Source organism: Tasmannia lanceolata, unplaced genomic scaffold (assembly GCF_043159265.1).
Source record: "Tasmannia lanceolata isolate RefF3 unplaced genomic scaffold, GAP_Taslan_0.1 ptg000023l, whole genome shotgun sequence".
Taxonomy (NCBI): domain Eukaryota; kingdom Viridiplantae; phylum Streptophyta; class Magnoliopsida; order Canellales; family Winteraceae; genus Tasmannia; species Tasmannia lanceolata.
In genome coordinates, this window is record NW_027518700.1 from 21,468,460 (window position 1) to 21,590,355 (window position 121,896).

The 121,896-nt window shown below is 39.5% G+C and overlaps 3 protein-coding genes and 1 long non-coding RNA gene across 10 annotated transcripts; 2 read left to right on the forward strand and 2 right to left on the reverse strand.

The window, feature by feature from the left end:
* Positions 1–42,312: 42,312 nt before the first annotated feature.
* On the forward strand, positions 42,313–48,728 carry CAX4 (cation exchanger 4). Its single transcript, XM_077366836.1, has 12 exons — positions 42,313–42,778; positions 43,391–43,458; positions 43,578–43,606; positions 43,694–43,890; positions 44,401–44,613; positions 45,761–45,889; positions 45,990–46,106; positions 46,191–46,244; positions 46,330–46,446; positions 47,847–47,937; positions 48,053–48,122; positions 48,296–48,728. Exons 1-11 carry the CDS (start codon positions 42,530–42,532, stop codon positions 48,112–48,114), a joined length of 1,326 nt encoding a protein of 441 aa, XP_077222951.1. The 5' UTR covers positions 42,313–42,529; the 3' UTR covers positions 48,115–48,122; positions 48,296–48,728.
* Positions 48,729–48,927: 199 nt separating this feature from the next.
* On the reverse strand, positions 48,928–53,210 carry LOC143856574 (uncharacterized). The gene is made up of 2 exons (XR_013238276.1): positions 52,660–53,210; positions 48,928–49,212 (listed from the first exon to the last, which is right to left on the reverse strand). It is a non-coding gene; the product is annotated as an uncharacterized LOC143856574 (long non-coding RNA).
* A 4,370-nt stretch (positions 53,211–57,580) lies between these two features.
* On the forward strand, positions 57,581–58,908 carry LOC143856743 (NAD(P)-binding Rossmann-fold superfamily protein). Its single transcript, XM_077367016.1, has one exon. It carries the CDS (start codon positions 57,709–57,711, stop codon positions 58,834–58,836), a length of 1,128 nt encoding a protein of 375 aa, XP_077223131.1. The 5' UTR covers positions 57,581–57,708; the 3' UTR covers positions 58,837–58,908.
* A 1,825-nt stretch (positions 58,909–60,733) lies between these two features.
* On the reverse strand, positions 60,734–120,209 carry TAAC (thylakoid ATP/ADP carrier). 7 transcript variants are annotated; one of them, XR_013238195.1, is made up of 12 exons: positions 119,799–120,209; positions 102,614–102,670; positions 101,722–101,784; positions 101,584–101,640; positions 101,018–101,101; positions 100,795–100,863; positions 100,603–100,715; positions 100,326–100,495; positions 74,437–74,515; positions 73,879–73,972; positions 67,386–67,584; positions 60,787–60,922 (listed from the first exon to the last, which is right to left on the reverse strand). XR_013238195.1 is itself a non-coding variant. In XM_077366616.1 (11 exons), exons 1-11 carry the CDS (start codon positions 120,126–120,128, stop codon positions 60,749–60,751), a joined length of 1,290 nt encoding a protein of 429 aa, XP_077222731.1. In that variant the 5' UTR covers positions 120,129–120,209; the 3' UTR covers positions 60,734–60,748. The 7 variants fall into 7 exon arrangements, 4 of the variants coding, with proteins under 4 accessions (XP_077222731.1, XP_077222732.1, XP_077222735.1 ...); XR_013238194.1 differs by having other exon boundaries at positions 67,386–67,590; XM_077366616.1 differs by lacking the exon at positions 67,386–67,584 and having other exon boundaries at positions 60,734–60,922.
* Between the last annotated feature and the right edge of the window lie 1,687 nt (positions 120,210–121,896).

Sequence of the window (121,896 nt, forward strand, 5' to 3'; positions counted from 1 at the left end):
CATCTTTTTCTAGCTTAGCAGTAGTACTCATGGGAATTCTTGATGTCTTACTGCTATCCATGCCATACTTCTTTAATAACTCCTTTGTATATTTTTCTTGATTTAAAAATATTCCATTTTTGTATTGTTTAATTTGGAGTCCTAAGAAGTAGGTTAACTCTCCCATCATGCTCATTTCAAATTCATTTTTCATTAAGGTTGCAAATTCATCACACAATTTTTGATTAGTTGAGCCACAGATGGTATCATCCACATAGATTTGGACAAGGAGGATATCATGATTTTCTCTTTTGATAAATAAGTTTTTATCCACCTTTCCCATCTCGAATCCCTTTTCAACTAAGAAAGTGCAAAGCCTCTCATACCAAGCTCTAGGAGCTTGCTTTAATCCATATAAAGCTTTATCAAGCCTGAAGACATGATTTGGATGTTTGAAGTCTTCAAAACCTGGAGGTTGCTCAACATACACTTCCTCTTGGATATAGCCATTTAAGAAGGCACTTTTGACATCCATTTGATATAGTTTAAATCCTTTATGAGATGCATATGCCAAAAGTATCCTAATAGCCTCCATACGGGCAACAGGAGCAAATGTCTCATCATAATCTATCCCTTCCTCCTGATTGTACCCTTGGGCTACAAGCCTAGCTTTATTCCTAGTGATAATTCCATTTTCATCCAATTTATTTCTATACACCCATCTCGTGCCAATGACTGGATGATCACTAGGTCTAGGCACTAGCCTCCACACTTTGTTCCTTTCGAATTGACTTAGCTCTTCTTGCATAGCCATCAACCAATATTCATCCTTTTCAGCTTCCTTGATGGATTTTGGTTCTAATTCGGATAGGAACGCCAAATTGTTACTCACACTACGATAGTATGATCTAGTTCTTACTGGCAATGTGGCATCACCTAAAATTTGGGATTCAGGATGATCTACCAATGTTCTCATATCCCTAGGCAATGAGTCATCATCTTCATTTTCTACTTCCTCACTAGGTAATGTATGACTTGTTGATGCATGAGAAGGAGCACTCAATTTTGGAAAAAGATGTTCAATGGGTTCATCCTCATCATATGGCATTTCTTGTGGTGTTGGCTCTCTTTCATCAAATGTCACATGCATGGATTCTTCTACTACTAGGGTTCTCCTATTAAATACTCTATATGCCTTGCTGTGAGAAGAATACCCTAAGAATATTCCATCATCCGATTTCCTATCAAATTTGTGTAGATTATCTTTGATGTTTAAAATAAAGCATTTACATCCAAACACTCTAAAATAGCTTATATTTGGTTTCAAGTTTTTCCAAAGCTCATAAGGTGTTTTCTTAGAAATTGGCCTTCGATATACCCTGTTTATGATATAGCAAGCGGTGCTAACCGCTTCCGCCCAAAAATATCTAGGGAGATCATTTTCATGCAACATAGTTCTAGCCATTTCTTGGAGAGTTCGATTCTTTCTTTCTACTACTCCATTTTGTTGAGGTGTTCTAGGTGCGGAAAAATTATGTTTTATGCCATGTTCATTACAATAAGTGTCAAAATGTACATTTTCAAATTCAGTTCCATGATCACTTCTAATGTGGGAGATGGCAATACCTTTTTCATTTTGAATTTGATTGCACAATGTAAGAAAGTTTTCATAAGTTTCATCTTTATGTCCTAGAAATATGACCCATGTGAATCGTGAGTAGTCATCAACAACTACAAACACGTACCTCTTTCCACCTAGGCTACTAGTCTTCATTGGTCCAAAAAGATCCATATGAAGTAGCTCCAAGGGGTAGGAAGTTGAAATCATATTTTTAGGTGCAAATGAGCTTTTCAATTGTTTTCCTAATTGACAAGTTCTACAAATGTGATCCTTGATGAATTTGAACTTAGGCAATCCTCTAACACTTTCTTTTGAGGAGAGGGTCGAAATGAGATCCATTCCGGCATGACCCAACCTCCTATGCCATAGCCAAGAATCCTCACTAATGGCATTTAGACAAGTCGCATTTTGGAGTCTAAGATCATCTAGTCCAATTGTATAAATGTTATTGTCTCTAGACCCTATGAATTTTACTTCTCCATTTATCTTATTTTTAACAATGCATTTATCGGGATTGAAGACAACTTCAAAACCATTATCACATAATTGACTAATGCTAATAAGATTATGGGACAAGCCATCAACAAATAGTACATCATGTATGGGAGAGGTAGAGTTACCTATGGTGCCTTCACCTTTGACTTTTCCTTTCTTATCATCTCCAAAGGTAACGTCTCCACCATCCTTGAGCGATAGGGATGCGAATTGAGTAAGGTCTCCGGTCATATGTCTAGAGCATCCACTATCAAGGTACCATGTGTTCTTCTTGTTATGGCTTTTAAGGCATACCTACATATGAATAGGCAAGTGAGATCCCTTAGGTACCCAAATCTTCCTAATCTTGCTATGTTCATTTGTTTTCACATTAGAGTTCAACTTAATCTTATCTTGTTTAGCATGTAAGCAAGCAACCTTGTAATGACCTTCTAGACCACAATAAAAGCAAATTTTGGTACCGCTAGAAGAAACCTTTTCAAGTTTAGTTTTATAGTTGGATATTGTGGTGTTCCATTTATGTCCAAGTCCACTTTTGTCACTTGACATTCTTTGAAGATTTACAAGCCTATCCAATTTTAATGAACTATTTTCAAATTTTTCAAAAAGTTTCTTTAGTTCATCATACTCAAAAGATAATCTACCATTTTCATGCTTTAGATTGTTGTTTTCATTTGAGAGTTCTTGTCGGTTTTTATTTAAGATTTTGATAGAAGCATTTAACTCATGAATTTCTACTTTGTATTTTTCATTCTTATCATCTAAAAATTCATGATCCTTTTTTAACCAACCAAATTCTTTTCTCATGTTAGCAAGAGAATTTTCAAGTGATGCAATTTTATCAAATTGAATTTCAAGTTCATCATTTGCATTTTGTAGGGAATCAAGAACTTCTTTTAAAATAATAACATCATTTAAAGTGTTTACCTCATTGTTGTCGTTTGTTGAGGCCATGAAGCATACGTTCCTTGCTATCAAGCAATCTTCGCCATCATTTTGTTCGCCTTCGCTTTCAATTTCTTCATCCCACGTGGCGGTCATTCCTTTCTTGCCTTCTCTTCTCTTGAAGCGGTTGTTTGAAGTGGGTTCATTGTTGAGTGGACAATCCGGGCGAATGTGTCCAAGCTTCTTACAACCGTAACATCGTGGTTGAGAAGATCCATCACCGAGTTCTTCTTTCTTCTTGAATGGAGGGTTTGTCCTTCTATTTCTCATCCCTCCCATGTTCCTTTGCAAGAATTTGATCCTTCTTGTTAGGAGGGCAACTTCATCTTCCATGTCTTCTTTTGCATCTTCATTTTCACCTACATTACAAGCAAAAGCAATTCCTTTTCCTTTTTCGATTTTAGTTTCGATTTCGGGTGCTTTTGTTTTGAAAATCATTTCATGGGTGATCAAGGACCCTATTAGTTCATCTAGGTTCAATGTGTTCATGTCCTTGGCTTCGGTGATTGCGGAGGTTTTGGATTCCCAAGACAAAGGTAAGGACCTAAGGATTTTAGTCACTAAATCTCTATTGGAAAATTGTTTTCCAAGACCCCTTAAACCATTTACAAGATTGGTGAATCTAGTGTACATGTCGGCAATTGTTTCATCGGATGTCATTTGAAAGAGTTCGTATTGCCGAAAAAGATGGTTCATTTTATATTCTTTTACTTGATTGGTTCCCTCATGGGTGACTTCTAAAGTGTCCCAAATTTCCTTAGCCGAATTCAAATTTGATACTCTATTGAATTCTCCGGGAGATAGAGCACAAATAAGAGAATTCATGGCTTTGGCATTATAATTCGAAGCTTGTTGTTCGGCTTCGGTCCAATCATTTAAATTTCTTGTGGGTAAGATGTATTCATTATTAATTGCTCTCCACATTTGATAGTCTTGGGTTAAAAAGATTTTCATTTTGGTTTTCCAAAAACCATAGTTTGTTCCATCAAAATAGGGTGGCCTAGTGTTTGAATAACCTTCATGGTGTTGAGGGTAGTTTGCCATTTTAGAATCTTTACTCTATACCGGTTAGGGTTTTCTAAAAATTAGAGACGATGCTCTGATACCAATTGAAATACTCAAGAGGGGGGGTGAATTGAATTTAACTCAATATTAGGCCTTTTCAAAATTACCTATGAACCCTAATTGGAATTTTTCTTCACTTAATTAAATATTTGGTTAGTGCAAATATAATTTGAAAAATAAAATGAAATGCCAAATCAAACAATAATGGAAATGCAAGAGTGAGAAATGACACACCGATATATAGTGGTTCGGCCAACGGCCTACTCCACTCTACTCAAGGTCGTACTTGAGGGATTCCACTATTGGAGACCTCCACGATGCCCGGCTCCGAGGCGGTTACAATTCCAAGGGATATTAAACAAGGATGCCCTTACACCTTTACAAAGACTCTCCTTCTCCGCCGAGTTCTAAGCGGTTGCTCTCTAGGGAATTAAAAACGGAATGCCCTAGCCACCTATACAAGATATGAAAGATTGATAGCTTGGCTTCTTCTTGAAAGCTTGATGCTCTTTGTAGATCCTTGATTGCTCTTCAATGATGGTTGCAAGTGAAAGCTCTAAAATCCCAACTCAAATAGATTTGCAAGTTGCAAGGCAAGTGTGGGGAAAACAAAATCTCAAGCAATAATAGGTTGCAAGTTTTCTTTGATGCTCAAAGATGTTTTCAAATGATCAAGAGGGAGAGAAAAACTTCTCTACATATTGTATTTATAGCCTCTCCAAAGAATATGACCGTTTGGGGGTGGAAATATCAAAAAACAAGAATTAATTCAAATCCCAACGGCTATATTCTGAGCTGTCGCAGGGTTTTCGGAGTTCCGAGAACCATTCTCGGAGTTCCGAGAATTCTCGGAGTTCCGAGAAATATTCTCGGAGTTCCGAGAAATATTCTCGGAGTTCCGAGACAACGGCCAGAAAATGGAATTTTTCTACTGGACCATTTCTCGGAGTTCCGAGAAAATTTCTCGGAGTTCCGAGAAAATGTCCAGACGCTACTGGACCTTTTCTCGGAGTTCCGAGGGAACTCTCGGAGTTCCGAGAAGCCTAAAAATCCACATATTTTGAGATTTTATTTCTTGTTTGATTTTTGGCTTTTGGAACTCATCTCCTATGATTATTTTGGAATGTTTATGAGGGTCCCAACATGTTGGTCCACCACATAACCATTCACTAATCCATTTTAAGTTCTTAAGTATTCTTTGAAAAACATTTTGAAAACACTTTGCCTTGACTTGGAAATCTAAAGAGAAAGGATGTACAATGATACCTATGTAGCTTTCAACTTCTCTTTAGTCTTGGTCTTTAATTGATCTTCCATCTTGTGTATGCTTGCTTGAGAGATGAGGTGAGCTTCACTTAGCTCCTTTGACTCTTGTATGGGATATCTCCAAGCATGACCATATTGTGTGTTGGTTTCTTCAATGATCAATCCTATCTCAAACACAACACTTCAAAGCAAATTGATTAGTATTCAAAAACACAATTAATTATGTTTAGAATCATCAAAACAAGATAGGAGAGTAGACCCTTGGGCTTACAGAGTTCTTTGATTTATATGGGGATGCATTTGTCTTGTTCATAACGCTGAATGTTGAGATGGAGAATATACTAATTAAGACAGAAAACAAGATAGGAAAAAGGAGCTCATGTTAATTTTTTTTTAAATATATACTATTTTCCTCGATATGATTTGATAAAAAGTGGGTTTATGGCTTGCAAAAGGAAATTGCAGTTGATTAATGGTAATATGCTTGTGATTTGATAAGAGTCCTACCTGTAATTTGATTTGTTGATTATGAGATCTGTGAGATCACAAGTGTTTAAACTTTTGAGACTAATTGGATGGTAATTAGACAAACCTGATTGTGTTAGGGTGTCATGGTTCGGCTAAAAGCTTGAAAACTGCATGCCAATTTTTTGTTGTAATGCTTGTGTAAGCATCAGTTCTTTTAATGCTCTAATTAACAACTATAACTAGTTTGGCCCTTCACTGGTTCAATCTTTTATTGGTTCAATTTCAGCCTTGATTTTGGATTAGCCCCTTTGAACAAATTGATGAAATGTTTGAAATAGTTCATATTTCAGCCTGCTCACTTGCATTTGTTATTCACAGCCATGTTATGAATAAGTATTTCAGCTCACTCATTTGCATTGTGCAAGAACTAATCTGGGTAGTTCTTTCAATTCAGGATTTCTTTTGATAATGGTTTAGATACTCAGTTTCAATGTTCTATCATGAAGAATATCTTATTTATATTAATCCTTAGTCATGAGAATTGATGATGATACAGAAGCAAGGTGGGTGGAAATAGGTCTTAACCTTCCACTCATCATGAATAATGGCATTCCTCTCCAGTATATTCTCCAATAATGGATTTTTGGGGTCATTTCTTACATAAGGCAGCAGTTTAAGTTAGCAATTTAATGTTTTTCTTTTGCCTAAACAGGGCAATGATAGAGTGTTTGTGTATATGTTTAAAAGATTGTATATGAGGTTGTGCTTCAGGGTGTATATTCTCACGTAAATCACCTCAATTTTTGCACAAAATTTGCCCACAATTCTGCCCTGTTTTGGCATAGGTTCAGCTCAATTTCTGCACAAGTGTAGCACAATTCTACCTTGTTTTTGACACAGGTTTCAATACAAGCTCAGTTTTTCCTGCACTATTCACAATACAAATGCATAAATTTATTTCCTGCATGTTTAGTTTAGCATGTTTCATAAATTCAGCTTGTCCCTTTTGCCATCTGATTCATGTTTTATGTACAGGTTGGTCTATATCCTATGAGTTGCATGACTTTGACTAATTTTTGGATTAAAAGGACTTTATCATAAGAGTGGTAATATTACGTAGTTCCTTAGGATTTAAAAGACAAGATGGATTAATATAACTGTGAGCATGTTTGTGATGACACCAATTCCTATCGAGCAGATATTCGCCCTACTACATTTTGATAATGACATTATCAATGACACTATATATATCAGTAATGCTATAACATTTTGGTGCGAGCACATGACAAAGTTCAGTACATTGTGCCTTATCAGCTTTTCATTTTTTTAGGGATTTGGTTTTCCTTTTGGTTTGGAAATCTAACTCGCGTGTTGTCTAATTTTGGTATCTTCGTGATTATGTTTAAAAGAAGTCGGAGATATGGTCTTGTTCTCAGTTTGGTTGCTCTTTGACTTTTGAATTTAGGGCTTACATTCGAGTAGTATCGTAGTGTGGCTTGGTTTGTGGCTTTAGATATTTGGATTTCGGGGTTAAGGGTTTGGTTTTATATCTTCTGCGTTCTGGTTTGGAGATCATAGGATTATGTATCCCAGCAACACAGTGGCTTTGCAACTATTTTCGAACTTAGTGGTTCTTTAGCTTTGACATTTCGAAGCTTGTAGGGCGATGAAGGCGCTAGCCCAAGCCCATTATTTAGGAGACTTGCCAAGTCTTAATAGTATTTCCCCTCTCATTTAGAAGACTTTCTAGGTCTTTTAGATACCATTAGATGGTAGTTCTTCTCTTCTCATTGCAAGGGCAATAAAAGTGTCATCTAGAGCCCTCATTTAGGAGACTATTGAGGTCTCATTAGGGAGTTGTATCAGGAGACATGCTTTGTCTCATTAAGGCAAGTCTCTTTGGGAGACAAGCCTCATTTAGAGCGTACCCTTAAGAAGGTTGCCTTAGTGGAGAATACTTGTAGGAGGCATGGCTTGCCACATTTATAGAGCCCCTATTTAGAGACAAGTCTTGTCTCGTTTAGAGGGTTTCCCTTTTAAGAGGCTTACCTAGCCTTATGTTAGAGCAACTCCTCCAAGCAGGTCTTCGACTCATTCGTCTTTACTTTGGTAGCGGTATTAGAGAGTCTTTGACTCATTTACACCCCTTCTTTAGTATTTTTAGTTGGGAGTTTCTCCTCAGTGTTGTTGTCACTCTTCTTTATTAGAGACTAGCACAGTCTCATTAGAGCTTTGCCTTTTGGGATCTTAGATCATTTCCTTGTCTTTGACATTAGCTTACCTGGTTTAGGGTTTGGCCCTAGGGTGTTGCTTTGTGTATTCCCTTCGGTCTTTGACCAAAAGGGTGAAAACAGTTGAATATTTCAAAATCTCAAAAACATCAAAATTTTAAAAAATCAAAATTTTAAAACATCAAAAGCCTTAAATCTTTTAGAGTGTTAAGTTTTAGTGGTAGTTAGGAGAGTTCGATTTCGAACTGCGTTGGCTTGATCCTCTTCCATGAGATACGTAGTGCAGCTTGGGATCACTATCCCAAGTCTAGCCAAACTTTGTAAATAAATCTTTTAAACCTTTTAAAAATATAAAAATCTTCCTAAATATTATTTTTTGAAAAGATCTTCCTCTAGAGTTAGGAATTTGTCCTAGGTAGAGAGTTTTTTTTAGAGTTAGGGGTTTGTCCTTGATGTGTTTTTTTGTTTGTTGTATGCTTCTTTTAGAGTTAGGGGTTTGTCCTAGAGTTATAGGAACGCCTCCGTCTGGTCAGTTGGCGATCTACATCGCCGACTAATGACTAGAATAGGATGCGTTAGTCCGCCCTTTGTTTTTCTTAGGAAATATAGCCTAGTTACACATAGGTTGTAGGAACCACCAGCATTAACTTAGGGCTAACTTGCATTTAGTTAAGGCATATAGGATATCCTAAAATCCACAATCCATTGGAATTTAAATAATCGCACAAGAAGCTTTAATAATTAGTACGGTCTTTTAGATCGAGTCTAGGATAGAGGTCTAGATGTCTTAGGCATCATAGTTTAGAATAGGTGCGAAGAAGTACGTGACTCTGATTCTTGGGGAGGCGGGGATACGTAGGCTTCTTTGGATGAACATCAGACCATCCAAAGACTCGGGTTTAATCATTAGAGTCTTAGGATTTGTCTTGTTGTATAATATGTGGGATCAAGTTGTATTGCATGCTTTGTTGTGTTTTCTTACCTTCCTGTATGGACTTTATACCTTTAGCTGTAGCATGCATATATTTGTCCACCAGAATTTAGACACCCATTAGGCATAACACTCATAACCTAGTTATGCTTAGGTGACACTTCTTTCATTCATTTTGTGTGTGCTTATTATTTCATTCCCGAGTCATGCATGATTAGGTAGACGCCTTCTTGGGGATATTTGTTCCCATTTCACATGATTTTTGCCCAAAACTCTTCAAGGTTAATAATAAATGGCATAAGAGGCCAAGTGCTTGCACTCGGACGAATTGGGAGTGCTCTTCGGACCTTCTCCATTCATAATCAGGCACAACCCCATATATATTTCTGGTTATCCATTGCACAGAGGATTTGTTTTTGGGGTTCCATGGCCTATCCATGGATGGCAACTTTGAGTTTATTTTAGGTACGTCTTGGTTTCGAGCCCTGGCTCCGGATCAAGACGTATCTCATTCATTTATCGCCACTCGTGCTATGCTATGAGGGTGGCATCTGTTTCGAGAGTTCTTTGGTAGAGCTCTCCTTCACACGTGGATGATCCAGAGGCTGCTGGGGGCTCATCCCCCACCTCTCTCTCGGATCGGGGTCCACACCCAGTACCAGCTGACTTGGTGTCGATGGAGTTGAGCCGCCTCTGCCGGGAACTTGGGGTGAATTTGACGTGTCATGTCACTTGATGGCCTTAGATTTCCGGTGGGATGGTTCATAATGAGGCGTGTTTCCCCATTGGTTTTTACCTGTTTTCGTCATTACGAGTCTCGAGAAGCGGCAAAAGTATTAAACTCCTGCCTAGATTTCCCGAACGTGATTTTGAAAATGGGCGGGATCATTATTTCTCGCTTTAATGTCTTTTCACGCAGCTTTGAAAACCAGCGGGGATATTAAATCCTGCCTAGATTTCCCGTCCGATTATTTGTTATACAAAGGAGCAGGAGGAGGAGATATCCTTGCCATTTTCTCTCTTTCCCTTTTCTTCTTCTCCGTGGATTTCTTCGTCCCATCAATCATGTCCCAAGGACTAGGTGTCGACAGCTGATCGGAGGTGATTGTTCCGGTGGTGGAGGTAAATTCGCCATCAGATGGAGACGGGGAGCACGCAGTATTTGCCAGAGAACCGGTAACCCAGAGAACACGGGGATCCCCAAGGGAGAAAAGAGGGCCATCGGCGGGGTCTGGTTCACCAGAAATGGTGATTCCAGTGGCGACAATTCCGGCGGTGGCGTCTCCGGTGGCCGGAGAAAGGGAGGGAACTGCGGATCTCAAAGCGAGAAGAAACGGAAAGTTGATCCTGGAGATTGCTCGGATTCTTCAGCTCCTGGAAGTAGCCTTTCTCCCGGTGATGTCCCCAGCTTTGCCGCTAATTATAAGCAGTCTCTGAAGCATGCAATGGAGAGAGGATACAGGGTGGCGGATCAACTTCTCCGGTTGGGTATGGAGGTTCTCCGATTAAGGGCCAGGGTAGGGAGGTTGGAAGAAGAGAACGAAGCTTTGAAGGCCCGATTACGAGGGACATCCGAGGGCAACATGGGAGCTGACACCGCATCTCCCGGTCTCGAGGCTCCTCTGGAGGTAGATCCATTGGAAGAGGATCTTGAAGAAGGCCATGAGGATGATCCGGAGGAGGACCCGACCAAGTGACTCTACCACCGTTATTAGCCACAATCCCGATAACGGCACCACAACGATCAAGCTTCCTTCCGGAGCAAAGAAGATTGTGCCAAGTGGGTGCCGTGGCATGAGGGAGCTGGATGGTGATGGTGAGGTCCAATGCTATGTGAAGCTCGGTAGAGCCTAAGGCGCATTAGATTTCTTTTGACTTTCGTAATCAGCTGTAGCTCAATAGAGTTTTCAGTGTTTAGATTTCTCTTTGCTTTTCTGTAACTGGCCTAGAAGCCCCCCTTTTGTAAAGATTTTTCCATATACGAATGAAAGATAAGTTTTTGTAAATGATACTGTTCATGTAGTAATCTTAGAAATAACCGGTACCGATCATCATAAAGTTCTTTGGTGCCACCGCATAATTTCGAAGATTGACATAGACTGTTTTTCGTAGGTGTCCGTTGGTTCATCGGCCATGACCGATATTTGAACAAAACTATCCTCATAGCGTATGTAGAGACTCGGTACTGCGTAATCGGGTTGTGGGGAGCGTCGGTCCCGTGATATACTTCACCTTGGATGTGAATTGTTGAGTGTTTGTCTGACCTGTCATCCGGAGTTTTTTACATCAGATGGGTGGGAGAGTCGCAACGTTTCGATATTGGCGTAACCACAGTTTGGCGCCTTGAGTCATGATGGCGAAACGGTGCATTTATGGGCCCAATAAACACGTGCAAGTTACGGGGCGCCACATGGCAGCTCATTTCAGTGAGACGTGACCCTTTGGTTTCCTGCCCAAGGGTCTATAAAAGTCCACCCATTTCACTTTTCTCCTTATCTTCTCTCTCTTACTCTCTCTCTCTCTCTCTGCTCAGACGAAATCCTTTTGCGTTTTCCGGTGAGGGGTTTCGTCTTTTTCGATTGATTTTCACCGTTTCTTTCTTTCCGTCGGCTCGCTTTTTGAGTCATTTTCCATCCGGAGGTTTTCATCCGCCGTTAGAGGGAGCTTTTTCCTTTTTTGGTGAGTTTCCTCCTCTATTTTCGGTGCTGGTTCATCTTCTTAGGCGAGATTTCCGGCGTCTTTTCCTTATTCCGGTGCGTTTTCTTCTCCCATCCTTGTATTTAATTTTCCTTTAAATATTCATGTCGGAGAATACCGATTCGCAAAATCCATCATTTGAACCTGTTTGAATGGCGGAATCTTCTTCTTCCCCTCATATTCAATCGGTAGAAGAAGTTGAGAGTACGCCGGTAGAACCGCCGGCGAAGAGGTGCAAGGTTAGGGCTAAGAAGACTAGCGATGTCTTGGCTATTGAGAAAAGAGGGGGTTCTCAAAATAAAATAGTATCGCGTCCGAGGAAGGTGGTGGAGCCGGTGCTTCCCATGGAACCTCCCGAGGCAGCAGAATCGGTACCGAGTGACACTCCCCTGATCAAAGCACTATCGACAGATAAGAGCGATTCCGTTCAACACCGATGGAGGCTCAGGCTAGGCGGGTTGCTCAGGAGTCTGCGCAGCTTCACGAGCCTCATGTGCCCCATGGTATGGCTTATCGCCCCAATGAGGCCATGGGTTCGATAGGCATCCTCAAACCGTCGGACCTTAGGCACATACAAGAGAAATTCCATATCCCAGAGGACTATCACGTTCAACTTCCTACTTCTGACGAGCGGGCCTGCTATAGTAACGTGGAGGGCAGACGGCCTTTTCCAGAGAGGTCATAGAGGCGGGCGTCCAATTCCCTCTCCCTCAAATCATGATAGATTCCTTGGATTTCTTTGGCTTGGCTCCATCTCAGATTTACCCAAACAGGTGGAGGAGCCTTATGGCTTACGTGGCCAAAACTAAAATGGTGAAGGCCCCAATATCTCTGGATGTGATCCGGAAGTGTTTCCTCATTCGTCATGGCGACTGTTGGCTGGACGTGGCTCAGCGACGAACGTTGATGATCGCCGACGGGGCTCTGTCTTCCATCAAATGGTGGAAGAATGAGTTTTTCTTGTTAAGCCCCCCTGAGTCGGCCGGTTGGAGGTTTCCCTTCGATTGGAGGGAGACTAACGACAAGAGGATGGGGTTGAAGCCATCTTTAGGAAAACTTGGTATGATGGTGTTTATCGATGTTGTTGGTAGGGGGATAGAGGCAGGGAAAGTGAGGTATGACGTTCGGGAGTTCAAGTCCGAACGAAAATTGGTAGAGTTTGGTTTGAGTAACATGGTGCTAGATTCGGAGGATGAGGTTCGTGATGATGGAGAGGGGGAAGAGGAAGAGGATGAAGAGATAAGTGCCAGTGAGGGTCAAGCTTGTGACTCTCTTTTCTGTTTTTTTCCCCTGTATTTTAAGCTTTCTCATTTGCTTTCTCCTTGCTTTACATTGGCGTAAAATGTTTCTTTTTTCGTTGCAGGGATGGTAGCGCAAGGTCCGGGTACTAATATATCTGCTTTGGCAATGGAGGAGGCTAGGAGATTGAAGGCCAAGGAAGTAGCTCGGCAGAAACGGGAGAAGGCCTCGAAGCGGCAGGCGGATAAGTTGGCCAAAGGCGTGGTACCGGCCGTCAAGTCCAAGGAGGTTGTGTCCGCTTCTCAACCTCCGGAAAAGGTCTTGAAGGGTAAGTGGCAAATAGATTTGACAGAGGAGAGTCCAAGTAAGAAGGGCAAGTCAATAGAGGGTTCGGACCCGAAGGACAAAGATTCAAAGATTCCTCCTGCGGCTTACATCCCAATCCTGGTTGGAAGGTCATGACTTAAGACTCGGCGATGCACAATCCGAGGATGGCCATAGAGATGGCCATGACTAGCATCCTGCTAAGGGATTTCGCTGAGTTGGAGACGTTTTCATCTTCGGCACTGGGCCGCGAGATGGTTCTCTTGGCGAAGAGGGTAAGATATTATCCTAGGCTTTTTTGGTCATTCTTTTTTCCGGCAGGTTATAATTTTAGTCTTCTTTTATGTTTGTAGTTGTCCGACGCTTGTGCCTAATCTTCGGGGCGCATGGAGAAATATCAGGTGTCTAAGGAGATGAAGACTTTCGGGGAAAGACAAGTGGCAGATAGGAAGGCTTTTGAGGAGGCCTTGGAGAATATCAACAGTCTGCTTTCCACCGCTCAATCCGACCTCAAGAAGACTCGGGATGATCTCTAGGCGGAAAAAGTAGCACGAGCCCGGGCAGTTGAGGAGCTGGAGAAGGCGGTACAGCGTGAAGGGGAGATCCAAGCTAAGGCGATTGCGGACTTCAAGTTGTCCCCAGATTATGAGATGGACATGGCCTTGCATGCTCTAGATTACGAAGCAAAGGGATTTGTTGATTGTCGGACCCAACCCAGGTTAAGGCTCTTGACTCCGAATTCCCTATCGAAAAGCTGAAGGGGCCGCCGGGTACCGATTTTTCCGAGGGAGAAGATTCTGAGGCGACCGACCAAAATTATATAGCACCAGTGGTCACATCTTCTGGAGAGGAATCTTCTGTGTCGTCTGCTGTTGAGCCCCCCGCAGGGAAAATTTTGGAGAAGGATGTTTGAGTGTCGGGCCCTTTTCTTTTTGTAGTCTTTTTTGTGATTTCTGCGAACTCTCTATGTATTGAACCAGTTATGGCAGTATTAATGGAAAATCTTTGGTGGTTTATGCTTTTCTTTATAGACACTCTACCAAGTCTCTTAAGACTTTGGTTCCGAGTGTCTTTAACATTGGAGAATTTCGGCGATGGTAGACACTCTACCGAGCCTCGTAGGGCGTCGATTTTCGAGTGTACCTAACATTGGAGAATTTCGCCGATGGTAGACACTCTACCAAGCCTCGTAGAGCGTCGGTTTTCAACTGAACCTAAAGTTGGAGAATTCGGCAATGGTAGACACTCTACCGAACCTCGTAGGGCGTCATTTTTTGAGTGCACCTAGCGTACGAGCCTCGTAGGGCGTCAGTTTTCGAGTGTACCTAATGTTGGAGAATTTTGGCGATGGTAGACACTCTACCGAGCGTCATAGGGCATCAGTTTTTTAGTGTACCTAACGTTGGAAAATTTCGGTTATGGTAGACACTCTACCGAGCCTCGTAAGGCGCCAGTTTTCGAGTGTACCTAACGTTGGAGAATTTCGGTGATAGTAGACACTCTACCGAGCCTCGTAGGGCATCAGTTTTTTAGTGTACCTAAAGTTGGAGAATTTCAGCGATGGTAGACACTCTACCGAGCCTCATAGGGCGTCAGTTTTCAAGTGTACCTTTTGTGCTCCGGCATGTCGGTCGTTGTTCTCACGAGTGTCAGCTCGGAGGTAACGGACCCGCCTATCTTGACTTAGATCGGGACTTTTACCCATGATGTTTTGTGTTGATTTCCGGGGGATCAGACTCGGTCACGCATGTATCATCTAGAGGAACCCTTTTATTCGGATGGCCCGAGGACCCAATCGATGGGCGTTAACTTCTTTACATAAGTTAGCTGCCTGTTCGTCCGGCCTAGAGATTTATTAATATTGGGGAGTAATCATTCGACGAGTAGAGAGTCAGAATAGACTTGGAGAGAAAAGGAGATTTCATTACTGGAGATGGAGATTACATTTCTACAACATTTGAAAAGAACAACAAACACAGAGATTCATTATAAACAAACGAAAAAAAAGAGATCACATTTTGCCTACTAAAAGAATTTCTTCAGACTAGACATGTGCCATGCACGGGGAATAGGGTTGCCCTCCAGACTTTCTAGCTGATATGAGCCCGGTTTGAGTGCACGTGAGACGCGGTAGGGTCCTTCCAAGGTAGGAGCTAACTTTCCCGCGCTGCGAGGGTCGAAGACTTTGGATCTGCGTAAAACTAGATCGCCCGCTCTAACTTCTGTTTCTTTCATCTGGAGTCGTAGTATCGGGCCACCCTCTGCTGGTACGCCGCCATCCTGACCCTGGCTTTCTCTCGAGTTTCTTCCATGAGGTTGAGGCGCTCCTCATTAGCTTAGAGTTAGCACGTTCATTATAGGCTTCAAGTCTTGGGGAATGGGCGCCGATCTCCACTGGTATGACTGCGTCTACCCCGAAGGCAAGACTAAATGGTGAATCTCTTGTTGTTGTTCTAGAGGTGGTTCGGTAGCCCCAAAGCAAATTCAGAAATTCTTCAGCACATGATCCTCGGGCGTTCTCTACCCGTTTCCTTAATCCCTGCAGGAGTGTTCGGTTGGTCACCTCCACCTGCCCGTTTGCTTGTGGATGCCCGACCGACGTAAATCTCTGCTCAATACCGAGCTTTCCACAGAAGTCCTTGAATTGTCAACTTGCGAACTGAGTCCCGTTGTCAGTTACCAAGACTTTGGGTAACCCGAACCTGCAGATGATGTCATGATAAAAGAAATTCTTTGTTTCCCTGGAGGTGATTTTCTTCATTGCCTTGGCTTCGACCCACTTGGTAAAGTAGTCGATTGCCACATACATCATACGGTGCCCCTTAGTCGAATTCGGAAATGCTCCCAGGAGATCCATCCCCCACATGGCGAACGAGACGGGGTTGGATATAGGCTTGTAGGGGACTGCCGGGAGGTGCGGCATCGTGGCAAACTGTTAGCCCAGGGGTTCCCATGGGTTCAACCATTCATATTTACCTTATTATTTTGATGCTAGCAAACCCAAATTGATTAGTCTTTATGGACTAATGTGTTGCTTAGTAGTGTTGTGCCTTAGACAGGAACTTTACATGTCATATCGTCATTACACAATACAACTCAACACATGGCTTGAGGATCAACATGCACAAAGGAACCAAAGAGCTTGTAGATACATTGGAGACATCATCCCCGGAAGCTGTTCAAATCAAGAGTTCAAGTCAAAGATCCCACAAGCATGCCTAGCCAGTGCTAGAAGAAGCTTGGAGATGAACTAGCATTGGTGACCTTCTAACATACCATTCAACATGCTCAAAGAATGGAGGAAGTCACATGACCCGAAGAAAGTTGAAGAGTTCACTCACAAGTCAGAGATGTCCAAGAAAGTGCTAAGGAGCCAAGACAATCCAAGAAGGCTCAAGGTTCTATATTTTTAGATTGTATTGGAGTCCTCTTATTAAATGTTTTCGCACTTTCAAAAAGGTTTTCAAATGGTTTTCATAAACAAATTTAAACATCTTTGGAAACCATCTATACTCCCCAAAACATGTTTGAAAATCTTGGACAAAAGCCCACAGACCATGGCCCAAAGCCCTAGAACTTAAATATTTAAAACAAGATTTCAAAGCAGGGCCGGTCGACCAGGGTCTCTCGGGCGACCGCGGGAAGTGTGCTGGAAACCTAGCACCTACCTAAACAAAGAGGGCCGGTCGACCAAGGCATCAGAGGTCGACCGCGGATGTGTTTCTAGAAATCCAGAAACAATCCAGCATGGTTGGGCCGGTCGACGGCCATAGGGCCGGGCGACAGCAGATAGATTTGGATTGAAATTTTAATCGTCCAGAAAGCTCTCACCGGGCAACCGCGATAGGCTCGGTCGACCACGGCGGTAAGAAATTTGAAAATAAAAATGAGCGCTCGATAGGGCGGGCAACCACGACACCCCGGTCGACCGACCCCGTCTGGAAAACTAGTCGTTGGGGCTTGCGCGGCTTAACTTTTTTAACCCAGTTTTTTATGAAAATACCCTCAAACGGTCATATTTATTCTTGGGCTATATATACCCTATCCATGACTAACTAAATAACCTTTTGGCAAATCATTTAACATCTATTTGAACTCAAACTTTCAAATCCAAGGTTTATCCTCTTATATGCTTTGATTTGTGCATTTCACATTCAACAAGCGGATCTCCATAGGGCTTTTCAGTTGTATAATCTTTTGGAGAGATTATGAGCTTCTATCATTGTAAAATCTGCCTATCAAGAGGCTTTGAGAGTTTTTCTTTTATCGTTCTTCATTGTGTTGGGGGTCTTTGATTCGGCCTAGTAAGAAAGGTGAATCAAGATTGTGAATGGGGGTTTTTCGCTTCAGCCCTCGAGAAAGGAGAAGCTTGATTGTAATTGAGGGTCTTCGATTCAACCCGTTAACAAACCTCGGAGAAGGTGTTTGTAAAGCTCGGAGATTCGGCGTATAGAATCTCATCATTAGTGTAGTACCCAAGGAGACAAACTTGGAAGAGTGGAGTAGGTCTTGTTGATAGACCGAACCACTATAAATCTTTGTGTCCTCATTGTGGTGTGCTTCTTCTCCCATTCTCTTTACAATTAGTGATTGGTAATATCTAAACCCTATTTTTAATTATCTTACTTGATTAACAAGGGTTGGATATAAATTACTTAAATTTGGAATTTGATTTCAATATTCCATTTGATTAAGGCAAAAATTTTAAATTGACCAATTCATCCCCCTCTTGGGTTGCCCCTTTGGGATTTCATTTGGTATCAAAGCAAAGGCTCTTAAAAGGGTTTTTAATTCAAAAATCTACAAGAGAAAAGTTTTGTGGCAACCCTAATGGATTTTGAGGAGGGCCGATCCGCTCTTGTTCCTCCTTTTTTTTATGGAACGAACTATGGAGCATGAAAAATTTAAATGTTAGTCTACCTCAAATCCTTAGATTGTGATATTTTAAATGTTATTGAAAAAGGTTGTTCTCCACCAAGGAAATGTAGTAAAATTGACATAAAATTATTTTTCTTGAACTCAAAAGCCATGATTGTGTTATGTTGTGAATTATTTCCAAATGCTTTTGAGAAAATCTCTTCGTGCACAAATGCAAAAGATATTTGGACTACTCTTGAAAATATCTATGAGAAAAATCTTTGCCTTTTTACAACAATTGATAAAAATAATATCTTTGGACAAAATGAAACTTCACAAAAATCTTTTTCAAATGGAGATGGATTCAAACATCAAATTCCCGATTTGAAAAATAAAATTGAAAACTTAAAGATGGAAGTTGATGAAACCTTAACTAGGAATGAAAACTTAAGTCAACTAAGCAAAGTTTTGATAAAAAAAAATGATGACTTTATTCAAAAGTGCAATGCCTTTGAAAAAGAAAAAAACTCCTATGTGAAAATGAAGAACAATTGAGATCTAGCTCATCTCATCAAATAAATTACTTAGAAAATAAAATTATTAAGATGAAACTAGAAAGTGAAAAACTTATTTTGGAATGTAAGAAACTAGAAGAAGAAAATGACAAACATGTTTGTAAATGCTCTTATAGTTCATCTTTATATTCACCTTGTCCTTCTACATGCTCATCCATATGTTGTGATTATTGTGGTAGAAATGGACATTACAAATATAGGTGTAGGCTTAGATTTGTAAAAAGTTCCAAGGTTGTATGGATTAAAAAGGATGTTTAGTATAAAATAAACTTGAATGGACCCAAGTTAGTTTGAGTTTCAAAACTCCCTATTTGATCTATTCATTGATCATTAGTAGAATTAGGGGTTGTGCTTCAATGCTTAAATCATTTAAAAATGAGTTAGAGATACATGTGCCCATTCTCGATTACTTTTTTGTATCCATATTGTGCTTAAAAGTTACATCTTTTGATCTTGTTTCATAGATACTATAAACTTAATAATGATATAAAGATCTTCTTGTATCTAGTGTATGCTTGTGCTTAATTGTTATATCATATTGAATTATTTGTATGCTAGATATCATATGTTTGATATGTATCTAATTAGCTAGTGCTAAAATGATAAATCAATTGAATAATATGCTAGATATTTTATAATTATTGAAAAGATCAACACAATATAGCCATTACTGCTTAAAGATCACATCCTTTTGAAAATGTATTATAGATACTCATACACATATCTTGTTTTATCCATATGTATATATATATATATATATATATATATGTATTTAGGTATTCATACTATTAATAATATGATATATTGTGTTGATCTTTATAAACTCATGTTATTGTGCACAATAGATTACACACTCTTATAATGGTATGATCATGTAGTATGGTCTAAGTGTTTGGTATCCACTTGAAACATATTTATGCACTTAGTACCTAAATTGACCCATAGGAATAGCTTGAGATGGTTCAAGCTATATTCCTAAGTCCAACATCTGGAAGCTTGAACTAAAATGAAACAAGTCTTGCTATTACTAGATTTTATTATTCTAAAATTGTTAATCATGTCATTCTAGCAACATAGCAGAAAATAGAAAGAAAATAAGAAGATTTATTTCAAAACATTGTGTCTAATCGAAGTCATTGTCAATTAAACCTTAGACAATCTTTAAACAAACATAGTTGGGTTAAAATACAATTCTTAGTGAATTTCTAAAATTATTATTAATATCTTGAGAAATTCATGAGCTAATTCATTAGCCTAAGGTGTGTATCATTGAGACACTATTGAATATCCTTGACTTTTGATATAATACCCTTGAACTCAAAATCATAGATCATTTAAGGGAATTTGAAACTTGGTTCAATGAGAGAAATCCATATGATTTATATGAACCCATCATTGAACTAAGCATGTCTAAAAGCTTCAATATGATCATTCACCTTTGACATGAAAATCACTTGTTGAAAAGAACTCTAAAATTAACTTAAAACTCTCAAACAAGTGAAATTTTATTAGAATAAGTGAAGTGCTAATAAACCTTGTCTATCTTAATCCCTTCACACCAAACCTATGTGCACTAGAAAAATGAGAATCTAGTTAAAATCTACACAAGTGTGTACATTGGAATACATTGTCATTATGGAATACATTTGATATTTGGTCATCTAGTTATATCATCCATATGATATTGATGTGTTCACAAAGTAATTAAACTTGAAACATTCTAGTCTTGTGAACTTAAAACTAAAGTTGAATCATTAAATAATCATCAAAATTCACTTAGTTAAAGGCATGTGGTCTAAAGTACAGACACACACACACTTCATGCCTATATATGTGATCTATGTACATCATAAGTAAAGACTCGTAAGATAGATCACCATTAAAGCTTGAATGATTTGATAATATGAGAAATCTTAAGTCATTCAAACTTGTGTCTCATGAGTTCATTGCAAGTTGTGAACATCATTAAAACCATGAGATATTGACTAAAAAACCAAAAGTATGCTCAAAATGATATATGTATATAATTGGCTTTAAAAGAATAAAACTTGTAAAGAAATGTGTTTTAATAATCACTCTTAATTATTTAATGGGACTTAATCCATCAAAACACATCTAACAAGCTAATAGGGAACATAAAAATAAAAATAAAAATAAAAATGAACATTCCCTAAAGTTGAAAACTAGTTTGCTTTTGCAAGAAAACTGAAAAGAACTAGTTACCTTCACACTATAATAGAGTTGCGTGTCTTAGGATAGATTCTTAAATACTTGTCATCATTAGCTATCCTTGGTATGTGTATAATTGTCTAATTGTATATCACTCTATGTATATTGTATCACCCCTTGATTGCTATTAGATGGATGGTAAAGATGTTAAACCTCAAGGTTAAAAGCTATTCAATAAGTGCTCATGCCTTCTTTTGAAGGAATGGTACCATCACCTTAATTAAAATATCTAATCATTTGGCTATAAGCCAGCATTAAGCCTTGACCAGTCATACGTGCTTTAATTTGGTGTATATGTATATACTTATATATATATATATGCAATTATTCAGGGGGAGCATGTATTGCTAGGATGTCTCACCACCTCACTTGATATCATTTGAGTATCCTTAGCATACATGTAATTGTAGCCCAAGAGTTATCCTCAATTAATCACTTCACAAATCCTTGGTGACTCTGTTGGACAGCCCTTTGGATTCATACCTTGTATGAGTCACTAACAAAGGGGGAGCTATATATGTAATATCTGTCATTTTCTGTCTTATCATGTGTTGTTTGATATGTACATTACATTACATATGATAAGTGCACTCATTTGGAGCCTTATTGCTCCATTTATGTTGCAGTTGGGTCTTGTCTTATGCCTTCATTATGATATCATCTCTCATTTATGGCAAGTAACCTTAGCCTGAGCCTCAATGTCACATCCTCTTAAGCTTTAGACTTATCTTGGACAGCCTCATATGTTTATATCTATGCCAATTATAAGTATCATATTCTAGAGCTTTATCTTGAAGATCTTCTAGAATTCTCCTTCATAGGTTGTGCTTAAGTTGATCATCTCACTGCCTATGAATTCATACTCTTATCACGTGCTTTTGAAGTTGAGAACATCACTCACCATGATAAGATCCATTGGCTATGCTCTCATTGTCACATCTATAGCCATTTTGTATTGTCGTGCCTTGCCTTATAGGTTTTACCAAAGGCTAATGACAAATACTTAGGGGGAGAGCCAAATTATCTCATTTGTATACTTATATGGACTATAGTGATATGCTCACAATGTTCATTGCTCCATTAGTTGTGCTTAAAATGTAAATCTTATTGATTTGATAAAATTAAAAAATAACTGCTTATCATGTACTATGTTTGATTTTTTTTCTTAAATCTTTTGATAAGCATTATATGAGCTTAAATGTCATATCATCATTAGTTTCATGGGCTATAGAAGTCATTTATAGTATATACTTGTAGACACCCTCATTTTGCTATACTTTAACCAACAATAACCTAATATATTGATCCGTGGAATTTCATTGGTAAAGTATGCATCCTCAAATTTTTTGAAAACCGAAATGATAAAGAGATGTACCTGGTGAGATGATTAGATCCGAAAAATTGAAAAATACCCTGATTGGTGAATTTAGTGTGTTAAATCCATGTGAGAGCCCCTCTATCATGGATTTATATGTTTTAGGTCATTAATATCTCAATCTGACTTTACGGATCATCAATCGGGACAAAATAAGCTAGGGTCACTTCACAGCCCGGGACCTGATTCCATTCCGAGACCCGATTTTCGTAAATCGTTAGATCAAGGGCAGATCTTAACCTGGGTGTCTTTCCTTACTAAGAATTTGTGATCATTTAGTCAAAATAGGATCGATCAAGGTTAATCTCAAATTCAGATTAAACATTGTGTCACTTAATTGAGCAAAAACCCGGTGAAAAATCACGGATCAATGTGGGTGAACGAGAGCCGTCGAAATAATTTAACCAAATTATCAACAGCAGTGCTTTCAGTACTTTAATTGTTGTCAAAATTCATATTTCAAAGGTTAGGATCATTCATCAAAAATTGATTAAGTTGGTTGGATCAATCGAATCGTCAATTTGATCAACGGTTAGAAAAACGATTCGCTGTTAAAAACCGACGGCTCGAATTGGTCAAAAATTCTGAAAATAATATTTCTATGGCAACATTGGGCTTAAATGAAAGAGGAAAAATCAACGATTTTAATGGCGAAAGAATTATCGAAATCGGACTTCAAAATCTCCTGAAAACCGCGTTTTTCGATTTTTACATTCAAAATATTTGAAAAATCTTTTACAAGATTCTAGGAGATTTGGAGGCATCATCTCGTCCATTCTTTCGATCGAAATTGATCTCAACCACCCAATCGTATTCCATATCATTGCAAAGATTTCAGGATATTTGGAGACCCGATCTCGCCCGTTCTTTCGATCACATGGAGATTGCAGTTAATCGCAACCATCCAAATCGTTGCCATTCTCTACAAAGGCAACCAAATTGGACATTTCCCTTACCTTGAAATTTGCTTCCAAAATCTACAAAGATTCCAAGGACAAATGGCATCATCTTGGACCTTGAATTGTTCCTAAATATTTAGTACTTGATCCTAGCCGCATAAGTGCTTGCCATTTTTAACATAGCCATGGCTTAAATGGAAGATGCCAAAGAAGAGGGAGAATATTCTAGAAAAATCCGATCTTGGCCATTCTTTCCCCTTCCTTTTTTCATCACTCAATCTCCACCCTACACCTCTAGGCCCTAAAGATGGCAACCTGGCTCATCCCTCACTTATAAATACACATGCTCTCTTCTTTCAGAAAAAAAGGAGAAAAAAAGAGGAAGAAGACTCAAAGAAAACTACTAGAGAAATCCTCCATATCCCCGCCTTCAAATCTTGTCCTATTCAAAGGATACCCAAAATCACCATCACAGGTAGGTGCACTATTCTCAGATTTTTCCAGGATTATTTGATATTTTTTTTATGTATTTTTGCATGATTTTTAGCATTTAATTGAATTTAATTCAATATTATATGTGTGTGCTCAAAATCACGATCTACATGAGTGTTTCAATTCCGATTCGTCCCGAAATTTAATACACTGATCTATTTAAATAGACTAAAATAACCATCGGATTGGATCGGACATTGAATCAAAGGATTTCGAAAATTTGAGTGATGAGTGGAATTTTATTTAAAATAATGGCTGAGAAATTACAAAATTCGAAAAAATAGCCATCTAAGGATGATCTATTTTTTGGAATTTAAAATTTTTCTTGTGTTCATCATATCAGAACAAGATTAAAGGACATTTTCCAGAGTCGTAATTTCCTCTAAAATCGTGTTTTAAAAATGGAAAACTCTTCAAAAATATCTTTTCGACGAAGAAAAATAAAATATATACTAAATGGATTCCCAAATTAATGAAATTTCGTGGGAAAATAATATGGTACTGATACATTCTACCATGAATTCTTAAGAATTTTTGGATTCTGTTTGATATACTATTTAATGCTTTCTTTGAAACTTATCAGATTTTGTGAGAATTTTTACTGACATCAGATCACCATTAAAATTTTTACAGTAGTCTTACATTTCATATTTCTTGCTGCTGTAAAAGTTTTAATTTATTTGGATCTTTTTTCCTATGGGATGTAGTGTTAATTCATAATCTGGTCTGAAAATTGAAAAATCCGAAATTGATAGTAAATAGTTTCTAAAATTCATAAAAATCTCACAGCATGCTATTTTTACTTATATTTTACTACTGTGGAAATGTCAATGAATTTAGATTTCTATTTCTAGTAGTTTCTGTGTTATTTTTGCAATCTGGTCTCGTTATTGTTAAATCAAAATTAAATATGAGCTGAATGTAAAAATCTGCAAAAATCTTCCAGTAAGCTACATCTCATCATATCTTGTTTCTGTAGAAGTTTCAACTCATTTCAAGTTCGTTTGCAACAGTTTCACTTGTAAAATCACTCATATGGTTTAAAATTGATAAAATTCAGTGAAAATCCGAAATTAATTAAAAATCATCGCAAAGCTTCTAAAGAACCTTAAAATTCTATCATATATTAATTCCTTAATCCATCGAAACAGAAATTTTAGGATTTTTAGATTTTCCTGGAAAAATGGCCAGCGCATCCATAATCGTATCCCTATTGCACTCGATCTTTGACAATTTGAATATTTAAGCTATAGCATGTTGTTGGCTCCGAGGTTACTGTCCACGAAAATCCTGAGATATGCCAGGCAATAAGATGCTATAACCTAAGTATTAAATTGCACGAGGAAAGAGCGCACGATTTCCTCCCTTGGATGCCATTCAAGGCCGAAATTGGTGAACCCTAGAACCATTGATAATCCTTGAATGTCCAGAAACCGAAAATCCTTGAAATCTGAAATTAATTAACTTCAAGAACTTGAATCGATTCATCTCGTGTCTTTCGGAACCGTTGGATTACGGTTTCTGTCATAAGAACCCTTAGAGCCCAATTTAGGAACACTGGTGTCGTGTCTTGTCCTAAGTTTTAGGGAGTCTTAGGTTTTAGGAGTCCTAGAGTTAGGAGTCCAGCCTCATCGCGTATGTTTGCTATGGATAGCAACCGTTCCCTAGGTCTAGTTACACTAGTCACCCAATCTTTCCCTAGGACAAGCCTAGTAAACTAGGATGTAGGCTAACCTGCATTAGTCTAAGGAACAACTTGCATTTAGATAAGAATCATATAGAATCTTAGATGAAATCTTAGGATAATAAAATCCTCAACTTGAATTAAAATAACTTCTTTTAAAACTGTTGAAACAGTCAATCCCGTCTAGGTCGGTGTCTTAGTTGAGTTAGGCATAAGTAGCTTAGCGTAGGTGGACCGAACTACGTCGACTCTGATCCCAGTGAGGCTTGGGTACGTAGGCAGCTTGGATGTCTGATGGCATACCAACCGCGAGTCGGCTCCACAACAAATTGTGGGGTTTTTTTGTATATTAATTTTCTTGTAAATGCTTAATTAAATCACTTAGGATTTTCCATGAAATTAGAATTTTAGGAGAACTTTCACTTAGATTGAATTCAAACCAATTAAGAAATCAAGATACACATCTAGGATTCACATTGAAATTAGATTTTAGGATGCATGTCACTTAGTTCGCACATTAACAGAGAGTAGAATGAGCCATTTAAAATAAATTCAAAAGAGTTAGCTTTTGGAATCGAAGACCGATTATCGGGCAGGAATGGTGCATGTGGTGGATAACTCCCCATACCTTCCATTCTTGTAACCAGGTAGCGAGTCTAGATTTCTGGTTAATTATGGGTCCTAGATCCCACATCTAGGTGGCGACTCTGTCAGTCTCTTTTGCGTGGAATTCGGATTGCCTTAGTCATCCCAAGTTCACATAAAAGATGAATTAAAATCAATGCTAAAAGGCACATGCCAATTCGCGTGGGTACGAGAGACCAAGAGAAGGCGTGGCGGCTCACGCCCCACCCCCTCTCGCGGGATCGGGTCCCACAATACTCTTTACCTATGTCCATCCACAAACATAGAAGTGTTTCACCCTGTCATCCCATATTGCTATATTCGATTGTTCTTATCATGTATGTTTCACTTTAAATATATAATTCCCATGATAAGTAGATAGGGGGAGTAATTATGGGACTATATCTTACTCTTTAACTGTTGAAATCCTTCCTTTTTGCTGCTGCCAAAAGGGGGAGAATTTTGGAATTGATTAGGTTGTCCATATTCTATATGCATTTCTAGTTTTATATTATTATATTTCATTTGTGCATATAGTGAGGGAGAGCAATGCTCTATTGTTATACTTCATTTAGTGCTTATTTATCAATTATGTTGAAATCTCCTACCTCCTAATCAATTTAGTTTGCCATCATAAAAAAAAGGGGAGAATGTTAGCCCAAGGGTTTCCATGGGTTCAACCATTCATCTTTACCTTATTGTTTTGATGCTAGCAAACCTAAATTGATTAGTCTTTATGGACTAATGTGTTGCTTTGTAGTGTTGTGCCTTAGACAGGAACTTTACATGTCATATCTCCATTACACAATACAACTCAACACATGGCTTGACGATCAACATCCACAAAGGAACCAAAGAGCTTGTACAAACATTGGATACATCATCCCCGGAAGATGTTCAAATCAAGAGCTCAAGTCAAAGATCCCACAAGCATGCCTAGCCAGTGCCAGAAGAAGCTTGGAGATGAACCAGCATTGGTGACCTTCTCACATACCATTCAACATGCTCAAATAATGGAGGAAGTCACATGACCTGAAGAAAGTTGAAGAGTTCACTTACAAGTCAGAGATGTCCAAGAAAGTGCTAAGTTGCCAAGACAATCCAAGAAGACTCAAGGTTCTATATTTTTAGATTGTATTGGAGTCCTCTTGTTAAATGTTTTTGCACTTTCAAAAAGGTTTTCAAATGGTTTTCATAAACAAATTTAAACATCTTTGGAAACCATCTACACTCCCCAAAACATGTTTGAAAACCTTCGGCAAAAGCCCAATGACCATGGCCCAAACCCCTAGAACTTAAATATTTAAAACAAGATTTCAAAGCAGGGCTGGTCGACAGGGTTCTCCCGGGCGACCGCGGGAAGTGTGCTAGAAACCCAGCACCTACCTAAACAAAGAGGGTCGGTCGACCGAGGCATCAAAGGTCGACCGCGGATGTGTTTCTGGAAATCCAGAAACAATCCAGCATGGTTGGTCCTGTCGACCGACATAGGGCCGGGTGACAGCGGATAGGTTTGGACGGAAAGTTTAATCGTCCAGAAAGCTCTCGCCGAGCGACCGCGATAGGCTCGGTCGACCGCGGCGATAAGAAATTTGAAAATAAAAATGAGCGCCCCATAGGGCGGGCGACCGTGATACCCCGGTCGACCGATCCTGTCAAGAAAACTAGCCGTTGGGGCTTTCGTGGCTTAACTTTTTCAACTCGGTTTTTTACGAAAAGACCCCCAAACGGTCATATTTATTCTTGGGCTATATATAATCTATCCATGACCAACTAAATAACATTTTGGCAAATCATTTAACATCTATTTGAACCCAAACTTTCAAATCAAAGGTTTATCCTCTTCTATGCTTTGATTTGTGCATTTTACATTCAACAAGAGGATCTCCATAGGGCTTTTCAGTTGTATAATCTTTTGGAAAGATTGTGAGCTTCTATCATTGTAAAATCCGCCTATTATGAGGATTTGAGATTTTTTCTTTTATCGTTCTTCATTGCATTGAGGGTCTTCAATTCTGCCAGGTAAGAAAGGTGAATCAAGATTGTGAAAGGGGTTTTTCGCTTCAGCCCTTGAGAAGGAGAAGCTTGATTGTAATTGAGGGTCTTCGATTCGGCCCGTTAACAAAGGTGAATCCAGAGCAAAGAGGGTTTGTTCCCTCGGAGGTGGAGAAGGTGTTTGTAAAGCTCAGAGATTTGGCATATAGAATCTCATATTTGTGGAGTACCCAAGGAGACAAACTTGGAAGAGTGGAGTAGGTCTTGTTGATAGACCGGACCACTATAAATCTTTATGTCCTCATTCTGGTGTGCTTCTTCTCCCTTTCTCTTTGCAATTAGTAATTGGTAATATCTAAACCCTATTTTTATTATCTTGCTTGATTAACAAGGGTTAGATATAAATTCCTTAAATTTGTAATTTGATGTCAATATTCCATTTGATTAAGGCAGAAATTTTAATTTAACCAATTCACCCCTCCTCTTAGGTTGCCGCTTTGGGATTTCAAGAACTTTTGACATTGTTCGCACTTTCTCACGAAATCTGAAGCGTCTTATTGGAGAGTTGGCCAAAAGAAGCCTCGACGGAGGATTTTGTGAGCTAAAACCTTTCCTCCCGAGTGGTCTCCGCAAATCCCCTCATGGACTTCTCTCATAGCAAGTTCAGCGGCCGTGGGTCGGAGGCATTTCAATAACGGCCAGGAGATGGACCGCTTGTACAGCATTTGTCCATCGAAAATGTAATGGGCTGCTTTGGCGACCCCGCGCCGAGCTTCTTTTCTGTCTTGAGGGAGTGTACCGTCCTTCAAGTAATAAAGTATCGGGTCCATCCAGCTGGGTTCCTCTTCGATTTGCAGGATCTCCTCTTTTTCAATGCTAGGCCGGGAGAGGATCTCCGTATAGATGTTTCCTGCCTCAACAATCCCTGATCATGCCATCTTGGAGAGGGCATCGGCCCGGGCATGAATCTGGAATTCCTCAAATGCAGAGATTTTGTTTCGTACCTTCTCTAGGTATCTCAACATCCATTCATCTTTGGCCTTGCTGAGGCCATTGACTTCCCCAACCACGCGTTGCGAGTCACTGTGAACTCTGACTCGGTCCGCGTGTAGTTCGGTAGCGAGGGCTATCCTGGTAAGCAGAGCTTCATACTCTGCTTCGTTGTTGGAAACGTTGAAGTTCAGCTTTAGGGCGTACTCTGCAAGAAAGTTATCCGGTCCTGTCAGAACCAACCCAGCGCCACTACCCCCAGCGGTGGCAGAACCATCAACGTACAACATCCAGAGGTGGCCCAGGATCGGTGGTTTCAGGGACAATTCCTCGGTGGGACACTCCGTCCTTCAGTCTCATCTGTCGATACCTTCAATTCTGCTACGAAGTCTACCAAAATCTGGGATTTTATTGATGGGCGGGGCTTCACCTGAATGTCAAATTCTCCTAACTCAATGGCCCAATTGATCAGCCACCCTGAGGTGTCGGGCTTCTGCAGAATTTTTCGAAGGGGTTGGTCGGTGAGAACCGTAATTGGGTGAGTCTGAAAATACAGGCAGAGTTTTCTTGTGGAAATGACAACTGCGAAAGCAAATTTCTCAATCTCTTTATAGCGAGTCTCGGCATCGTGGCGTACTCTGCTGACATAATAGATGGGTTGCTCCATCTTTCCTTCCTGTCGAATTAGTACCAAGCTTACGGTGGTGGGTCCTACAGCCAGGTATAGGTACAAATCTTCACCCGGTACCGGCTTGGAGAGTAATGGAGGGGTTTGGAGATATGCCTTCAGCTGGTTGAAGGCCATCTGACACTAGTCTATCCATAAAAAATCCTTCACATTTCTGAGAGTTTTAAAGAAGGGTAGGCATCGCTGGCGAACTTGGACATGAACCTACTTAGGGCCGCGATCCTACCTGTAAGCCTTTGAACCTCCCTAACTTCTTTTGGAGGAGTCATTTCAAGGAGTGCTTTTATTTTTTCAGGGTTAGCCTCAACCCCCGTTGACTGACCATGAATTCGAGGAACTTTCCAGATGTGACTCTAAAAGCGCATTTAGCAGGGTCCAACTTCATTTGGTTGGGGCGGAGCACGACGAAAGCTTCTTCAAGATCGGTTATGTGGTTCTGGGCTTCAAGTCTCTTGACGAGCATGTCGTCAACATACATTTCCGTGTTCCTCCCAATCTGCTCGGCGAAGATCTTATTGACTAGGCATTGATAAGTGGCACTCGCGTTTCTTAGGCCAAAGGGCATAACCTCGTAACAGAACCAGCCTTGGTCAGTGATGAAGTTTTTGGAATGGCAGGTTCGTACATATGGATTTGGTTATTGCCAGAGAAGGCATCCATGAAGTTTAGCATCTCATGGCCGGCAGTGGCATCAATAAGATGGTCGATCCTCGGTAGCGGGTAACAATCTTTGGGACACGCCTTGTTGAGGTCGATGAAGTCTATACAAATTAGCCATTTTTCGTTAGACTTCTTCACCATCACCACATTGACGAGCCACTCCGGATAATGAATTTCCCTTATGAATTGGCGTCGAGGAGTTTGTCCATTTCTTCCTTGATGTGCTTCTGTTTCTCGGCGGCCAAATTACGTTTCTTTTGCTCGACCGGCTTGGAGTTTGGGTCCACGCTCAATTTGTGGACCGCTACATCGAAGGGGATTCCTTGCATATCGGAGGCGGACCAAGCGAAGATATCCGAGTTAGTCCTCAAGAATTCGATAAGATCAGCTCTATGCTTACCTGAAAGGAGGGAGCTTATTTGGACCATCTGTTCCTCGGACCTTGGGAAAAGGGGGATCTTTGTGAGCTCCTCGATCGGTTCTCCTCACTTTACTTCGATTCGTGGGTCGGGACCTCCGATGGAGAAGGTTTCCTTGGCATTTTTTTTCTTTTTTAACAGGGCGGCGTAACATACGCGAGCCTTTTCTTGATCGCACACGATTTCCCCAACACCGTGCTTCGTGGGGAATTTCATTTTTAAGTGGGCAGTGGAGACCATTGCCCCCAGTTCGTTCAGTGCCGGTCTGCTAATGATCCCATTGTATGTCGAAGGCACGCAAACCACTAAGAAGGTTTGCATAATGGTTCGTTGGGCGGGGTGAGTCCCGAACGTTACAGCAGTTTAATCTTTCCTCGAACTTTGATTTCTCCTCCGGAGAACCCAAAGATAGACCAGTCGTCCAGTTCTAGTCGATCTTTGTCAATGTGTGTTTCATTGAAGGCATCCTGGTGAAGAACATTGACGGAGCTTCCGGTGTCTACTAGAATTCTGCTCACGTTGAAGTTAGCGATGGCTAGCCGGACCACCACAGCATCGTCGTGAGGACGTTCTATCTTTTCGTAGTCCTTATCTATGAAGGTGATAGGCACAATGTTGCTCGAGTCCAGTCTTGGTTTCTTCATGGGGATTTCCATAGAGTTAATCTGACCTGCGTAGAGCGTGCATCCTTCCTCGGTCGGCTCCCCAGAGGCGGGGCCGCCGTATATGGTGTCGATGTTCCTGGTTATCTTGGGTGCTTCCTCTCACTATCCGGTGTTCTCTGGCAGCTGCTTTTTGGTCTGTGACCGGGGGAGCATCGTCGAGTGGGGGAGCGGCGCCCATCCGGGGGTCAGTGAATTTCCAATTTGGACCGCTGCTGGCTTCTTGGTGGGTTTTGGAGGTAACAGTCGATCTGACCAAGGCCTGCGAGCCTCTCAATCTCGTTCTTAAGTTGATAAAAACTGTCGGTGGTGTGACCATGGTCTTGGTGGTAATGGCAATACTTTCCGGAGTTTTTTTTTTTCCTGTATTCCTCATTCTTTCAGGCCAGCGTATGGGCTCTCTATCCCGAATTTCATACAGAATATTGGACATCGTCGTATTTAGTGGGGTGTAGTTGACTTTCTCAAACGAGGGAATCGTGGCTCGATGGTTAGGCCGGTCGTTATGTCGTGCTTGTTATTTACTCGGTCCCGATATAAAATCATCTTTTCGCTTTTCGCCTCCTCAGGCGATTTCTAACTTTCTCTCTCCGCGAACGACTCTTCATTGTTTATGTATCGATCAGCGGTGGCCATGAGCTCTTGAAGGTCTCGAGGGGGTTGACGTTTAAGGATACCTTCATATCCCGGTCATAAATGGCATGGCGAAAGGCGGCGCGGACCATGTCGAAGTTGGGCTCTTTGATTTGGTGAAGCTCTCTATCCCGAATTTCATACAGAATATTGGACATCGTCGTATTTAGTGGGGTGTAGTTGACTTTCTCAAACGAGGGAATCGTGGCTCGATGGTTAGGCCGGTCGTTATGTCGTGCTTGTTATTTACTCGGTCCCGATATAAAATCATCTTTTCGCTTTTCGCCTCCTCGGGCAATTTCTAACTCTCTCTCTCTCCGCGAACGACTCTTCATTGTTTATGTATCGATCAGCGGTGGCCATGAGCTCTTGAAGGTCTCGAGGGGGTTGACGTTTAAGGATACCTTCATATCCCGGTCATAAATGGCATGGCGAAAGGCGGCGCGGACCATGTCGAAGTTGGGCTCTTTGATTTGGTGAAGCTCTGAGCGGAACCGGCCAATGAATTTTCAGAGTGTTTCGTCCTTTCCTTGCCTTAGAGCCAAAAGAGTGTCGGCAAGCTTTTGTCGGGGCCAACTGTTCACGAAATAGGTGACAAATTCTTTCCCAAGTTCATGGAACGTCTCGATGGAGTTGGGCCTTAACTGGCTGTACCAGTTGCTCGCGTCTTTCTTTAGATAGGCAGAAAAGACTATGCATATCGCGGCGTCTAACGCGTTCCTGAGTACCATTGCTCGGTGATAGGCCCAGAGAAACTCCAAGGGGTCCGTTGTTCCATCGTATAAATCAAGGTGCGGCATGTCAAAATTTGTTGCAATGTCTGCATCGGCGATTCTCTGAACAAACGGGGAGGCAATTTCACTGTCCCATTCTGTCAGGAGGTCCAGATCGTACGGTGCCTTCATCTCCTACTGGAGTTCCTTTATCTGTCGTTGGAGATCAGCGACGATGGTGGGGTTTTCCTCTGGCCGATCGTTCCTAATGGGGCTCCTCTCAGTAGGAGGGGGTATTTGGTGACCGAAATTTGCCAGTGTCGGTTCCGCTATCGGATCATCGCGCCTCCGTTGGTGATTCGTCTGGCTGGGGTTCGGCGTCTGGCTGGGGTTCGGCGTCAGGCTGGTGATCAACGTGGATCCATGTCGATGGCGGTGAGATCTTCAATTTCGGGGGTTCCTCCCTTTAGAAGACCCTCGTTCCTTTGCGACTTCAACGGAGGGTGCCTCCTCAACGGGCTAGACCGTGGGGGATGGAGGATCCGCCGGCAGAGAGGGGAGTCTTTGCAGCACTTGCTGGAGGGCGGTGGCAACGTCTCCCAGTTGCTGAGTGAATTGGTTGAAAGCGGTTATGGTGGCTGGAGTGTCACCAGAGACAACCATTTCTTCCGCTTCCACTGGTTGGTCTTGATTCTGTTGACTTGCCTGGCTTCTCCTTGCTACTCTGTCGTTAGGTTGAGATGGAGCTTTCAAAGCTTTAGATTTTGGCATCGAGGTCCCACGGATGGCGCCAATCTGATGGTGCTCAAGATCTGACTGCACGTACTAGCTTGGTCGACCCTCTGAACCTGCGCTCACAGAAAAAGCATCAGTGGGCCCGGAGTTGTGGCTCCAGGCGGCCACTTCGACACTCAAGTTAAAAATGGGCAACATAGACAATGGACGAAGAGTGGTGGAGGGCCAATGCAAGTTACCAAACCAGTGGAGAAGAGAAATGGATTTCAATCCCTTTGCTTGAGTGTGTTGATGCCCTTTTATAGGGGAGGAGACCCACGATGTTAAAGACGCCAATCAAGCCTTTGATTTCGCCCACGTGGGGCATGATGGATGGAGAATAAGATCGTGGAGATACGGTTTCCTAAAATTCTGGGCGGAGATCCTGGGTGGTGGCCTTGGCGGGACGTTTTGAATTCAAATCTGGACTAGGGGAAATGTTGTGGGTGCCTTGGCATGAGTCGGTACCGACATTCCCTTGTATAAGTTGTGTTGACCTGATTCGTGTAGGGGTGTAAACGAGCCGAGCCGAGCCGAGCCGAGCTTGGCCAGGCTCGGCTCGGCTCGTTAAGCTCAAAAGCTCGACTCGAACCAGGCTCAGGCTCAGGCTCGAACTAGGCTCGGACTCGAACCAGGCTCGGCTCGGCTCGGTCAGGCTTGGCCAGGCTCGCGAGCCTTATCGAGCTTGGGTTATATTAAATTCACACCCCTCATCTTCCCTGGACAGCCCTATCTAGTGTAATTTGACTACTCTTTTTACACTACGGGGCGTGGTCTAAGTAACAAATGGTGTTCCAAAAAAAAGTGACATATTTTGCCTCCCCCTTTCACTCCCTGGACAACCCTTTTAGTGTATATATTAACATATAATATATATATTTAAATATATTAAATTCTTAACGAGCTGAGCCGAGCCGAGCCGAGCCGAGCCGAGCCTGGCCAGCCCGCTCGGCTCAGCTCGTTAAGGATTCGAGCCGAGCTCGAGCAAGCTTTCGAGCCCGAGCCAAAATTGACACCCTTAGATTCGTGTGATGGCTGTGATTATGAGAGTCGGTGCCGGGTGTACGATTTTACCCCAACACCATGTTTTTTATAATGAGGCGCCCTCTCCTTTTTTTTAATTAATTGTATGCTGAGAACTTTTCGGGAATTGTAATAACTTTTGGCAGCTAGTTTTGGTCGGTAAGCTGAGATTTGAACCTCAAACCTCCTACTTCCAGATCCAAAAACAAAGCCCCTGACCATTGAGCTAGAGGCTCAATCCCTCACTGTGCCAATATTAGTAGCCTAAAAAAATTTATGTATTCAACAACCGAAAATACATATATTAGCATGGGATTTGCTAGGATATTTTGTGCATGCAAAGCCATTTTGCGGCTACTTTTGCTAGAGAGACTACTTAAAAATGAAGGGACTGAGCTTCTAGCTCAATGGTCGAGCCTTTGTTCTTAAACATGGAGGATGAAGGTTCGATAATCCCAACTTGCCTACCAAATAAAAAAATGTACTAAAAAGTGAGCTTGTGTGGCTATTCTCTCCTACAAAAATGTGCCTTGAAATGGCTTTGCATGAAATTGCCTAGCAAATCCCTATTAGCATTGTACAATTAGGCCACATTTGGATACCCACAAGATTTAGATTTGGATTTCTCACATTTGCGGTTGAGATTTGGAACCGGATCAGACCCTTAGATTTCCTAATCGACTACAACAGTGAAAAAAATCCAATTTTCAAATCTGTGCTGGAAGACATTATTTGGAAATCAATATATGTGGCAATTACCTTCACCCTCACTGCTACTATACCTTGCTGCAGTAGCAGCGTGACGTCCCCCTCTCCCTCCCTCTCTCCCTCCTTCTTTCCCTCTCTCCATCCTTCGCCCCCTCCCCACCCACCCCCCCCTTCCATTCTCTCTCTCTCTCTCTCTCTCTCTCTCTCTCTCTCTCTCTCTCTCTCATACAACATGAGCATGAGGATGATTGATGTATTTTGTATCCAAAACTCAAATCCAAATCCAAATAAAAAAAAACATGATTAGGTATCCGAACGTAGATGTTATTATTATTATTTTTTTTACAATTGGAGATCTAGCACAGGGTTATGCATAACACGTGGCGTTGAACAAATCTTTTATTTTGATTTTTTATTTTCGTCATTTAATTTATAGTAATTTTTAGAGCATCAAATCTTGTTCTTTTGGCATGATTTTGGTGTTTATTGAAAAGTTTTTCGATTACTACCTAAAGAACCCAAGATTACACGATTTGAACTTCATTTGGCTAAGTTATAGGCATTTTACAGATATAGTATAGGTATATTACAGGATTACTTTAGGAATATTTAGTCATGTTTCTACTTTTTATTTATGTTCCTTTAGTTAGAAGATTGAGAATAATGGTTAGGCAAGTATTTAGGGTTGTTATTCTTAGGTTTTGGCTCTCTGTATAATGTAATGGCATGAGGAAAGAAAAAAAGAGGTTGAATAAAGTTTATTTTTGGACAAAACTTGTGAAGAGAGCATTGGCTCTATTTTTGGACATACCGTGTAAAGAGAGCATTGGCTCTTTCACGTGGGTGAAGGATCTTTGCTCCATTCATGTGTTATATTGGAGTTTTCCTTCAAAACCGTTGCATGGGTTTTCAAGCCCCAACAAGATTATTTTAGTCGCTACTTGTGTTGATCTAGCTCCATTTTGTGTTGCGGCTCCACACTCCCTACATCACAAGGTCTAGAGATGAATGGTGGAAATCAACCAAAGATAAGGCCCATTTTATAGAACGGAGCATGCCTAGTCATATTGCAATGAATTTGAGCCCCACAAAGGAAAGTTATATATCCGCCCCTTTTGATCACCAGGAACACCTCCTGTCAGTGTTTGTCGCAATCAGGGGCATTGAATTCTTCTGACATAAGTACAACAACCCCTCTTTAGTCATTGATACACTGACAGGGGTGTTCCTGGTGACGAAAAGGGGCAGATATATCATTTCCCCGCACAAAAGCATTCCTCATAATTGGTATTTTCTGAAGAAGCTTCCTAGAAAATACCCGGTCTGTCATTGTGGGCCTTGGAGCTGAATCAATAACAGAGAGGGACTGTAGAGATCTGGTTTGATTTGGCGTGAAGCAAATTGTGATATTGTATTTTTGAAGTGACGATTGAGAGAGTGAGAGAGAAAGGTGAAAGAGATTATATGAAAGGAAACTTCGCCTCACCTTCTAACGAGATGGAGAACAAACATCAAGTTGGTGGCTTTCCTTCATACATAATAACGGAAAGCAATCTGTTTGTCTTTTCTGCCACTACGAAGCTTCAACGAAATTTCTAGTACAACGCTTTTGTACGTGGGCTGTCCTGTAAAGGTCGTTTTCTTGTGTGTCTTCTTCTATATATATGTTTCCTATGTGACATTTTGTTGTTAGTTGCTCTATTATTGTCATGTAGATTTTTCCTATAAGCTATCTATAATTTATAATGCTGCCGCTTCTATCATGGCAGAATTGATTTTACTCCACTATATGTTTTGCAAGTAGTTTGCTTTTATTTAATTTCTTATGATAGGAATGCAACAAAAATTAATTTACGTGGAAGTGAGAAGAGGAAGTTTGATATAAAATAAGGCTCAATTATTATTTGAAAGTAAGGTCATGATTGCGTGCACAATAAATATATCATTAATGATGATTACGGATCTCCTAGCTGTTTAGTAATCAAATGATGCAATTTAAAACTTTACATCATCCAATGAGCTTTTGCGAAGCTAAAAGAATTGTCCACATCACCATAAATTATTCAAAAAAAAAAAAACTAAAATTAAATAATGCATTTTACTTACCTTAATACGTCAACTAGCTACTTGACAAACAGATCAAAACCTTATTACAAAGGAAATTTACAAAAGCCACATGGTTAGCTTAGCTCCTTCTAACTGGATGTTGTGACATAGACTAAACTGAAGTAATTAATATGGGATCTCTCCCCCCTCTTCCTCAATAGATAATTTGTGGCATGAATTTTTCAATGTATTAAACAATTTAAATTTGAGTTAAAAATCCTTAAAATTCTTGAGTAAAAATCCCGTAAAAAATTCACTTTCCATATTCTTTTTTAAGAAAGTGATGCAACCAAATGAACCCTAGAACTTTAGCAGTAGGTGTGACTTTTTCATACTTTGACTCTTTGATAACAGTGTTGGCAAGTGATAAATGACAACTAATTGCAAACTTTAAATGGTTACTTTCAGATAACACTATGCACTTAACAAGGTTAATTGGAAAAAATCGCTTAATTGACTCAGAATCAATTGAGTCCAACTGGGTTGTTTAGATAAAAGTTGAGGTTATAATAAAAAAAACTTGATAAATCACAATAAATATACGGTCTTTAGAAAAATATCATAAAAATGCATCGAGGAACATAACGAACTTCGCATATCTCTTTCCCACTCAATCCACAAGATCGGATATGGTGTTGTAATTCGTCTCTATTTTCGTGAAACTATTCCGAGCAACTTGAGATAGCCTCGCAGCCTATAATGGGCTTAAACAGAGCTAGGCTGCTAGTCTACTAGGTGAATAATTTGGTGATACTGCCAAATTCGTAAAAATGCATGTTTTCTCCCTATCCACTGCATATCTGTTATAGATATATTTATTTTTTGTAAATAAGACCACAAAAAGCATGGAAGACTCATGGTTAAGGGCATGGTGTTGCTAGGTTATGATGTGAGTTCAATTTTCATTCTAAAATTCTCATAAAGATTTACAAATAATGTATCAGAAATTGATAAATTATTCATCACATTTGGGTTTAATTCTGAAAGTTTTGCATTGCTTTAGTAAGAAATTTTTTTATTTACATGGATTTTTTAAACTTTAAAATGGGGCATAAAATTTTGTATTTTTCAAGTATTTCAAATTAATCAGAAAATATTGTAAACATGGTAATATCCACACTATTTAGGTTGTAGGCCTTATCATCGACATGTTCTCCATCAAGATAACAAATCAGGGTTTATTTTATCGCTGGGAAATGATTAAATGCGCCCCTTTTAATCACTTGGGACACCTGCATTGTACGTGGCAATCAGGTCACTTCATTCCTTCAATTGTGAAGTACATCAGCCCCTTTTCAGTCATAGACACACTGTAGCTGGGTGTCCTAAGTGAGGAAAAGGGGTGCATTTATCATTTTCATTATCCTTCCGTAGGCTTGCTATCCTCCCTGTCAAGAACAGAGACCCAAAGAGTAAGGAAACTATACAAGCAGGATAACCAATCCCAAGAACAACTTATCCAAGGATTCCAATCCCAGTGGTAGACAATTCCTTTGGAAATATGAATTGATAGTCAACTTTATTAACTAGCCATTTGCATGCCACCGTTGAGATGATTACCAGTCACTAGATGAGTATAATTTTTAGGTTAATTAATGGCATGATCCAGATGAATGGATTAAAACATGCTTACATCACACGAGTGAGCCCAATCACGAGAATCTCGTGATCTTCTCATAAGTGCATCTCATATTATGGCCAATAAATACTTGAAAATTCATGAGTGGTTCCCCTTATGAAATAAATATTAGGGAAAAATACACTTAGGCCCCATGTGGTTTCTGACACATTCAACTTAACCCCTAATGTTTAAAAAAGTTACAAGTAGACCCCTGTGGTTTCAATTTGTGTAAGGTAAACCCCCTCAGTTGACGGTTCGTCCACAGATTGAAGGATTAGGATGATCCTGTGGAGCTGATTTTTTGGGCACACCCTATCTATGTCAGGGCCCATCAAATGAACGCTCTGGATCATCCAAACATGTGGGCCCACTGTGTTTTTGGTAGTGTTTGTTTTTGGTAGTGGGCCCAAACCCCGTACCCGAATCCAAACACTACCAAAAACACAGTGGGCCCACATTGTTTGGATGATCCAAAGCGTTCATTTGATGGGCCTTGACATAGATAGGGTGTGTCCAAAAAATCAGCTCCATAGGATCATCCTAACCCTTCAATCTGTGGAAGAACCGTCAACTGAGGGGGTCTACATCACACAAATTGAAACCACAGGGAGTATACTTGTAACGTTTTAAACATTAGGGGTTAAGTTGAATGTGTCAGACACCACACCACAGGGGGTCTAAGTGTATTTTTCCATAAATATTATTTCATTTTTATTGGTTCTCTATTACTCTTTCTTCTGTTTAAATGATCAAACTAACTTCCGCCTTCACACAAGACCTGTTTGGTCAAAAGGAAATGCATTTTTATACAGAAAGGGCTTCTCTCAAAAGCCTTCTCCTTTCTACTACTTTCGTAGAAAAATATTTTAATTGTTTGGCTCAATTAAGATGTAAAGAAAAGCTTTTTTCCTAGAAAAGTATTCTCCTATTTGGATGCTTGATACTTGGAAATGGAAAAAATGAAGACTTCACTTATACTAATTGATATCTATGATCAGTGGGGCCATTATATATGAATTAGTTATATAATAGTAGGCCCTACATATAAGGCTTAATGTTACAAAAAAAAAAAAAGGAAGAAGTTTACTAATTAGTGATCTACTTAGTGAGGCTAAGATGGAGGGCTAACGCCTAAAAATAAATGAGAACCACATGTAAAGTAATCACTGTATGCTAGTGGGCCTAAGTAGAGGGTCTCATGGTCGAAAAGACAACTCGTCAGCTAAAAAACTAGTGAAGCAAATCCCGAATAATTTAAGTATATACCAGTAGGGCTTACATGGAGATCTTAATGGCAAAAAAAGTTATGAACATACACAAATCACTAATCTATTAGTTGGGCCCCTCAAGAAGGGCATGATGGCAAAAAAATAATGGACCCTATATGTATACTAATCAGTTGTCTACTGAGTGGGATAAAAACAAACAAATACCATGTATAATAATGAGTTATATACCAGTGGAGCATACGAAAATAGAGAGCCGAATGACAAAAAAATAATGGACACCAGACATATTAGTTAATGATATTTGTGGGGCAAAGATGGAAGGCTAGGGCTAAGATGGTGGGCCCAACGGTAATAATAATAATATTATTATTATTAATAATACAGATAAAGGTTTCTGAGTGATACCTCAGATAGCTTATCTGAGCAAGCTCATATAAATAGGGTAGGTAGCTATGTTGTTTGGGTTATGTTACATAGTGATTCTATAAGACCTAATATAGATAGGATGTTCCTAAGAAATCATCTCTATAAGATCATGGTAAGCGTTGATTTGTAGAGGTTTAAAATGGACGTCTAGAAAATGGGTCAATTTTGTGCTTGTACTGGTCGAATGGTTAGTATGATTGTATGGAAATAGTTTGTTAGGAACACCCTATCTATGTCAGGTTCTATAGAATGAATGGGTTAGATCAGTCAAACAACATGGGAGATGGTGTATTTATAGTGGGTTGCTTAGATAAGCTATCTAAACTATAACTCAGGAACTTCGCCCCCATAATAATAATAATAATAATAATAGAAACCCATATATTGTTACAATATATACTAATTACTAAAAACCAATGGACCCCACATGTTCGGATGTTGTCTAATATTTCTTTCACGGGGGAAGTTGCATCCGAAATTTTATTATGCAAAAGATGAAAAATGGGTATTTTATCTGAGTTGTTCCTTTTCTCTCTTTGCCCGTTGTTTGTTAATAAAAGAGATATACAAAAGGAGTTTGATATTCCCACCCATATTCATATTCTTCTTTAAGTTTCTCTCTGAACGTTCAACCCCCTTTTCTGTAGTGCGAAGACCCGCCCCTTATTCATGTTGCGGCAGTAACTTAAAGTTTTAGCACATTAATTTTTTGGCCTGTTACTCTTCAATTCTTCCAGCTTCAAATTTCAGTCGTTTTCCAGTGGCTTGTTTATTCCTGAGTAGCAAGCAACCTTATAAATGCCCATAGCGTTTTAGCCGTTGCAGTAAATGAATAGACACGTCAAACAACTAACACAAAAATAAATAAAATTCAAATGATATTTTTGTAGAATTTTATCAACAAGAACACATGAACTGAAAAAAGAATAGAAGAGGCACACAAGGATGTAAACGTACCTGTTTTTCTCTCTGTATTTCATTCACCTTAAAAAAAAATAACACAAGCAATGTATCTATGTATCTGTTGTTCCATCTGACCTACCAAAAACACACGTTTCACCATCCTAGTTTAATACTACTTCATTAGCTAACACTATCCTATAGTCTTGATAAAGTTCACATCCTATAAAATAGCTTTCATTAATAGATGACTTTTAGAAATAAACAACGTACATCCGATCAACCTCTTAAGCAGAAACAGCTCTCGCTAGCTGCTATTCTAGGTGGGCCCCACATAGTTGAATTATTAATTCCAACAATTTTTACCCCCTTCCCAGTATTTCCACCTCATTTTATCTGTATTTTCCAAAAATAACAGCATTTTCATCCTCCTTTTGTTTGTCTTTTCCTAAAAGGACACCATTTTACGCCACTTTTGTTTGTCTTTTCCTGAAAATAACTTCTTTTTCAAAAAAAAAGGGGGGGGGGGGGGGGGGGGGGGGGGGGGGGGGCGGCAAACAAAGGGGGTGAAAATGCATCTAAAGAGAGCGTAAATATCAGTTCCTACATTTTACTGCTCTTTGGTGATGAAATTTTGCGCTTATCCATATCAGAAGGCCATCTTTATCAGAACCACGTGGTTTGCTGCCACGCTCTCCTGAGCCACCATGCAAACATGGGTTCGATCTATACAAACAAACCCTATGAAGCTTCCTAGAAAATTCTCCAAGAAGCAAAGCACCACACAAACTATCCTCGAACAACAAACCCTTCTCTTTATATATATAACTCTACCACTATCTCCTTCACCCACATCACCAAAAATACAAAAGCCCCTAGTCTTAGAATTTAGATTCTTCACTGAAGAAAACCTCCATATTTTGTCATTCTCTCTGCAAAACAAACCTTCAACTAATAGTATACAGTGGTGACTAGTAGTAATATTAATGGCTTCTTTAGAAAGTGGGAATCTCAAGGGCTTAAGCAAGGAGAACCGCCATGGGAGGACGGCTCACAACATGTCATCCTCTTCCTTGAGGAAGAAATCAGATCTTACACTTGTGTCGAAGGTGCGATACAGTCTTCCGAGGCAAGTGTTGGCCAATCTTCAGGAGGTTTTGTTGAACACCAAGCTTTCGATTCTCTTTCCAGCCATTCCGTTGGCGATCATCGCAAATTACTGTAAATTTGGCAGTGTGAGTGCTGTGTTTTGAGTTCTATTAATGGCTCTTTGATCACAGAATAGATTGCCCAGAATAAAATCTGGGTACACGAGTTATCAGTTACATAATTTCAAGACTATTCCGCATCATCATGGACTCCCTCCATCCCCGAGTAGACTCCCTTTGATCTTGGCCACTTCTTTGTCCGAGACTGCATTTTGCCCTACAAAGTCAATAAAAACTCAGTTGACTCTTCCAAGTTATGACCATGCCAACTGAGTACTCAGTCGAGTCATCTGAGTGCTGGATCGTGTCTGGCCGAGTTATGACCATGCCATGTTCTGACCCGCATTTGCGTTTTGAAATACTGATCTGCTGTTTCCCACGCAACCCATGAGGATAAGTTCTATCTCAGAAAAACACTTTGTTGAGTGTAATTCCAACAAAAAGATGGACTTTCACTTCTTATTATTTTTTTAGGATGAAGTGCTTTTAGGGATAAAACTTATTCAAAACAACCTATCCTCGAATATATGGGAACCCAAGAAAGGCACTGCATTAACTTTTACTGCTTTTTCTTTGTGCTTTTCTTTTCTTGACTAATTAAATGACTGTTGTCAATTTTTCTTTTCTTTGTGATAATAGCCATGGCTTTTTGCTTTGAGCTTGCTTGGGCTTACCCCACTTGCTGAGCGTGTAAGCTTTCTCACAGAGTAAGTTTTTGGAATTTGGGAATTTGCGCTTTTGAATACTTACATTTGGTATCAGTATACTGTATACAGCACCATTTTCTCACCAACATTGGTATTTATATCTTTTGATTTAATTTCAGGCAAATTGCATATTATACTGGTCCAACTGGTATTTTTCTCTCTCCTTCTCTTTATCAAATCATTTTAAGATATACAAAAATATCAAATAACCTTGAGTTTTGCGTGGGATTTGCAGTGGGTGGGCTTCTCAATGCAACATGTGGGAATGCAACAGAGCTTATCATTGGACTCTTTGCATTGGCCCAAGGGAAAATAGAGGTGGTGAAGTGCTCTCTTTTGGGTTCAATCATCTCCAATCTGCTTCTTGTTCTTGGAACTTCGCTCTTCTGTGGAGGACTCTCCAACATAAAAAAGGAGCAGAAATTTGATAGAGTAAGCCATTTATCTTCATCCAAAATAAAAGACCCATCTCGTTTTACTTTTTGAAACAACTTATTACTCCAGTAGCTTAAGAAGTTAAGAGTTGGTGTTATTTAATCATTTGTACTTCCAACACTCCCACTCAAGTGTGGTCTCTCTTTTTTGGGTTGGCCATACACCTGACACAAGTGGTCACTCTTTTGGGTTGGCCGTACACTTGGGTTTTTAGAGTAGGCTTTTGTAACCATGACCTAGCTAGCTGTTAGAGGTATTATTTAATCATTTATACTTCAACATTCCCACTCACGTGTAGCCCCTCTTTTTTGGGTTAGTCCTGCACGCGGAACATGTAGCCCCTCTTCTGAGTTAGTTGTGCACGTAAATTTTTAATATCAAGGAGTTCCTGGGTTTTGAACCCAGGGCAACCAATTACTCCAAAAGCTTAAGTTGTAAGAGTTGTGTTATTTAATCATTTATAGTTCAACATTCTTCTGAGCTTACCTAATATAATTCCTTCTGCAGAAGCAAGCTGATGTGAATTCGAGCCTACTGTTGCTGGGTTTGTTGTGCCATATGCTGCCATTAATGTTCAGATATGCTACTACCAGTGGCGCAATAACAGGGGATCCCACTCTGCAACTTTCAAGAGTGAGCAGTATCGTCATGCTTCTCGCATATATCGCCTACCTTTTCTTCCAACTGAAGACCCATCGCCAGCTTTTTGAAGCACAGGAGGCGAGTTTCTGTGATCCTTCTTTTGTTGCTTTGTGATAGTGGAATGGCGTGGTCAGAGATGTCTAACTGTAAGAAAAATAAATAGCTGACAGGGGGGGCAACTCGGGTCAGGTTCAAGTTCAACCCAATAAGAAGTCGGGTCGGGTTGAGTTTGGTTCGGGTTCAGGTTGAGTTGTCCCAACCCGGGTTGAGTTAAGGTTGGGTTAAAGTTGAGGGTTTGGGCAACCTGACCCGAGGGAAACCGGACATTTTTTTATCAAAATTTCTCTTTGTAAGCTTAAAAACTTAAAACTCAGGATGGGTTGGGTTCAAATTGGATAAAAGGGTTCCTCGGGATGGATCGGGTTGACCCTCGTCGGATTGGAAATCGGGTCGGCTCGGGTTGGATTCAAACTGACCTGAGTTGCACCCCTAGTTGACAATATGCAATGGGCCAACACATATGGAATCAAATAAGTTGATGGCATTTCAATGGGCCCACTCTATCACAACAATCAAGCTGCCTCAAATTTTGTGTTTTTGAATGGTGTGAGATCCATTATTTTTCAAAGAGTACAGTCCAAACTATTCATTTATTGGGCCACAAAGTAAAATATGGGCCGTTCATTAGACCATTTCCAAAAGACGACCCTAACCCTCTGATTTATAGAGGAAGGGCTAGTTATAGAAACTATACAGATCGAGGGCTAAGGATCATCCTATGGAGATGATCTAAGCTGTACGGCCTATTTTCGTTGTGGCATGGGACAGCCCCCTCTAGTATATTTATGACTTCTCTTTTTTTTTCCTCATTTTTTCTCCGTACTTATGCTTTCATCACCCCCTCAAATCTCTCTTCTTCTCATCCCGTGTGCCCTTCTCTAACACTGGGTATACAGCAAATCCATGAAATTATTTTTCATGGTTTCCAAATATGCTCTAGAAAAAATCAGTACCCAGGGTTTTCTAATCTCAATTGAAACTTGTTTAGAAAAGTACTTATTAGTCACACTCAAATTGAAATTATCGATAATTATAAATTTGTCACCAACTTTCTACTTTAGATTATTAAACTATCATTCCTATTCTTATTAGTTAGCAATTAAATAAGCATAAACAGAAATGATTATAAGAAAGTAAAATGCTAACACTCTTTGGTGCTGATCAGGAAGATGAATATGATGATGCTGTTTCTGAGGATGCTCCTGTAATAGGATTCTCTAGTGCAATGGTGTGGTTGGTTGCCATGACATCCATCATTGCCGTCTTATCTGAGTACGTCGTGGGGACAATCGAGGTATGATCTTCAATTCTCTTTTCAACTTCTCCGTTATTAATTAGTACTACAGCCTAATTACACAATGTTACTAACTGAGAAACTTCATTTGAACAATCAGTCTGCATCAGACTCTTGGGGTATTTCTGTCAGCTTCATTAGCATAATTTTGTTACCAATTGTCGGAAATGCGTCAGAACATGCGGGTGCTATCATATTTGCATTCAAGAACAAGTTGGTAAGAATTGAAAAAGTTTTAACAATAGTTAGATTGGATTATATTTTTTGATTTTACTAAGTATTATTCTGATTTTTTTGGCAGGATATAACTTTAGGTGTTGCACTGGGGTCTGCAACTCAAATATCTATGTTTGTGGTAAGATTTTAAGGGTCTATAGAATTCAATAGCAGATCTTTCTGACAGTTTTCAGGTTTACTAAATTTCTTCTAATGTGATTCAGGTTCCTTTATGCGTAATCGTTGCATGGATTATGGGTATCCATATGGATCTTGATTTCAAGCTCCTTGAGACTGGATCACTTTTCATATCAGTTTTGCTAACAACTTTCGCTTTACAGGTATGGAATCCATACTTTATCAAACTTCAATAACTTAAATAGAAAGATAATCTGATAAAGAATTCCTAGCTTGGTAGTGGCACTATATCTCTTCTTTGATAATGGAACTCGAGTCGGAAAGTTCAGGATTTAGCCCAAAAATTCCACCAAATTAAATCCCTCTCTTGTTAAAACGCTCACCCAAGAATACTTCTCAAACAGGTATAAGTTCAAAGTTCTAATCGGCAACTCTTTCCCCTTGTGAAAATGACAGATGTACCCTTATCTCACAAAAATGAGGAAAAAAATAGAAAAATGGCAAATTTTCAAAAAAGGAAAACTCACAACATACTCATTGGGAAATGACCAAAATACCTTTATCTCATGGAAAAAGATGAAATTTAGAAGAAAAAAAATCACAAAAGGAAACAATCGTAAAATATCATGAAAAATGACTAAAATGTAGGATCTCATGAAAAAATGAGATAAAATTGGAAAAATTTAGAAAAAAAAAGTCCTAAAAAGGAAACAATCATAAAACACTCTCATGTCATGGAAAATCACCAAAAGGCCCTTATCTCATAAGAAAATGAGAAAAAAAAAATGAAAAAATGCCTTCATGAAATAAAAAAATGGCCAAATCCCTTATCTCATATAAAATAACTAAAATACTCTCATCTCATGAAAAATGGCTAAAGTAGGCAAGTTCTAATCCAATCACTGAATCACTTATTGGTCCCACCGTAGATAGGCTCACAACATTTGTTTATCAACAATTCTGTTTATTTGGATCCCACAACTGAGCCCACAATTGGAATGTAAAATCTTTTAGGACTTTACAGTCTCTTATATCTTTACGTTTAACTTATTTTAGTGGGCCCACAACATCTATTAATTTGGACCCACAATTGGGGTCCCACAAACTTCTGAAAAATTAGAATGTAAAAATTTTTAGGACCTTACAGTACCCATTTTCTTCACGACTAACGTAGGGCTTTAAAGCCCCCATCACTCTGAAATCCTTACTGAATTCCCAGCTTGGTCTTAAGCATTCCCAGAGTGACCCACACTTGACTAGAGTGACCCACAGTCAGGAAGTCCCTATAGGATTAGAAATCCCACGTGACTAACCCCCTAACTTGTAGGAAAAGGTATTAAAGGGCTGTCAAAAGGTTATTGCAGTTTCCAAAAGGCTCTTCAAACGCTAAAAGACAAGCTAGGACCGTGGAATATCAAAACATTACAGTGCTAATATCATTTCCCTAAAAAAAGAACTTGGTGAAATGAAGAGTGCCATTATTTAAAAAGAAAAAAGAAAAAGGAGTGATGATATCCTTCAACTGTCTGTAACTGCCTCTATATGACATGATGCTAAGCCGGGAATGAGCAATATTATTAAAGCTGAAGATGTTCCTTTGCAGGATGGTACTTCACACTACATGAAAGGACTGGTTCTCCTCCTTTGCTATATTGTAATTGGAGCGTGCTTTTTTGTTCTTCGGACTCCTCTTCGTAAGTTCTTACCCTACTAACCACGCCATTGAACAAGAACATCAGAATAAACATATTTTTCTACAGTTTGTGCCTAACTCTTTTTTTTCCTCTTCTTTCTGAATTCCAATGGCAGACCACACAAATGTCATCAACGTAGGTGTCAGATCATCGTCTGAAGTGATCACAGTAGCTTAGCAGGGAAGGTTTGTTTCCCATGCATTGTTGTGAAACAAATATACTTTGTACGGAAATGATATAAGCACTCCCATATTTTGATAATAGCATTAACCACTTCGGTAAATGCCTCGATAGAATATGGTATACTTTTATGACCAATTCTCTTCAAGTCTAATATACTTCGGAAATTTCTATGCAGGCTTTGGCATTGGTTCCACAGCTAGAATTCAGTGCATCCGCATATAATAATGGACGCAACTCGAGGAGTTCCACGCAATTATCATTCTTTCATTGGGATTGGCCATATCACACATTCGAAGCATTGCAAATCTTGCAGTTTGTTTCTACATAGAGGGAGTTGGTTCTGTGGTGAATCAAAATCTTCAGAGACTGCTCAAGTGATCAAGGTTGAGATTGGTGTATTGTGACACCATGTTCCCTTGGAAGTTTTGTGAAGAAATGAACCCATCATAGAGGATGATCACGTATAGCTCTATGCTGTGCTTAATTAGGTATTTAATTTCTTTTTTATGTGTAGAGTTTTGGAAATGAGGAATGTGTTTTTCTTATTGTCTATTGCTTGTTTTGTATTGAATAGAAGTCAATAAAAAGAAGAGGGCGACCTTTTTCTAGTTCTTTATTTAATGTTGGAACCCATGATGTTTGATCATGTATAAGATCATAAGGCAACATATGCTGATGCTGATCAAAGAGGGATGCATTTACAAAAACAATGTGTCACGCCCCGAACCGAGATCAAACCACGGCACGTGACAGTGCCGCATACCTGCAAACTACCTCGCAAATATGCAAGGCAAAGTAATACAGAAAGATCCACAAGCAGAAGTAATCTACTTTATTTAACCAATTTCTGGTCCATCAACAAAGTAACTGAAATCCCACATAAAAGTAACGGTGTAAGCCTTACAACCCATCCCATATGAAATAAACCATTAAATTTGCCATCCCAAATGAAATAAACCATTAAATTCAAGTTCTAACAAATACTCACTCAAACAGATAAAGCAAGAAACTGAGCAAGTGCAAGGTCTCAAGCTATCCAGCTATGCTCGAACTCCAACCCGCCAAGCCATGACCCGATCTAACTCTTGGGATCTGTAAAATGTTATCAACAATTAGCTAACAACCTTGTACGTTTATATGAGGATCCATGACGGATCCGGACATGCCATAAGAATAACAAAGGTCACGAAGATACGATAATCAACAAGAGTAGTGATAGAATGATCGTGAAGGATAACAAAAAATGTAAACATCCAAGACCCACAAAACATTTGCTCCCTCGAGCCGTGCAAAGCAAACACCACATAAGAACCATATTACTCCACCTGGGTACCCAAGCCACGGACCCACAGTCCACAGTATACAATACGTCGGGTCTACCGCACAAGCCACGAAGGCTCAACCAAAGTAATCCATGTGTCAGGTATACCGCACAAGCCACGAGGGCCCGACCAAAGCAACCTGTGAATACCGCCATCCAGATACATGGAATACTGTACAAACCATGAGGGTCCGATCTGTGGGAGCCGGTCTTTTCCCGTGCGCGCTGGGGCGGCAGGGGATCACCACGTCGGGTTTTCTTATGAGTGTTTGTTTATTTGCGTTTCTTATGAACTCGGGAATATGGTCTGGATTTCACAAGAAAAAGAAACTCAGAGTCGCCACCTAGGTTAGGGCCTAGGACCAGTGTCCGCTCTTCTGATGAATCAGGTATGGATACCTGAGTTTCATTGGAGGAGCAGTAACCAAAGGGGTTCTCTTGCTCTGGGCCTAAAACCCGTAATTTTGCTCTGTTTGTTAATGCATGGTCCTTACAGATATCTGGGTAAGGGTTATGGTTACATTCGGGGAAGGTGTTAGGCAGCCCTCATGCCCGAGTAAACCCGGTCTCTTGACTTGATTTGGCATTTTTGAAGAATTTAATAAAAAAAACTTCTCTTTTTATCCTTTATTTGGATTAGACTTAAATCCAGAATGTAAATTAAATGAATTTACAAAGGAAAGAAAATAAGCGGTTCAGGTCGTTATCCGGATTGAAGTCGTGCGGTGTAGCATGAGTCCCGAAGGATACCACAGCTAACCACAATCAGGATAACTAAATCAAATGGAAAAGACAATACATAAGGGAAAGAAAATTATGGGTCGTTTATCTGTGATAGGATCAGAGACAGAGTGGTGGGATAAGGAGAGATAACGTAGCCCTATTTATAAAGAAAGGCAAGGGATTTACATTACAGGACCTAAGGCAAGAGATTTACATTACAGGACCTAAGGCAACAGGAGCCTAGGATCCTATAACTACCCTATACCGAGTTTTAGAACAGAAATAAAGAAAGCAGGGAAATAAATGTAAATTTACCAGGGAAGCGGAAATTCTTGCCGAAAAGTTGACAGAGTAACAGCGCTAGTTCGTTGAAAGAGCTTCGTGTTCTCCGAAAATCTGGCAGAACAACATCACTTTATAGACGAGAAGGGCCTTGAGTTTACCGAGATTTCGGCAGAACAACAGTGCTATTTAGACGAAAAAGGCCTTGAGTTTGCCGAGATTTCGACAGAACAACAGTGTTATCTGGATAAAGGGGCCATGAGTTTGTCGAGATTTCGAAAGAATAATGGAGCTAATTGATGGATATCACTCCGAATCTTCAGAAATTCGGCAGAATGTCTACGCCTAGTGTGAGCTACCTAAGAATTTGTCTACTATATCTCTCTCAAGTAAAGAAACTGAGATTTTTTTTTTGAAGACCAGAAGAGGTTTTAGACTAAAAATGAAATCTAAAACAGAAGAATCTCTTTGAAAATAACTTCTGAATTCAGTAAACTCTGAAATCTGATTTTTACTTTACCCCCCGTATTTATAGGTATCCGGGTGGGAATTTTGCGAAATTGGAAGACTTGACACTTTACCCCCCGTATTTATAGGAATCCGGGTGGGAATTTCGCAATTTGCGAAATTGGAAGACCTGACACTGACATGTTAGTGTCAGGTTGGCAACATTTCGAAAAATGTGAGTTTTTGTCTTTTTTGATGATTTTCAAGAGAATTTCGGCAGGCCATAAGTCCTCCGTTTGGACTCCGAATCGCACACGGTCGGATCCGTTGGATTCTTTATTCCGGGGAGATTTCAACAAGTCTAATATCGCTAACTTTCGGGATGTGAAGTATTTTTTGGGTAAACACAGATGTTTTTGACTCAAAGTTAAATACTCGGTTGGAATGCCATGTGAAAACAGGCTCTTTGGGTACGCCGCAAACGGCGGGTGCTATGTAAAGACAGACTTTTGTCGCATCCCTGGGATAAAAATCATTTCTGAAAAGTATTCTCCTGTTTCAATAACCTAGAGAGAGATTGAAAGAAAAGATAGTGCTCTGAGACTCATCATGAGACTCTTCCTCACGACAACCTATCATTAGTTCTATCTTGACAAAATTGGGTGTCTACACCACCAAAGCATCCCACGCATCGAAATATCTAATTATTCAGGTATACCGCACAAGCCACAAAGGCCCGACCAAAGCATACCGAGTATCAACACAAAACTGTTATACCACACATGCCTCACACATCATGACAAGAAATCCATGTATATAGATGTGAAATAAAATGTGCATTGTATGCCGTGACGTAACAACTCAGAAACTACAACATTTGTGGACATGTATTTCTCACAATCAATCAAAAAAACATATACTGGCATGGCGGGTCCTATCCTCGTGGAGTTCAAGATAACGTCAACAAGATGGTAAAGCTTTCAAGTGTTATAACATCAATGGGAATACCAGCAAAAGAGTACATCTAAACACATATATAACCCAATCAATGTTCAAAACAGTACAGGGTTCTATCTAGGAAATAGGTCGATCACAGATCCAACATAAAACGTACATCGAAATGAATTCCACAACTTTCCTGGCCCGTCAATTGATCCCCTAATCACCACAGATTATGCCTTATTAAGTAGATTAGAGGTGTAAGGCATACGAGAATAAACTATACCCGAACCGAGAGTGAAACAGGGAAAATCACCCAAACTGCGCACCGGATAGTCGACTATCACTGGATAGTCAACTGCCAATTACCAGTTTTCATCCCTGCAGGGCACTGGATAGTCTACTATCTCTGGATATATAGTAGACTGTCCGGTGTGCCCGCAAGTTTTTCCCTATTTCCACACCAATAAATGGTAAAAACGCACACTCTACTCATAAGATTAAATCATGGTTGGGTCCCATGGATTATTTATGATGAGAAGAGTCCGCCAAAACCAATCCGGTTGCCAAAAATCTATCGGACAACGATCGGAGCAAAAAATCAAGTTGTAGGTCGAAATCATATGCATTTCCAGTTTCAAATATTTAAATAGGGTGATCTTGGATCTTATGGAAATTTAAGAACAAGATCTACCCAAAAGAACCCAAGATCCACCTTGGAGCACACTCATGCACGACAAATACATCAAAACGTAGTTTTCTAACTCATAAAACCTATCTTTTTAGGATTTCTAGGGACCAAAACCATCTAGGAACAAGGATCTTACCTCGGATTGCAATTTCAAAATTCCGATCTTGGTCTTCCTCTCCTTCCACAAGAAAACGGTCTCATTGGGGGCTGTCCACGTTTGAGTTAGGGTTAATCCCTGCACAATTCCTAAGAAGTGGTATTTATCCTCTCATTAAGAAGCCCTAATTACCACATAAACTATAAAGATGAAAATACCCCCTTCATAACAGAGGGGACGAAATTTGCTTAGGGGCATTTCGGGGTATTACACAATGGACTACAATTATTAGTTATATTTTTAAGAAAGGAAAAGCATGGTATACATCGAACTAAGGAGACAATCGTTTCTCTATCGAGAGAGCTGCAAGTTACAACCCAAAACAAAAGGAAGGAGTAACAGAAAATTGGGGTTTTTAACTTTTAGGCCCCGTTCAGTTGATGCACTTAGTGCGGAAAACAGGTTTATTTTCTGTCAAAATCTTTTAACCGCGTTTTTTTTTTTTTTGAAAATTAACAAAGAATTTTATTGAATCAGAAGGAGGGACAAGATGTCCCAGTACATAAGCAAAAAAGAGAGAGATCTGACAGTACAATGCCTATAAAGACCCTGGATTTACAATACAAATGACATTTGTTCCCGTCACATACACCCCATCTTTGGCTAGAGTGTCTGCCATTGAATTGGCCGTACTTCTCCTGTGAACAAGATGTGGTCTTAGACATCTAACCAGATCTCGTATCTCGTCGATAATGTTCTGCAGTCTCCAAGGCCCTCCGCCTTGATTGGTAGCCCAAGCTATCACATTGGTGGAGTCCCCTCCACAATCAGAGGGCCCAAATTGTTGGCAGAATACCACCGTAATCCAAATAGCAATCCCCTCGCCTCGGCTTCATTAGCTTCACATGTTCCAGCTGATCAGGAGTATGACATTAAAGTTCTACCGGTATGGTCGCGAAGCAACCCACCAAAACCAGCAGGCCCTGGATTACCCCATGAACTGCCATCAAAGTTGAGTTTTAACCATCTCACCTCCGGAGCTCTCCATTGTGGCGATATTGAGGCCCGAGTCTTCCTTTCGCGCAGCACCACGTTCCATTTACGTAGGGCAACCCCAGTGGGGTAAGGGAATTTCCTTTTTGCCCTTGCCCACGTGATCAGGGATAGCTTTATATCCAGAGCTATGTGCCTCCAATTCTTAGCCTTTTCTGAAAATATTCTGTTATTCCATTCCTTCCAGATGTGCCAAATTATCGCAACCAGTAGGGGTTTCCACAAAGTTTCACCCCAACATTCATGGAATGCCGTGTTCCAGTTGAGTATAATCTCAGGTATTTCTTCGTGCATTACCCATTGTACGTCGAATGACCGAAACATGGCTTTCCATATACAATTTGTAAACGAGCAATGTATGAATAAATGATCAATGGTCTCCTTCGCATCATGGCACAGGGAACACCGACTTGCCATGTGAAAACTGCGCTATTTTAAACGGTCTAGAGAGTTGATGCATTTGTGAGATACCGTCCAAGCGAAAGCAATAATCCGAGGTAGGCGCCTTATTTTCCCATCGAGAGTCAGCAGCTTCGTCATTGTTTAATTGCTTAAAGAATGAATGAACCGAGAAAACTCCATCCGATTCAGGTTGCCACAGGATACTATCTTCCACTTGAGATGATAAATAACAGTCTCCCAAGTGTTGGAAGAGGACTGCAAAGTTTGTAATTTCGTCGTCGTTTAGATTCCTTCACAAATGGATATCCCAAACCATATTTTCGGCTCCAGTCCTTCGATTAATGTTATCAGCCACCGATGCTTGTTGGTTACGTGCCAATCGAAAAATATCCGGGAACCTCTCACTAAGTTTTTGTGGCCCAAGCCAGATATCCAACCAAAATCGGACATTCTCTCCCTTCCTGGCTTTAAATCGGATTTTAGGTAGGAACAATTCACGAACTGAACATATAGATTTCCAGGCCCCTGACCCTTTTAACTGCGTTTTTAGATGTCGGATGTAACTGGGTTTCCTAATACACATAGGATTCTTGCAATTTATTTTTCTAATCCAATCCTAAAAGTTCGCCTATAAGATCTCCCTTCCATATCTCCAAGGAAATTTGTTTCCTAATACAACTTGACTTGCTTTTTAATTTTATTTTTAAATATTAAAATAATATCTTCCATATCTTGTTGGACGAAATTCCTTATCTTGGGGCACCTTGACTAACAATTTATCCCCCCTTTATTTTACTTGGGACAGCCTCCACTAGTATATAACTTATATGCATAGTAACCAATCCCTCACCGTTGTGTATGTGGTAGGGGTCCGCCAAACCTCATCAAACGTCTCGTGTTTGATTCACATAAGGATTGGTACCATATATCTTTCTTCACAACATATATACATAGTATATACACCACAGTTCACATGCAATTCATATAAGGGAAATGATAAAGCCCACCCCCTTTTCATTGCTTGGGACACCCAGGTGCAGTGTATCAATGACTGCAAAGGGGCTGTTGTACTTCACTTGGGAAGGTTTCAACGGATTTGATTGCCACAGCTGGGTATCCCAATTAATGAAAAGGGGCGGATTTATCATATCCCTTCATATAAATACAATTATGTAACACATACTGATATATTATAGTATACCAACCACTAATGCACTTATGATTTTGGTTTTGGTATTCATTTCGGTTTCAATATCGTTTCGGCGGGGATGAAAATGGCAACATTTCGGTTGATTCATGTCAATTTCGGTAGAAATTTAAAATCATGCTCATGAGAGAACCCCTGGATTTTCATTGTCTAGAAACAAAAACATGTTAATGGTTTGTATAGGATTCAGTTTTCTAGGAAAACCATTATTCAAGTCATATGAGAAACATGTTTCCCTAATTTCGACATTGTCTACAACAAACTTGTTTTAGAATAGAACTATCCAAATTTTCACAAACAGAAGCTGATGAACACATCAAATCTCAACTGTTCATGTTTTCATGCATCAATCTCAATACAAATAAGATCCCCTCAATCTAATGGTCTAAATCAATGCCCTCGACATTCACATATTTCTGTTAAAGTCTTAAACGATGTCCGTTATAAAATCAAAACAAGTCACCATATTCATTTTTTAACCTGTTTCGCTACAATTAAAAATCTCCCACTTGGACCACAGATTATTTAACCATTCAGTATAATTAATTCAGGGCTAGTTTAGTTGTGCTTAATGTTCACACACAACTTAATCAAATTAATCATCAATGGGTGTACTTTTTATAAACATTACTTAAATCACATAAAATTATTAATATGTCTCACAATTCTAGACATGACTCCAGGCAGGTTTTAGTGCATAACCTTGACAAATTTCACAGTAGGGGGTGGTAGATGCCCTTAAAATTAGGCTGTCAAGAATAACAGGTTTTATGTCTCACAATTCTAGACATGACTCCGGCAGGTGTTATTGCATAACCTTGACATAATTTCTCAGCAGGGGCTGGAAGATACCCTTAAAATTAGGCTGTTAAGAAAAGCTTAACCTGTTTATTTATTGTAGCATTTTATATGGATAGAATATCTGTTCGGCATGGGACCCGACCATGTTGGTCGCTTCATAATGGTCTACAAGATCAACGGTCTTGATTACACATACGTGTCCCCTTCTACGGCCAAAGAGTTGATTCTTAGAATTGACCCTGACGGTCTGCCTGATCAGACTTGTAGAAAATCTACATTTTACTAGCCAGAAGATGAAGATCCTTGTCTTTTAACAAGAATGTGCTTTGACATCAATGATATATATATATATATATCTCCTTCTAAAGGCATATATTAAGGCCCTGTGCGCTTGGGATTGTGGCAGCCTATTGTGATTATTTGGGCTGCCACAATCTCAAACAAATAGGGCCTCGACTGTTATCCTCATTTGCATATTAGTCATTTAAAATTGATAGGGGCACCTTCAATCCTTTGATTGGGTTGATTAATCCTGAAGTATTCTTCTTCCTCACACTTAATCATGGGTCTCTCCTGAACGGAAGTTGGCAACCGGTAGCTTCGAAACACAACCCTTTTGTCTTGGTGCAAAAGATAAGCTCCCTTGAAAAAGGGGCAGAACAGTGCTAACAAAGGCAGCACCCTGAAATCCTGTGTATGTTTTGAAATTTGATGTTCTTATTCTATTATCTTGTCTGGCTGGCAATTACTTGTTTTTCCATTGCCAAACAAACTTAAAATGCAACCACCCTCTCCCTCTCTTCTAGAGGGTTTTTTTCATGGGTATTTTGAGGAATGGTAATATGAGATGTTCTTGCTTGACCTGGGCCCACCCACATAGTTTGACATCCATTCAATCCCCGTACGAAGGCCCATAATGGGAGATTGCCATTGTACGAACATTTCGAACCGTTCAATCGTGTAACATGAACGTGGATTGTTGCTTATTTTGTTTCTCTATAAGCTCCCCTGCATCATGATCAAATAATGGAAGATTGCCATTGTTCAAACATTTCGAACCGTTGGATCATACAACTTGAATGTGGATTGTTGCTCATATTTTATTAGCTAGCCATTGATTTTATAATAGGATCATCTATGGACCTACAAAAAAAGAGTCTGAATCATGCTGATTTCATGTGGGTTGCTTGATAGCCACCCTACCTTCTAATGAATTTTAATTGAATGGGTGGGTTACAAGCAACCTTCTCGCAGTCAATGTGGAAGAGTTGGAACCATGTATAAATCATATAAAAATGTGCTATAAGAAAGTGGACTGTTTCATTAAGCCTTTTTCTCCAATTTGCATAGTGTCTGATGTCATTCTCCCGGTGCAAAGCTTCCCCAACTTCCCAACAAGATGGGCGTACATTAGGAAATTTCAATAGTTTTGCCCTAAAGTATAGGGACATTGGGCCATTGTCTATTTACGATATTTCTCCCTTCTCATGTGCAACACATTAATTGCTGTTCTAACACCCTTAAATTTATCTATTCATAAAGAATCATCTGTCTATGTTAGACCTTTGAAGAGGCTGTATAAAAGCCCAAATGATAATCTGGCATCGGAACACTAGCCGGCAAAGATGGCAGGAGAATATGATAGTACATTAGAGGCAGCTCCAAATGTGGCTCTCATCATCGGAGTAACCGGGCTCGCCGGCAAGGAACTAGCCAGAACCCTATCGGCAAGACCCAACTGGAAGGTGTACGGTGTCGCCCGAAAGCTCGAGGTCTTCCCCTTTCATCTCCACCACTACCAATTCATCTCTTGCGATGTCTTAGATCCTATAGAGACCTTAGGTAAGCTCTCCTTGCTAGAAGATGTGACTCACTTCTTCTGGGTCACTTGGGCTACCCAGTTCCCCCTAGACACACAAGATTGTTGTGACCAAAACAAAGCCATGTTATCTAATGTCTTGAATGCAATCCTTCCAACAGCCAAGGCATTGAAGCATGTATCCCTCCAAACAGGGACCAAGCATTACATATCTTTGAGCGGCCCCTTCGATGGTGAAGCCCGTTACTATGACGAAGAGAGTCCGAGAATCACTGGAGGGTGTAATTTCTACTATGCCCTTGAGGACTTGCTCAAAGAGAGGTTAACCGGCAAGGTGGGATGGTCAGTACATCGGCCGGGGTTGATACTAGGCAACTCTCGGCGAACTGTCTTTAACTTCATGGGTAGTCTTTGTGTTTATGGTACTATATGTAAACATCTCGGCCTCCCGTTTGTATTCGGTGGTTCGAGGATGTGTTGGGAGGAGGCCTACTTGGACATGTCAGATGCTAGGTTAGTGGCCCGCCAACAAATGTGGGCATCAACCAATGATCACCTTTCATCCGCGAATGGCGAGGCCTTTAACACAATCAACGGCCCTTGTTTTACTTGGAAGGAGATATGGCCCACCCTTGCAGCTAAATTTCGAGTTGAAGCACCGAAAGACATGTTCTCGCCAACTTTCTTGTTTTCGGATTCTATGGCTGATAAGGGTAAGGTGTGGGAGGAGATTGTTGAGAGAGAAGGGCTTTGTGGGACCAATATGGATGATTTAGCCAATTGGTGGTTCTTGGACACCCTTTTTCGATGTCCGACGAAGATTCTGGTGAGCCGGAGCAAGGCCAACAGGCATGGATTCACGACGACTTTCGAAACTTTGGACTCTATCTTGTATTGGGTCGATTGCATGAGGGATGAGAAGCTCATTCCTTGAATTGATTTGACCAGAGATGGGTCGTTAGGTGGGAAGAGAATGTGGTGGACCACAAACTCCTGTACATCTAAAATATATGGCTATTCTAATTCATTTAATTATTTACTTTGTTTCTTATTTATTTTACATTTTATATATATATATAAATAAATAACTAATAAGTGGCAGATGCATCTAGAAAGCGGAGGGAGACTTGAATATTTATTTTGTAGATGGTCTGCCTCTATGTTGCCTGGGTCATTGGCTTGCTTGATTGCTGCTTCAATTCAGGGTCAATCCCTTAGCATCTTTCACGCTAAGTTGGGCTTAGGTTACTATAAATTGTGTTTTGGGTTAGAGAGAGTTTAAACTCTCTTTCTTTTCTAGTTCAAATTCAAATATACGAGGCTACTGATATTGGCACATCATGTTACGGTAATTGCACTAAATCATCTTCTTTTATTATTTAACGAGCTGTCAAAGGGTACCACAATTCCCAAAAAGCACGCCAAAACCAGTTTAAAAAGTAAGGATAAGGTGAGTTAGTGTAATTATTAAAACATGCTAGTGCCAATATCAGTAGCCTAAGGCAACACAAGCTATGAGAAAACATAATTCATCCAAAATATATTTTAGTCTAAATCTTCATATTTGCCATGGAAAAGATCATTGTTCACATATGATTTTAATTAGTATGCATGCGATCAAAACCAAAGAATTGTTGGATCCTCAAGTAGTGGTTTACATGACCTCAGCCCTTACGACATGGATTCCCTATCTGTAATATTGATGCCCACATAAATCAATAATTTTATTTGTCTTGGAGGGATACTTTGATTTATCCTTAGATTCGTCTATGCAGGGACTACATAATTATACCTAGGAGGAAGACTCTTAGCACTTTCTCAACAATTTTTTGGTCAGCTAGGATACCTCCATATGCTTTTTATTTGATTCACAATTGAATCAACTTTTGAGAAAATATCTTGAATTGTCCCAGAGTATTTCATACAAGTTCTCAAAATTACGACAGAGTTTAAAATTTCACAGATATTACCTTTAAAATACATTGATACTCTTCTTGGAGCAAATATCATACTTCTTTTGGTGGTGTTGAAGCTATAATCCTTAAAAACATCAGCTCACCCATGGCTTGTTAGATGAGGTAAAAGGAGAAATTATACTATGGGTGGCCCTGCAAACACGTGAAGTTTAAAAAGTAGGGTACAGCTCACTCCAATCGATGATCCGAGCCATCCATTTGTTGGGCCACAATGTAAATAGGTTGTGCCCCAAAAATCATTCCATAGGATGATCCTAACCCTTCGATCTATGGAAGATTACGTAAATGATTTTTGGGGCAGTATCTCTATAGATCGGAGGGTTAGGATCATCATATGGAAATGATTTTTGGGGCACAACCTATTTACGTTGTGGCCAATAAATGGACAGCTCGGATCATCGATTGGAGTGAGCTGTACCCTACTTTTTAAACTTCACTTGTTTCCACGGCCACCCATCATATAATTTCTCGAGATACAGAGCCTTTGCATCCTTCTTTTGTTTATCCTTCAGTTCATTTTCTGCGAAATTGTTAATCTTTCTTGTTCAACATAATCATCAGACCCATTCTCTTCTAATTCCTATAAGTCAAAAGAGAAAAATAAAGTCTTCATTTTGATAGACCAAAATTGATAATTATCACCTTGAAACAAAAGAACAATCTTTTGAGAATTCATCACAGAATTACTATTACCTGCCACGATGCAAAATTACTGAAAACTAGTTTGCTGCCTTCTCGGCTTCCTGCTATGATGAAAATATCACCGTGCTTTCTTGCTCTGATACTACATTGTTGATTTAGGACCAGAAAAAATAGAGAAGGAAAACGAGAGGATTTTTGGAAGTGAACACACAAAAAGCCTAGTTTTTTTTATCTCTCTTCACTTTTAGCAATAATAACTTGAACATTAAAGAGACAGTTGTTGTTTATACATGCAACACCCACAACCCAAATGTTCCTACAAATTAGTAAACAAAATCGCCCACAACCCACATACACTTTAACTTCCCTACAAGTTTTCGACTTGAATATCACGTCCAACACCTGCATCACACGTCCCGCAATAAGGAACAGAAGAAAGAGACCTACTCAAGATTTCTAATAGGTAAAGTTCACTTGGGCTGGGCTTGTTGGGCCAAGACGATGGATCCATTATGCAATGTTGTAATGCATAAGAACAAGGGAGCTAGGGTGATACACGGCCAAAGGGCCCGTGTAGAGCTCCACCAAAAACACAAATGAAGAACAAAATATAGACTTTTATATATCTCAAAACACTTAAAAGAGATTTGGTGTTCTTTTCACTTTTTTTTCCTTAGAATCTCTACCTCTTCTCCCTTGAAGCTTTACTCCTGAAGCTTATGATCTCTACACAAGTGACTTCATACTTCTAGACACAAAATACTCCTAAAATAGTTGATTACATTAAACACTTATTTGTAGCCAACACGAGTCTTTTAGGTATCCTAAGCAGCATCATAGAAACTCTCAATCGATAATCTAGCCTAAACATTAAGGGCCCTAGAAAACATACAAAGAATATTCCATTTTCAACACATAACAACTATCCTAAAATACCACAATGACTTTTCAAAAAACAATAACCATTGATTTTGATTTACAATTTCCAATAGGGCCCATTCTTTCACAGTTTGGAATTATTTTCTCTAGCACTATGCATTTCGTATGTTAGCCTTTAAAATACTGAGAATGGCATTGCCATTACATCGCCACATCAACTTACTTAAATTTGGATCAAACTCGGTTCCTTGATCCAACTAAACTAGACAGAAATTGGAAACTACTTGTGGCGTTCCTCAAGTCGAAAAATCCATGGAAATGACGTGGAAAGAAGAAAAGATAAAGAAAAAACAAGCAAAATAGTGGAAGGACGTAGGTGGTGCGCGCGCGCGAGAGAGAGAGAGAGAGACCATTTTCTGCTTTGCAGAAGACGCAGAAATACGAATGACGCCACATCGGATGTTTTGAAATTACGTCGGCGGAAAAGAATCGGAATCTGCTCTGTCACCTGGCTAATTTTCTAAAAGATAGCAAAGAGATGTCTTTAGAGATATTATTGGGATTTTATCTAAATCCCAAGAGCTTCTCACACGCCCAACTTGGGCGTGTAAAACGTCCAAAGGAAGATTGAGAATTATATTATTCAAATTATATTTGTTTCTTTGCAATTTTGGATAACCTAAACTTGAGATTTATTAGGAATTGTAAGTAGCAAAACTCTTTTGGATATTCAAATATAAAAAGGATGGACGTTTGTTTTTTAGAGTGAATTGCATTTGGAAAATCTCCCATAAGTGAAAAACGTTTCTCCATCTCTCTCTCTCTCTCTCTATTACTTCTAAACAACACCATTAAAGCTCCATATAGGATTGAGATAATCCCATCTATTAGATCTGATTTAGATAAGATCCATAAATAGAACAAGTGTTATTCAATCCCTTTGTGTGAAGATCAAAGGATCCCATCAGATCAACTTGCGGCGTTCGAGAAGAACGGTTCATTCGTGACAATTCGAGGAGTAGATCAAGCAGACGATCTTCTTTGTGGTAATTTCTACAAAGGTATGTTTTTTATCTATTTATTTAATCACCAAAATATAATCTAATTCCTAGAAATCTTGGGTTAAGGGCAGAATTGAAAATTAATTATTATACTATACAATTTTATTCCACTACGCATAGCAATTTTGCCCGGGGGTTATACGACCCTTCTAACAAGTGGTATCAGAGCAAACTAGGGAATATATCAGGAGGCTAACGAACCAAAGATAGATCATGCGGTTACCCGCTGTGAGCCAGGACGTTTTTCCCGGCTATCCAAGGTTCCTAGTCTTTGTGTGATTTTAATAGACATAGGACTGTTTTTAGGAAATAGTGGATCTAATCTGCTTACTGGATTTTTTCGAATGATTTCTTTACATGGTTGGATGGTACACTTGAATACGAATCCAACGAATCAAGAATCATCAAAATCCGACGGGCGGATTAGGAGATATGATTTTTGAAGTTGCATGTAATTTGCTGGAATTGCTGGAATTTTGGTGCGAAAATTAAAACGGGTTTTTGATTTTCACCCCAAACAAGTTTGAAAAACATGTAACCCAGGCATGAACTTTTCAAACAATGTCTTGGGGAGTTTGTAGCATGATCAGAACAATGATAGGTCTTTCAGATAATTGAATCCCACTCAAAATTATCCGAAAGGTCATGCTGTCCGGATTATGTCTCCGGTATGGGACAAATTTTTGCTTTTCCTATCAAACGATCTTTTTTTTCGCGTAAATTTTTTTGTGGTGATTTCTTAGATCATATAAAATTGTTTTATGATGATACTAATGGAAATCAGAATGGCTGTGTATTTATTAATTAAATATTAATCAACCTATTGAAAGTGCGAAATAATTGCTTAAGGTGAATATTGGGTAGAAAGAGAGTTTGGATGGATGTGTTCATGTGATGCATCCTTATGATTGCTTTATGCTTGTTTAATGTGCATGTTTTATTCCATTGGATGGTTGTTTGCTTAAAACATGCAAGTAATGTTATATTCACACTCCCACTATAAAAATACCCTCATTATAATATTAAGTTGATAAATGGAGTTCAAATTGAAAGAATTAAACTCCATAGCCTTCCATAGCCATCTAGTGGTTCGCTAGTCGAGAGAATAGAACGGTCACATGCCAAAGCAGAAGCCGATTCCATTCCCTTGGCCAGAGTAACTGCTAGATTCCCATGAAGATAAGGGAAACATGCAAAAATGCAAAGGTCACATGCCAAAGCAGGAGCTTTTGTAAATTTACAATGTTTTTCAAGGCAATGGGTCTAACTTAACCAAGCAAAGGGTATTGAAGCCCAAAGGATAAACATATCGCGATGCTTGGAGGCCAAAATGAAAATCGGATATTATGTGAGACATAATGGATTAGAAGAATCAGGTTGTTCAAAGTTATGAATAGGTTTCCGATACCCATTGGAGAAATTACAAATTTCTCTTGATTCACGAGGTTGAGGGGCCCGTGAATGAGACGTACAATGGGTGATACCAACGTAGATCGAAAACCCAAATCCGATGGAAATATGTCATGAAATTAATGACCTTAAATTTGATAGTCTTGCTAATGTGTGTCTCTCTTTTCATTGAATGTAGATCAATGGCTTCCTTCAACCCACTAGCTAGAATCCTCGAAGATAATAAGTTAACCGGCCCTAATTACATTGACTGGAAAAGGAATTTGATGTTGGTTTTAACGGCTGCGAAAGTTTACTGGATTCTTACCACTGCTGAACTTGAAGAGCCTATTGTTGATGCCCCACAGGCTGAAAGGGGCAGGAGGCAGAAATGAACTGATAATAATGAAATGGGTAAGTGTTATATCCTTGGCTCCATGTCCAATGTGTTGCAACAACAAAATGTTGGAATGGCTACAGCCATGAAAATAATGCTTAATCTAAAAGAATTATTTGGAGAGCAGAATCGCACAGCTAGACTGATTGCGATAAAGGGCCTTGTATCCACTAAGATGGTAGAGGGAACCCTGGTCAGGGACCATAAGTTGAAGATGGTGGGTTTTCTTAATGAACTCGGCATCTTGGGGGGCTATCATGGATGCAGAAACACAGATAGACATTGTTCTTACTTCCCTACCAGGGTCATTCAAAGAGTTTGTGATGACCTATTATATGAACAAGTTAACAATGACGTTGACTGAGCTATTAAACCAACCCAAGTCAACTGAAGATCGGCAAAAGGTAAACAAGAAGAGTGTCTTCTGAGCTGAGGATAATGTACCTTCAGTCTCCAAACTGAAAGGCAAGGGGAGAAGAAGGGGAAAAGGTCAAGCCTCCAAGTAAAAGGCTCTAGTGGTTAAGAATAAGGAAACTTTCAAGAAAAAGTCAACCAAGAGCAATGATGCATGCTTCCATCGTGGCAAGCCTGGAAATTGGAAGAGGAACTGCAGGAGCTACTTAGCTAGCAAACAGGGCGACAAGCCTTCTCAAGGTATGTCGCAAGTCTTTGTTGCTGAAACCAATATGATTGGTCCTGCATTTTCCTGGTGTGTAGATACTGGCGCGACCTCACACATCTACAATGTTTTGCAGGGGTTAAGGATAAGCAGAAGGCAGACTGATGGCGAAATTGACCTACAGGTTGGAACTGATGCAATTGTTGCATTTCAGGCTGTGGGATTACTATTTTGCGTTTTCTAGGAGATACTTACTATTAAAAGATTGTCTTTATGTGCCTTCTATAAGAAGGAATTTGATTTCTGTCTCTAAACTTATTTCAGATGGACATTTAGTAGATTTTAATAAAAGTTCAGTTTTTATTAAAAGAGAAAATTCTATTATTGTGGAAGGTGCATTAGTAGATGGTTTGTATCTGATTAACGCCAAAGAGAATGTGAGTAACATTGAGAGTATTCCAATCGTTGATGTTCCGAACCTCAAAAGGGCAAGGGACACGGTAATTCCAACTCAACTTTAGCACCTTCAATTAGGTCATATTGGCGTAGAGCGGATCAGAAGGTTAGTGAAAGATGATCCATTGGATCCTTTCAAGTGGAACTGTTTCCAACTTGTGAATCCTGTCTATAGGGCAAAATGACCAAAATTCCTTTTAAAGGCAAGAGTAGAAGAAGTGAAAGTGTGTTGGAGTTAATACATACGGATGTTTGTGGACCTCTTTCTCATCCTGCGAGAGAAGGGTTTGTCTACTTTGTGAATTTCATGGATGACCATTCAAGGTACGGATATCTGTACCTAATGCGACGTAAGTCTGAGACCCTTGAAAAGTTCAAGGAGTTCAAGAATGAAGTAGAAAACCAGTTAAATAAGAAAATCAAGACTCTTCGCTCTGATAGGGGAGTATCTCTCGGATGAGTTTAAGGACTACTTAAAAGAATATGGAATAATGTCTCAATGGATTCCACCTGCCACACCCGAGTTGAACGGTGTGTCAGAAAGAAGGAGTCGAACTTTGTTAGACATGGTTCGATCCATGATGAGTTTTGCCAAGGCACTACTGTTTCTTTGGGGGTATGCCTTAGAAACAGCACTCTATATCCTTAATCGAGTCCCAACTAAGTCAGTACCAATGACTCCATATGAGTTACGGACGGGTAGAAAACCCTCATTGAATCACATGAGGATATGGGGTTGTCTTACCCATTTTAAAAAGATAAGTGCTGACAAGTTAGAGACTCGAACCAAAAGGTGTCTATTGGATATCCTAAGGAAACAAAGGGTTATTGGTTTTATAACCCTGGCGAACAAATTTGTGTTGTAAGCCGGAATGCCACATTCTTGGAAGAAGAGTTTATCCAAGATGCAGGTGAGATGGAGAGGATTTCCTTGGAAGTGCAATCTGATAATCCAATAGAAAGATATAAGGGAACTGAGCAAGAATCTAATGAGCCTACTCCGTTACTTCGACATAGTATTAGGGAGATCAGAAGACCCCGTAAATATCTCTATCTGGGTGAGGAAATTAATCCAAACATAGAAGAAACGGATCCCCTTAATTATAGAGAGGCGATATTAGACATCGATGCGAGCAAATGGTTAGATGCTATGAAATCCGAAATGGACTCTATGTATTATAACAAGTTCTGGACTCTAGTCGATCCACCAAAGGGTATTAAGCCCATTGGATGCAAATGGATCTTTAAGAGGAAGAAGGGCCCTGATGGAAACGTGGAGGCCTACAAGATGGAAAGGTGGAGGCCTACAAGGCACGGCTTGTGCCAAAGGGTTATACTCAAAAGGCTGGAATTGATTATGAGGAAACCTTCTCGTCTGTAGCTACGTTAAAGTCCCTCAGGATTTTGTTAGCTATAACTGCACATTATGATTATGAGATCTGGCAACGTCAAAATCGCCTTCTTGAATGGAACGTTCAAGAAGATATCTATATGGTCCAGCTAGAGGGTTTTGAGGCTGCTGGAGAAGATAATCAGAAAGTGTGCAAGTTGCAGAGATCCATTTATGGACTAAAGCAAGCATCCCGCAGTTAGAATCATCGTTTTGATTAAGCGGTCAAAGAGTTTGGCTTCTCTCAAAATGTTGATGAGGCTTGTGTATATAAGAAGGTCAATGGGAGTGCCGTAACCTTTTTGGCTCTATACGTGGATGACATTCTACTCATTGAGAATGATGTAGGAATGTTATCTTACACAAAGTTATGGCTTTCCAGTACATTTGCAATGAAAGATTTGGGTGAAGCTTCTTATATATTAGGACTTAAATTATTTAGGGAGTGGAAAAATAAGAAGCTTGGGCTATCACAAGAGGCTTACGTTGACAAGATGAAAACCCAGGGGGGATGGCAACCCAAGAGGTGAATTGGGTTTTCAAAAAAATTTGCCAAAAATAAATGCGGAAGCTAAAAGACAATGGCAAATTAAAACCTTAGGCACATGGAAGCTAAAAACACAAGTGCACAATCACACAAAGATAAAGAGAGATAGAGTCAAGAGAGAGTGCACCAGATTTTAAAGTGGTTCGGTCCAAGGATCCACACCAAGGCCTACGTCCACTCCACCAAGAATCTTTATTGCTTCACTAATCCGATTCCATTAACGGAGGGGAAGCAACCCAATTACAATCCAGAGAAAGCTCTGCGTCTCCAATACGTGCTCTAGAGAAGGCTCTGCGTCTCCTACACTTGCCTCTGTGGAGATGGCTCTGCGACTCCACGCACACTTTCCAATTACAAGCATAATCAAAAGAAAATGAAAATACAAATGCCTCTTCAAAGGCAACATCAATCTCTTAAGTGCACACAAAACAATTCTCAAGGATATACAATGAAGTCCTATGCTCAATCCTTAACAAATAGCTCATAAGAGGCTCAAGGAGGTTTCCTCACACTTAGATATGTTCTAATGAAGTTTTGGTGTGTGAAAAACTAGTTTGGAGGGTTAGGAAACTCATATATATAGCCTAGGGTCAAATCTAGCCGTTACAGGGGCAAAACTGTAATTCTGTGCAACATTTAGAACTAGCCGTTGCGCCCCAACGGCTATTTCCAATGCACCAGCGGCGGTAGCCCGCCGTAGGCCTGTTGGAGTTTTAACAAAAAACAGTTTTTTCAGCCTGTTTTGTAAAATTCATATCTCCCTCGTTTCTTATCGAATTTTGACGTTCTTACACTCTATTTGAATGGAAACGTTGAGATCTTTCTGTTAAAAATATTTTCAATAATATTTGAAAATGTTTAGGACTAATTATTATCAAATTAAGGTCTGTGGTCACTAAGTGAATCACTAAGTGCCAATCATTTTTATCTTTTGGGTGTGTTCTGTAGGGCTTGTCCCAAGATATTTATCATGTTTTAGGACCCTAATAGAGTATGATTAAATATTGTTAGGTGCTCCTTGGTCCTCTCATAAGTACTAAGCTAAGGATTGGGTTTTTACATTCTAAGACTTGACAAACACTCAATTTCTTAAATGTCTTCATCTCTTCAAGTCTTCATTGTCACCATGGATCATCTCTTCCATTCTTTTGGCTTCACAAGGTCTTCATGAAATGCTCCAAGCCTTAATCTTCCTTTGGCTTCAAATGATCTCCATTTGGTTCATGCCACAATCCATGCAATGTCCTTGACTTTTGTGTTTGATTGCTTGAATCTCCAACACATGCACTTAAACATCAAACACATTAGAAATACAACTCAAATCAACTTGTGTTTGGAATCATCAAAACATAGAAGATTGCCAAGGTGAGAACCATTGGGCTTACACAAGATATTGGCAAAGTTTAATATGGCAGATTCCAAGAAGGGATTAATCCCTTCAGGCATGGAATCAGGCTATCCAAGAAGATGTCTCCAAAGACATATGAGGAGAAGTAGTTGATGAATAAAGTTCCATATGCTTCGGCTATGGGAAGTCTTATGTACGCCATGTTATGTACAAGGCCAGATATCTGCCATTCTAGAAGTGAGGTTAGCAAATATCAGTCAGACCCAGGTCCTGAGCATTGGACGGCGGTTAAACATATTTTTAAATATCTTAAGGAGAAACAAACATTATTGTTTAGTTTATGGGGCAGACGAGTTAGTTGTTTCTGGCTTTACCAATGCGGACTTTCAGTCTGACGTTGATGATATGAAGTCTTCTTCAGGCTTTGTTTTTACTTTGGCTAGTGGAGCGATATCTTGGAGGAGTTGTAAACAAGACACCACAACAGATTCTACCACTGAAGCAGAATATATCGCTGCCAGTGAGCGGCGAAGGAGGCAATATGGCAGCGGAAGTTTTTGGATGACCTTGGCGTCGTTCCCTCTGTTGAGAGACCAATTACGCTGTATTGTGATAACAGAGGGGCTATTACTCAAGCACAGGAACCAAGGTCTCATCAGAAGTCTAAGCACGTTCTTCGGAAGTATCATGTGATACGGGAGATCATAGACAAAGGTGATATTGCCATAGCAAAGGTGGCTTCAGCGGATAACGTGGCAGACCCTTTCACTAACAGCGTGTTTGGATTGCTGGAATAGGCAATCAGAATCGGTATTTGATTCAGACTTCACTAATTCTAGCGTTTGGCTGAGCTTAATCGGTGTAATGGGTATCACCTAGTAGAATTTTTGGTGGAATATCGGCCGGATTACGTTACCGCCCAAGATAGGTGGTATTCTGATTCCCATCGCAAAAACATTCTATTTTGGTGGAGAAAATTTCTCTCCGTGATTCTCTCCCATAGTAGTAGTTTTAGGCATGGGAATTTCTAGTGGGTGGGGTCACTTCTCTTCTCTCTCCCTCTCGTTATAATTCCTCTTCTGTTCTCATATGAGATATGTTTCATCTGCTTCTATGATCTTCCTCATCTCATTTTCATTCCACTAGTTTTTCGTTTCTCTTTGAAATTCTTGTCTCTAAGATTCACTTTTCTCAATCTCAGAGTTGCATCGAAATTAAAATTTTGAAGCTCTGGTTTAAAAGCACAACCGAAAATTCTATCATATGGTTCTTGGAAGTGCCAAAGGTCAAGGTCGGCCCAATTGCCTTCAATGCCAAATTAAGCGATTGATAGACGATATTGGTTGAAAATAGTAAATAAATGAAATAGTATCATCAATTAGAAGATATAAGAATGAAGTTAGTTAACTTTGTCTTATTATACAGAGGAAATTAGGATGTCGAAGTTATCATTTTGACCATTGTTATTCCAGAACTAAATGAAATATCAAATACGAACAGATGACAGGATATCCTGAATCTTTCTCTTGGTTGGGGCTTTTAATTTACCAAAAGGAGTCCCAACATAAGAGCTAAGGTGGGTTTGTGAGAAGCGTGAGAAAACAGTCAGGAGAGAGGAGGGTTTGGGAGAGGAGGAGACGTCAATATGATTCCTGATTCTAAAAACTTATCCAAACATCATAATCGGAATTAACATTCCCTTTTCCAAGGGAATTAGTATGGGAATGGAATTTGATGCCCATACCGATTCCTAATTCCGGTCATCCAAACACACCATAAGTCCCTTAGTAAAAAATTGTTTGACAAGCATGTTGAGGGAATGGGTCTTAGATATATGCACGACTGGATCTAAAGTCAGTGGGAGATTACTTTAAATTCCAGTGTACGTTGCATTTTTCATTAATAAAGAATTATTTCATGACAACTTTGGGAAAGTGATATTTACGCCCCTTTTGATCACTAGGGACACCCAGCGTCAGTCTATTAATGACCAAAAAGGGGCTACTGTACTTGACGTCAGAAGAATCCAGTGGATTTGATTGCCTCGTACACTAGCGCTAAGTGTCCCTGGTGATCAAAAGGGGCGTAAATATCACTCCCCTAACTTTGGGTGCTATTTTGTTAATATGTGAGATGTGCTTATTTTTACACATATTAGTCCTCAGGTAGCAAAGTAGGAATACCATACTCAAGGATTCACAGATCCTAAGGAGCAGGGAGATTGAATTCCGGTTCTTTGCAAACCTTAAAAGTTCTTGGTTGGCGTGGAGATTGGACATCTCCTCCTGTACACAACCAGCACCAGTCTTGCTGGCATGCACATGTTGTGGGGTGACTTATCTCAATCACTTGCGTAGTAGACCCTAAGCAAGAAGAGTGGGAGCGACGATCAGGATCGTGCTCTGAACTGGATCTCATTGGAATAGCCTGTGGACAAGAGATTGTAAGGCTATTCCACCAAACAGGACCCTCTACATGTCCTTTGACCTGAGGGATCTTATTGGTCTGTGGGCCCGTCCCGTTATCCCGTTATCTTGGTCCATCTTACAATGGTTCTCTTAGGAACCATTTAAGGGTGGTACTGGAACCTATGAGACTAATAGTGATACCCGACAAGGAATTATCTGCCTCATATACATGAGGGTACCATCTATAGTTTTGGTCAGAGCAGTAGGCGTATAAAATACCTGGCTAGGTGGATTTGATAAATGATTTATCAAATGTTTATCAAATGTTTTTACAAAAATATTTTAAATGGTTTTAGTAAATGCATTTGTGGGCCTAAGCTGCTTGACTGAAAGGCATACCTAGAGTGGGCCAAGGCGTAGTGTATGTCCACCCCACGTAGGACTCAACTCAGTAAATGGAGAATGGAGAAAGGACTTGCACATATTGGATGTGATTAGGGGTAAGATGATTTGACGGTCATCTTCAGGATTATGTCTCGATGGTGGCCACTGATCCAATGCGATTATAGTATTGACTATGGATAAAATCGCAGTGGAGCCCATCATTGAGTTCTGCAGAATCGACCGTTAAATCCCTGCAACGATCCAACTCATAACTCGAATGACCTGTTTATATCTTCGGATAAGGGTCCCGCATTTATTTGATTGCACAAACGAACTTATTTCGTTGCATTTGATGCAAAGGGAACGGATATCATAGTGTATGTACACTATGAGATAGATTGGGAATACCAAATTGGTTAAGTGTTAACCAAAAGAGGTATTATAGGTTATATATTTTAATTGGATGGAGCTTTCTTCCCATTGGATGGGAATCATTTGTTTAATTAGAAGAATTAAATAAGTACTTGAATTTAACCCTATTTGACAAAATTTCATATTGAGGGCAAGTGGGAGATTGTTAGTCAAGGTGCCCTAAAATATGGAATTTCGTCCAACAAGATATGGAAGATATTATTTTAATATATAAAAATAAAATTAAAAGGCAAGTCAAGTTGTATTAGGAAACAACTTTCATTGGAGATATCGAAGGGAGATCTTTTAGGATTGGATTAGAAAAACAAATTGCAAGGATCCTATGTGTATTAGGAAACCTAGTTACATTTGGAAACTAATTTTCTAAAAGACAGCAAAGAGATGTCTTTGGAGATATTATTGGGATTTTATCTAAATCCCAAGAGCTTCTCACACGCCCAACTTGGGAGTGTAAAACGTCCAAGGAAGATTGAGATTTATATTATTCAAATTATATTTGTTGCTTTGCAATTCTGGATAAATTAAACTTGAGATTTATTAGGAATTGTAAGTAGCAAAACTCTTTTGGATGCTCAAATATAAAAAAGGATGGACGTTTGTTTCTGAGGAGTGAATTGCATTTGGAAAACCTCCCATAAGTGAAAACATTTCTCCATCTCTCTCTCTCTCTCTCTCTCTCTCTCTCTCTCTCTCTCTCTCCATTACTTCTATTCAACACCATTAAAGCTCCATATGGGATTGAGATAATCCCATCCATTAGATCTTATTTAAATCAGATCCGTAAATAGAACAAGTGTTGTTCTATCCCTTTGTGTAAAGATCAAAGGATCCCATCGGATCAACTTACGGCGTTCGCGAAGAAGGGTTCGTTCGTGACGATTCAGGGAGTAGATCAAGCAGACGATCTTCTTCGTGGTAATTTCTACAAAGGTATGTTTTCTATCTGTTTATTTAATCACCTAAGGGCAGAATTGAAAATTAATTATTATACTATGCAATTTCATTCCACTGCGCATAGCAATTTTGCCGGGGGTTATACGACCCTTCTAACATAAATCACTTCCTGGAAGGTCCCACTACATGTTGAAATGTTGAAATTAGCAATAGGAGTGAAAAAATGGAAAACTAAACAGAGAGGCTAGACACTGGAAAGAAACATGCTTCGTATATATTACTTATAGATAATTATATTTATATGAATTGAATGTGAATTGTTGGGTATGTACTATGCAAACAGATTTATATGAATTACATGTGAAATGTTGTATGTAATGAATTATGCACATGTCACTAGGTGTTCGATGTTAATAAATTATTAGGGATAACTATCTTGCTTATGTGATGATGTCTTTTAAGAGTGTTTTTGTGTTTATTCTAAAATTTCTCTAAGTTTCATCGTAAAATTCTATCATTTGCATATATTTCAATTCATGTCCATGATTTTACACAATTTCCAGCGAAATTCCCATCTGAAACCTAAACATTTCCGTTTTTGCGGCTTCCAAACAGAAACCAAAACCGAAATCTCTCTCTCTCTCTCTCTCTCTCTCTCTCTCTCTCTCTCTCTCTCTCTCAATCCATGGCTCTGGGTGGACTCCTACTTTGGTCATCAATAGAAAGACCGACATTGATGCAAGACCTAAACAATGAAGAGGTAGAAAGGACCTAAAGAGCTTCTATATGGATCTTTCTTTGTTTTGATAATTAGTCAATGTAATCAAGGCAATGATCCTTAATTTGAATTTTTCAAATTCACATTTTTTACAGTGTTTTTTTTTTTTTTTTGGGTGCATCAGGAAGCATCAAAATATGTTCGAGTAATTTTAGGTTTACTCTGATCTGATTCAGGACTGAAAAACACTTTTTCCAAAGAAGAAACTCAAAAACACTTGTTCCAAACAAAAAATAAATCATCAACTAAGAATTGAGAATTCCCATATACTCAAAATATCATACAAATGCTACACGAATTGTTGCGCTTCAATAACAAAATTGAGATTGGGAAAACAAGAAACATGAAAAGAGGCAGTGTAGGGGCTTCAGCTTACCACATTTACCCTGTTTTCTTCAACAATTCTTTGAAACTCTTTCTGACTGGCTTGGATCAGATCTTTTACAGTATCGAATGTGGTCAACCTAATGCTGCAAAATATTAAACCTTTACGACATGACCATCGTTATGCGGAGCGACAAATAGGGTAATTTATGACCCAAAGCATCTAGTTTCCTAAGTCCCTGTTTGTTTCAGATTATGACAAACGATTGTCAACCCTAAACCTATTATCGGACTCAAATTTAAGGCCCTGTTCGTTTCAGATTATGACAACCGATTGTAAGCCCAAACCTATTATTGGACTCAAAATTACATTTAAATTTGAGTCCAATAATAGGTTTAGGCCTGACAATCGGTTGTCATAATCTGAAACGAACAAGGCCTAAACATAATTTTGAGTCCAATAATAGGTTTTGGACTTACAAACAGTTGCCATAATCTGAAATGAACAGGGCCTAAGCAGGAGTGTCACCATCACTTCAAGATTCATGCAACTATGAACAAGAGATTATATGACAGATACAATCACTGCTGGAAAGAGATCGAAACAGACCTGCTGTTTGGTAGGGTTTTCAATGCATTGGGCAAGAAACCCCGGTACAATCCAATGATACCATCACGTGCCACAATGCCTGCATTTGTATCGGGTAATTAGAAGTGCATATTTATTGGAAATAGGTGATTTCTATTGAAAGTATCAGATATAAAATGTCACATTATGGGGGTCTGAATTGAACACCAATTGATTAATAAAATTTCATAGCACGGTTTGGAGATTGGAAGAGCTAACTCTCATATTATGGAGGTCTGAATTAAACACCAAATGAGGAATAAAATTTCATTGCACAATTTGGAAATTGGATGAGCAATGCCTAAAATGCAATGATGTAATTGATCATGAAGAGTAAAATATTGCAAATTTAATCTCCTAGATGTATGGCTCAATTACCACAATATCATGTCACTTGGGGATTTAGAAGTCTCGAGCAAACTCTTCACGAGGTTGCAATTTTTTCTGGAACAGAACTTTATCCAGAAAAGAAGTAAATGAGAGAGAGAGAGAGAGAGAGAGAGAGAGAGAGAGAGAGAGAGAGAGAGAGAGAGAATGGGATGCTTTAACATTATAGAAAACAACACATTACCCATGCAGAACAGAAGTCAAAAATGTATACCAACCTATATTAACTATTCAAAATGTCCTATTCCATCTTTGTGGAGAACTCTTCAAATTGAAGGTGGTGATACCAGACAAAAACAAGCCTATGCCGTATTTCCCAGCTTTATATAATTCAACACCTTTGAAAAGTCAATAGAAGGCTCAAATCCAGAGTGCAGCAAGATATGCTCAGTTGGAATCTCAGAGGAGCTGTTCTTTCTAGTGAAACCGGACTACATCTTACATAGCCCACCCATATTAAGTTGTCCATGTCCAAGAAGTATTATTCCGCATCAAATCACCTGGATGATTTTTGGGGTGGGAGGTAAGTCATCATGAATTTGAATGTTCTCTAACTACACACTCCATTGTTCCGCCTCCATGACGGTTGCATATTGTTCGTGGTACCCTAATCTCCATGAAAGAAAGAAAGAAAGAGGTGAGAAGAGAAAAGAGATGGAGAGGGAGATAGAGAGTTCAATATCTATCCTCCTCAAAATATGTATGATATATGTACGTGACTAGGGTTCATGTACAATGACTAAAAAACCCTTACCCACGTATGTAATTACACCGCTACATCTAACACTCCCACTAATGCTGAAGTGTACGTATCATACTGTAACGACCCAGAATTTTTGCATCCAAAGTCGCTACCAAGAAAAAAGACCTAAGAAAAATATGAGCCTATTTTTTTTTTTAAACAACCATTGCATTTTTTAGTGGAAGCGGATTTCAAGTTGAAATAAAAGCAATATAATTTCCACTCGACAATTAATGAGAGAATTAAAACCATTTAATTAAAACATCCATTCAATAATTAATCATAATTAAACCAATAACTCAATTGTCTGAAATCCCAAACATACTACAAATCTTGCAATTAAAATAAGAAACCGCGTAATTGACTATAATGTCAATTCGTCCCAAAAATCCTGACACGCATTCCCCTTGTCCCGTGATTGGTCCTATATGTCTTCATTTGAGAATGCTCCACCTTCTTCTCCTACATGTCCTGTAGGAGAACAAGGTTAGAGGAAGATCATATAGTAGTCCTGCAAGGTAAAAGAAATAATAGTACTACTCATTTATAATTATATGCTTCATGAAACAAGAAATTTGCACCATTTAAGAGTCCATTTTCCATTTATTATCATTTGGATTAAAGCATTTAAAAGCAGAGACAGTTAACATATGCAACGCATAAATCATGTCAGGCAACTATGAACTAAAAGTAATTAAATACAGTAACAGATTTCAAGTGCAATAAATGATTCATATCAGGCAATTATGACACTCACTCCCCAGTGATCATACGAAAATCCCCATTTTCTTTCTCAATTTGCGGTGGCCTTTGGCCTAGCGGTGGCTTTCTAGCCTGGCCGTCAATCACTGACCATCAGGTAGACCCCGCCCCCTAATGGGACGCTCAACCTTCTAGGATTCCGCTCGGGTCACCATGTACGTCCACCCCCACATGCATCGCCAAACAGATGTCGTACACTCTCGGCCTGAGTGGCTTTTGGCATTAAGTGCCCAAGGTTAGATCCAAGGGGTCTCATCAGTCCGCCCTACCCTCACTTCCATCCTAAATCATTGTACAGTGAATGCTAGGTACATACCTTACCCTTTTTCAGTGGAAAAGTATTTTTCCTATCTCAATCCATTCATGTTTGGATTCTTCCAACATTTGCTCATTCTCGTATTATATATATCGTTCCATTATTAATAGAATCAAGCAGTCATTTCACTACTCTTAACCTAAGAACAATCATTAGTAGGTCGAATAAAATCAAGTAGAGCAATTATGAGGCATGTATTATTTGAAAGTGTACAACAAGACAATAGATTTCATTTTTATTGGAGAGAAAATACTACAACAATTTCGCAATTTCAAATGGGCATAGAATTAGAAATCAACAATACTCTTATTACCATCACCAAATAGAACTATTAACACTTGCCTTGAGTTTTGAGTCGAACAAAGGAAATGATGGGGCGCCTCTACATGTCGAACCACAAAGTCCCTGTAAGGTGTCGTACTAATGGTGTTACACATGAACCCAAGTTAAAATCCTTTATCGTTTCTTCATTGATTCCTATTTGAAAAGTTAGTTTTCCTTAACAACAACTATATACATATCATTCGAGGTCTCTTTTAGATTCCATTATTGTTTTACCACCGTACTTATGATATAATAATTATGTTCCATTTCTTTCTATAAAACAACCATTAAAGTAGTGTTTTCGTGTAAACTCTTATTACATAAATAGTCAGACATGTACAGGTTTACCATAAAACCATAGGCCCTTCTTATACAGCCTAACTATGGAAGAAAATAACCGAAAATACCCAACTCCACACTGTTTAGGGTGCTGATTTCTAACTTAAAAATAGCCCCTAAGCATGCAAAGTTGTTCCAGTATATGTCATAGTCATGGGTATCCTATACCCTTCGTAAGTGACTTATAGTTATAACATATTTACGCAAAACGGCCCTCATTAAATGTATTTAAGTGCTAAAATTTTCAGAAAACACGATAGTTGATCCCATATTAAATTGCTACATATTTACGAAATATAGGTTACATGCTATAACTTATAACACAGACATAATACATTATTTCCATCTTTACGTATGCTGATTTTTGTGAAGTCTTCTTAATTGCACATAACTTGTATATATACAACGTATTTACCTATTTGAACATCTATGTGAATAATGGGTTAAAGTTCAGAATTAACCCGCTATGAAAACATCGATTAGGTGCTGATTGTTTTTTGGATTTAACTCCTTAAAAACTCATAACGAACACAAACTCAGTCATAAAGTCTCAAATAAATGCTCTTCACCATTAAAGTACTTTTTGAATCAAAGGAAGAAAATATAATGTGACATTAACCAAAGAAGTACATATACCCTAACTTACTAAATTTCTTTAAGCTTAGAGATTCTAATTACTTACATGGGCCCACCCTAACTATTGACGTACATATACCCTATTTGGGCATGCGTACAGTTAATAAAAGGGAATTTGGATTTTCCTAAAACTCACAAATTTTGTTTCCTAAATTATCTCCTAAGTAGTTGTTATAATTAACTCTGCAAGTGATCTTCTCTTATTTTCTTTCCTTGTCTTAATACATTTTCCATGCATTAGTAGAGCTTTCTGTCTCATTCCATAAATACTAAGTAGACTTCCTTCATACTTTAGATTTCCTATAATTATATAAAGAATGAGTAAGCAAGCTTCCATTTATAGGAGATTGCAATAATGGGAAGGTGGGAAGATCTTTTTATTCTTTTCTTAATACTTAAGTAAACTAAAAGATAACACCTATTCTTACTATTAACACTCCAAAACATTGCCTTATAAGACAAATTCACATACTAAAAGAAGGGTCGTAACTTCCTCAAAACACGTCCGAAACGCGAAATATTAGGTCCGTTGGATTGGTATTTGAAATACCCATCTATCGGGACCAAAATCAAGTCAAACGGACAAGATTTGATGCCCCAAAAATTGGTTATACTGAAAAAAACGGAAATACACTAGGTTTTTGTTCCGAAAGTATATGGCCAAGATGAAATTAACAAATTTTAAACTCTACAAGCCCTTGCTGGAGCCGGGTCTTTACATTCTACCCCCCCTAAAGGAATTTCGGGAGTTGAGATTTTTTTTTCTACCTACCCTTGACATAGTCAAATGAGAGCTTATGAATTGTAACTACATTGATATCATATGTCAAAAATTTTATGCTATAATATCAAAATTTTAAAGATACCTTCAGGGCTTGAATAGTTATCGCCTACTGACTCTCTTTCAATAACCTCGATCCTTGGCCTCTTTCTTATTGCACTAGTGACTTCTTATCCGAGTGAAGTGATACCTGATCTTCCCTTCTCTACGAACTCTCAGAATCAGATGAAATAATATGGACAATCCTTTTTATTGACACTTCTCTTTCAAGTTCGGGAATTTCTTCCTTAGGTTCTTTCGGTCTCTCTTCCGGATCCTCTTCTAGTTCTTCTTCCGAATCCTCCTCTGGTTCTTCTTCTGGATTAAAAGAATTATCCTCATATTTCCTTTTTAAGCATCTCTTCCTCTGGCTCTGTCTCTTCGGAAGAGAAATCTCTAATTGCAAACATTCCTTGCCAAGCTCTCCTTTCATTATTTGCTTGCCTATCCGATAAGTGTATCTTGTTGATATATTTTCTTGCGGTGATCTTTGTGCGAGCCATCCTGAATTTTCAATAATTTTATGGCAAAATCGTCAGATATATCAATATACTATCTCTAAGAATAACCATCATATGTAGAGGAAATCTTCGCAAGTCAAAAATTCTATCATTGATAAAATCTTGGTGCATTTTCATTCTTATCATCATCAAATCTCATAAACATACTTATATATTTTCATCAACAATCTTTATAATCACGTAGAAATCAAACATCAAAAATTTATCTTTTTAATATGATCGCACTTTTTGGTACATTGATATTAACCATCCAATAGCGTGACAAATTAAAATCCTTCCCTCTACTTTGCCAGCTCCAATTGTGATTAACAATCGACTTCCTATCAAATCCACTTAAATCTTCAAACTCCTTCGGATTATCCTCAAAATTCCAATATAAAGTAATTCTAGGCGCAAAAGGTTTAATCCTTCTTTCTGACAATAACGAAATCATTTTTAAATTTCCTAAGCTCTACAGATCTCTCTCCTTTACGAATCCTACCATTTCATATCCAAAATTCGAAGGCACTAATTACGGACACAAAACCTCTACGAATTTCTACGCTAGGCCAAATACTCTACTCTTATGATCTCCCCAGAACAAGGCCTATCGCCACTAATCCAACCTTAAACATATCTAGTAACTACAACAAGAATAAAAATTACAAGGGAAAGCATTAATTAAAATTCTGACCTTCAGCCGCCGCATCTGATGCCTCAACATTGTCATTAACGAGTGCAAAGAAACGCCTCTTCGGTGCTTGTTGTGCATTCCTTTCTTGGGTTTTAATCTTTTACAAATAAAAGTCAACTTAGTATTTATGGACCTGCTTGTTAACGTGGGTTTTAATCTTTTGCAAGTTTTCATCAAGTAGGAGCCCTAGTTAATTCTTTTGAGTATTGCACAAATCAAGGAAGCAGGATTCTTCCCTAGGAGTCTTCGATTCCCGCTTTCGATTTCCATTTCGATTCCCGCTTTCGATTCCCGCTCTAGCAACCTTGAGCAGGATTCTTCCCTGGGAGCCTTCGATTCCCGCTTTCGATTCCCTCTCTGGCAACCTTGGCACAAATAAAATGGTTTCCTTGCTCTTGATAAATAGATTTGGGCTCTTCTTGAGGAATGTGGTTTTTCTTTAAAACAAGAAAAAAAGGAGGTTTTGTGTTCTGTTTGGCTTTAAAAGTAGCAATCTTACAAACTATAAAAATAAAGTGTTAAGAAATAATGATTACCTTATTTTATAATACCTAAGTCATGTTAATGTCACATTGTATTTTCTTCCTTTGATTCGAAAAGTAATTTAAAGGAGCATTTATTTGAGAATTTATGACTGAGTTTGTGTTTGTTATGGATTTTTAAAGAGTTTAATCCAAAAAAAATCAGCACCTAACCGATGTTTTCATAGAGGGTTAATTCTTAACTTTTATTCGCATAGATGTTCAAATAGGTAAATACGTTGTATATATACAAGTTATGTGCAATTAAGAAGCCTTACTTCACAAAAATCAACATACGTAAAGATTGAAATAATGTATTATGTCTGTGTTATAAGGTATAGCATGTAACCTATATTTCGTAATTATGTAGTAATTTAATATGGGATCGACTATCATGTTTTCTGAAAATTTCACTTAAATACATTTAACGAGGGCCGTTTTGCATAAATAGGTTAACTATAAGTCACTTACGGAGGGTATAGGATACCCATGATTATGACATATAATGGAACAATGTTGCATGCTTAGGGGCTATTTTTAAGTTAGAAATCACCACCCTAGACATTGTGAAGTTGGGTATTTTCGGTTATTTTCTTCCATAGTCAGGCTGTATTAGAAGGTCCTATGGTTTTATGGTAAACCTGTACAAGTGTGACTATTTACGTAGCTAGGAGTTTACACTAAAACACTACTTTAAGGGCTATTTTATAGAAAGAAATTGTACATAATTATTATATCATAAGTACGGTGGTAAAACAATAATGGAATCTAAAAGAGACCACGAATAATATGTATATAGTTGTTGTTAAGTGAAACGATAAAGGACTTTAACTTGGGTTCATGTGTAACACCGTTAGTACGACACCTTACAGGGACTTTGTGGTTCGACACATAGAGGCGCCCCATCATTTCCTTTGTTCGACTCAAAACTCAAGGCAAGTGTTAATAGTTCTATTTGATGATGGTAATAAGAGTTGTTGATTTCTAATTCTATGCCCATTTGAAATGACGAAATTGTTGTATTATTTTTACTCTCCAATAAAAATGAAATCTATTGCCTTGTTGTACACTTTCAAATAACATGCCTCATAATTGCTCTACTTGATTTTATTTGACCTCCTAATGATTGTTCTTAGGTTAAGAGTAATGAAATGACTGCTTAATTGTATTAAGAATGGAACGATATATATAATACAAGAATGTGCAAATGTTGGAAGAATCCAAACATGAATGGATTGAGAGAGGAAAAATACTTTTCCACTAAAAAAAGGTAAGGTAGGTACCTAGCATTCACTGTGTAATGATTTAGGATGGAAGTGGGGGTAGGGCGGTACTGATGAGACCCCTTGGATCCAAACTTGGGCACTTAATGCCAAAAGCCACTAGGGCCGAGAGCGTACGACACCTGTTTGGCGATGCATGTGCGGGTGGACGTACAAGGCAACCCGAGCGGAAACTTAGAAGGTTGAGCGTCCCATTAGGGAGCGGGGTCTACCTGATGGTCAGTGATTGACGGCCAGGCTAGAAAGCCACCGCTAGGCCAAAGGCCACCGCAAATTGATAAAGAAAATGAGAATTCCGTATAATGACTGGGGAGCGAGTGTCATAATTGCCTGATATGAATCATTCATTGCACTTGAAATCTGTTACTGTATTTAATTGCTTTAAGTTCATACTTGCCTGACATGATTCATGCATTGCATATGTTAAATGTCACTGCTTTTAAATGCTTTAATCCAAATGATAATAAATGGAACATGGACTCTGAAATAGTGCAAATTTCTTGTTTCATGAAGCATATAATTATAAATGAGTAGTACTGTTATTTCTTTTACCTTGCAGGACTACTATATGATCTTGCTCTAACCTTGTTCCCGTACAGGACATGTAGGAGAAGAAGGTGGAGCATTCGCAAATGAAGACATATAGGACCAATCACGAGAATTGCAAGATTTGTAGTACATTTGGGATTTCAGACAATTGAGTTATTGGTTTTAGTTAATGGTTTAATTATGATTAATTATTGAATGGATGTTTTAAATAAATGGTTTTAATTATGTCATTAATTGTCAAGTGGAAATTAAATTGCTTTTATTTCAAATTGAAATCCGCTTCCGCTAAATAATGCAATGGTTGTTTCAAAAAAAATAGCCTTATATTTTTCTCGGGTCTCCTTCTTGGTAGCGACTTTGGATGCAAAAATTCTGGGCCTAATCAATTACACGGTTTCTTATTTTAAATTGCAAGATTTGTAGTACGTTTGGGATTTCAGACAATTGAGTTATTGGTTTTAGTTAATGGTTTAATTATGATTAATTATTGAATGAATGTTTTGAATAAATGGTTTTAATTCTCTCAATAATTGTCGAGTGGAAATTATATTGCTTTTATTTCAAATTGAAATCCGCTTCCACTAAATAATGCAATGGTTGTTTCAAAAAAAATAGCCATGCTTTGAAAACTTCATGGACGAGAAGGGTTCAAAGTTAAGGGGGCTGGCTCTGCTCCCTTTGTAACTACTATAACTTTAGGTGGAGAAGCATGCCAGCATAAAAGGAAGAAATCACTCTCTCTCTGCTTCACTTCATGATACATCCAGACCGATTCCACATGTGAGGGGCGTAAATCGCATATGGAGATCTAAGAAGGGAGTGGATAGGCGACAAGAAGACTGGTCTTGCTCTTCATGTGAATATGTGAATTTCAAATGGAAGGATAAGTGTCGTTGGTGTTGGCAGATTAAAAAACCCCAAAATCTGGTGACCAGTATCAGTCCTCCATCCTCCCCGGATAGCAAGGGTGGGATGTGGCCTGATAGAGGGGATGTTATATTTCATTTGGAGTGGGGGTTTCTTCCTAATCTATTTCAGGTGGCGAGGTAGGTATTCGAATGGATTCCTTAAAGTCATGTCTGATAGGGAAAAGGAGAGATATCAAAGGAACCCTAGAGGATATGTGGCTCTGGGCACTGAAGCACTGGGAAATTCCATTGTTACACTATCCCAATTCATTGGCTAAGGATGAACTCCTATTTATATTTGAATCGGAAAAGCAGGCCAATAAGATCCTAGCCAGGGGACCCGAAGCTTTGGGAGATCATCTCTTGTCTCTTTCAGCGTGGCATAGGGGCTATACCCAGAGTGAGGAAGTTCTCTAGGTTAACTTTTACGGTATTCCCTTGCACGCCTGGGCCACTTCAACGGTGGAAACCTTAAGGAGTTTGTTCGGTAAGGTCTTGGAGACAAAAATGAAAGGTAATCACCAACACTGTATGAACTTCGTGTCGGCCAAAATCCTAACCTCCCGTTGACGCATATCAGGCCTCCTATTAATATCCAGATCTTTGATCGTTATTACCCTGTTGGATTTGAAATTCAAGAGGACCCGATGGAATGTTCAGTTAGTCTGGAGCTTCCCGGTCATGAGGGATGGCCGGTGGCTTTAAACTCTCCCCTTAAAGCCGTTGCTGACTTTTCGACGGGGCTGATAACTGCCGGCTCTCCGGTGCCGCAGGATAAGCTCCCCGGCGATCCGTTGGTCTCCCTGCCTAATTCAACTATTGGTCCTATCCAATCAATTAATGGTGCGCTGCCCAAGACTGGACTGTCGGTAGGTGGGTGGGGTCTGGGAAAAAGGTTCTTGGTCAGGAATACTTGATATCTTATGGGTTTGGCATTAGGAAGTATGCCCTCCTTACCCTTAAGTGAAAATTGAGGAAAATTGGACGGTTGGATAACCTCTTTCCCCTATCCAGGATAGTTTCTGCCCTTGGATAAGCACTTCTTGGTCCCCATCTAGCTATTTATGGGTCGGGGGCCCCTCCCCAATTTTTGCTAAGGATTGGGTCTAAACAGCTTCTCGTATTTTGTACAATTGCTATTATTGACTTTTGGATGGTGGGGTATGCTATGCAATATCTATGGTAGCTGTTCTTGACCCGTATTGCGCGCGGTGCATTTAGAGCCCTCTTATTGAGAAAATAAGGGCCTTCTTTACAAAGGAGCCTTCTCTCTTGATAGGGGAAAAGGTTTAAAGGCGAAACGTTTTGGTTCCTTTGGTCTCTTGGCGACTCAACTTTCACTTTGTGTAGGTAGAAATGAGCAACCAACCGAAGCAGGAATCTCATTCTTGCCCTGGGGGTCTAAGCAGGAAGCTATTCATGGATATCCTGGTTTTGGAAAGAATCTTTCACAGGATGCGAATGATGGTTTATGACGAAGAGAGGGCGTCCATCAATGATCCAACCTGTAAAGAGACCTCAGGGGATGTGCTTAGGAAATTCTGGGACATTTTTAAGCAAGATGTTAAAGATTGCCCTTTCTCTTTCTACAATGTTTGTGGCTTTGTCCGAGTGGAAGAGTCTCACTCGCCTTTGTACAATCACCCTTTCTTCAAACTGCTCGTGAGTGAGGAAAGAGCTAAGAGGAAACGTACTTGGGAGCTCAGTAGGGAGGTGGCTATTAGATATATATAGAAAAAAAGATCTTTATCCAAAAAATTCCTGGTTTTTTTGGAGAGGAACCCGGATGCCGCCCTCATGAGCTTGCCAGTTTTCCACCTCCAACAAACTCTGGAGGAGCTGGAGAAGTGTGCTTCCTAGATGTGCAACCCCGTCTTGGATCGGCCCTAGGTTCCTGTGGTAGCTAGGCGATCTCTGTGGAGATAAGGAGGGAAGAAAGAGATATGCTTTTGCATCTTGTTATCATTTCACGTTTTCCTCTTTTGGGTCGGGGTATACTTGGTCCATTCTTCATATGATATTTTGTAATACATGCCAGACTCATGGTCCCCTGTGTTATTTTATATCAATAAAATTTGTCATCTTTCAAAAAAAATAGCCTCATATTTTTCTCCGGTCTTCTTGGTAGCGACTTTGGATGCAAAATTCCGGGTCGTTACACATACATCTCCAGCTTGGCACACATCATCTAACCTCGTTCTACCTAGAGGTTTAGTAAACATGGCAACTATATGTTTTCCTGATCTAGTGAAAACAGTACAAATCCCCTTTTCTCGAATCCTCTGATGAATGAAATGACAGTCCACCTCAATGCAAGGTTTTAAATTTCAGTTTCGGAATACGTTTCGGTCCTCACCGAAACCGAAATTTCGGCCGAAATTTCGAAATTTTGGACGAAATCAGACGAAACCATTAATTTTATCTTGTCCTAAAATTTCGGCCAAAATTTCTGAAATTTCGATAATTTCACCCGAAATTTCGGGAAAATATTAAATAACATCAAATTTCCAGATTTATTGGGATTTTCGTGATAAACGAAATTTCGATCGAAATTTCGGTCGAAATTTTACATTTCGAGTTACCGTGATTCCGGTTTCATTCTCCACCGAAATCCGAAATTTCATATTTTAGTCGAAATTTAAAACATTGTCTCAATGTGCTTCGTCCTCTCATGAAATACCGGATTGGAAGCAATATGAATTGCCTTATTGTCACAATACAATGAGGCTGGTGATGAAGAAGGTAAGCCGATCTCTGACAAAAAAGATCTCAACCAAATTAATTCACCACATGTATGAGCCATGGCCCTATATTCTGCTTCTGCACTTGACCTTGCTACCACATCCTGCTTTTTATTTTTCTATGAAACCAATTTACCCACAATAAAGATACAGTACCCTGTAGTAGATCTCTTGTCTGCAGGAGATCCTGCCCAGTCTGCATCAGTATATCCCTCTATTAACATGTGATTACGCTTTATGAAGAACAGTCCTTTACTAGGAGCTTTCTTCATATATCTCACGATCTAGGTGATTGCCATCCAATGAGATGTACGTGGTGAACTCATGAACTGGCTAACTACTGACTGCATATAAGATGTCTGGACGGGTCACAGTAAAATAGATCAGTTTCCCAACTACTCGTCTGTATCTCCTTGGATCCTCTAGCAACTCTGCCTGATTAGGAAGGAGTTTGAATTGAGATCCATAGGTACCTTAGCTGGCTTCACTCCCAAAACTCCCGTTTCTTCCAATATATTCAATGCATACTTCCTTTGTGATAGAGATATTCCACCATGTGAATAAGCTACCTCCACTCCAAGAAAGTGCCTAGGACAGTGATGTAGTGCCAACATGGCAGCCATGTCATGCCTAGGTGGTTTTGGAGGAGTTTCAAGGTGCATTCCCGCAATAATGTTGTTGGCCCATTTTGAACCTGATTTTTGGGCTGATAAATGGCAGAATCATGTAGGTCTTTTTGAGATCTTTCCAACAAGTATTTGTGCTCGAAAATTAGACAAGTATTTAGAAAGTTATGAAAGTTTTAGTGGGACTGTGGGTTCCCAAACCAGTCAAAGTTAGTGAGTTCCAATGTAATTAATGTTATCTAAGGCCCTAAGTTAGCTTGTGGAAGAAGTTGGACGAATTTTATTTGCTTATCTTTTATTTAGCTTATCTTAGGTAGGCATAAGCAGACCTAACACCTTAATTGATCAAATATCTTCCCGTCCAATTGCTGAAAGATAGATGCTGATAACGATTCCAAATGAGAAAGTACTCCCATTTTATATAACATTTTTCCTTCGAAACGATTTTCTAGAAATATCTTGTTTGTTTGTTTTTCGTTTATCTTTATCGATTTGTACCTCAAGAGCAAGCCGTATGAGCAGCCTGCCTAGGATCAGTGCGGTGTGCCTAGTGCCCGGCTCACACTTCACAATGTTCAGGAAGGTACTTCAGGTTCCAACCCGGTCACGGCGATAACCGAATCAGACAAGGCTAATAAAAGTACAAGGGCCAGAAACGAACCTTAGAGGGGATTTTGGATGTTGATAAACTTATGTAATTGATGGAATATCAATTGGGTTGAGCATTGCTCCCATTTTCTTCTTCTCTTGGTGTGTTCTTGAGTTCTAGTTTTCTTCTTCGTCCCTCTTAAGCACCCGCATTATCTGGTATTAAAGCTAACATAACTCTCTTGGGCTAGCATCGATTTGATTTTCATGGCGGCACAAAGAGGTAGAGGAAGGCGTGGTAACCAAATGGTGGAAAATTTGAGAGATGAAAGAGATGATGAACTTCAAGCACTTCGAAGACAAGTTGAGCAACTTATCATGCGACTTGAACGTCAAGAGGCTCGTAGTGAGCGTGGTGGATCAAGCCGTGGAGGTTCTAGTGATGAATCCGATGTGAATCCCTTTGCCAATACTCGTGCGGCTAGGTTGGTAAGGTTCTATTGTGATTTCGACTAGCCTTGAAGGTGGAGGCTAAGTGCACCGATCATTGAGTGCCAATGATGCATATCAACTAGCCTTGAAGGTGGAGGCTAAGTTTGCTCGGCATGATGCTAAAAAGAATGTGGATGTTCGTAGTCTTTATCCTTCTTCTAAAGGTGAATCTTCACATGATGGAGGTGCAAAGTCAAGGTCTGAATATTTCAACAAAAATTCTACAAAATCAGCCCCAACACAACAAGTTGGAAATCAGCCCAATCGTCCCAACACTCCAAATACTTGTTTCAAGTGTGGTCAAGTTGGCTATCGTTATAAAGATTGTCCAAAGAGGCAAGTGGTAGCCTTCGGTGATGAAGAAAATGATGAGGATCTTGTCGATGAATCTAATTAACCCATATATGATGAGGAAGAAGACATACAATATGAAGAAATCGAACCCGAAGAAGAAAATTTGGTGATCCAAAGAGCACTTGCTAGATCAAAGGTTGAATCAGATGATGATTGGCTCTGTTCCAATATTTTCAAGACTCGATGCAAATCTCATGACATGGTTTGCATCGTTGTGATTGATGGTGGGAGTTGTGAGAACATCGTATCTCATGAAATGGTGAACAAGCTCAAACTCAAAACCGAACCACATCCAAAGCCCTATCGAATTGCATGGTTCAAGAAGGGAAATTTGGTAAAAGTTACAAAACGATGTTTAGTCTCATTTTCTATACGTAAGAATTACCATGATCAAGTTTGGTGTGATGTTGTCCCTATGGATGTGTGTCACATACTCTTAGGAAGGCCATGGCAATATGATAAAAATGTTACTCATGATGGTCGTAAAAATACGTATACCTTTCGGATGGGAAAATAGAGATTGTTCTTTTGTCTAGTAAGGAGGAAAAGACACCCAAATCTTTACAAGAAGAGGGTAGTAATTTTCTAACTTCATCAATGTTGGCAAGAGAAAGTGAGAGTAGTGGTCTCATATACATGCTAGTGGCGAAAGATTTGGAAATGTCTTTCAATGTGCCTAGTGAGTTAGAACCTCTCTTGGAGGAATTCAAGGATGTCACAACCGATGAGTTACCCATTGGTCTCCCTCCTTTAAGAGACATTCAACATCAAATTGATTTGATTCCTAGTTCTAATCTTCCCAACAAGGCTCACTGACGTATAAGTCCTAAAGAGCATGAAGAGTTGAAGAGACAAGTCATGGAGTTATTGAATAAATGTTATATCAAAGAAAGCATGAGCCCTTGTGCAGTGCCAGCCTTATTAACTCCAAAGAAAGATGGAACATGGCATACGTGTGTGGATAGTCATGCCATAAACCGAATCACTATCAAATATCGATTCTCATTCCAAGAATCGATGATATGTTTGACATGCTTGCCGGCGCAAAGATATTTTCCAAGATTGATCTTAGAAGTGGCTACCATCAAATTCGAATCAAGCCGTGTGATGAATTGAAGACCGCTTTCAAGACATATGAAGGCTTATATGAGTAGCTTGTTATGCCATTTGGTCTCCCCAATGCTCCAAGTACCTTCATGCAGGTAATGAATCAAGTCCTTCGCCCTTTCATTGGAAAGTTTGTTGTCGTTTATTTTGATGACATTCTTATTTATAGTCCTGATAAAAGTGAGCATGTAGATCATTTGAGGGTTGTACTAACCACTTTGAGAGGTGAAAAAGTCTATGTAAACCTCAAAAAGTGTTCTTTTATGACAACTAGCCTAACTTCTCTAGGGTTTGTTTTGACTTCAACAAGGATTAGAGTGGATGACGAGAAGATCAAAGTTGTCCAAGAATGGTCCACTCCAAAGAGCTTGCAAGAAGTGAGGATTTTCCATGGATTGGCCTCATTCTATCACTGATTCATAAGAAATTCCAGCACTATATCAGCCCCCTTGACGGATTGCAAGAAGAAGTTGGGTTCAAGTGGACAATGGAGGCCGAAAAGAGTTTTCAACTTATAAAGGACAAGTTTTCTAGTGCTTCCGTGCTTGCTTTGCCGGACTTTGAGAAGATGTTTGAGGTTGATTGTGATGCCTCTCATGTGGGTATTGGCGAAGTACTTAGCCAAGAAGGTCATCTCATTGCCTTCTTTAGTGAAAAACTCAATGAAGCAAAGTAGTACTCTACCTATGATGTGGAAATTTATGCCATTGTTCAAGCACTTCGGCATTGGCGATCTTATCTTATTCAAAGGGAGTTTATTTTGAATTCCGATAATGAAGCTCTCAAACACATCAACAATCAAGGAAGCCTAAATCGAAGACATGTAAAGTGGGTTTCTTTCTTACAGGAATATACTTTTGTGTTAAAGCATAAGAGTGGAAAGTGCAATCAAGTGGGGGATGCCCTTAGTAGAAGAGTGGCTCTTCTTAATTCCGTGAGTGTGCAACTTGAAGGATTTGATACCATTAGAAACATGTATCTTAATGATGAAGACTTTGGTGAAATTCGGAAGCTTTGCAAAGAAGGGAAGCATGAAGACTATCTTTTTCAACATGATTTTCACTTTAAGGGGAGTCGCCTATGCATTCCAAAATGCTCCCTTAGAGAGTGCTATTAAAGAGCTAGTAAAAGAGAAGTATTTTTGGCCGACTATTTACCGAGATGTGATGTGTTATGTGAAGAGGTGTCGAATATGCCAAACATGCAAGAGACATACTCAAAACACCGGTACCTACAGTCCACTTCCACTTCTTAAAGCTCCATGGGAAGATGTTAGTATGGACTTTGTAGTTGGCTTGCCGAGAACTCAAAGAGGTAATGATTTCATCTTCATAGTTGTTGATCGCTTCTCTAAAATGGCCATTTTCATTCCTTGCAAGAAGACTATGGATGCTTCGTACGTTGCTAATCTTTATTTCAATGAAGTAGTTAAGCAACATGGTGTTCCCAAGTCCATTGTTTAGGATAAGGATACTAAATTCCTTAGTCATTTTTGGAGATGCTTATGGAAAAGAATTGGTACTATCTTGCTCTATAGTAGTGCCTATCACCCTCAAACCGATGGACAAACCGGGGTGGTGAATCGAACTTTGAGAAATTTGCTTAGGAGTTTGGTGGCAAAGAGGCCCAAGCAATGGGATATGGTGCTTCCTCAACTGGAGTTTTCTTATAATTATGTTTTAAATAGTTCTACCGTTAAAAGCCTATTTGAAGTGATCTATGGAAAAACTCCAAAACACTATCTTGATCTTGCACCCATTCCCGGTCCATTATTGTCCAACAAGAAGGCTAAAGATTTTGCTACTACTATGACAAGGATTCATGAAGAAGTGAAGAAGAATCTTGAAGAAAATACCGAGAAGTACAAGCAAGCGACCAATATTCATTGCCTAATCAAAATCTTCAACGAAGGTGATCTTGTGTGGGTTTATTTGAAGAAAGAACGGTTTCTAGCCGGTTCCTATAACAAGATTGGTCCATGTCGAATTTTCAAGAAAATCAACGACAATGCATACAAGATTGACCTCCCTCCAAATGTCAATACTCACCCAACTTTCAGTGTTAAAGACTCGACAACTTATCATGGAGAGCTTGATGAGCACTCGTGGGCGAGCTCTTTCTCACCTGGAGATGATGATGCAGTGCCAACATGGAAGCCAAGTCATGCCTAGGTGGTTTTGGTGGAGTTCCAAGTTGCATTCCCGCAATAATGTTGTTGCCCCGTTTTAAACCTGATTTTTGGGCTTCTAAATAGCAGAATCATGGAAAGTGGTAAACTACAAAGTTGTAGGTCTTTTTGAGATCTTTCCAACAACTATGTCTGCTCGAAAATTGGACAAGTAGTTAGAAAGTTATGGAAGTTTTAGTGGACTGTGTCTGCGGGTTACCAAACTAGTCAAAGTTAGTGAATTCCAATGTAATTAATGTTATCTTAGACCCTAAGTTAGCTTGTGGAAGAAGTTGGATGAATTTTATTTGCTTGTCTTCTATTTAAAGGGTTAGAAACCATCTTTAGAGGGGATTTTGAATGTCGATAAACTTATGAAATTGATGGAATATCAATTGGGATGAGCATTGCTCCCATTTTCTTCTTCTCTTGTTGTGTTCTTGAGTTCCAATTTTCTTCCTCTTCCTCCCTCTTAAGCACCCACATTAGACAGCCAAGATCTTTGGTGCAGAATTCCTTCTGAAGAAAATCCTTTAGTCTCAGTATGTCTTCTTTGTTGCTCCCAGTAATAATAATATCATCCACATAAATGATCAGAAAGATGCAACATTCTTTAGACTGAGAACTAAAAACAGAATGATCAACAGCACATTGTTTCATGCCAAATCGGATTACCACCTCACTGAGCCTTCGAAACCAAGCACGAGGCTATTGCTTAAGGCCAAACAAGGTTTTACTAAAACGGCAAACTGCATGCTTCATCTCCCTCTCCCTCTGAGCAACATACCCAGGAGGTTGCTCCATGTAGACTTCTTCATGGAGATCGCATTGCAAGAAGGCATTTTTAACGTCCAACTGAAAAAGAGGGCCAGCACATGTTCATTCTAAGAGAAATCAAGATACGAACTGAAGGAATTTTGGCCACAAGGGAGAACGTCTCTTTGTAATCTATGTCAAACATCTGTGTATACCCTTTTGCAACCAGCCGCGCCTTTAGTCATTCAACTGTCCCATCACGTAAGTATTTCACTGAAAAGACCCAACGAAAACCTATGTGCTACGCACCAGTGGCAGAGAAACCAACTGCCACGTATTATTAGAGTGAAGGGCACCCATCTCAGCATCCATTAAAGCCCACCAACCTGGATGAGCTAATGCCTCTGCAACAAAACAAGGAAGAGAAACAGAGGTCATGACAGAAAGAAAAGAACTATAACAGGGCGAAATCTGAGCATAAGAAACAACATTAGAAATAGAATGAACAACAAAATGGGAACGTGTATGAGATGAGACTGGTGCATCATCAGCCATACGAGAAGAAACAGGTACCCGAGGGTCGGAGTCGGATCTGGCAGGCTGAGAAGGAGGTGGGTCGCATGAAGGGCCGGCTGCACACGTAGGTAGAACAACCTGCCGAGTACCACAGGAGTAAACCTGCAAAGGAGATGGTGAAGGAGACAAAGGCAAGGATGGCAATGGAAGTGGAAGAGGAGAATCAGCAGTGGACAACTCAGTCGAGGCGTCGAAGTAGGGAGTATCCTCAAAAAATGTGGCATCAGCAGACACATACTTTTCTTAGTTGAGGACTGTAACAACGGTATCTCTTCTGAGTCCTGGAGTAGCTAAGAAAGATGCACTTCTCTGGACGGGGATCAAGCTTATCCAGGCCAGGAGTGAGATTATGTACCAAACAGACACAACCAAAGACTCTAGGGCCCAGAGGAAAAGGGAGGGTTGCCAGACGGATGCAAAACAGAGAAAGGAGACCGATTATGCAAAACAGAGGACAATAGACGATTTGCTAGAAAACAAGAAGTGAGAACAGCATCAACCCAATAAGGCTTCAGGACACGCATCTAAAACATAAATGGTTCGTGCCATATCCAGAAGATACCGGAGTTTCCTCTCGACAACCCCACTCTACTGAGAGGTGTAGGCACAAGAAGATTGGTGAACAATACCACGACTAGCTAAAAATTGTTGAAACCCATTAAAAGTAGAGAAATACTGACAGGCATTATCACTACGCAAGGATTTAATAGAACAACGGTATTGATTAGAAACATCAAAATAAAAGTGCAAAATGCATGAGATACCTCAGAATGATCTTTCAATAAGAATAGTCATGTCATTCGTGAGAAATCATCAACAAATACAACGAAATATTTAAAACCAAGTAGCGAAGTAGTTCGACATGGACCCCAAACATATGAATGCACTGACTCTAAAGGACTCGATACATGACTATCAACTCTTGAAGGAAAAAAGAGACACAATGATGTTTACAGAGCTGACAAGACTCACACTCAAACTGACTAACTGGACTAGACACATTCGAGCCGGAGTGTGGCCCAAACGACAATGCCCATGAAACGAATAAATCAAACTCCACAAAGTAGTACCAGTAACCTCCCGATCAAGATAATAGAGGCAGTCCACTCCATGAGCCGAACCAATCCTCCTAGTCGTCAAATCCTGAAATGTACAATAAGGGAAGAAAGTTATAGAACAATGAAGATTTTTAGTAAGTTGACTAACTGAAATCAAACTAAAGGGAAAACTTAGAACACAAAGAACAGGGGAAAGAGACAATCTATAATTAGGTGATGTGATCTCAACTCCAGAAACCAGAGAGATAGTCCCATCAGCTAATGTGACTGAGGTGACAGATGAGGTAGATGACTAAAAAGAAATAAGCAAACTAGGTTTACCAGTCATATGGTTGGAGGCTCCGGAATCAATGAGCCAAAAGCCAGAACTATTGAGAAAACAGGATGCGGTGCTACCTTCCTTGGCGAAAGTGGCAGTGGACTACATGCCCTTTTTCCTGTGAACGCAAGAGAGCCATACTTGGTCTAGGACACAACCAATGTATCTGTATGATCAATCGGTGAAGGAGATGGAGTGGACCTCTCCGAAGCAACAACAAAAACATGATGGCCATAACTTAGGATGCAAGTCGTAATAAAAAACAACGGAATGGCCAACCATAGTGAGTGCAGACTCGAGAGCCACAGCCTCCGACGCCACGGCCTTCCCCTGAGTCTCGACCAGCACCGCGACCATGACGCCCACGACCTCGGCCTCCACAACCGCCACACCCATAGCTAGACTGAACAGCAAGAGCAGATTGCTTAGTGGAAGAAGCTACCAACACCTCAACCCTCCTAGACTGTTGCACCCTAGAGAAAACCTCGTCAAGTGGTTGTAAAGTGCCCAAGCCAACGATCTGCTGACGAATCCGAAGAAACTTGGGCCCTGAGGAACCCAAGTAGTGGACAACCCGCAAGTCCTGGTGCTTGGCCAACAATATAAGGTGCATTGTAAAGGGCATATACATGTCCAACTGCTCACAGAGCGTCACAAACTAAGAATAATGCTCGGAGATCGACACAACACCACGCTGTAACTGAAGAAGTTCCGACTTCGAGTACACATCACATATCCGAGTAAGATTGTTGACGCCCGAGTAAAGAGCCTCGGCGCGTTTTCAAACGGCCTAGGAGTTATGGAGATACATCATCGGCCCAGAAATATTGAGCTCCATACTATTCCATAGAAGTGTCTGAATGATTGCATCCTCAAGTTCCACTTGTTGTACAACTTGTCATCAATAGGAGGAGGATCCTGTGTAATGAAGTCAGGTTTTCCCTTGGCTCAAAGAAAAGTCTCAACAGCCCGACATCATGGGGGCAATTGGAGCAATCAAGATTGATGGAGATCATCTGGATCATAGGAGCCTCCATCGAAGAAGATCTAGAGGAAGCAATAGAAGTAGGCACAGCCATGAGAATATGAACAACGAGCAATCAAATCGCAACCAACACACCAACAATAACACAGAGGAGAATCCCAGCAACGACAACGAAGAAAACCACGACGACGATTAATACGATGGTCAAAAGACCATCACATGGTTCCGAAACACAAAAATAAACCACTGAACACACAAACACCAGCGACGGTGAAAAAATCAGCCAGCACATCTATCCGGAGCTGCAAAACACAAGTTGGAAAACGAAAAAGGAGGGTTTAGATCAACAAAATATGATCGAAGAACTAGGGAGGAATCCCAGATAACGGATTAGAGTTGGCCGAATGGGGTATGAAGGGTTGGGAAATAATAAGGATTGGGTTAGGGTTTGGGGGTGGCAATAATGAGTGAAGGGGGTGGCGGCAATAAGAATAGAGGTTGGGCGGCAATAAGAATAGAGGTTTGAGGGTGGCGGTGATGTAGGAAGGGGGCGGCACTGTTATTGGAAGACTGGGAGGGTGGGGAATGACAGAGTGGGTTGGGAATAGGGTTAGGGTTGTGGCTAGGGTTGGAAATAAGGCTAGGGTTTAGGGTTAGGATGAGGTTAGGGAAGAAGTGGGTGGGATGGCAACTGCAAGAGTGAGAGGGAGGGGTGGCGACTACAAGAGAGGAGGGTAGGTGCAGCGTCTTCAAGAGAGAGAGAGAGAGGAGAGGGGGGGCTTGCATGGAGGAAGGGGGGCGGCAACTTCAATGTAGGTGAGGCGAGGTAGCAACTCCAATGGAGGTGAGGGCCACCAGCTTACAATCATCGACTCTAATACCAGGTTCGGGGTACCTTAATCTCCATGAAAGAAAGAAAGAGAAGAAAGAAGAGAGAAGATACAAAAGATAGAGGAAGGAGATCAGAGAGTTTAATATCTCACCCTCTTAAAATGTGTATTATACATGTCAGTAGGGTTCATGTACAATAACTAAAATACCCCAACCTGGGTATGTAACTACACCGCTACGTCTAAGACATACGAAACCATGTTTTCGTTTTGGTTCAGATTTGATTCTGAGATGGTATGGTAAATTCGAAAGTTTCACTATAATTCTTGCTCAAAAATTTTCAAGTACCACAATCAAAATTTTGTTCGAAAAAATTTACCTTGCCTATTGAGATTATTGCTTTTGTCACAATTGATTTAGGCCATCTCTTTTGTTTGTTTTTTTTTTTTTTTTTGAATGGCTTGATTTAGGCCATCTTAATTTATTCTTTGATAAGGATTGGCGCTTGGAGCCATCTATTGTTTTAATAATGAAGCTTTACTAATGCAAACGGGCAAGATTCCAATGACCGAGATGGTCAAAAAATACAGCATGCGATAAATACAGCATGCGATAAATACAACAAAAAGAAAAAAGGCAAAAGGGAGCAGTCTGGAATCCGAAAAGTACTCAACACCCGAGCGAGGGAGCATATCCGCATCAAAATTAGCTGACCACCAAACTATCAAATCTATATGATGTCCCTCCATTACGTTTAGTATCTCCTTTATAGTACAGGCAAATCTCCACGAGTAACCGACTCCATCTCGCACCCAACTGACCGTTTTGAGGGAGCCCTTCAATAATGATATGTCTGGTCCAACGGTCGAATTCCAAGAAGAACTTGAACCTCTACCTTGTTGGAATTCTTTACAACAATACATCCCAAAAAGGTCGATAGCAACTATTTATCTGCCATTACCAAAAGACCTCTGATGCCAGTTAGGCTCGGGTTGTCAAGACTCGAGCCATCAAAGTTTAGCTTCAAGTTCCCAGGAGAAGGTGGTACCCACAAGGTTGAAGACCTTCCTTATAATATCTGCTCAACCTAATCTCCTCCCAAGACCCGTGGAAAAGAGGCCACCGACATTCCACTAAAAATAGGAATGGTTTTTCCAACAAGACAACCACAGACAAAATTTGCCTTTGCATACTGCTCACTCCATTTGATATACCTATGAAAACTCTCAGGTTTTCTTCCTTCCAAACCAGCCAAAGAATGACAGTAAAGCGATGGCTCGAAAGTATCTTACCTCTATAATGGCATGAGGCAAATACCTATGATTCAAAATGATCAGCGATATGACCAAGGAGAATCCAACTAACTCCGATGGGCGAAAAATGGAATACCAAAGTTTGCGCGTAAAACTGCAGTGACATAATAGATGGCCAATAGACTCGACGTCAACGAGGCATAATGCAAAATGATTAATAATGATCTTCTATCTATGGTGGAGGTGATAAACAATGAGGATCTGAAAGAATAATGTTAGGCCCGAGTGATGACAACCCAGAGAGGGGTGAATTGGGTTTATAAAAATGTTGCCTTTGGTAAAATTAATTAACAAATTCAAACCAAATCCAATTAATGAAAATAAAAATCAAGATGCAATAAACAAGATAGAAAGAGAGTGAAAGATTGCACCGGAGACTTTTATAGTGGTTCGGTCCAAATCCCGGACCTACATCCACTCCTCGAAAGTCCCTCCGAGGCTTCACTAATCAGACTCATTACGAGCGTAGTCCAAGTCGCTACAATCACCTCTAAGGTGGCACCGAGCCGCCTCTGCCATTTACAATTTACGATGAAGCTCCACACCTCAAGACTCACCAACAAGGGTCGTCCGGGTGCCCTTTACCATTACAACAATAAGGGACCTTCAGGAGCCCTACGCCGTATACAAGTAATAAAAGAAAGAAAGAATGCCTCACAAGGCAAATCAAAACAAGAAAGCTCTCAAGAACTCAAAGAAGAGTGTACAAATTGATCCTAGATCCAATCCCTTACAAAATCTCCAAGAGAGGCTCAAAGGGGTTTTAATCACTCAATATATGTTGCAAAATCTCCAACCTGGATTCCAGTTTTCCACAGTAAATATTGAAAATGCATATCTCCCTCGTTCTAATCGGATTTCGACGTTCTTATACTCTACGGAAATATAAGAGAGAGTGTTTTCTGTTAAAAATAACTTTAAAATCATTTAGAAAATTCCTTAGAGCCATTATCTATAAGATAAATGCTACTGGTCAACTACGCAAGTGACAATTTGGTTCTTTTTCATTTTCATGTCCTCTTTGGCACTTGGGCTTTGGTCCACCTGATTTCAATGATTCATTGAACTTGTTTTAGTCTTAATTGAATGCCCCTTGATGCCTCTCATGGAGTCTAAGTGTGGGAATGGACTTTTACAATCTAAAGACTTGAAGTTGACTTGATCTTCAAATTTACTCTTCTTTATTTCAAGTCTTCATCTTCTTGGAGTCACTTCTTTGGCTTCCTTTGATTCATCAAGCTAGCTCCATAGCCTTGATCCAAGCTTCCTTGACTTTAAACCTTAGAATCTACAACTTAGACAACAAACACAGTTAGTAATCATAATCACTTGTGTTTGGAATCACCAAAACAAGATAGAAGATTGCCAAGGGTTGAACCATTGGCCTTACAGGATCTAATCATGACAGGCTATCTAACAAAAGGCAGTAAACCTTAGGGTGGCTTTAGATATCCAAGCTCTCCAAGCAGGTGAAGGTTAGTTTTTTGAACCAGATGATCGTAGGAGCGAACAATGAAGATGCCAATTGAGGTCCATCTCCAAACTCGTTTACCCTCTCCCTGTCTCTTAATATAGACCGAATTAATTCTGGACAGGAAAGAAGGTTCAACATTGATCTCTCAATCAAAGAAACTTCTTCCGAATTCAAAATTCCAGCCCACCATCCCATTAATTCTACAAAAAGAGTTAGCCACACAACTTTCTATATGACAAGTCACATTAAATACCAAAGGTAAGTCCTCCTTTAAGATTATGTTCCCGCACCATTTATCCACCCAGATTCTTATCTTCTCTCCCTTTTGAAACCTCTTAAAAAAGGATGTTGAATTCCATAATGTCTCACCAAACCGAAATGTCATGGGTACTGTACTCAAAGTCTAAGATGATTATACATAATCAGTTATTGGTTAGCAAGGTCATGATGGTGCCGCTAACTCTTATATCTCGCCAAACCGAAGTGTCATGGGTACTGTATTCAAAGTCTAAGATGATTATACATAACCAGTTATTGGTTAGCAAGGTCATGATGGTGCCGTTAACTCTTATGGAGCTTGAGATGGACTGCCATTAAATGGGTTTCAGATTTTAAGGGCATTTTTATACTTCATATTTTCTACTTTATTAAATTTAGAGATACTTGACAAGCACTTTAATCCTTTTCATATATGTAATCACTTAGGATGGTTGACCCTAATGTTCCGAATTGGTAGTTTGTCTTTCTTCTCGTCTCTTTGCAAAATGGAAAATCAAGCCATCTGAATTACGCACAGATGACTCCAATTAAATGAGCAAATGAGAGATTCATCTTTAGCCAACTTAAGGGTGGGATCGCTGAAATCCAATCGGGAAATAATTGTTGGGAGGAATGTTTAAAATTTCAGTGTCGTACATAGGAAAGATCATCCTAGTTTGCTTGACTCAATCAAGACAACGGAGGTCAAGTTAAAGGGGACTGAACTTTTTTCAAACCTAAAAAGCCTTGATTGGTACTCAAAAAGTTTAGTTGATTACTCAAAAAATTGTTGGCGTGGCAGACTCACTGTCAATTTTATTTTTCACATCTAGTTCAGAAGGAATCATCAAGAACCATCTCAGCCACCACCACTGGACTTGAGATAACATCCTGAATTTTGAACAACATTTTAGAGGTTCTTTGAAGAGATCCAAAGGATCGCAAGGAGGAAACAGAGTAACCACTTGTTCCTATCCTTAATCTTTCAAGTTCTACATGGTTGCAACAAGGCAACTATGATGCAGAAGAGAAAATTCAACCACAAAAAGAATAATGGTCTGGAAAATAAAGGATAATATAGAAAATTCCCATTAAATCACTAACAATAGCAGCAAGAAACATAACACATCCTAAAACAGTCGGTTAATTCATACAAAATTTTGAAAGATCAAGTATGGTACGCTGTTCCTCAGCCACCAGTACCATGTGATTTTCTTTAATTTTAAAAATAGAAATAATCATATGCAAGAATATTATGAAACTGATTCTGAATCAATATGGTACTTTATCTGCAATGCACGAAAAACAAGGCATTGTAATCTTAACCAAAATTAAACTCAAAGAAAACAATAAAACCTAGACAAATGATGTCAACGAAATTAGTCATATAAAAGAGTGAATTCTCTTGGTAAGGCTACAATAGTTCCAAGTAATCACAATTTTACCCGGAAAAGCATCCAAAACGGTTCTGTACGGTGAACCCCTCATTTGCATCTGCCTTCTCATAGTGTCCAAAGGATAGCACATAACAGTAGCCAGGGTAGCCGACACCAAAGCAGTTGTAAGAGATGACTCGGGCATGCTCCGATATTTCTCTGGTAGAGATTTCTTCATCCTAGCATATTAGACACCAAACAGTGGCATTTCAATTTGTTTCAGTTTTTGGTTGCATATTATCTACCAAGTACAAAGTAAAAATGAAAATCAAAATGCCAAGCTCACAAGTCAAACATGCAAAAGTTCACAGCAATATAAGGTGCAATTCCAAGGAGAGAAGGTCCAAGACCACTATAAAAGGAAGCAATTCCTTCATCTCTTAGCATGTTAAGCGCAACCTGAAAATAACACATTAGCATGCATTAATAGATATCAGTGCTCACGTTGGAACCACCCTTACAACTAGATTATTCTTACCTCAGACATAGTTTTGCACCCAGGTTCAACCGCTAACCTTAGCCTCAAGACATCTAAAGGATATGTTACCTATAAAGAGCAATCTAATATTAAAAAAAGGGCAAAAAGAAGAGAATGAAAAGCAAAGAAGAGAAAATCTATACCATTCAAAAAAAAAAAAAAAAAAGAAGAGAAAATCTACAGTATAGTAACCAGTAAGTCCATGTCTAAAGAAAAAACATACAAGAGTGGAGGTCATGCCAGCACAAGCCCCTGCTGCCAGTCGCCCAACAACAGAGAGCTCCCCATCCTTTCCTCTTAGAAGTTTCTATATCCCAAAATGCAAAAGATAGATCACATCTCGTGGACATTGCAAACTGTACAAGTTCCAGAGGCCAAAGGCAGCCATACCAGATAATATTAAGAACTATCAATATCCAAAAAAAGCAAAAGATAGATCTTAGATAACATGTCTCGGACAATGCAAGCCGAATCCTGGTTCCAATCGCCCAAAGTAAACCAAAACAGATTCTATGAAAAAGTTTCTCTATCCAAAAATGGAGAAGATAGATAGATGCCACTAAGATATTAAAAAGTTTATATATCCAAACATGGAGAAGATAGATAACATGTCACTTAGGACTGCATTCTGAATGCGGGATCTGATAGGCCAAAGCAAACCATATCAGATTGTTCAAGTTATCATTTTTCATGTGTGAACAAAGTAGAAAACTTTGGAAATATTTTTTCCTTTCCTAATTCTTCCATAAAACTCCTGCAATCCAAACAGGGCCTAAGGGAATCTTATACCTTGTAAGTTTCATAGGCGAACAGCTGCACCGCACTATATGGAATTACCCGTATCACCTGGCGACATAATACAAAAAATGCTAAAATATTGAATCAAAACACATTGCTGAAATTTAGAAATTAGAGGGTGTAAAATACCTGAGGCAGATTTCCTTTCCAGTAGCCTTTGATTCCCTCCTCTTTCCCAATCAATGTAATGGCCTGGAATCCATGTCAATTGAAACAGATACTAAAATTTTACTGGGCAAGAAACTTGAGGAAAAGCTAATGACACGATCGAGCCATCTGTGTACTTGATAAGCTTGAATTGTCATAAATAAACAAATGTTCTTTATCGTCCTAATTAGAATCACATTAAGCAAGTCTTAAACCTGAACAAAATAATGAAGAATTCTAATACAAGAATGAACCTGAAAGAAGGAGCCTCAACTATTCAAGCTGCATAATGTAGTAACTGACTCATCAGGCAACACTGATACTGCCTTTCGAGCATTATTTTAAATTTCGGCCGAAATACCGAAATTTCGGTGGAAATCAAGACTGAACCGAAATTTATACTGAAATTTTTATTTTAAGATTTTACCCAAATTACCAAAATTTTAAAATTTCCACCAAAATTTGGGTTTCAGCCAGCCAAAACCGAAAATGAAATTTCAAACCATGCTTTCAAACCAGTCATTCAGATAAAGAAAATGATATCTCAAAGAGGTTCCCAAGTTTAAGAAATTTATGAAACATAAATCATAGTTGAGGAAACAGGAAATCATAAGATCCAGATCACAGAGCATATGCCTTGTCTTGAGAATAAAGGTCATGCATTCAAGAGAAAATAGCAGAACGAATAAAGTTTGCACTGATAGAAGCAAGGAAATTATACATAATAATCCCCAGTTTACCCTCCTGCACGCTCAGCTTAAACTAAACATGGGGAACCAAAGATCAAGAGGATGGTTGTGGTGGAAGACTAAACTGCTGAAGAGCTTGAAGACAATAAAAAATAAATATATATAACAAATAAAACAACACACACCTCAACAAAACTGATTCCCTTCTTTGCACTAGTTTCCACAAACCGCACCCCACGTGTCTGCACAATAAACATGCCAAGTGAAAATAAAATCATCAACTGTTCATTTATGGCTGCTATTTAGCAAATTATGGTGTCAGATTTTAACTCTCCTTAAAATTGGCATTACATGCTACATGTGCAACTTCGTCACATCAGTCTTTTTGCTTGCACTTTGCATCCTCAAATTTCTTAACACAAATTTGAATTTCAATAGATCAAAAAGGAAAAAAATATGAAGATTCTTCAAAGAAAATGAAAATAAAAGGGTAAATGATGAAAGACTGAGCCGAGGGACATTAGGAAACATTACTCCAAAATTGGTGAATATGAGTTTGTGTTTTCTTTGCTTTAAGCTTTGGAAGAACTTTTATGTCTGCCCATGGGAAAAAGATAACAGCACTTGAACAAGGGACCCTCAGGTCTCTCCTGTTTTGACATGTGATAATGGTCCCGCTTCCCCTTTTGCGAGACGCTAAAATAAAGAAGTTTAGACTTGCTAATAGGGGGATAATTTGTAGAGATGATGGGTAATCATCAGATCATCTCTTTATCTATCATAAGGTAGCTTCTACAATTAAAACAGCAGTCAAGGTCATCAAGTCATCTCTTTCTCCATCATAAGATGGCTTCTAATATTTAGAGGGCCATCCTTGAATATTAGGTTTAGCTTAGATGCTTCAATGGCCAAGGAAAAATAGTGAACTCGTGTGCTATTTATGGGAGCCAAGGAAAAATAGGAATGCAAGGATTTGTTATGACCATGAGCCTTTGATTGGAGAAGTAATTAGAGACATCAAGCTCTCTATAATCCATTGGGCTGATTCCGAGAAAGAATTATATGGCCTATAATGGGACATATCATTCGAAATAGGATTGTTATATCTTTGAGTCACTAAACCACAGATTTCCTGATCCTATTAGCAAGGAGTCTAATAAGTTAGAAGTGATGGATTTAATCACCGGGCTTCACAATTGCAAGGAGGATCAAAACCTTATAGGTGGAGGGGGACTCAACCAATGTGATCGTTAGGATGTCTGGTGTGATCCGTGATCCAACCATCACTGCAGTTCACTTGTTTTGTTTTTTATGAGATTATTAGTCAGGATATTTCTGTTTTTTTTATTTAATTACATTTTATCTTAGATGTAGGGGATGTCCAAACCACCTATGGCCCAACATATCATTTTCCCATGGCCCACCTTCCTCGCCTTTTTTCTCGAACCTAAGCCTACACTGGCACATCACCCAATAAAATTATGACATGCTATTTTTAATAAGTATGGACTAATTATTTTACCAAGTGTAGACTTACTATTTTTACCAAGTATGTACCTTGATAAGGACTCCTCAGCCCCATATAAAAAACCTAAAGGAAGAAGCCCTAGGAAGGTTTTGGAAATTGCATGAACTACTCCCCCCTCTAGTTGCAAGGTGAGTCTTATTTGGAATAAAATGGTAAGTTCACTTGTTTTGTTTTTTTATGAGATATTATTACTCAGGATATTTCTGTTTTTTTTATTTAATTACATTTTATCTTAGATGTAGGGGATGTCCAAATCACCTATGGCCCACCATATCATTTTCCCATGGCCCACCTTCCTCGCCTTTTTTCTCGAACCTAAGCCTGCACTGGCACATCACCCAATAAAATTATGACATGCTATTTTTAGTAAGTATGGACTAATTATTTTACCAAGTGTAGACTTACTATTTTTACCAAGTATGTACCTTGATAAAGACTCCTCAGCCCCATATAAAAAACCTAAAGGAAGAAGCCCTAGGAAGGTTTTGGAAATTGCATGAACTACTCCCTCCTCTAGTTGCAAGGTGAGTCTTATTTGGAATAAAATGGTAGGCTTACTATATGTGTGTTGATTTCTTATTTGAAGGACGTTTTTATTTGGAATAAAAAATATTTGAGTTGATATTTTCTGCACAAGATTTAAGTTGTTTTGATTCTTGAACTGCTTACTAGTCAATTCGAAGGTGTTCTTTGGAGAAAACTCCACATCATGAAATGATTGCTGGATTTCAGCAAGTTTTCCCTAGGAAGAGGTTTACGATTATAATCAACCTTGATCATGTTTCTTGTGGCATAAAATCTCCATATCTCAGGCGTACTGTGCAAGAAAGTGAGTTGCTATTACGTTTGCAGTAATCTTTATATCCTTCAATATTATTTATTGTAAGAGATTCATCACATGGCATCAGAGCATTCATACTAGATGTTATCTACATCAATTGGCATTAAAGCATCCATAGCAGATTGTGTCTACATCTATTGGTATTAGAGGGACCATAGTAGATATTGTCTGTATCAAATTCTATGTGGCCCCAGGCCAAGATCGAGAGAACATATCATGCCCTCCACTGGAAATGGACGTGGATAGCCCCATTTCAATTTCACTTCACACCCCTCCAATTCTAAAGTATCCATCTAAAGGTACTATTTTCATGAAACCTCCACCTTTCATTGTTTTCACATATCGCTAAGCAACATGAAGACAGAATGCTTGAGAGGTGTCTCATCTTGATTTTGAAAACAAGCGTAGTTGGTCATACATGGAACTTTCTAGTTAGGGTTTGGAGACCGAATGGACCCCTTAGGGCCCCATCATCTTATTCTTCCTTTGATTTCCGCTCTTCCTCAACTCCATAGGAAATTACTCCACATCATCTTCCACCACTAGAAATTGTGGGACCATCTTAGAGATGGGTGATTCAAACCTGACATATTGTACGTTAAGGTACAAGCACTTTAGGTTTGAAAATCCACATAGAGCACACCATTCAAAAAAAAATCCATTCTAGCACCATTTCAATCAACTCTCCCATCGCCAGAATGGTTTTAGAGCCCCAAGAATGCAGAGTTGCAAGCCCAAGGGTTCCCATGGGTTAATCATTCACCTTACCTTCTTGTTTTGATGCTAGCAAACCAAATTGATTAGCATTTATGGACTAATGTGTTGCTTTGAGGTGTTGTGTTATATACAGGATTTTCATGTCATAATCACCATTACACAACTCATCTCAACACATGGCTTGTGGATCAAGAAGCAAAGGAAGGAACCAAGAGCTTGCACTCACATTGAAGACATCCTCATTTGAAGATGTTCAAGTCAAGAAGCTCAACATGAAGATCCCACAAGTTCCCTAAGCAAGTGTCAAGAAGGAGCTTGGAATTGAACATGTCATAGTGACACCTCATGTACCTTACAACATGCATTGAAGATTGGAGGAAGTCACAAGAGCTAAGAGAAAGTTCAAGATGTTCACTCAAGCCGAAGAAGTCCAAGAAAGTACGAAGAAGCTGATACATTCCAAGAAGACTCATGGTATACACTTTTAGAATGTATTTGGAGTCCTCTTGATTTTATGTTTAAATGCACTTTCAAAAGGTTTTCAAAATGGTTTTCATACTTGATTTTTTACATCATTGGAAACCATACACACACCCAAAAATGTGTTTGAAAACCTAGGACTTAAGCCCAAAGACCATGGCCCAAAAGCCCCTGAGCTTTAAAGTAAAAATAGAATTTTTACCAGGGCCGGTCGACCGGGGGTCTCCCGAGCGACCGCGACAAGGTAGCTGAAAATCTATTACTTGCTGAATTTTATCGGGCCGGGCGACCGCGGAGGTGTCCCTGGAACGCCAGGAACAATCCGTCACTGGTTTGGGTGGGTGACCGCCGTGGGTCGGTCGACTGAGATAGGTTTTTTAGCCGAATTTTTAAGCAAACAGGTTGACCTAGCCAGACAACCGTTATGAGCCGGTTGCCCGCGACGGTAAGAAATTTGAAAATAAAAAAGGGGGCCCGATAGGGGCGGGCGACCGCTGTGGCCCGGTCGACCGCGACGGTCGGGCAAACTAGCCATTGGAGCTTGCGCAGGTTGACTTTTTCAACCCCGTTTTTTACAGTTTTACCCCCAAACGGTCATATTTTCAAATACACTATATATACATCATTAAAACCTATCTAAACAAGCTTTTGAACATTTTAAAAAGATCAAATCCCATTTTCTTTGAGCTTCAACTTTTCAAATCAAAAGCTAAAACCTCTTTGAGCTTGTATTTCCACATTCTATCAAGAGGCACTCCATAGGGCTTTCATTTGCTTATTTTCTTGGAGTGATTGTGAGCTTACAACTTTGTAATCCGCCTATTAAGAGGCATTGAGTGTTTTTTCATTTTTATGTGTTCTTCATTAAGAGTCTTCTCTTCAGCCCGTTAAGAATTGTGAAGACATTGTGAGGGTCTCCTCTTCGGCCCGTTAAGAAAAGTGAAGACGTGTGAGGGTTTCTAATTCGGCCCGTTAACAAAGGTGAATCAGGTACGAGGGTGTATCCCCTCATCAAGGCTTCGTGCAGAAAGGGTTTGTTCCCTTTGGAGATGGAGGAGTCGGATGTACGGCTTCATCATTTTTAGTGAAGATCCCGAGAAAAATTTGGAAGAGTGGAGTAGGTCTTGTGATAGACCGAACCACTATAAATCTTGTGCCTTGTGGATGCTTTCTCTCTCTCTCTCTTGCACGTGTGGTGATTGGTAATCTCTAACCCTAACTTGTTTATGCTTTTAATGGAACAAGGGTTAGTAAATGCACTTGATTGAAATGTTTAAACCCTAATTGTATTACAATATCTATTTGAACAAGGGTTAGTAAATGTGCATGATTGGAATATCTAAACCCTAGCTTTTATTACCATGTTTATTTGAACAAGGGTTAGGATATTAATTAGTGCTTAATTGGTAAAGTGATTTTAATAATCCATCTAATTAAGCTTAAAATTTTTAATTAGCCAATTCACCCCCCCTCCCCCCCGCTTGGGTTGTCACACTTGCATTTCAAGAGCAAACCCATGCAATTGAATCTAGGTAACCTTCCACCAAGGATATCTTAAGCCTTCCAGATTAAAAGGCTTCTTAAAGGACGTGATAGACCTCTATTGGCTGTTGCAAGAACAGCCCAGCCTCTTGGTAATAGAAGAAAGGTAAAGGGAATTCATCCTTCCCATGTTTGCGATTCGATTCCGATTTTCAGAAACTTGTGTCCAATGACCACCCTGGCTGCATTTTAGCTACCAAGCATCTCCTTAGCCACCATCCTTTCCACTTCTGCTCCCTTGAGAAGCCCTTCGTCCCTGCTACAATCAGATCTATGGTATTTTTTTGAATGATAATCAAATCTATGGTATTATGCGGACTTTAAAGCTGGTTTTCCACGGGAGTCATAGGAGAACTCCTACCGGACTACCCGCACTACAGAAACTGCGGTCTGAAGTTTACAAATTCACAATCACTACATGACGAGTCACCATCAAACTAATCCGAATTTCGGAGATGTTTGCTTCTTCTATCTATCTTCCATCCTTCTTCCTCGGTACTCGCAATCATTAGGGCATTGGCCACACCTCCCCTCCCCTCCTCTGTGGAAGCTCTGGTTTAAGGCCCAGTTTGTTTAGGCCCCGTTTATTTTAGATATTGACAACTGATTGTGGAGTCCCCAACTGATTATTGACCCGAAAATTGCACTAAATTCAAGTCCAATAATTGGTTGGGGACTCCACAATCAGTTGTCATAATCTAAAACAAACAGGGCCCTAGAGATTCCTTAATATCATTATGAAACAAAGAAGATAACACCGTTCCGATTACTTCAAGAAACCAAGTAACAAAAAGAAAATTAAGCATGCCCACCTCTGGAAAAAAAAACATTACTTAGCAATCAAGAGCAAAACCATTTACGTATAAAGAAAGGGTTTTGCCCTAAGGGCACTCTTTAAGGTGCATTGGAAAAGTGATAGCAATCAGGTAGCAATACACCAAGACATAAATCAGTATGCTAAAGAAGTAGAGGACAGAAACCAAGAAGAGAAACTAGAGGATCAAGCTGAGCAAGAAGGGGACAGCAGGAGGCCTAGACTTGAGCATCAACCTGGATGGTTAAAGGACTCTGTCCGTCATTAGTTGTTAGTTAGGGAATAAATCTGTAGTTAATGAGTGAAGTGCAAGATTACACAATTGTCTTTTAGGATCAGGTAAAAGAGAATATTAGTTTGTTAGTGTAGAGTGACAGTTGTACCAATCCATGTGATTGAAACCTTAAGTAGTTGTAAAACCAATGAGAAAAGGTAATGAAAAAGATTCAAGCGTATTCCCTCTCTTCTTTCTTCTTCTCTCTGTTTCTCTGCCTTTCTTGATAGCATCTTAAAGAGCGATCTTTCAGAGATCGTATCATTGGTGCTTTCATTGATCTTCTTCACCTTCCTCTATTTTCTTTCTCACATTACTCTGTTTTTTCTTCCTAATCCTTTAGATCTATCAATGGCTGATAACACACGTGCTCAATCCAAGATTGATGAACAGTTCAAACAACATCAACAACAGTTAAATGAATTACGACAGCTGCAGGCAAAACAACATGAGGAATTTGTAAATCTGATTAAACAATTGCAAACCAGACCTCAATCGGTTGCCGTTCCAAGAATCAATAGCGAGGATCAATCATCTGGAAGTTCCGAAAATGGTGTTGTGCCCTTGCAAACCAATTCCAGTCGCTTCATTCGTATGGATGTACCAAAGTTTCATGGTACAGATCCGATTGGTTGGGCATTCAAGATCGAACAGTTTTTTAATTATTACAGTACGCCAGAGGATCGGCGATTGATCATCTCCTCTTTTCATTCAGAAGGTTCTGCTCTTGCCTGGTTTCAATGGGCTAAAGCTAACAATTTATGCATTCTTGGCACGGGTTCTTGGATGCGATCCAATTACGGTTTGGGCTTTCTCTTTATGAAGATCATAAAGGAGCTCTTGCAAAGATTCAACAATTCACTTCGGTTGAGGATTATCAGTCAAGATTTGAAGATCTGTCAAATAAGGTCAGTGGTCTATCCGAATCCTTCCTTGTTAGTTTCTTCATCTCTGGCCTAAAACCTGATCTAAAGAGAGAATTGTTGGTGAAAAATCCTTCTTCTTTGTTACAAGCTTTTTCATTGGCTCGAATCTCCGAACAAAAATACGATGACATGCGAAAATCATGGAAATCTACTTGGTCAAAACCTACAGGAAATCCTGGTTTGTTACCAAATCCACCTACTGTTTCTATTCCAGCACCTCCCCTCAAACAAATTCCAATCCGAACAAGACCACTTACCAAAGAAATGAAAATTAAGAGAGACAAAGGACTCCGCTATTTTTGCGATGAAGAATATTTCCAAGGGCACGATTGTAGGAAAAGATTATATCTCTTTCAGCATTAGATGTTGATACAGAAATTTCCTCCGATGAGTCTTTTCCAAGTTTAATTGTTGAACAAGGTGAAATTTTTTCTTCAGAAAAACCTGCAGAAATCAGTTTCATGCTATGGTTGGCCACCAAAATCCGAGTAACATTCGTCTTACAGGAGTAAATACAGCCACATCAGTTCATGTTTTAATTGACAGTGGGTCTACTCACAATTTTGGCAAGGAAAAAGTTGCTTCATCTATGAATTGGCCAATTCTACGCACTTCCCCTTTCAAAGTCCTTAATGGCAATGGTGAATACCTTCTCTATTCTAAGAAATGCTTAAAAGTCAAGCTTACGTTGCAATCACATGTATTCTTTTTAGATCTCTTCATACTACCAATCAAAGGGGCAGATATAGTCTTAGGAATTCAATGGTTGGCTGAGTTAGGTCTCATCTTAAACAATTTCAAACTGTCAACAATGGAATTCACTTGGAATGATAAACCTGTAAAACTGGTTGGGGATCCTAACTTGAATCCTAGTCCTCTAAAGGCAGCTCAATTAAAGGGGTTAACCAAAACTGATTCCATTGCTTCCTATTTTCACTTAGTTTGTCTCGACAATCCCTACAACCCTACTCCATCAGACGACATTAGTTCTCTTACGTTTCTGCCATATCCAACATATTGCATAACTACAGTCAGGTATTTCTTAAACCATCTGGTCTTCCTCCTCTCAGGGATGTGGACCATCCGATTCACCTATTACCTGGCTCTCAACCAATTAATGTCAAACCTTACAAGTATCCTCACTTTCAAAAGACTGAAATTGAACAATTGGTTCAAGAAATGTTGCAAGATGGGATCATAGTCCCCAGCCATAGTCCTTATTCTTCCCCTGTTCTTTTGGTTAAAAAGAAAGACAGCACTTGGAGATTTTGTGTCGACTATAGGGCTTTAAACTCCATTACAATTAAAGATCGATTTCCGATTCCAACGGTTGATGAACTCATGGATGAGTTACATGGTGGAATGGTATTCTCTAAACTAGATCTCCGATCAGGATATCATCAAATTAGGATGAAACGGGATGATTGTGCTAAAACTACTTTTTGCACTCATGAAGGACACTGAGCTTTTAGTTATGTTGTTTGGTCTCACAAACGCACCTTCTACCTTCCAAAGCACTATGAAACTGATTTTTCGGCCATTTCTACGGAAATTTGTCATCGTCTTCTTCGATGATATTCTGGTTTATAGCCAAACTCTTGATGATCATGTTGAACACTTAAATTCTGTCTTGCATTGCTTGTTTACGAACCAGTTATTTGCCAAACTGAGTAAATGTCAATTTTGTCAATCTCAAATCGATTATTTGGGTCATTTGGTCTCGGGTAAAGGGGTTCAACCCGATCCTGGTAAGATTCGAGCGATGGAGGAATGGCCGACACCCACAAACTTGAAGCAGCTACGCGGATTTCTTGGTCTTACAGGCTACTGCCGCAGATTTGTTAAGACTTATGCTTCAATTGCATTCCCTCTCACTAATCTTTTGAAAAAAGATACTTTTTACTGGTCTACGGAAGCTCAGGAAGCTTTCCACAACTTAATATCTCTGATGACGTCGGTTGCTTCAGCTTATGTGAAGGAAACGGATTTTTTCAAAGATTTTGTGTTGGCAACGGATGCTTCAAGCATAGCTATTGGTGACATGCATCCAATTGCATATTTCAGCAAGAAAATGTCTCCTATGATATCGGTTGCTTCAGCTTATGTGAAGGAATTGTATGCAATTACAGAGGCAGTGAAGAAGTGGAGACAATATTTGCTTGGGAGGTGTTTCATCATTTATACAGACCATCGTAGTTTAAAAAAATTTGATGGCCCAAGTTATTCAAACTCCAGAGCAACAACATTATTTGTGCAGATTGCTTGGATACAACTATTCTATTGTATATAAATCAGGCAAAGGCAACCACGCAGCGGATGCATTATCACGAGTTGCAGATTCTGGCCCTGTACTCGATTCAGACATTTCAGGACAGATGCAAATGGCGATGTCCACACCAATATTCAGCATTTCTTCCCAGCTTCAACTTGAGAATGCCACCGATTCTAAATTATTAGAGTTACATGATCAGCTCTGTACGGGATCAGCTGCACCGGCATTTTCTGCCAAGAATGGTTTGCTGTTTCATAAACATCGAGTTTTTATCAGTTCGACTTCTTCCCTACGTTTCACTGTTCTCTACGAATTTCATAGTACCCCTCAAGCTGGTCATCCAGGGGTCCTCCGTACAATTAAGCGCATATCTACTAATTTTTTCTGGCTCAAATTAGGAACTGATGTAAAACAATATGTAAAGGATTGCATTGTTTGTCAACAAACCAAATATTCTACTTCTCCACCATTGGGTTTATTACAACCTCTATCTACACCAGAGAGGGTTTGGGAAGACGTTGCTATGGACTTTATTACCGGGTTACCTGTTTCAAATGGCTTTACTGTTATACTGGTTGTCATCGATCGCTCGTCAAAATATGCACATTTGGGGGCTCTACCTTCTTCATTCACAGCAGTTAAGGTTGCTAAACTATTCACTGAGATGGTAGTTAAACTTCATAGCATGCCGAAGTCGATTGTTTCAGATCGAGATCCAAGTTTTATCAGTAAGTTTTGGTCTGAATTGTTTAAATTGAGTGGAACATCATTGAACCTTTCGTCCGCCTATCACCCTCAATCTTATGGCCAATCTGAGGTATTAAATCGCTGTGTCGAACAATATTTGAGAGCTTTTTCTAATGAGAATCCACGGCATTGGCATTCTCATTTTCTCTGGGCGGAATACTCTTATAATACTTCATTTCATAGTGCTATTCAAATGACACCTTTTGAAGCTGTTTATGGAAGACCACCCCCATCCTTACCCAAATACATTACAGGCAGTTCTTCGATCGAGGCCTTTGATGCCAAATTACGACAACGAGATACTATTTTAGCTCAATTAAAAATTAATTTGCATAAGGCTAAATCTCGTATAAAAAATATGGCAGACCAACACAGAGTCGACAAGCAGTTGGAGATCGGAACTTGGGTTTTACTCAAGCTACAGCCCTATCGCCAACAATCTGTCGTTAATAGAGCTTCTCAGAAACTGAGTAAACGATTTTATGGTCCTTATGAGATAACAGACAGAGTTGGTTCAGTGGCTTATAAACTCAAGCTTCCTGATGGTAGACGCATGCTGTTTGCGAGTTACCTACGCAGAGTGTTGACAATCATCCTCTCATTTCACCACTAGCAATTTTGGATACAAGGGTGGTAATCCAACATAATATGCTTGTTACGCAGGTACTTGTGCAATGGCATGGCTTGTTACCAGAAGATACTTCTTGGGAAGATTTGTCCACCTTGCAGTCTGATTTTCCGACTTTGAACCTTGAGGACAAGGTCATTCTTCATGGGGTGGGCAATGATAGCAATCAGGTAGCAATACACCAAGACATAAATCAGTATGTGATGCAAATAGTAGGCTTAAATAAGTGGCATATTTGCCAATTAGTATTTTATTAGGGGTATTTTAGTCATTTGGTTATTTGGAGTTCTTATTTTAGTAGGCTTCTTTAAAAGTTCATGTTTTAGTAGGTTACTATTTTCTAGGTTGTTTATTTGCCTATATATAGGCCTCTTTACAACTTATTTTGTAACTTTGATGATTAATAAAATTGATTGAGACCTTCTCCCTTAGATTTCTATTCTTCCCTCTCTTCTTTTACTTCTCTTCTCCTATTCGTCTACTTCTCCCTAATTTTGTCTCTTCTTCGGGTTGCGTTGATGATCCCAAAAATATGACTTGTCATGGAAACTCTCGTTGCTCATCAAGAAACATGAATCTGGGATCATCCGCAAGTTATCACAAACTGAAAAGCAAATCATGTGTGATACTTTTGCGTTGCCACAGTTGCACGGTGAGTTTCCAAAGTGGTTACGTACACGTATCTGAAAGTTTCTATTGCTCACCTTGTGTTTCTATTCAAGGCAGTCCAGGGTAATATATCCAGTGAAAAGTAAAGTTACCTGCAATCACAAGTTGCTTTGGTAAGGTAACCTGTAGTTACAAGTTAGAGGTAACTTGCTAGACAAGTTAGAGAAACAAAAAGGCATCTTATAATCTCTCCAAAATAGTCACGTGTCCTTTGCAAAAGGCAAGTTTCCTTTAGAATACAAAAGGCAAAAGGTGAGTTCCTTACCTAGTAAGTTACTACAAAAGTAAGTTGTTATCTTTATTCACCACCCCTCCTTTTTCCCCTTGGACAACCCCCTATTCAGTTTAAGTTTCACATGACAGATTGTCACGTGAGTTCAAAAAAAAGGGACTTTTCCCACACCCCCTTTCTTCATTGGGGCCCCCCTGCATATTAGTACTACTAGATTTAACCCCCCCTCTTTTACCTTCAGGCACCCCTCTCCGAAAAAAATAAAAAAATAAAAATAATAAAAAAAAGGAAAAAGAGAGAAATTCCCTCTCCCTCTCTCTCAACTTTCGCTCTCCTCTCCCTCTAGCTTCTCTCTTATTTTCGGGCTATTTCCGCTCGAAATTGGCCCGCGACTTCAACACAAAAGTTGAAGTACTTGATTAGTAGAGCACACTCGTATCAGTTTCAGCAGCAGATAGTCACTTTCAGCATAGTTTCAAGAGCAATCTCAGCCGTCGATTACATGCCATCATCCGAGCAGCACCTTTCCGTCATCCGATTTGAGATCCGAGGCAAGCGTTGTTTCCCTTTCGACATGCCATACAGATCAGACGGTTGATTTCATTTTTCGTCATCGATCTCTATGACTCCACCATTTATTCTGTTTTTTTATGGGTACAACGAAAGCTATTGGAATTGCCGCACTCACTTTCGCTATTATGAGGATGCATGTTTACATTGGATTGATGCTCTAAAAGCATATTATGAGTACAATAGCCATGATCACTGCCAGACTATCTATTGGGCTAAAGAAACTGTGTGACGACAAGCCCGATGCTCATGGAGCCACATTGAAACAAACCGTAGAAGACGTGAGCAGCGAATCTGTCGTTGGGAGGATGTTTGTGATGCGTTTATGAATATTTATGCGCTCGACTATTTAAATCAACAGAGATTGAATCGTGAGTGAGAATACAGAGTTTTGTGTACTGTTGAAAGTAAAGTCGAAGCCCTCCTTGAACGACTAAAAGAAGACCGTCATTATATATGTGAAGCTAAAATTCTAGCTGAAAATTCTGTGTGTCGTATACGTGAGTCAGATTTGCATAGACAGCTTCACACTTCTAAGGCAGATATTGTGGCAGATCCACTTGAGGCTTTTCCCTTGACAGAGTTGATTGAGCATCGTCCTGAATCAGAGCAAGTGACATGACTGTTGAGCCATTACCTGAGACAGACGATCGCGAGCATATTACAGAGGATTGCCCTATATTTGCGCCGATTGATCAGATTGCCGAGATTTGTGCCGACACAGATGATCTTGTTCCGCAGATTGATCATGAGGTCCATCAGCCTGACATCACTGCGCCAGCTTCAGTCCTAGATGCTGATTTTATCATTGATTCTACTAAGCTTGATGAGATACCAGTGGATGACTTTCATGTTGATGCTCCTGCACCTACTGAGCTACCAGTTGATGTTGATTATGTGGAGGATGTTCCCCGATTAATACCACGCATAGCTGTTTTACAAATCACGCCGATCCAGGACAAGTACGTTGCCATCTTCCCAACTTCTCTGATTCTCACGAAAGGCTTGTATTTTGATGACTTTGCATGGATGCTTTCTTCCATATTCCACCGCCAGCCTTTTAGATCGCTTTCATTGCTGTCTCGAGCATTAGCCAACAGGATTGCGTCAGACGGATTGTGCCTCCTTCTGCTTCATTGGATTATTTTCATATTTGACCCAGGCGGACTAGAACTCAAGGGCGAGTTCTTTTTAACTAGGGGAGAATGATGCAAATATTAGGCCTAAATAAGTGGCATATTTGCCAATTAGTATTTTATTAGGGGTATTTTAGTCATTTGGTTATTTGGAGTTTTTATTTTAGTAGGCTTCTTTAAGAGTTCATGTTTTAGTAGGTTACTATTTTCTAGGTTGTTTATTTGCCTATCTATAGGCCTCTTTACAGCTTATTTTGTAACTTTGATGATTAATAAAATTGATTGAGAGCTTCTCCCCCAGATTTTTATTCTTCCCTCTCTTCTTCTACTTCCCCCAGATGTCTACAGTGGATTGCTGCTTTGGATGCATATTATGTGTACTACGACTATGATGACAGAGCACCCATCTACCGCCTCAGAAAAACTGTGAGAGGACAAGCACAAGGTTATTTGAAACACTTGGAGGCGAAGCGTCGTCGCTTAGGCGAACCTCCATTCCGTCGATGGGAGGAGTTTCGTGAGGAGCTTTTTTACGCTTATGCGAAAGTAGCGCTTTATCGGCAAGCAGACTATAGTACGCGAGGAGGAGCTCACCGTGAACAAGAAGTCGCTGCCCATCTTGCACAAGAGGCTGAAATTGAAGCAAAAAACAGATATCAAGAGCGTTACATGCATGCGAAGGATTTTGCTACCACTAGTGCAGAGCCGCATGATGATCCAGCTAGCCTTGTTGATGAGACCATTATAGTTGTCGAGCCCATGATTATGTCAGATACTGAGTCCATGATGGGAGAAACTGAGTCTGAGATGTCAGATTTGGAGCCAGATAGTTCACTGATTGTTGAGGCCGACGACGATGAGCATGACGAGTCAGAGATTTCCCGAGCACCGATTGCCGAGCATTTAGAGATAGATCTTGGCACTTCCGCAGTAGAGGCAGATATTGTGACCGAGTCAATCGAGCATCGTCATGATTCTGAGACGAGTGACCTGACTGTTGAAGCATTGCCAGATCATACAGAGCACGAGCAGTTCATTGAGGATACCTATTCCATATCATTATATGAGCACACTGATAGCATTGCTTCTCCAGTAGCTGCCCTGATCGAGATGATTATGGAGGTCGAGCCCGCCGATTTCAGTGCACAAGATGACCATCTTTATGCTGATCATGGATTGATACTGCCCATAGCTGTTTTGCCGATCCAGGAGGAGTATGTTGCAATCTTCCCAACTAACTAAGTTCACTTCTCCAGCGCAGATTCTGTTTGCATGAGTCTACATGGGCACTTTCTTCCCTCTTCCTCCGCCGACCTTGCAAATGCTTCTCCCGATTGTCTTGAGCGTTAGACATCATGATTGCTTCCGCCGGATTACGCGTTCTACTACTTTAGTGGATTGTTTACATCTTTGACCTAGGTGGACTAGAACTCGAGGGCGAGTTCTTTTTCAACCGGGGGAGAATGATGCAGATATTAAGATTTATTCCGCATTATTTAGTTTCTAGTATTTTTATTTCTATGTTATTAGTTTCTAGGATTTTATTTTCCATGTTATTTTTAGGAATTCTTATTTTAGTAAGTTTCTATCTTTTAGGTTGATTATTTGCCTATATATAAGCCTCTTTACAGCTTATTTTGTAACTTTAATAATTATTGAATAAAGATTATTCTCCCTCTAATCCTGGTTTTCTTTTTCTCTCTTCTGATTTCTTCTCTTCTCTCCCTAAATTCGTCTATTCTTTTGGTTATTTTCGTCTCTTCCCCTATTCTTCTAATTCTATCCCCTCTCGACTATTTCTCTCCCCTTTCCTCAATTTCTCTTCACGGTCCTACATCAGTATGCTAAACAAGTAGAGGACAGAAACCATGAAGAGAAACCAGAGGATCAAGTTGAGCATGAAGGGGACAGCAGGAGGCCTAGACTTAAGCATCAACCTGGATGGTTAAAGGACTATGTCGGTCATTAGTTGTTAGTTAAGGAATAAATCTGTAGTTAATGAGTGAAGTGCAAGATTACACAATTGTCTTTTAGGATCAGGTAAAAGAGAATATTAGTTTATTAGTATAGAGTGTTACGAACCTAGATCGGTTCGCAACGGATTGATCTTCTCAGAGGGAAGATCAGCCTCTTGACCCGCTTCGAGGGAAAGGTCGGTCCTCCTTTGTGCGCAAATACACACTTTTCTTGAATAAATTTTCTACTGTTTTTTTCTTTATTCATTACTTTAAATACAAATTACATAAATCGTTCAACACCACAAAGCTAGGACAAGTCTCTCATCCAATATAGAATCCTACGCTAAAGAGACTCCACAGACCAATGAAATAAAAGACAAATAAAACTGATAATTCTAATCTAACTAATAGATAGAAAGATAATCCTAATCATACTCCTACCAATGGCTAAAATCTAGATAATTTATTCCAGAAGTGAAACCCATATGTACGCACGTAGCATTCCTCCCCCTTGAAATCAACCTTGTCCCCAAGGTTGGATTAATTGGAAAAAATAATTTATTCCACCGGGATCCCAAATCTTATTGGACATGATTCTGTTGAGCCACACAAGTAACGTTGGACAGTCAGGGTACCAATAAGGTCGTAGAGATATTGGCTTGTTGTCTCGGCAAAGTGGGATGCCATGATCCTGTGACCAATTGAGCAAGCTCTTCATCCATGGCTCCATCGAAGCTTTATTAAAATTTTGACACACGGATGATTGCGAATGAGGATCTTTTCGATGGCGTTGGATATGTTGAGAGGAAAGATGGATTTTCCGACGACGACCCTGTCGGAGTTGACAACGCTGATAAACGCCTTTCTTTTGTGGCTTTTTCTCATTTTCTTTTTTGATCTTAGGAATATAAGAATTCATTGAACCAAAAACACCTTTCACAAAAAGGCCATAAGCTCTAGCTCCATCATTACGGTTCTAGTTGTTGGAGCTTTCCTCCTGGCCACGCCTATGTGTAGCCGTCATCTCGTCAAACCGAGCAAACATCACCTCCATCTCTTTGATCATTCTCTCTTGTCCTACCACAAGAGAACGCACCACAGCTTTGAACCGTCCGATCCGGATCATCCATGCCTTGCTCTGATACCACTTTGTTACGAACCCAATTTGGGTCGCAACGGATTGATCTTCACAGAGGGAAGATCAGCCTCTTGACCCGCTTCGAGGGAAGGGTCGGTCCTCCTTTGTGCACAAATACACACTTTTCTTGAATAAAGTTTCTACTGTTTTTTTCTTTATTCATTACTTTAAATACAAATTACATAAATCGTTCAACACCACAAAACTAGGACAAATCTCTCATCCAATATAGAATCCTACGCTAACGAGACTCCACAGACCAATGAAATAAAAGACAAATAAAACTGATAATTCTAATCTAACTAATAGATAGAAAGATAATCCTGATCATAATCCTACCAATGGCTAAAATCTAGATAATTTATTCCAGAAGTGAAACCCATATGTACGCACGTAACATATAGTGACAGCTGTACCAATCCATGTGATTGAATCCTTAAGTAGTTGTAAAACCAATGAGGAAAGGTAAAGAAAAAGATTCAAGCCTATTCCCTCTCTTCTTTCTTCTTCTCTCTGTTTCTCTGAACTCTGAAACCCTTTCTTGATAGCATCTTGAAGAGCGATCTTTCAGAGATAGTATCAAAAAGAAATTTTACACACTTTTTAATAAAAAAATCTCAAAACATTAGCAAAAGTTTGAAACAATGTGTAAAATGATTGTAAAAATTCTTCTCCAATGCACCTTAGCAAAAAAGGACCAAACCCAAGCATCATTACCATGCAAAAAAAAGGACACGATTCGAAGCAAATCCTCTTGAAAGTCAGCATTAATTTGCAGTAAGAACAAAACCCACTTCCAAAAACCAAAAACGAACACCTACATTAAATTTCATAAGGGTATAGCTGAAGGGGAGAATTATTAATGAGATAGGATTTCTGAATAGAGCAAAATAGTGACCTGCATGAGAAGCTTGACTCGGTCTAGGGGAGCAGTGAGAGTTTTGGCCGTGGCTCCGGCAACAGCTCCGGCGACGAAGAGAGAGGCCTCGCGGGGAAATAAAGCAAGCAATGCCAGGGGATGCTTTAGGAATTGATCAGAGGTCGGAAACTCTTTGTTTTTATCTATATTTTTCTCTACCGAAACAGACGCAAATGGCACTCTTCTTTTCTCTCTAAAATTTGTGTCAATTTCACTACCAACTCCTCCTCCTCCTCCTGCTTCGCTCCAACTTTTTTGAACCTTCTCAAAGCCCGGAATTGGTCGCCATATCAATACGCCCTCTCTCATCTGATAAGAAAGGGTAGGAAAATATGCTCTGCCTCTTCTGCAAGACAAGCAGATAAGGCAAAATGAAGTCTCTCTCTCTTTCTCACTATGAGGTTTGAAATTGAATCATAAGGCCTTGGCCCTTTAAACCTGTCCCATACAAGCTAGGTCCCACCTAGTCCCATACCTAGGCAGGTTCCCACTCAGACTCAGGGGCAGGGCTGCAACTCGAGCCGGGTTTTACCCGACCCGCATCGACCCGACCTGAAAATAGCCTGGGTTGGGTTCAGGTTTCATGGGTTTCGGGTCGAGCCGGGTTGAGCATTCAAAAGCCTGCATAAATCTCGGGTCGAGCCGGGTTTGAAGGGGCCCGACCTGACCCGACCCGAGTTACATAAGTTATAGTATGTACATTTTTCTATTGTTAGTTAAAAGTTAAAAGTGAAAACCCACGCACCCACTGTTATTGTATGTGAGTGTAATTTCTGCTTCTATGAGTTGAGTTGATTCAAGTGTTTGTTCAGAAGTGTTTGATTGTAATTACAACATTGTTTGATTACATCATTGTTTGATTCAAGTGTAATGTGAGTGTAATTACATCATTGTTTGATTCAAGTGTAATGTGAGTGTAATTTCTGCTTCTATGAGTTGAGTTGCCTTGCCAAACAAGAATTTTCCTTAAAAAATTGCGTCAACGTGAAAAAACCCGACCCGACCCTAGATTTATCATGGGTAGGGCCGGGTTTGGGAATCGTGGGTTTTCCGAAAAAAAACCCGACCCGACCCGACACGAGATATTTCTCGGGTAGGGTTGGGTTCTCCAAAACCCGACCCGCCCGACCCGAGTTGCAGCCCTACTCAAGGGGCAAGGCCATAACATTTCACCACCCTTCCGTATCTGCCGTCACCGCAGCCCACTTTGTAATGACTTTCATTCTGACCTATTTTCTGGTAGCCCCTTTCCAAAAGTTGCACTTTTCGCTGCAGCCCACCATGTGGCAACTTTATTTTGGCGGCTTTCATTCTAGCTACTATGTGTAGCAATTGCTCTTATACCAAAAGTTAGATACCTAACCAGTAACCCAGAAGCTCCATACTTGATGGAACGTGTAAGGCAAGGCCCTTTAAACATCTCTCATACCAAGCTGGGCCCCACCTAATCCCCTACCTAGACGGTCCCCACTCAGGAGCGTAACATTTGATCATTAGTATCTCATACTAGTGGGCCTCCAATGGCCCATTTAGCCTTATGGGTCCGCCATGGTTGAATGATCCTCACCCTGTGATCATTCATTGGTCATAGAAAGTGCTTCTTTTTTTCTCAAAAGAATCATGAATTTGAGGCACAGGGATAAGTATTGAGACTAATCCATGAAGCCCTTATAGGAGCTGCCTCTTCATCAATGTTTGCTAGTTCGTTGTAAACCATTTGCTAAGGGACCGTTTGGATCTATGTTAAAGTTTTTACGGGAAAAGCATTATTAGAAAAAAAATATCATGATGAAAGCTATTAAAAATTTCATGAAAAATTTAATTATGAAAGAATAAAATAGCAACCTAACACATGTTTAGAAAATATTTTGTGAGAAAATTTGTAGAGGTTATATTATGCGCAGGCATGTGACTCGGCTGAATGGATCTGTAGGAATAGATTCTAAATGGATGATGTAGATCTATTGGAGTATATCGTGTGGGCCATAGATATTATTGACAAAAATGTTTAGAGGAGTGTTTTAGATTTGAATATATTTCACTATAATATAGAAATGCTACGGATATTCCCACTTAC

What these genes read in the sequence shown, in the direction of transcription:
- TAAC (XM_077366616.1), bottom strand. Translation starts at nt 120,128, where the DNA reads ATGAGAGAGGGCGTATTGATATGGCGACCAATTCCGGGCTTTGAGAAG. An exon ending in CTGGCATGACCTCCACTCTT is followed by an intron (nt 100,864 to 101,017) that starts GTATGTTTTTTC and finishes TGCTCTTTATAG; the next exon opens with GTAACATATCCTTTAGATGT. An exon ending in GGTGCAAAACTATGTCTGAG is followed by an intron (nt 100,716 to 100,794) that starts GTAAGAATAATC and finishes TGTTATTTTCAG; the next exon opens with GTTGCGCTTAACATGCTAAG.
- CAX4 (XM_077366836.1), top strand. Translation starts at nt 42,530, where the DNA reads ATGGCTTCTTTAGAAAGTGGGAATCTCAAGGGCTTAAGCAAGGAGAAC. An exon ending in ATTACTGTAAATTTGGCAGT is followed by an intron (nt 42,779 to 43,390) that starts GTGAGTGCTGTG and finishes TTGTGATAATAG; the next exon opens with CCATGGCTTTTTGCTTTGAG. An exon ending in TTGCATTCAAGAACAAGTTG is followed by an intron (nt 46,107 to 46,190) that starts GTAAGAATTGAA and finishes TTTTTTTGGCAG; the next exon opens with GATATAACTTTAGGTGTTGC.
- LOC143856743 (XM_077367016.1), top strand. Translation starts at nt 57,709, where the DNA reads ATGGCAGGAGAATATGATAGTACATTAGAGGCAGCTCCAAATGTGGCT.